The following is a 144,179-nucleotide window of genomic DNA, read 5'->3' on the forward strand; positions in this document are numbered from 1 at the left end:
CTCCTCTGCCGCTAACCTCCTCACCGTACCTCATTGTTTCCTGTCCCACTGTCGACCCCCAGCCCATGTCCTACCCCAGGCCTGGAATGCCCTCCCTCCACACATCTGCCAAGCTAGCTCTCTTCCTCCCTTCAAAGCCCTACTGAGAGCTCAACTCCTCCAGAAAGCCTTCCCAGAGACTGAGCCCCCTTTTTCCTCTCCTCCTCCCCATCCCCCCACCCTATCTCCTTCCCTCCCCACAGCACTTGTATATATTTGCACATATTTATTACTCTATTTTACATATTTACTATTCTATTTATTTTGTTAATGACATGCATCTAGCTTTAATTCTATTTGTTCTGATGATTTTGACACCTGTCTACATGTTTTGTTTTGTTGTCTGTCTCCCCCTTCTAGACTGTGAGCCCATTGTTGGGTAGGGACCATCTCTACATGTTGCCGGCTTGTACTTCCCAAGCGCTTAGTACAGTGCTTTGCACACAGTAAGCACTCAATAAATATGATTGAATGAATGAATGAAGAGAACACCCAAGTGGGAATTAGACATGTTCCCTGTTCCTCGGGGGTTCACAACCTAAGAGTAGAAGTGGGGAGAATGGCCAAATATTAAAAAACAACACAGACTAAAATATAAAATATAAACAAAATCAGTAGGATGCTGTGACAAAGGGGAACAGATTTTCAGGCTTCTTGGGGCTCAGAGCTTGGGGTACACCCACAGCCACCAGAGTTCCCAGGGTTCTGTGGAGACTTCATGCTTTGGGGGAATGTAGGAGCAGCTTTTATTCCTGTTCCAGTGGGCACAGAGCATGCTGGGAGCAGGGACCCTTGGTGACAGAAATGTGAGACTACAGAGAAAGAGAGAGGTCCTGGCTGGAGAGGTATGTTGTGGAGTCACCTGTGTAGGAATGGAAGTTTGAAATCATGAGAACAAATGAGTTCTCCAAGGGAGGGGGTGTAGATGGAGAATAGAAGGGGACCCGGAACTGAGCCTTGAGAGTCTCTTGCAGCGAGGGGATGGAAGGCAGAGGAGGAGTCAGTGAAAGACACTGAGAAGGAACAGCTAGAGAGGTAAGAGAGAAGCAGCATGGCTTAGTGAAAAGAGCACGGGCTTGGGAGTCAGAGGTCATGGGTTCTAATCCCGGCTTTGCCCCTTGTCAGCTGTGTGACTTGGGCATGTCACCTAGCTTCTCTGTGCCTCAGTTACCTCATCTGGAAAATGGGGATGAAGACTGCGAGCCCCACCTGGGACAACCTGATAACCTTGTATCTCCCCCAGTACTTAGAACAGTGCCTGGCACATAGTAAGTGCTTAACAAATACTATTTATTATTATTATTATTATTATTATTGGATAAGAGAGGAAGAGGGGAGGACAATGCCATTGAAGTCATGGTGGCGGCAACCAATAATTAGAGTGGTTGGTACTGTGTGCTTTCAATTCAAATATAATTGAACAAGTGAATTGGGAGAGATGGATGATATGCACCTTAAAAGAGTAGAAAGAGAGGGATGGAGGCTGGGATAGTGCAAATCAACCAATCAGTCATATTTATTGGGCACTTACTGGGTGCAGGGCACTGTCCCAAGTGCATGGGATGACTCTCCCCCCATTGCAGTGCTTAGAACAGTGCTCAACGCTTTGAACAGTGCTTGGCACATAGTATGTGCTTAACAAATACCATTATTATTATTATTCAAAGCCTTACTGAAGGCACATCTCCTCCAAGAAGTCTTCCCTGACTAAGCCGTCCTTTACTCTTCTCCCACCCCATTCTGAGTCGCTCTGACTTGCTCCCTTTATTGATCAACCCCTCCCAGCCCCACAGCACTTATGCACATATCTGTAATTAATTTACCTCATCTATAAAATGAAGATTGAGACTACGAGACCAAGTGGGACAGGGACTGTCACCAAACCGATGTGTCTGTATCCACCGCAGCACTTAGTACAGTACCTGGCACATAGTAAGCACTCAACATACCACAATTATTATTATTATTATTGATGTCTGTCTCCCCCTCTAGACTGTATGCTTGTTGTGGGCAGGGAATAGTTCTGTTTATATGTCTCCCAAGTGCTTAGTACAGTAGTCTGCACAAAGTAAAGTGCTCAATACATATGACTGACTGACTGACTGATTGGGAGAGTACAACACAATAATATGACACATTCCCTGTCCACAATGAGCTTAGTCTAGAGGGCCCCCAAAGCTGTCAGCTCCATGTGGACAGGGAACAATGTCTACAAATTCTGTTGTACAGTACTCTCTCTCTCCAGTAAGAGTGGTCTGCACATAGTAAACACTTAATAAGTACCACTGATTGATTAATTAGGGGCCAAGAAAGAAGCTGACTCCTACCCTGTTTCCCAGTGAGTCTTGGGAAATGGCAGAAGATGAGGCCCCTTGGAAGAGAGTGGCAGGGGAGACAGTATTGTCTGGGGAAAGCCAGGTTTCAGCAATAGCAAGGAGGAGCAGGGCTTGGGTAAGGAACAGGTGGAGGACGAAGGGGAATTTTCTTCCTTTGGAGCAGGGGTTCTGCAGGCCGTATTCGTTTGGAGCTGTCCGATGGAGGAGAGAGGAGTGATGGTGTGAGGAGGTTGGATGGCAGTGAGTGGAAGTGGCGGAGAGCAAGCCAGGGGCTTGTGGTGGTTGGGGGTTTTTGAGGGAACCTGATATGGTCAGAGAGTTATAAAATAGTCATAGCTCCCAAACTGCCCTAGAGAGATTGTGGAGAAGCGTCTGATGAGGGCAAACTATTCTAAGAATTTAGACAGGAATGGGAGCAGGGTTAGGGAGAGATAGGTGGATAATGCACTGGAATCTGGAGAAGAATTTTTTTCAATGTAGGGGAGCCGGGAGAGTGTTTGGAAGCAGAAGGGTAGGGGCCATTAGAGATGAAGGGTAGAAGATGGTAGTCGAAGAGAGGGAAAAGTGGGGACAAATGTTTTTAGGAGGTGAGAGGGGAAGGGGTCAGAACAATGTTGAAAATCAAAGAAAAATATAACAGATACGCCAGTGGGCCCTGTCACCACCTTTCATTCATTCATTCATTCATTCATTCATTCATTCATTCAACCAAATTTATTGAGCGCTTACTGTGTGCAGAGCACTGTACTAAGCACTTGGAAGGGTACAATTTAACAATAAACAGATACATTCACTGCCCACCATGTCCACTACTGCCCTTGCTGCCCACTGTCCCCTGAGGAAAGTGAGCTTGATGTAGTGGATAGAGCATGGGCCTGGGAGTTGCAAGGTCATGGGTTCTAATCCCAGCTTTGCCACTTGTCTGCTGTGCGGCCTGTAAGTCACTTCAAATCTCTGAGTCTCAGTGACCTCATCTGTAAAATGGGGATTAAGACTGTGAGCCCCAGGCGAGACAGAGACTGTGTCCAACACAGTTTGCTTGTATCCACCTCAGGGCTTAGTACAGTGCCAGGCACAGAGTAAGCACTTAACAAATACCAGCAGCTGTTGATGGCGAGTTGAGGCAACGCAGGAGTCAGGGGCAGTGTTGCCCCAGCCTCCTCTCCCCTCCCGCCCTAACTCCATCCCCGCCACTCCCTCTACCCTGGACCACCCTTTCCAGGCTTCGGTTGTTTCAGAGTCGAGTTCAGGAGGGTTCTGGCTCACTTCCATCATTGTTTCAGAGGCCTCAGGTAGAGAGGGTAGATTTTGAAAGCAGGAGGGAGATCTCCTCTTAGAGATGGCAGGACGGGTGAGATCATGGAGGTAGGGTTGGAAATGAGTAGGTGGGGGTAAGGGGAAAACTTCTGGGAGCTCACACCTGATGGTTTTGATTTGCCAACAGAGCAGTCGGTGAGGTCATCAGGACCAGAGATGGAGGTAGCAGGGAGCACTGGGGCCTTCTAGAGGGAGGAGGTCTGGGCAGCAGAGTGAAGGGGGGAGGGTCAGTGGGCATGAAATTCGATGAGGGAGCACAAATAGTGTTTCTGAGAGGAAGAGAGGACGGTTATAGCAAGTAAGGATGAATTTGAAGTGACTGAAATTGGCCTCATGCCTGGATTTCTGCCAATCGCACAGGAGAGCGGGAGCTCAGGAGCAGAGGAAGCTGTTGTGGAGGTGATCCAGCTATGGGGTGTGTGGAGGGGTTATCTACTGCACATATTGGCAAATAATGTCCACTTGTCTCCCCCATTAAAGTTTAAACACTTTTAGTTAATTAGTCATGGTGTTTATTAAGTGCTGACTTGTGTGCCAAGGACTAGAGCTAAGTGCAGGGGAAGAATGTAGATACTTAGCTCTGACCCTGTCCCTCTCCCTCCAGGTTTACAATCTAGGTGGAACTAGTTCGATAAAAAGAACTGTAACAATAGATTGCAAAACAACAGCAAGTAAGAGAGACAACAGACCCAGAAAACAATGTCAAGAGAAGTAAAATATTTCTTGGGGAAGGAAGTCTAAGGACTCCCCACTGCTCCAGGCAAACAGCCTGGGCAGGGACTCAAACCTAAGCCCCTTTATGGGCAGGGGACCCTATCTGCAAATTCTGTTGTATTGTACTCTCCCAAGCTCTTAGTACTGTGCTCTGCACATAGTAAGGGCTCAATAAATACGAGTGATTGACATAAACTTTAAGAGGAAGAGGCAGGCTCCACAGACAGAGTGTCCCCTCAAACCGACAGCAATACGAGGGAGACCAGGGAATCCATTCTCTCAGTTCTATCTCCAGCCCCCTTCAAAATTAGTCAGCCTCTAATGTTTGTGACCAAATTAATCGAGTATTTATACAGTCTGTCACTCATTCATTCATTCAGTCATATTTATTGAGTGCTTACTATGTCAGAACACTGTATTAAGCACTCTGGAGAGTACAATACAGCAATAAACACACATTCCCTGCCCACGAGTTTACAGTCTAGAGGTGGGGGGGGGGGAGTGGGAAGAGACATTAATATAAATAAATTACAGATATGTACAAAAGTGCTGTCACTATGGGTCAGAGACAACTCAATGGCGTCAAACAAGACAAGACAAGATAAAAGTGTTTTGGGGCTGGAGGCTAGGGGGAGGTGGTTGTCAGTCAAGAAAACCCAGTGCCACACTGCTGCCATTTTGACTCCACCTCTGGTCCCTTTTCAGCCCCAAGGGTGGGATTCCTACTGTGTGGAGAATACTGAACTGGACACCTTTTATATGCTGAATTCTGTACTGAGGACTTTCTGAAAATACAGAATTTGTATCAGGTACCTTCTTTTTTATGGTATTTGTTAAGCACTTAATATGTGTCAGTCACTGTTCTAAGCGCTGGGGTAGCTACGAGATAATTGGGTTGCACACAGTCCCTGTTCCCATATGGGGCTCACAGTCTTAATTCCCATTTTACTGATGAGGCACCTGGGGCACAGAGAAGTGAAGTGATGTGCCCAAGGCCACTCAGAAGACAAGTAGGGGAGCCGGGATTAGAAGTCAACTCCTTCTGACTCCCAGACCTGTGCTATAACCACTAGGCATTGCTGCTTCTCAATCTCTTTGGTACAGAGTGCCGCGCTAACTTCCTCCCAAACAGCATCGCTGGTCCCCAAAACCAGGACGATCGGTTTGGGCAGAGGAGGTCCAAATGGTACTCTGGGTTTGAAGTCAATGCTTTTCATCGGTTCATCAGAACATACTTATGTTTTCTTGCTGTAAACTCACTGTGGGCAGAGAATCTGTCTGCTAATTCTGTTGTACTCTCCCAAGTGCATAGTACAGTGCTCTGCACATAGTACGTGCTCAGTAAATACGATTTATTGAGCCATTCGATGTCTTCTTTAGGACCAGTCGGTGCCTCTGTTCTGCCAAAATTGGGAAGTGAAACATTCTATTATTATTATTATGGTATTTGTTAAGGGCTTACTATGTGCCAGTCACCGTACCCTTCTAGGGACCAATTGGAGAGAGCCCACAGATCCGGTCTGCTGTGTGGCCTTGGGCCAGTCACTTCACTTTTCTGGGTCTCAGTTCGCTCATCTGGAAAATGGGGATCGAGACCGCGAGCCCTACAGGGGACGGGGCCCATGTCCAACTCGATTCGCTTGTATCCACTCTAGTGCTTAGGTACAGCACCCGGCCATTGCCGCTATGACTATAACGATTCCGCGGCCCAGGAGCCGCGGTTGAGGCATCCAGCCGGGGACGGTGATGTAGTGACTGCAGGGGGAAAGGCCAGCTAGCCCTAATCCCCCTCGCCCTCAGCCCTGCCTCCATCGGACTGGCCTCCATCCATTTTGTAGTTGTCCCACTGGTTGGGCCCGGTCCGTGCACCCCTGTCTCCAGGGCCTGGGCCGGGGCCTGTGCCTGCCTGATGCCACCTGTCCTCTGGATGGTCGACACCACCCCCACTGCTGGCCCTGACCCTGGACCCTGACCCTGGATCCTGGACCCTGACCCCTGACCCCGGCCCCTGGCGGAGTGGGATGGTCCCCAGAAGGGGCCACTGGGGGCTGGGGGGCTGAAGGGCTGGGAGTTGGGGTGCTGGGGGCTATGGGGGATGGGGGCCCTGGGGGTGCTGGGATTTGGGTGCTGGAGGGGGGAACTGGGGGGGCTGGGGGGCTGGGATTGGGGTGCTGGGGTGCTGGGGGGCTAGGGATTGGGGTGCTGGGGTGCTGGGGGAGCTGGGGGGCTAGGGATCGGGGTGCTGGGGGTGCTGGGGGGCTAGGGATTGGGGTGCTGGGGTGCTGGGGGAGCTGGGGGGCTAGGGATTGGGGTGCTGGGGGCGCTGGGGGAGCTGGGGGGCTAGGGATTGTGGTGCTGGGGGCGCTGGGGGAGCTGGGGGGCTAGGGATTGTGGTACTGGGGGCGCTGGGGGAGCTGGGGGGCTAGGGATTGTGGTACTGGGGGCGCTGGGGGAGCTGGGGGCCTGGGATTGGGGTGCTGGGGGCGCTGGGGGGCTGGGATTGGGGTACTGGGGAGCTAGGGATTGGGGTGCTGGGGGCGCTGGGGTGCTGGGGAGCTGGGGGGCCGGGATTGGGGTGCTGGGGGCGCCGGGGTGCTGGGGGTGCTGGTATTGGGGTGCTGGGGGGCTAGGGATTCGGGTGCTGGGGTAGCTGGGGGGCTAGGGATTGGGGTGCTGAGATTCAGATACTGTGGGCCCTGGGGGGCTGGGGCGCTGTGGGCAGGGGGGGCTGGGGGGCTGGGAGTTGGGGTGCCGGCGGCGCTGGAATGCCCTCCCTCTGCCCATCCGCCAAGCTAGCTCTCTTCCTCCCTTCAAGGCCCTACTGAGAGCTCACCTCCTCCAGGAGGCCTTCCCAGACTGAGCCCCTTCCTTCCTCTCCCCCTCGTCCCCCTCTCCATCCCCCCATCTTACCTCCTTCCCTTCCGCCCAGCACCTGCATATATGTATATACGTTTGTACATATCTATTACTCTATTTATTTATTTATCTTACTTGTACCTATCTATTCTATTTATTTTATTCTGTTAGTATGTTTGGTTTTGTTCTCCGTCTCCCGCTTCTAGACTGTGAGCCCGCTGTTGGGTAGGGACCGTCTCTATGCGTTGCCGACCTGTACTTCCCAAGCGCTTAGTCCAGTGCTCTGCACACAGTCAGCGCTCAGTAAATACGATTGATTGACTGGTCGGGGGAGCGGGGGGTCGGGGGTGTGGGTGTGCCCGGGGGCCCTCAGGCGGGGCAGGGGGTGGAGCCACGGGGGACGGAAGGGAAGGGGCGGGAAGGGAAGAGGCGGGGCGGAGAAGGGGCCGGGACCACGACGAGGAGGAGGAGGAGGAGGAAGAAGAAGAAGAAGCGGTGGTGTCGGTGGGCGGGTGAGTGTCGGGGGGGAGCGGGCCGGGGGCTCGGGGTGGGGGTTGGGAGCGGCAGGGCTGGGGCGGCGGCGGCGGTCAGAGGGCCGGAGGCGGCCGGACCCGGAGCTAGGCCGTGCCCGGGCAGATTGGGGGCCCCCCCCAAGGCGGGGGGTCCCGGGGGTGGGGGGCCCGGTCCGGCTCGCTCCGGCCCGGCCGTTGGGAGCCGGCCCAGGGCCCTGCGGCCCCCCATCCCGGACCCGCCGGCCCCCCCCAGCCCTCCCCATCCCCGGCACACAATGCCCAGCGCCCTCCCCCGCACCCCACCCCCCAGCACCGGCACGCAGCGCCCTCCGTGCTCACAGTGCTCCCCTGCCCTGGCACACAGGACCCACCGTGCCCCCGACCCTCCCGTTCATTCATTCAGTCGTATTTATTGAGCGCTTACTGTGTGCAGAGCACTGTACCAAGCGCTTAGCAGCAGGCCCACAATGTCCTCTGTGCCCACCGGCCTTCCCGGCTCCGGCACACAACTCTATATGTCCATATATTTATAGACATATATATATAGTCTCTCTTTCTCTCTCTCTCTATATATTGTATCTCTATATATAACTCTAAACGTCTCTCTGTATATATATGTCTATATCATCATCATCAATCGTATTTATTGAGCGCTTACTATGTGCAGAGCACTGTACTAAGCGCTTGGAAAGTACAAATTGGCAACATAGAGAGACAGTCCCTACCCATCAGTGGGCTCACAGTCTAAAAGGGGGAAGTCTATAGTCTAAAGTCTATATATGTCTATATATATATATTGTATCTCTGTATACAACTCTAAACGTCTCTCTATATATGTCTCTATATATGTCTATATTTATGTATTGTATCTCTATATACAACTCTAAACGTCTCTATATGTTGCCAACTTGTACTTCCCAAGCGCTTAGTACAGTGCTCTGCACACAGTAAGCGCTCAGTAACTACGATTGAATGAATGAATGAATGAACAACGCTCTCCCGCCCCTGCACACAGTGCCCTCCGTGCCCCTCGTCTGCCCCGGCCCTGGCACATAACGCCCACTACCCTCCCCGGCACACAGTGCCACCCTACCCGCTGTCCTCTCTGGCACACAGTACCTTCCCTGCCCCCTGTCCACCTCAGCCCTGGTACGCCAAGCTGCCCCAGTTGGCCTGCTGCATTGGCACACCCGGCTCAAGCCATCCTGGGTCACTGCCCACCTTGACCAGCCTGTCATACTCCCCAGTCTTCGGGCATGCTTAAGTCCCGCGGGGTCCACTGTGATCAGGACGGAGTAGTATCTGGGAGTCAGAAGCTTATGGGTTCTAAACCTGGCTCTGCCACGTGTCTGCCCAGTGGCCTTGGGCAAATCACTTCACTTCTCTGGGCCTCGGTTCCCTCATCTGTCAAATGGGGATTGAGACTGTGAGCCCCATATGGGACAGGGCCTGTGTCCACCTCGATTTGCTTGTATCTACCCACTGCTTAGTACGGTGCCTGGCACAAAGTAAGCACATAACGAATACCACCATCATCTCCATCCTCATCATTGTTATCGGGGCTTCAAGTGGTGAGGGGGAGCAGCAGACCCAACTTCTTGGGGGTAATTGTGTCCCTTTGTCCCCACAAAATTGGCAGTGGGTCTCCATAGATTTCCAGCTATAGGGGAAAGGCCCCTTCTCCTCCCTTTCTGCCCCATTATGCTTGGACTGAGCTCCGTCCACCCATCCTGCCCCGAGATGATCCAGAATCGGGTCTCTGCCCGTTGATGTCACAGAAGCCTGCCTCTGTCCGGGCCCTCTTCTCTCTGCACCCCTTCTTTTGTCCCTGCCCTCTGGGTAGGGGGCACTATGAGTCGGAAACCTTTAGGTGGAAGAGGAGACAGCGTCCTCTTCCTTTCCAATACCACAGAAAAGATGGCTTTACCCAACTAGCTCTCCGGAAAGGGGGTGAGGCCATCTCATCTTCCCCTCCCCACACAGGCTGCCATGTTTCCCCCTTCAGGTCCTCATGTGGTCTGAGCTTCACTCCGTTGCCTGTCACAGGTCAGAATCCATTTACATCGTTTCTCTCTGGGAGAAAGGAAGATGTGTAACGGTGACCAGAAGCAGGATTTTGGTGCTTCCAAAAGTTAGCTTACCAAGTAAGGTGACCCAGAAGCAACCTGTCTGGGGAAAATGCTTCCATCAATAACTGGTATTGGTGGAGCGCTGATTCTGTGCAGAGCACTGTACCAAGCACTTGAGAGAGTACAGTACAGTGGAGTTGGTAGAAATGTTCCCTGCCCACAGTGAGCTTACAGTCAACCTGCTCTCTTGTCCTCTTAGGGTTGCTCTAGTTTGGTTCAGGTTGAATCTTTTAAACCAGGTGCTCTGTCCATTTTAGCCATCATCTCATCCCACACAAACACTTGCATGTTGGCAGACTCGAAGTCAAAATTTAGTAGTCAGAGCTGAGTGGGCCCAAGTAGCCGTAGCTGGCTTTAATTTTAAGCAGAAGGTCCAAGTGCCCCAATCTGGTGGGATTCCAGTATCCTAAAGCTACTCTTTCCACGTAATAATAATTAATAAAGAAAGTATTTGCCGGGCTGGGATAGATGCAAGATAATCATGTGGGATATAGTCCCTGTCCCACATGGGGCTCGTGGTCTAAGTAGGATTGGGCAAGCCACTTACATTCTCTGTGCCTCAGTTACCTCATCTGTAAAATGGGAATTAAGACCGTGAGCCCCATGTGGGACAACCTGATTACCTTGTATTTACCCCAGTGTTTAGAACAGTGCTTGGCATAGAGTAAGCACTTAACAAGTACTATAATTATTATCTAGTCTTCCCCTTCCCTCCCCCGACACATGAGGAAAATGAGACACAGAGAAGTTGTGTCCAAGGTCATACAGCAGACAAGTAGTGGAGCCGGAATTAGAATCCAGGTCCTTTGACTACTCCTAGGCCCGTGCTTTTTCCATTAGGATGTGCTTCCTCTCTAAGATCAACTATGAAATTCTGTCTTGAACCTATAATAATAATTGGGGCATTTGTGAACAGTAATAATTAATTATGGTATTAAGCACTTACTGTGTGCCAAGCGCTATACTGAGTGGTGGGGTAGCACAGTAAGCGCTCAGTAAATACGATTGAATGAATGAATTCAAGGTCCCTGCCCACATAGGGCTTGCAGTCTAAGTAGCAGGTTTAAGTGCTTGCCATGTGCCAGGCACTGTACAAACATCATGTCTTGCAACCCTGTATGTTTCCCAAGTGCTTAGTACAGTGCTCGGCACTCAATAAGTACCACTGATTGATTGTACTACGGGCGGGTTTAGTGACAAGGTATTCAGGTTGGACCCAGTTCCTGTCTCCCGAGAGGCTCAGTCTAAGTTGGAGGGAGAACAGATATTGACCCTCCATTTTAGAGATGAGAAAACTGAGGCAAAGAAAAGTCAAGCGACTTGCAGTAGGTCACGCACTAGATAATGGCAGAACCGACATTAGAACCCAGATCCTCTGACGCCGCCTTGCTGGCCTTCCACTCCAGTCCATACTTCACTCTGCTGCCCGATCATTTTTCTGCAGAAACGTTCAGAACAAGTTTCCCCACTCCTGAAAAATCTCCAGGGGTTGCCCGTCCACCTCCGCATCAGACACAAGCTCCTTGCCATTGGCTTTACAGCAGTCCAGCACCTTGCCCCCTCCTACCTCACCTCGCTACTCTCCTACTGCAGCCCAACCCGCACACTTCGCTTCTCTAATGCTAACCTTCTCACTGTACCTCCATCTTGTCTGTCTCACCGCCAACCCCTTGCCCACATCCTGATTCTGGTCTGGGATGCCCTCCCTCCTCAAATCCAACAGATTCTTCTTGGCTTCAAAGCCTTATTGAAGGTACATCTCCTCCAAGAGGCCATCCCTGACTAAGCCCTCCTTTCCTCTTCTCTCACTCCCTTCTGTGTCGCCTTAACTTCCTCCCTTTATTCATCCCCTTCCCAACCCCACGGCACTTTGTAGATTACTGCAAGTTATTTATTTGTATTAATGCCTATCTCCCCCCTCTAGACTGTAAGCTCATTTTTGGCAGGGAATGTGTCTGTTTATTGAATATTGTACTCTCCCAAGCTCTTAGTATAGAGCTCTGCACATAGTAAGCGCTCAATAAATACAAATGAATGAATGAATGAAAGTAGAGTTCCATAAGATAAGTGTGAATTTCTTCAGCATGGATAGTCTCCTACTGTACCTACTGTGTACAGATAACTGTACTAAACACTTAGAAGAGTACAATAGGGTAGGGAGACACAGTTCTTATCCTTAAGGAGTTTATAATCTGCTTTGTACCTAAACAGGAGCAGGAAGTGCCTGACACATCTTCCTTTCTGAACTTCTCTGTTCCTCAAATGGGATTTATTGCCCTCCTGCTTCTCAGGCCCTCTCCCTCTATGGGGTTACCAGCACCAAGCACAGATCCAGTGTCCATATGTGATCGGTCCCTGCTGGAGGTGTGCGCGCGCGTGCACACACACACACACACACACACACACACACTCTCTCTCTCTCTCTCTCTCTCTCTCTCTCTCTCTCTCTCTCTCTCTCTCTCTCCCTCTCCCTCTCTGTCTCCCTTTTTCCCTCCCTCCCTCCCTCTCTCTTTTGTGTTGGAAGAAGACACCACAGATGGTGAAGTTCACCTGTGAGTGAGTGAGTGGCCAAAAAAGCCAATGGGGGAATCCCCAGTCCCAGCAACATTGGGTAGGTACACAAAAAGGTTTGTGGTGTTGTAGGCCATCGACCAGGCCCTTCTTCCCTTCTCAAGTCCCCTCTTTTCTGGCTTCCGTTATGTTGCGGCACTTTCCACTTTTCTCCAGGTTTCTGGTGGCAGTCGGTAACAGTGGCGGTATAATGATGACATATCTTATAGGTATTGTTGATTAGCCACAACTTTCTTAAAGAAACTTATAAGTGGTTTGGATTGTACTTTTGGGGAAAAAAAGTTCATTAAAGTCCACTGGTGAGTTATCGTCACTAAATTATTCATTTTTTTAGCAGGTCCTTTATAAATAAGAAAAACTGTCTGATGTACAGTGCGGTTAAGCTGAATGGCTGCACACAGGGAAAGTGTATTTGGGAAGCGGGAGGCTCCCCGCTGACAGCTCAGTTCAGTTATCTCGGGCCTGAAATTGGGCTTTCTTTGAAAAATAAGTTTTTCACAGTCTTGAGATTGAAACACAGTTTATTCTTTTAGTCATTCTGTGGTAAATAGGTCCCAGTCCTGTATTTCTAGCCTTGAAAATAGATTCATTTTTGATTTTTGCAGGAATTCCTCCAGTTTTACCAAGAAGGACAAACTGTTAAAGAGGGAAAAATGAATGACTCTCGAAAGAAACGTCTTTTTCATGTAGGTGGTGATAGGTTGTGTTTATCCAGTTCAGGTTCTTTAGAACTACTTTCAAGACCACCGGTGGCAATAAACATATTAGCAAAACTGGTGGAGGAAATAGAAGGCACCTAGAAGTATAAATGCATGTTTTAGAAAGGGAAATTTCCTCTTTGAACTAATTGCTATTGCCATTCCTATTTTGGCAGCGATGGAGAACCATGGTGGGGCATGCCAGGTCTTGTTCTTTCGGGGCGATGAGTGAAAGAGACAAGGCTGTCTTTGAGGTTGTTCCCTTTACTGTCGCCTCCCAGGAAATAGGACCGGCGCTGAGACCACGTTTGACTTAGACTTGATTTCCCATCCTGCATAGGGAGAAAAAGTTTGTGTTGGAACGCAAAGACTAGAGAGATTTAATTAGAGAGACTTTTCAAATGAGTCTTAAATAAAAGCCATTTGTATAATTTGTGAATTATTATGGCGCTTATGGAGCGAATACGACGCGTCAGGTGCCAGGGAGGATACAGGATAATCAGGTGAGACCCAATCTTCACCCTGTCATTTTGAAATGTGCCAGTGGTTTCAGCAATGCAAGTGATTCTAAGATGACACTTTGAATGTAAATCCATCAAGTCGTTGGTGTTTATTGAACGCTGCCTTTGGGCTGAGCCCTGGACCGTAAAGATTGCCAAGCAAACGTTCATGGACTTAGAGAATAATTTGTGCCTTGGAATAATTGAAATGACAGAGGTTGTTCTGGACTGATCTAGGTGGTCCTGGTAGCTTTGTGTTTTCAGAAAGTTATCCCAGGGCTTCAGTCGGGTTTTAAAGAGGTACATGGAATTTCTTCATTTTAGTTGCTCTATCAAATCCATATGCTACGTCTCGGCAATGTTTTTTGAGCGTCCGCATTGTGCAGAGCAAGCTCTTTGGAGGAAAGCGAACAACTGAACCTTTGTCTAATTCCCCCTATCTTTTCCGGAGTTGCATAGGCATGGCCTGGTAGAACAGGGACTTCAGTGCACTCAAGTCTTTTAGCCTCCACAGGCAGGCACGTACCTACTTCCCTCTACCTGGAGCAGCGGCAGGTCTGAGGGCTCCCACCCTCAAGATCCGTTATTTGCATTTTCTTGACTTTTCAGCCTGACTCTGTTGACTCTTGCTTGTCATGGTTGCAATCCCCTTCTCAACCACCATCTAGTCAGACAGTCTTATTTAATGAGTGCTTACTGTGTGCAGAGCACTGTACTAAGCGCTTGGGGGGAGTACAACGTAACAATAAACAGACACATTTCCAGCCCACACCGAGCTTATGGTGTAGAGGGGGAGCCAGACATTAATATAAATACATAAATTAAGTACATAAGTGCCTTGGGGCTGGGGTGAGGAGGGGGATGAATATGGATATGCCTCCTTGATGGAGGAGAAACTGGGACAGAGAGAGGAAAGACGGGAGGGAAGAGGAAAGGAAAGGGGAGGAATAATGGAGGAAGACAGGGAGAGAAGGAGGGAGGGGGTGAGGAAAGAAGAGAGGAATGAGGGAGGAAGAGGGAACGTTGGAGGAAGAGAGGGGGCGAGAAATAAAAGGGAGCAAGTCTAGATTGTGAGCCCCATGAAAAACTGGGACTTGGTCTGATGTGATATGTTTCTGTCTATCCCAGGACTTAGCACAGCACTTGCCACAAAGCTGTACACCATAATTGAATGAATAAGTGCAGCCACCTGATGCAGTGCACTCTAATAAGGACTTGGGAATGGCAACAGAAGCGCACAGTGCACTTTCCCTTCCCATGAGGAACATACATTCTAATGGGGGTGGGGGGGGAAGGGGTCTTCGGGGACTAGCTTACCATCTCCACCCCTCCCCACAACTCCCCCCGTGGCTGACTGCAGGAAGCTCGCGGATGAAGCTCGCCATCCATCCCGCACCCTCAGCTCCCCGTGTCCACACGTCTCCCTGGCACCCGGAGCTGCTCCTCTGGCCCCTCCACAGGCAGACACCAAGAGAAGGGATCTCAACACTGTTTGGTGATGTCTGAATTTGGTCACAAAGTAAACAATTCCAGTTCCAACCTCCTTTTCCTAGCTCTAGCCCCCTCCCCCAGCCCCCCAGGATCCTCTCTCTCTACTTCCCTGCAGTCACCCTGGGGCTCACATTCCTCTGGCCCTTTCCCCTCTTATCTCGGGGTGTCCCAGTCTCATCCTCTCCAAGTCCGTCCGATGTAGGGTCACTCAGTGTCCTTTTTCCCCTTTCAGGGGCAGCAGCCTCAATCCTCCGGAGTCCCAGTTCAGGACCTCAAACCTCACCCAGGATCACCTCTAATCCCTCCCTGTGCTCTATGCCCCTCCAGAGTCTGCAGCTCGAGCTCTCCCTGGGTCCTGCTCTCCCAAACCCACAGCTGGACACCTCTCCCCTCAAGGTGGCCATGGGTCTCCCTCTCCATCAACCTGCCATCCTCATGCGCTGTCCCTTCTCTCCCCACTCCACCAGCAATCCTTTGCTCTGTTTGGCTCATCCAAGTCTTTCCATTTCCCTGGGGGAGAGGCATCTCAGAGTGACTCTCCTGGCTTCCTCCTCCCTCTTCTAAGTGTCAAGGCCAGTGACAATGACTGTCACAGAGGAAAGCAAACATATCAATCAATCTGTAGTGTTTGCTGATGAATTCCTTAGTGCAATGCTTTGTCCTAAGTGCTTGGGAAAGTGTAATAAAATGAATAGACATGATCCCTACCTGCAAGGACAGTGCAGTCTAGTGGATGTGTTCATAAGTAATGCAAACAGAATTAATAATTTTAAATGAACAATAAAGTGTGTGTGTGTATCCCAGCTCTGCCACTTATGTGTTGTGTGGCCGTGGGCAAGTCATTTAACATCTCTGTGACTCAGTTACCTTGTGTGTAAAATTGGGATTAAGACTGTGAATCCCATGCAGGACAGGGACTATGTCCAACATGATTTGCTTGTATCTACCCCAGAGCTTAGTACAGAGCCTGGCACATAGTAAGCGCTTAACAATTATTATTATTATTCCCTGGAGATCTGGCCCACAAATATATTTTGCTCACCTATTGTCTAGAGGGCCCCATCCTAATCAATTTGGTCTATACACTTATTTATGAGGTAATTTAAGCAATAAGATAAGTATCTGCTTAAGGTAATGAATCAGTGGTGTTAACTGAGCACTTACTGTTTGCAGAGCACTGTACTAAGTGCTTGGAAGAGTAGAGTGTAGGAGAATCAGTAGACCTGAAGTAAATACGATTGAATGAATGAATGCCCACAAGGAGATGCGTTGACTGATTCCTTCTTTTTCAAGTGTTTTTCCATTCAGTCCCTTGCTGTTTCCATTTGTGAATGCAGGAAACCCATTCCTAGGATTTCTCAGGCTGGGAGAAACTGTGGCAGTATTCCTGGTGGTATCCCTGCTCCTGCCCCCGCAGCTACTGTCATCCTTTCTCAGCTCCCACCTGACCCATACAGGCACTCAAAGTGCAGCTGGCTGTTGTTGCTGCCGCCTCCACCACTGCCACTACCAACCAACCAACCCCACAGAGATGAATTCCTGGGGAGCTCCTGGATCCTGAAGGTGCTCCTATTATTGGATGAGTTCCATCTTATCCTTTTTGGCTTACTCCCGTCTGAAGTGCTAATTAAAAGAAAAAGTACCCAAATCAGCAAAACAAATTGGAAAAAGGGAGTAAAGAGCTGGGTTATTCCATAAACCCTTGAAAAATGGGCAAGCTGGCCAATTTTTATTTCATTTTTAGACTTCGAGGCACCAACTTGAGAAGGGAATCCTTAGCGGGTTTGACACCGTCTCTCCAACCCAGAGTTAAATTGAAATGAAAACCATTGCTTCATCCGTCATTAATATTGAAAGCATAACAAAAACAGTAAAAGGGTAACTTCCATATGCTGCAGTTGCGTTTTGAATACAAATGGTTTGCTCAAAGCCATAGAGAACTGAATGATGTGTGGACCCTAATCAGTGGAATCGCATCTTCATTTAAACTAATAAAAATGTCTTGGTGGTAGTGTGGGTTAGACAGATCAGTGCTTTACCTTTGCTTCTCTCACCGTGCCATTTTCCCTTTTCTCCCAGGAAATTGTTCTATATTCCACTTCCTCCTTCTCTTTCTCAAGCTCCTCAATTTTATTTTGGCCTTAATTTCTTTTTCTTCTCTGCCTTCACCTCTGTATCTGCTTCTTTGTCTCTCACTCTGTGCTTGGACACCTGCCCCTGTACTACCTCTAAGTAATCAATCAATTAGTGGTATTTATTGGGTGCTCACTATGTGCAAGGCACTCTGCTAAGTGCTTGGAAGAATACAGTAGAGTGGAGATGATCCCTGTCCTCAAGGAACTTTACCCTTCTCCCTTTTCTCTGCTGCTCAATATCCCTCTATGGACCTCTTTTGATCATTTCTGGTCTTCTCTTTGGTTTATTGTACGTTTAATCAACCTTTCCCAGTTTCCGGTCCTTCTCCTCCCCTGCCTATCCTGCTCTTAACACCTTTTCTGTCCTTATCCTGGCATTTTGTTTTCCTTTTTTCCAGTCCTTAGAGTTTCTTCCCTTTTCTTCTCCTCCTCAGTTTCTCCCCCTTTCCTGTTTTCCCCCTTCACATTTTTTTGTTTCTCCTGCTCCCCATCCCTTCTGCTTCCTGATGCTTCTCTGAGGCCCTCGCTGGCTTGGTCGGTGGGAGAGTGAGGGAGGGGTATCTGGTCCTGCCTCTCCCAACACGTACCTGTGGAACGGGAAGCTCCAAGGGGAGACATCTTGGGTGGCTATTGGTGGGGGCCTCACTGGAAGTCTTCCTGTTCTTGGAGGATGGGACTCCGATGGCATGAGCCTGCCAGTCAGAAAGGAATGGGATGATGGGTCTGATGACTCCACTTAGAGCAAACTAGTCATGGCGTGTTTTAGGAAACGGCAAATAACTTATCTTTTCAATTAAATTATGTACTGGTGCCTTTTTCATGCACTCTTCGGCTTCCTATTGACTCTACAAGCACTTCTTGTGCTTCTATGACTCACACTATCCTAACATTGAAGGCTGACAAAGCCACCTTGACAAGAACTTTTATCTATATATATACGTATACGTATATATATATCTAGAGAGAGAGAGCTTAGTTATGTTTTCGTGGCAGCAATAATTTCCTGAAATTAAGAATTTCTTTATTTGCTTCAGTTTTTCAAACTCTGCCTCATACCTGAAACAAAGTTCTGCCATTCTACGCAGTCAGTACTTGCACTCTATTTCTCTTTTGTTGTTTAAACTTTGGCATCTTAGAAATTCCCTTCTAGTTAGAATTAGTGGAATATGTTTTTTCAAGCCCCGTTGAAGATGCTGTTTCTTCAGCTGTTGCCATCACGTAGGAGGGAATAATTGAATCTTGAATTATTTTATTTGGAAATCTGTGACAGACTTATGTAATCAAAATAATGATAGTATTAAATGCTTACTCTGTCCCGAGCCTTGAACTAAGATCTGGGGGTAGATACAAGATATAGAGTTCCTGTCTCACACTGTGCTCAGAGTCTTTTATCCCCATTTTCAGATGAGGAAACTGAAGCACAGAGAAAGTAAAGTGATCAATGATTTTATAAGTTTGAAGAAATGAAGTCATGGTGTTTCTTTAAAAGGGGTGCCCAAGTATTTTTTTTTTCTCTCTTGGGGGTTGGGGTTAAGAGTTTCAGAGGCAGCCGGCTGGGGTGTTCTGACCACAGGAGGTGGAGTGAAGAATACTTTTGCCAATGACTCACTTATAAAAGTTGCACAACTCCAGGAAATGGCTGTGGAAAAAAAAACGGAGAACTTTACCTGACAGGAATGTTGTGTGAGTTAAATGTTAGGTCACTGTTTGTTATGACTTTTCAGATGGTCTAAAGAAGGAAGAAAGTCAAGGGCCTAATAGTGGTAATACTAGTAGTAGTAGTAGAAGAAATAGTATTTTTTAAGTGCCTGTGGGCACAATATTGGTAATGTTTATTAAGTGCTTGCTGTGTGAATACACAAGAATTAGATATGGCCCCTGTCCCTTGGATGTTTGAGTGTTGAACCAGAATAGACAGTAACTTTGGATTCCCCAGCCTTGTATTCACTTCAGCGCTTCCCTCCTAACTGTGCCCAGCTCCTAACTCTCCCACCACCTTCCCCTTGCCCATGCTGGTTCTCCCCCCTTGGAAGTTTGCCCCCTGCCCCCCCAACCAATTGGTCTAACCACAGCTCTCCCCCTATTCAAAGCCTTGCTTAAATGCTACATCGTCCCACAAACCTTCCCAGTTATTTTCCCCAGCACGCAGCCATAGAATTCTATCTACAAAGGCTTTTTTTTAATGGCATTTGTTAAACACTTATTATTTGTCAGCTACTGTAGTAAGTTCTCGGGTACATAAAGCAAACTAGGTTGGACACAGTCCATGTCCCTCATGGGAATCAGTTTTAATCTCCATTTTACAGGTGAGGTAACTGAGGACTGTGACATGTCCAAGTTCACAAATCAGACAAGTGGCAGAGCTGGGATTAGAACCTGGATTCTTCCGACTCCCAGGCCTGTGCTCTATGTATTGAGCCACGCTGCTTCTCACTAGGGCATACTGCGAATTTTCATATACTCATCTTTAGCATTCTTGTGTGTATATATGTAAGTGTATAATATCAAAGTAATTATGGCATTTATTGAGTGCATATTATGTGCCAAGCACTGTACTAAGAGCTGGGGTAGATACAAGATAATCAGATTGAACACAGTCCATGTCCCACATGGGGCTCACAATCAATCAATCAATCAATCAATCGTATTTATTGAGCGCTTACTATGTGCAGAGCACTGTACTAAGCGCTTGGGAAGTACAAATTGGCATCACATAGAGACAGTCCCTACCCAACAGTGGGCTCACAGTCTAAAAGGGGGAGACAGAGAACAGAACCAAACATACCAACAAAATAAAATAAGTAGGATAGAAATGTACAAGTAAAATAAATAAATAAATAAATAAATAGAGTAATAAATATGTACAACCATATATACATATATACAGGTGCTGTGGGGAAGGGAAGGAGGTAAGATGGGGGGATGGAGAGGGGGACGAGGGGAGAGGAAAGAAGGGGCTCAGTCTGGGAAGGCCTCCTGGAGGAGGTGAGCTCTCAGCAGGGCCTTGAAGGGAGGAAGAGAGCTAGCTTGGCGGATGGGCAGAGGGAGGGCATTCCAGGCCCGGGGGATGACGTGGGCCGGGGGTCGATGGCGGGACAGGCGAGAGCGAGGTACAGTGAGGAGATTAGTGGTGGAGGAGCGGAGGGTGCGGGCTGGGCAGTAGAAGGAGAGAAGGGAGGTGAGGTAGGAGGGGGTGAGGTGATGGAGAGCCTTGAAGCCCAGGGTGAGGAGTTTCTGCTTGATGCGCAGATTGATCGGTAGCCATTGGAGGTTTTTGAGGAGGGGAGTAATATGTCCAGAGCGTTTCTGGACAAAGATAATCCGGGCAGCAGCATGAAGTATGGATTGAAGTGGAGAGAGACACGAGGATGGGAGATCAGAGAGAAGGCTAGTGCAGTAGTCCAGACGGGATAGGATGAGAGCTTGAATGAGCAGTGTAGCAGTTTGGATGGAGAGGAAAGGGCGGATCTTGGCAATGTTGCGGAGCTGAGACCGGCAGGTTTTGGTGACGGCTTGGATGTGAGGGGTGAATGAGAGAGCGGAGTCGAGGATGACACCGAGGTTGCGGGCTTGTGAGACGGGAAGGATGGTAGTGCCGTCAACAGAGATGGGAAAGTTAGGGAGAGGACAAGGTTTGGGAGGGAAGACAAGGAGCTCAGTCTTCGACATGTTGAGCTTTAGGTGGCGGGCGGACATCCAGATGGAGATGTCCTGAAGGCAGGAGGAGATGCGAGCCTGGAGGGAGGGGGAGAGAGCAGGGGCAGAGATGTAGATCTGGGTGTCATCAGCGTAGAGATGATAGTTGAAGCCGTGGGAGCGAATGAGGTCACCAAGGGAGTGAGTGTAGATTGAGAACAGAAGGGGACCAAGCACTGAACCTTGGGGAACCCCCACAGTAAGAGGATGGGAGGGGGAGGAGGAGCCTGCAAAAGAGACTGAGAAAGAACGACCGGAGAGATAAGAGGAGAACCAGGAGAGGACGGAGTCTGTGAAGCCAAGGTCAGATAACGTGTTGAGGAGAAGGGGGTGGTCCACAGTGTCAAAGGCAGCTGAGAGGTCGAGGAGGATTAGGACAGAGTATGAGCCGTTGGATTTGGCAAGCAGGAGGTCATTGGTGACCTTTGAGAGCGCAGTTTCCGTGGAATGAAGGGGACGGAAGCCAGACTGGAGGGGGTCGAGGAGAGAGTTGTTGTTGAGGAATTCTAGGCAGCGCGTGTAGACAACTCGTTCAAGGAGTTTGGAAAGGAATGGTAGGAGGGATATGGGACGATAACTAGAAGGTGAGGTGGGGTCAAGAGAGGGTTTTTTTAGGATGGGAGAGACATGGGCATGTTTGAAGGCAGAGGGGAAGGAACCAGTGGAGAGTGAGCGGTTGAAGATGGAAGTTAAGGAGGGGAGAAGGGATGGAGCGAGAGATTTCATAAGATGAGAGGGAATGGGGTCAGAAGCACAGGTGGCCGGAGTAGCACTTGAGAGGAGGGAGGAGAGTTCCTCTGAGGATACCGCTGGGAAGGATGGGAGAGTAGCAGAGAGTGTTGAGAGCCGGGGGGTTGGAGAAAGGGGGGAAGAGACTTTGGGGAGGTCGGACCTGATGGATTTAATTTTGTTAATGAAGTAGGAGGCCAGATCGTTGGGGGTGAGGGAAGGAGGAGGGGGGAGGAACCGGGGGCCTGAGAAGGGAGTTGAATGTACGGAAGAGCTGGCGGGGGGTGATGGGCATGGGTGTCAATAAGGGAGGAGAAATAGTTTTGTCTGGCAGAAGAGAGGGCTGAGTTAAGGCAGGAAAGGATAAACTTGAAGTGAACGAGGTTGGCATGGTGTTTAGACTTTCGCCAGCAGCGTTCAGCAGCTCGAGCATAAGAGCGAAGGAGGCGGACAGTGGCAGTGATCCAGGGCTGTGGGTTAGTGGTGCGAGAGCGGCGAAGGGAAAGGGGAGCGAGCGAGTCTAGCTGAGTAGAAAGGGTAGAGTTGAGAGCAGTAATCTGATCATCAAGACTGGGTAGAGAGGAGAGGGCGGCGAGGTGGGGTGTGAGGCGCTCCGAAAGATGGGTGGGGTCCAGAGAGCGGAGATCTCTGTGAGGGAGTAAAACGGATTTACAGGGGCAAGGAGTGTGAGTGAGGAGGCAGGTGAGAAGATTATGATCAGAGAGAGGGATCACAGAGTTGGTGAGGGTGGACACAGTGCAGCGGTAGGAGATGATGAGGTCGAGGGTATGACCAAGTTGGTGAGTGGGTGAGGTGGGGTGGAGGAAGAGGTTGGCAGCGTCAAGGAGAGATAGAAGGCGGGCGGCAGAGGAGTCGTTAGGGATATCCATGTGGATATTGAAGTCTCCGAGGATCAGAGTGGGCATGGAGAAGGAGAGAAGGAATGTGAGGAAGGGGTCAAAGTCATTAAAGAAGTTGGAAGTGGGGCCCGGAGGGCGGTAGATGACGGCTACAAGAATCTGGAGGGGGTGGTAGAGGCGAATAATGTGGGCTTCAAAGGAAGGGAAGGAAAGGGAAGGGGGAGGAGGGATAGTGCGAAAGCGACATTGGGGGGCGAGAAGGAAACCGACACCTCCTCCTTTTCCGGTGAGTCTGGGGGAGTGGGAGAAGAAGAGGCCTGCACTGCAGAGAGCAGCAGAAGAGACCGTGTCGTCCGGCGACAGCCATGTTTCAGTTAGGGCGAGGAGGAGTAGAGAACTGGAAAGGAAAAGGTCCAGGATGAAAGGGATCTTACTTAAAACGGAGCGGGGGTTCCAGAGGCCACACTTGGCATCAGCTGTCGAGGGTGGGGAGGGAGGGGGAAGGGTGCGAGGGGTGGGGAGGGTTTGGATTGGGATGAGTTGGCGGGGGCCTGGGCGGGGAGAGTGGGAAGGGGGGGGTGGCGATGGGAAAGGAGAACTGGGATGGGGTGGGGGCGGGGAGAAGGGGAGGAGGGGGGCCGGGAGGGAGAAGCGGAGGACCTGCGCTGGTACAGAGGAATCCTCGGTAGGGGTTGAGGGGGAGCGGTCTTGGTGGGTGAGAGGGAGGGAAACAGCTGGGTGGGAGAGGGGAAGGGGAAGGTGAGGAATGGGAATGGGAGTTGGGAGCAAGGGAACTGATAGTTCATGGTGAGGTCAGCAGGGCGAGTGACAGTACTGCGGGGGGGTTAACAATTGAGATGCAGAAGCAATAAAACAGTAACAATGATAAAAGTAGGCGATGGCATCACAGGGTGTAGTTGAGCAATCAATATGCTATGGCAATAATAGAATTGGCAGACAATGATGCCACAGAGAGCAGATACAAACTATTAAGAGCTGGAGTAGGGTGGGCCAGTTAAGGGGGGTCAGGGAGCAGAGATACCTGGGGAGGGGAGCGAACAGTCAACTAGCATGGGAGGGCTGAGGAGGTGTGAATGAGGTTGTCGTTAATGTAATATGTAACATGGTGCTAACATGGTGCTAACAAGGTGCTAACAAGGGCTTTTTACCTGGGGGCGGGAGGAGAGTCAGTCAGGACCGGACCAGGAAGGTGGGGGGGGATGAGGGGCACTTTACGGAAGGCCTCCTGTGTGGGGGGGTGGAAGCAGGGGGGGTGTCCGTGGGGGCGCTGAGATGGTACAGTCTACATAGGAGTGAGTAGGACTCAGTCCCCATTTCACAGATGAGGAAACTGAGGCCCAGAGAAGTTGTGACGTGCCTAAGGTCACACAGCAGACTAGTGGCGGAGCTAGGATTAGAATCCAGGTCCTCGACTCCTAGGCCGTTGCTCATTCCACTAGGCAATGCTACTTCCCTAATTTCTGTCACTCTTTAAATGTTTTGATGCTTGACTCCCTGAATAGAGTGTAAGTTTCTTGTTGGCAGTGAATGTGTCACTTCATAATTCTCAACTACCCAAGTGTTCAGAATGGTAAACTACAACTCAAGGTATCTCAATAAATACTTCTATTTACTGAGAGCCCTCCTTACTAGTACTACTCACTTATTCTTCTATTTAAATTATGGATCTGGAAGGAACTTTGTGAGATCATCCAGTTTAGCCTTCGGCCTTAGACAAGTGGTCCACTACACGGTTCAGGGCAGATAAATTGAATATCCTTTCTGAAAAGTTCCTTTTGGATCAATCAGTCAGTGGTATTTATTAAGCACTTACAGTGTGCAGGACACTTAACTAAGTCCTTGGGAGACTGCAGTGTAATAGAGTTGGTAGACACTGACCCTGCCCTCAAACAGCTTAGAGTTGAGTGGAGAAGACAGGCATCAAAATAAATAACAGGTAGGGGAAGCAGCCCATCAGTGGTATTTATTAAGTGCATACTGTATCTGGAGCATTGTACTAAATTCTTGAGAGAGTGCAATACCATAAAGTTGATAGGATCTCTGCCCTCAACAAGTTTAGAGTCTAGAGAGAGAGCCACAATTAGGGGATGGCAAGCAGAGGAGGAATCTGTGAATAATAATGATAATAATAGTGGCTTTAAGTGCTCATTATGTGACAAGAACTGTTCCAAGTTCTGGGGTAAATACAAGCTAATTCCTGTCCCACATGGGGTTCACAGTTTTAATCCCCATTTTACAGATGTGATAACTGAGGCACAGAGAAGTGAAGTGACTTGCCCCATATCACCCAGAAGGTATGTGGCAGAGCTGGGATTAGAACCCAGGTCCTCTGTATCCCAGGCCAGTGCCCTTTCCACAAGCCCATGCTGCTTGGTCATAGGGGTAGGAAAAAACCAGGAGAGGACAGTGTCAAGGAAGCCAAGGTTAGATTATGTTTCAAGGAGAAGGGGGTGGTCCACAGAATTAGAAGACAGACAAGAGGTCGTGGAAGATAAGAGGCCATGGGATTGAGCAAGAAGAAGATAATAATAATAATAATGATGATGGCATTTGTTAAGTGCTTACTATGTGCAAAACACTGTTCTAAGTGCTGGGGGTATACAAGGTGATCAGGTTGTCCCACATGGGGCTCACCGTCTTAATCCCCATTTTACAGATGAGGGAACTGAGGCTCAGAGAAGTTAAGTGACTTGCCCAAGGTCACACAGCAGACATGTGGTGGAGCCGGGATTGGAACCCATGACCTCTGACTCCAAAGCCCGGGCTCTTTCCACTGAGCCATGCTGCTTCCTACAAGATCAGTGGTGACTTTAGAGAGGGTGTTTCCATGGAGTGAAATGGGTGGAAGCCAGATTGGATGGGATAGAGGAGAGGAATTGGAGGTGGTTGGTGGGGGTACACAACTCGAGGAGTTTGGGAAGACAAGGTAGGAGGGAGATGGGGCAGATAACTGGAGGGTGCTGTGGGGTCAGAGATTTCTTAGGTTTTTTTCAGACTAGTGGATACACCCCACCTCGCCTCCCTATCCTCTCTACCCAATCTTGATGACCAGATTACTGCTCTCAACTCCACCCTCTCTACTCAACTCGCTCACTCCCCTTTCCCTTCGCCGCTCTCGTACCACTAACCCACAGCCTTGGATCACTGCCGCTGTCACTGTCCGCCTCCTTCGCTTTTATGTTTGAGCTTCCGAGCGCTGCTGGAGAAAGTCTAAACACCAAGCCAACCTTGTTCACTTGAAGTTTATCCTTTCCTGCCTTAACTCTGCCCGCTCCTTTGCCAGGCAAAACTATTTCTCCTCTCTTATTGACACCTATGCCCATCATCTCCGTCAGCTGTTCTGTACATTTAACTCCCTTCTCAGGCCCCCTGTTCCTCCCCCTCCTCCATCCCTCACCCACAACGATCTGGCCTTGTACTTCATTAGCAATATTAACTCCATCAGGTCTGAGCTCCTCAGAGTCGCTCCTCCCCCTTCTCCAATCCCCCCCACTCTCAACGCTCTCCACTACTCTCCCATTCTTCCCAGCAGTATCTTCAGATGAGATCTCCTCTCTCCACTCAAGTGCTACTCCATCCACCTGTGCTTCAGACCCCATTGCTTCTTATCTTATGAAATCTCTCGCCCCTTCCCTCCTCCCCTCCTAAGCTTCCATCTTCAACTGCTCACTCTCCACTGGTTCCTTCCCCTCTGCCTTCAAACATGCCCACATCTCCCCCATCCTAAAAAAACCCTCTCTTGACCCCACCTCCCCTTCTAGTTACTGCCCTATCTCCCTCCTACCTTCCTTTCCAAACTCCTAGAACAAGTCATCCACACCCGCTGCCTCGAATTCCTCAACGCCAACTCTCTCCTTGACCCCTTCCAATCTGGCTTCCGTCCCCTACAGTCCACCAAAACCGCCCTCTCAAAGGTCACCAATGACCTCCTCCTTGCCAAATCCAACGGCTCCTACTCTATCCTAATCCTCCTCGACCTCTCAGCTGCCTTCGACACTGTGGACCACCCCCTTCTCCTCAACCTGCTATCCAACCTTGGCTTCACCGACTCCATCCTCTTCTGGTTCTCCTCTTATCTCTCCAGCCATTCATTCTCAGTCTCCTTTGTGGGCTCCTTCTCCCCCTCCCATCCTCTTACTTTAGGGGCTCCTCAAGGGCCAGTTCTTGGTCCCCTACTGTTCTCTATCTATACTCACTCCCTTGGTGAACTCATTCGCTCCCATGGCTTCAACTATCGTCTCTATGATGATGACATCCAAATCTACATCTCTGCCCCTGCTCTCTCTCCCTCCCTCCAGGCTCGTATCTCCTCCTGCCTCCATCTCCATCTGGATGTCTGCCCACCATCTAAAACTCAGCATGTCCAAGACTGAACTCCTTATCTTTTCTCCCAAACCCTGCCCTCTCCCTGACTTTCCCATCACTGTAGACGGCACTACCATCCTTCCCGTCTCAAAAGCCCGCAACCTTGGTGTCATCCTCGACTCCGCTCTCTCGTTCACCCCTCACGTACAATCCATCACCAAAACCTGCCGGTCTCACCTCCACAACATCGTCAAGATCTGTACTTTCCTCTCCATCCAAACCACTATGTTGCTGGTTCAATATCTCATCCTATCCCGACTGGAGATCCATCCTCCTGTCTCTCACCACTTCAGTCTATACTTCATTCTGCTGCCTGAATCATCTTTGTGCAGAAATGCTCCGGGCATGTTACGCCCCTCTTCAAAAATCTCCAGTGGCTGCCTGTCAACCTACAAATCAAGCAAAAACTCCTCACTCTTGGCTTCAAGGCTCTCCATCACCTTGCCCCCTCCTACCTCACCTCCCTTCTCTCATTCTACAGCCCAGCCCACACCCTCTGCTTTTCTGCTGCTATCTCCTCACTATACCTCGTTCTCGCCTGTCTCGCCGTTGACCCCTGGTCCACGTCCTTCCCCTGGCCTGGAATGCCCTCCTTCCACACATCTGCCAAGCTAGCTCTCTTCCTCCCTTCATAGCCCTACTGAAAGCTCACCTCCTCCAGAAGGCCTTCACTGAGCCCCCTTTTTCCTCTCCTCCTCCCCATCCCCCCTGCCCTACTTCCTTCCCCTCCCCACAGTACTTGTATATATAGTTGTACAAATTTATTACTCTATTTTACTTGTACATATTTACTATTGTATTTATTTTGTTAATGATGTGCATATAGCTTTAATTCTATTTGTTCTGATGATTTTGACACCTGTCTACATTTTTGTTTTGTGTCTGTCTCTCCCTTCTAGACTGTGAGCCATTTGTTGGGTAGGGACCATCTCTATATGTTGCCGACTTGTACTTCCCAACACTTAGTACAGTGCTCTGCACACAGTAAGCACTCAGTAAATACGATTGAATGAATGAATGGGCCTATTTGAAAGAGATGGGGAAGGAGCCATTGGAGAGTGAGCAGTTGAAGATGGGGAAAAAGGGAGGGAGCAAGTGTTTTAATATGGTATGAAGGGATAGGATCAGATCCTGAGGTGAAGTGGATAGATTTTAAGAGGAGGAGGGAGATTAGAGGGAAATCTCTTGAAGTACTGCTGGGAAGGACAGAAGGGTTGAGGAGAGTGGTACTAGAGAGATACAGGGGAGACTAAGCCTAATGGTTTCAATTTTATTGGTGAAATAGGTGGCAAGGTCATTATTTGCAGGGGATATGCAGTGGGGTTTTGAGGAGGGAAATTGGTCAGGATCACCTGGGGCATACAGTGGGCAATGTGGGAGTCAGTAAGGATGGGAAAATGTTTTTGCTGGGTAGGAGAGCGAGTGGATTTATAGCGGGTGAGGATTAATTTGAACAGAGTATAAGAATATATGCTGTAGGCTGGGGGCGGAGGGTGGGTGGGGTGAGTATCAAAGTGCTTAAGGGGTACTGACCTAAGTGCATAGATAATGCAGAGGGGAGGGCAAAAGGGATGGGAAATGAGAGGTTAAGGAAGGCTTCTTGGAGGAGATGTGATTTTAGTAGAGCTTAGAAAATGGGGAGAGTGGTGGTTTGTGGATGTGAAGGCTGGGTAGGCCCCTGGCCAAAGCAAGGTTGTGGTCAAGGAGTCAAGAGCAGGAGAGATGAGAATAAGGCATTGGAGGAGCGAAGCGTGCAGGCTGCTTTGTAGTGGGAGGTTAGTGAGGCAAAGTAGGATGGTGAGAGCTGATTGTGTACCTTAAAGCCAGTGACGAGGAGCTTCTCTTTGTTGCAAAAATGGATGGGCAACCCTTGGAAGTGTTTGAGGAACGGAGAGAAGAACATAGAACAATTTTTTAGAAAAATGATCTGGGCAGTGGAGTGAAGTATGATTCCACATCCTCACTTATTGCTTAATCCAGTTTTTGGCTTGCAGGTACTCAAGAAGTTCTTCCTTGGGACCAATCTAAATGTCTCCAGGTTTATGTACATTTTGTAATATTTAGACTATAGTGGACATATTCCCCATCTGTAAAATGGTGATTAAATCCTACTCCCTCTACTTTCATTCATTCAGTCGTATTTATTAAGGACTTACTCTATTCAGAGCACTGTACTAAGCACTTGGGAAGTACAAATCGGCAACACAAAGAGATGGTCCCTACCCAGCAACGGGCTCACAGTCTAGAAGGGGGAGACAGACAACAAAACAAGTAGACAGGTGTCAATACCATCAGAAGAAATAGAATTATAGCTATATAGTCATCATTAATAAAATAGAGTAATGAATATGTACAGATATACACAAGTGCTATGGGGAGGGGAAGGGGGTTATGGATACACTAGCAGATTGACTGCATATAGAGGTGGGGCGTTCTGGGAGAGATGTGTGTATGGTGTCGCTATGGGTCGGAGATGATTCGACAGCATAAGACAAGGCAGATTTTCCTGAATCAATAAAATGCAGATTTTCCATTTGTAGCTCTCAACTTTCTCGCCTCTATGTACTGTATCCAAGGTGAAGGACATTTCATCTTGTTACTCCCTCACTGGCCTAGTTTTTAAAATGCTATTTGTTAAGCACTTACTATGTGACAGGTACTGTACTAAGTGTTGGGGGTAGATACAAGATAACCAGGTTGGACACAGTCTCTGTCCCATAGGAGGATCACAGTCTAATCAGGAGTAAATAGGATTTAATTCCTATTTTGCGGATGAAATAACCGGGGCACAGAGAAGTTAAATAAGAATAATAATTGTCGTAACTGCCAGGTCACAGAGCAGACAAATGGTAGAGCCGGGATTAGAATACAGGTTCCCTGACTCCCTTTCTGTTGGGACATGCTGCTTCCCATGCCCAACTGGCCATTATAAATCCCGTCACTTATATCAGGCTAAGAGGAAACTAGGCTTGGTAATACTATCAGTGGTCTTGTAGTTATAAATGAAATCATAGAGCATGGTAGAGACCAAAATGAATAACTAGGTCACTGCATCCATTCCACCGTCCTAAAACTGGAAAAGAAGTCTACTTTGACTTTGAGACCCATGTGGGACAGGGACTATGTACAACCTGAATATCTTGTGTCTACCCCAGTGCTTAGGACATTGTTCAGCGCATAGTAAGGACTTAACAAATGCTGTTATTTTTACATGGAGATCAGTGGTATTTGCGTGCTTACTTTGTTCAGAGCATTTGTTTAAGCCTTGGGAGAGTAAAATATAACAGAGTTGGAGACACATTCCCTGCCCACAAGGAACTCACAGTCTAGATCAACTGGTTCTTGACCTCCATTCTTCCTTGGCCTGATTGCATGCTTTTGAAGGTTGGTGATTTTTTTTTTATAAGGTATTTGTTATGCACTTACAATGCGATTATGTGCCAGGCACTGTACTAAGCGCTGGGGTAGATACAAGGTGATCAGGTTGGACACAGTCCAAGCCCCACAAGGAACTCACAGGTTTAATCCCTGTTTTACAGATGAGGTATCAGAGAAGTTAAGTGACATGCCCAAGGTCACCCAGCAGACAGCTGTTAGCATCCACATCAGAATTTGGATTCTCCCTGAACTGAATTCAGGGCTGCTTCACCCTGTGCTTCTAAATCAGGATCAGTCCCCACCAACCTTTATTTTTAAGGCTCAAAGTAAGGCGTGGACCTGTAAATTCCACCCAAGATTCCATGAATCAGGCCTCGGTGAGTACTAACGCTTGAACTGCTCAAAACTGAGAGGCAGAGAAACAAACAGGATTTAATTTGGAAAGTCATTAGATAACACATACTAAAATTTGCACCAGAAAACCCCCAAGTATATCAACCCCCTCTTAATAATGATAATTATAGTAATTCTGGTGTTTATTAAGTGCTTACTTTGTGCCGAGTACTGTATTAAGCACTGGGGGAGATGGAAGATCATCAGGTCTGACATGGTTCCTGCCCAAGTGGGATTCACCATCTAAGTAGACGGGAGTAGGATTTAATCCCCTTTTTACAAATGAGGAAACTGAGGCACAGAGAAGTTAAGTGACTTGCCCAAGGTCAAACAGCAGGCAAATGGCAGAACTGGAATTAGGACCCAGGTCATCTGACTCCTAAGTGTGTACTCTTTCCACTAGGCCATACATTTTCCCTGGTCTACCTTCCCGTCCTCTCAATCAGTTGAGAAGCTGCACAGCCTAGTGAATAGAGCACAAGCCTTGGAGTTAGAAGGATGTGGGTTCTAATCCTAGCCCTGTCTCTTGTCTGCTTTGTGACCTTGGGCAAGTCACTTCACTTCTCTTGCCTCAATTACCTCATTTGTAAAATGAGGATTCAATACCTCTTCCACCTTCTACTTATACATTTATTTAATCGTATTTATTGAGTGCCTATTTTGTGCAAAGCACTGTACTAAGCGTTTGGGAGAGTACAAAAGTTAGGCTTGTGAGCCCTGTGTGGGACAACGACTGTGCCTTAACTGATTATCTTATATGTTCCCCAGCGCTTAGAACAGTGCTTGGCACATAGTAAATGCTTAACAAATACCAAAATGTATTTTTATTATTATCACCGCTTATTGAGCACTTACTGTGTTCAGAGCACTTTACTTAGTGCTCTCTCAAGGGGATATGTGTTCACCTATGTGGAGCAAGATCTGAAGGGGTTCCTCCTCTCTCCTCCAGTGTCAGGAGGGGGAAAGAAAGACCAGACAGGGGCTCGGTTCCCTCCTTCCAGGACCAACCCTGAACACATCAGGTGTCAATCCATTTTTCTTGGAAAATTTAGTTATCACCTTTACTTTTTTTAAAATGGTATTTGTTAAGCACTTACTATGTGTCAGGCACTTTACCAACCGCTCGGGTAGATACAAGCTAATCAGGTTAGACAGTCCATGTCCCATATGGGGCTCACAGTTTGATCCCCATTTTACATACGAGGTAACTGAAGCCCAGCATAGTGAAGTGCCTTGCCCAAGGTCATCCAGCAGATAAGTGGCAGAGCCACTTCATTTCCCTACAACTCCCTGGCCAACTCTCAACAGTGTCTGCTGAAATGACTTCAAGGGTGACCAACAACTGACCATATTGCGTAAGGAGCTGACCAGTGCCGGTTTCAGAGGGGAGGATTGAATGCCTGTCTCAGACTGTGAGCCAGTTAGTCATTTTTATTGAGCACTTACTGTGTGCAGAGCACTGTAGTAAGCACTTGGGAGAGTACAATATAACAAGACACATTCCCTGCCCACAGTGAGCTTACAGTCTGGAGTTGGTAGACATTTTTCCTGATCACGAAAAGCTCAGATTCTAGAGGAGACAGATGGAGCCTCCTGTAGGACACGAACTGTGTCCGACCTCATCATCTAGTATCTGCCTCAGTGCTTGGGAAAGTGCTTGGCATGTAGTAAATGCTTAACGAATGCCACAATTGTTATTTTTATGACCTTTTCCTAACCTCTGCATGCCATACTCCTATTGGTATATATTTTCATAGCCTTAAAAATAATCAATCGCATTTATTGAGCATCCAACTAGTTTATGGTCAGCAGTGCTGTCTCTGCCTTTTCAAGCTATAGCCTAGCAACTTTCCCCGCCAGCATACCCAGGAAAATGACATTTTTCTTGGTCTCCTTCCTCTGCCTAGTAGAATGGAAGACTTTTTTTGTTTTCTTTTATGTTTTGTGCTAGTTGCATCTTTTTCATCCCTTACTTTTCTAATCTCCTCCTACAGTGTTTTTTTATTTAATTTTTTGTATTCCATAGTGTGCTGACCTCTTCTTTGTTAACTTTCCTTTTGGTCTTTCAGGTCCTTTGAGCTCTCAGTTTAATCAAACCAATCGGGTTTTATGCCCGTCTGGCTTTGCCACTGCAGTAATAGAGGTTGTTTCTCAACCTGTAGAACTGTGTTTTTAAAGAGCAGCCAGCATTATGAAACTCCCGTGCTTCTTAGCTTTTCCTGCCATCATGTCCTTCTTGCTACTAATGCCCTAAAGTTTATTTTCTTACTATCCAGTTTCTTTATCCTATTGTTTTCTCTCCCTCTCCAGTTCTTAAATATGGTAACTTGTGATCGCTCCCACCAAGATATCCACCCACCTTTAGATCATCAATTAATTCTTCCCTTTAGGAAAGTGAATAAGCCCATCAGCCCCAGTTGACTCCTGTATTTTCCGCCTCAAAGAAATCCAAAAATCTGACATGATCTTTGCCATCAGTAGCATTTATTGAGTACTAAGTGCTTGAGAGAGTACAGTAGAGTTAGAAGATGTGGTCTCTGCCATCCATGGTGCAGTCTGAGGGGGATTTGCTAAGATGCTTTTCCCGGTCACCATCAGATCCTGACCCAAGGTGATCCTAGCTTCATTTGCATTCTTATATTAGATTCCATTCCTCCCCCCACACTAGACTGTAATCTCCTTGAGAGCAATGATCATGTTTGCCTGTGCTCTTGAACTTTCCCAAGAGCTTTGTACAGTGCTTTGCACACAGTAAACACTCAAGAAATACCTTAGATTGACTTCTACCATGACTTGGTCGTCATTCTCTTTGTATCTTCTTTTAACCCAGACATGATCCCTGCTGGCCTTTTGTTTCCTGGACCTCTGAACCTGTGGAGCTCCCCCTGATATTTAAGGTAAGACTACCTCCCTTTACTTTGTCTTTTGTGACACGTTTCTGCTGCCTTTCTGCCCTCCAATATTTACTCAGATTCTTATTCAGGTTTAGCTTTTTCCAAGGATGAGCCGAAACAGGATGAGATTTTATGAACTGTTCCATTCCCTGCCCGAAAGTGTCTTTAAATTGCAAGCTTCTTGGGGCTGGGATTTGTGTACCGTATCTGTTGCAGTGTATGCTCCCAAGCGCTGAGTTGAGTACACCGTACAAAGTAAACACCCAATAAATATCATTGGTTGATTGATTACTTTAGTGTCTGGTGGATGAATGTTTAGCAAGAGCCTGACCCGATCCATCCCTATAGAATCACACAGTAAACTTGTGGTATCTGATGCTTTATTGGTCGGGAAGCCACGGAAGCTGGAATTTCCAGGATCTCCTCAATCCGGGAATCACGTGGGCTGATGGATCCCCTGTGGGAATTGTTACCACCTCCCGGCAAAAAGAGTTTATGGTGATCGGAATGTTTTAGTTCTTCCCAGGATTAGGGAAGACATGCTGATCAATCCATTCATTCAGTCGTATTTATTGAGCACTTAACCGTGTGCAGAGCACTGTACTAAGCATGTACTAAGCACGTGGGTGAGTACAGTATAACAACAAACAAACATGTTAGAGAAGCAGCATAGCGTAGAGGATAGGGCATAAGCCTGGGAGTCAGAAGGTCATGGGTTCTAATCCCAGCCCTGCCACCTGCCTATCTCTTTGACCTGGGGCCAGTTACTTAACATCGCAGTGCCTCAGTTTCCTCATCTGTAAAATGGGGATTGAGACTGTGAGCCCTAACTGGGGCAAAGGACTGTGTCCAACCCAATTTGCTTGTATTCACCCCAGCACTTAGTACAGTGCCTGGCTCACTTAACAAATACCATCGTTATTATTATTATTATCATTATTATTATTATTACATTCCCTGTCTACGAGCTTACAGTCTACAGGGGTATCAATCACTCAGTGGCATTTATTGAGCTCTTACTGTGTGCAAAGCACTGTACTAAGTACTTGGGAGAGCCCAGTATAACCGAGTTAGTTCCCTCCCTATTGTCCTCAGCATTTCTGACTTCGATACGTCGTTTCAATTGTATGCTCAGTGATTCATTCTGATTACAATTCCTCCACCTTTCCTTTCCCAGTAGAGTGTCAGGGCCCTGTGGGCAGGGAACATGTCTTTTGTTTTTGATAACCAGTGGAGGCTCAGTAGATCCTATTAGAATTTCTACGGCTAGAGGATTGGGGAAGGCACATTATACCAGTTACCCTGGAACCTCCTGCACAAGTTCATGAAGGTGGCTACCTTGGGTGGGTGTCTGCTTCCTGAGCTGCAGTGAGTTTCAGGGCAGAGGGAGGATGTGGGTGAGGTGTCGGCGATAAGATAGATGAGATGGCGATAGACTGAGTAGTTGGCATTAGAGGAGCACAAAGTTTTCAAACTAGGAGAGTAGTGAGTTGAGGTTGGAGCGGGCAAGGTGATTGAGTGCTTTAAAACTGGTGGTGAGGGGTTTCTGTTTGATGCAGCATGGGTCAGTGGAAAGAGCACGGGCTTGGGAGCCAGAGGTCATGGGTTTAAATGCCAGCTCTACCAATTGTCAGCTGTGTGATCTTGGGCAAATCACTTAGCTTCTCTGTGCCTCAGTTACCTCATCTGCAAAATGGGGATGAAGACTGTGAGCCTCATTTGGGACAACCTGATCATCTTGTATCCTCTCCAGCACTTAGAACAGTGCTTTGCACATAGTAAGTGCTTAACAAATGCCATCATTATTATTATTAGTATTATTACATGGAGGTGGATGAGCAGCCTCTTGTGGTTCTTTAGGGGTGGGGAAACGGGAACTGAATGGTTTTTAAGAAAAATGATCCAGGCAGAAGAGTGAAGTATGGCCTGGTATAGGGAGAGATGAGAGGCAAGGAGGTCAGTGAGGAGATGAATGCAGTAATCAAGGCAGGATGTGATAAGTGCTTGAATCAGCATGGTAGCAGTTTGGAGAGGACAGGGTGGATTTTAGAGGTGTTGTGAAGGTAGAACCGACGGGATTTGGTCACTGATTGAATAATTGGGTTAAACGAGAGCGATGAGTCAAGGATAATGCCAAGGTTATGGGCCTGAGAGATGGGGAGGATCTTGGCCTTGTCTACGGTGATGGGAAAGGCAGGGAGGACAGAGTTTGCGTGGGAAGATGACTGAGTTTTGGGCTTTGTGTTTCATCAGTCTGCTGGTCAGCATGCTTTCAGTATCCAGCCTCAAGGGCCCTCCTGTCCAGTGATTACTGAATTACTGGAAAAAGTACACCATTTGGCAATTCTCCTCCATCTTCCTCTTCTCGCCATGGGATCCACATAGGGCTAGATGGTTTTCTCTCCATGCCAGTGGTTTGCATAACAATAATAATAATAATAATAGTGGTCTTTAAGTGCTTACTATGTGCCAAGCTCTGGGGTGGATAGAAGATAATCAGGTAAGACATAGGGCCTATCCCATATGAGGCTCACTGTCTTAAGTAGGCGGAGGAACAGGTTTTGAGTTCCCATTGTACAGATGAGAAAATTGAGGCCCAGAGAAGTACAGTGACTTGTCCTAGCTCTCACAGCAGTCAAGGGGCAGAGCTGGGACTAAAACCCAGCCCCTTCTTTTTTCCACTAGGCCTCAATGCATCTAAAGACAGAAGCTCAAAAGACATCATGGGGGCTGGCTGGCAGAGGGGGAAGGGCAGAGTCAGGCTGATTCTCCTGTCATCCCATTCTTCCATCCCAGGGGATTTGGATCAGGTGAATGGAGACTGTAGGGGAAAGCATTGTGTGATTTACCCCACTCCAGCTGAAATTTCTTCTGCTGAAAGGATTTGGGTGCCTCATGAATTCTGTACAAGTGGGATTTTACCTGAATATGAACAGCAATCACTCCTGGTACTGCCTAAGTGAAAATCAATCAATCAGTGGTATTTATCAAGTGCTTACTGGATGCAAAGCACTGCACTCCATGCTCTGGAGGTTAGACTATAACAGAGTTTATAGTCCTGCTCAGTGTCCACATGTGGACTGAGCAAGCATTCCAACCTTTGCCCTTTCCCAACTCGCTCTGTTTTGCGGTTAGTGGTGAGCGGAAAGAGTGGGTGGGAAGGACAGTTATCCAAGCAAGGATGGTGGGAAGTCTGCTCATTTTGAGAGAGAGCGAAGAGGGGGATCGACAGCCAGAGTGACTGATTTTCCTTTTTCTGGCAAAAACATGGAGAACACCAGGGAAAAGTTGCCTCTCAGTTGGGAAAAATTTACTTCCTAGTTGAAGGGAGAAAGAGAGTTAAGGCAGTTTCTGCAGTGGAAGTGAAATGGGGTTTGTCAGTTTGTTAAACAAGAAGGCCTACCCAGCCCCTCTGCCCCGAGTATTTCACAATGATGGGGGGAGTCCTAAAGGGTTTGTCCGGCCCCTTACCACCCCCGATCTCAACTACCTCTTGCTAAACTCTGGGTTCATCAACTTACTCCTGCTCCATGCAGTGTCCCCCGCTCGGCTCTGTCTTCCCTGCCTCATTCTCTTCTCTACTGAACACCGTGTTCTCTGGTTCACTGCTACCGTGCTCCTCCTTTTCCTCCCAGCGCTCATGCTCAGCGCAGTCAGTCTTTTCTCCCTCTCCATGCGTGATTTGCAACACTTCTCATTCCTTTTACATCTTTTTCTTTCATTTTTTTTGTCAGAAATACATAATGCTACTCAAAAACGTGTCCTACTAAATCCATATCTCCTCCAAAAAGCCTTCACTGGCCGACCTCTCATCTCCCCATTTGATATGCCCTCCCCTCTGCATCTCCTGTGCACTTGGATCTGTACCCCTTAAACACTTTGATACTCACCCCACCTTCAGCCTCACGCCACTTCTGTACATATTGTACATATCCTTATATTCTGCCCTTCTCTGAGTAATTTATTTTAATGTCTGCCTCCCTGACTGTATTGTAGGCTCTTTAAGGGAAAGGATCATGTCTACTGACTCTACTGTACTCTCCCAAGCATCTAGTACAATACTCTGCACAGAGTAAAGCACTCAGTAGGATCCAGTGAATGAGTGACTGAAGCCCGGTCTCTGTCCAGGTCAGGTTGACAATGACCTCCGTGTCTTTTCCCTCTTTCTCTCTTTTTTTCTTCTCGTGGTTTTCTTCCTGTTCCCCATGTCCCCTTACTTTTATTTACTAGAAGAGCACTGGGGCATAAGAGAAAGAGCTCAGACTTTGGAGAAAGAGGACCTGGATTCTAATTCTGGGTCTACCCCTTGACTGCCGTGTGGCTTTGGGCAAGTCACTTAAGTTCTCTGCGGCTGTTTACTCACTGGTAAACCAGGGATTCAATCCCTGCTGTCCCTCCTTTTGAGATTGTGAACTGCATATTTGATGCGATTAAATTGCATCTCCGGTGTTCAAAACATAGTAAGGGCTTGAAAATGCCAATATTATTTCCTTTCCTGTAATCCTTTGGTCCTCTCTGGTATCCTCTCAGCGTCTATTCCCTTCCTCACCACCACCAGCCCTTCCCTTTAGGGACTTTCTCCCTGTTGCCCTGCTTTCTGCTCTTCCATACTGTTTTAGCCCCTGTCCTGGATGGGCTTCTGGCTGGGCCCTGGTGCTGGCCCCTGGGTGTTGTCTTACTGGCCACTCCATGGAGACTCGGTCCAACCCCCGCTGCACAGAGCTGAGCCTCAGGACTCACTGATTTTGAAAAACCAATCAGCCCACAATCTTTTCCAGAACCTTGCCCCCTCCATGTAAATTACCCTGGCAGTTGATGAATTAGTTCAATATTCTTTTCCAGTTGCTCCAAAAAACCACTACTCCCTCTGGCCAAGTGGCTACTTATAAGGGTATTGACATTCTGATAATTTTGTAAACAACAAAACTGAAGTTCCTATTACTGTGACTCTTATGGTGAAATTTTGACCCATAAAACATTTTAAAATTTGGTTTAGAGATGCTTGTGTTCAGAAACCTCTTGGATTTCGTGTTTAAAACATTTTGAATTTTTATACGACTTTGATTTAATTGGATTCTTATCACATGTTTTAATTGTGTTGTGTAAATTATTATTTCTGTAAATCCCGTAGTAAATTACAGATACACTGATCGTGAAGGGCAGCAATAGGGGACATTATTGGTATTGAATAAACCATCAGTGTTCTGTCAGTGGTATTGATTGAGCTCTGTGTGCAGAGCACTGTATGTAGTGCTTGGGAGAGTACAGTATAACCATAAATAGACACATTCCCTACCCACAAGGAGCGTACAGATTATAGGAGAAGGTAGACATTAAAAAAATTATGAATATGTATAGATGCTGTTTGGCTGAGGAAGGGATCAGTATCAAGTTCTTAAACTTAAAGATCCAAGTGTGTAGGTAATGAAAAAGAGAGACGAATTAGGGGAAGTGAGGGCTAAGTTGTGGAAGTGTATTAAATAAGGCTTTGAAGGTGGGTAGAGTGGTAAACTGTCGTATGAAGCATGTACTAAGTGGTTAGAATGGTGCTCTGCTTGCAGAAAGCATGCAATGAATGCAGTTCATTGATTGATGAGTAATTGATGAAGGGGGTGGGAGATCCCGGCCAGAGGGAGGACATACTAGGGCAAGGGGCCATTGGCAGGGTAGACAAGATTGAGGTACAGTTAGTAGGTTGGCAACAGAGGAACAAAATTTGCGGACTGGGCTCTAGTAGGAGGTAAGATAGGCTGGGGTAAGGTGATCGAGTGCTTTAAAGCTATTGCTAGGACGTTTGTGTTTGAGGTGGATGGACAACCACTGGAGGTTCTTGAGGAATGATGAGACATGGACTGAATTTTTTTTTTTGGAAAATTATCCTGGCAGCAGAGTGAAGTAACGACTGTAATGTAGAAAGACAGGAGGCAGGAAGGTCAGCGAGATGGTTGATGTTGTAGTCAAGGTGGGTTATAAGTACTTGATCAGCATTAGAGCAGTTTGGTTGGAGAAGATAGGGTGGATTCTGGAAATGTAGTGAAAGTTGTAAAGTGCTTAGTACAGTGCTTTGCACACTGCGCTCAATAAATTGGGTGAATGAATGAAAGGTAGAACTTAACAGGATTTGGTGATAGACTGAATATGTGGGTTGAATGAAAGAGGTGAATGATGATAATGCCATGGTTTCAGGACTTGGAGACAGGGAAGATAGTGGTGTTGTACACTGGGGTAAAGTCTCGGGGAGAAGATGAGGAGTTCTCTTTTGGACATGTTAATTTTGTTATGTCAGCGGAACATCTAAGTAAAATGTCTTGAAGGTAGGAGGAAATGTGAGATTGCAGAGAGGGAGAGATTCATGGGCTCAAGAGGAACCATATATAGAGAGATGGTAGTTGAAGCCATGGAAGTGAGTGAGTTCTCCAAAGGAGTGAGTGTAGGTGAAGCATAGAAGGGGACCCAGAAAAGAGCCTCGAGGGACCCCCATAAAAGGTGGGAGGCAGAGGATGCACCTGAGAAAGAGGCTGAGAATGAGCAGCCAGAGAGATAGGAGAACTAGGAAAGGGCAGTGGCAGTGAAGCCATGGTTAGAGAACATTTCCAGGAGAAGAGGGTGGTCCACAGCATTGAAGGTAGCAGAGAGTTCAAGAGGATTAGGGTGGTGTATATGATTGGTCACCTCTGAGAGGGACATTTCCATGGAATAAAGAAAGGGCAGGAGCCAAATTGGGGGCTGTCAAGAGGAGAATTGGAGGAGAGGAAGTTGAGGTGGTGGGTGTGGACAACTCGCTTAAGGAGTTAGAGAAGGAATGGTAGGAGGGAAATGGGATGATAGCTGGAGGGAGGCAAAGGGTCAAGGAAGGGTTTTTTTTTATAATAGGGGATACATGAACATGTTTGAAAGCAGTGGGAAAGAAGCCAGTGGAAAGCGAATGGCTGCAGATGGTGGTTATGGAGGGAAGGAGAGAGGGGGTAAATGTGTTGAGCAGGTTTGCAGGGTTGGGGCTGGAGGTGCAGGTGGAAGGGGCAAATTTTGAGAGGTGGTGAGAGATCTCTTGAGATGCTACTGAGAAAGTGGGAGAGTTGAAGAAGGGACAGGAGGAGGGAGGGACTAGAGAGGAGCAAGGGAGATTTTAGGGAGATCACACCTGATGGTTTCAATTTTCTCAGTAAAATACCTGGCCAGGTCATTAGGGGCAAGAGATAGGGGAGGCTAGAGGAGGGAGTTAAAAAATCTGAAACAGCTGGTAAGGGCTTTGGGCAAGGGAGTCAAAAAGAATGGAGAAATAATGTCACCAGGTGGAGAGGGCAGAGTTGAAACGGGCAAGGATGAACTTGAGGAGGACCAGGTTGGCCTTTTGTCTGGATTTCCATCAGCAGCGCTCCACAGCTTGAACACAAGAGTGGGAGAAGTGTACCATGGAGGTGATCCAGGGTTGAGGGTTAGTGGTTCGAGATTGGTGGAACGTCAAGGGAGCAAGGGAATTGAGTTCAGTGGAGAGGGTGGTATTAAGGGCATGGATTTGTACATTAAGAGAAACTAATTTTGATAGTAAACATAGAATCTAGAAACAAATTAATCAATTAGTAAATAGTTTTCAGGTGAAAAAAGCATGAATTGGTCTGTCCTAGATCTTTAAACCAGGAAAAGTGTTCGGTTGAGGATACCTTTTAACAACTTTCCCAACTTGATTTGGGTCAGGTTAATAACAATAATAATTGTGACATTTGTTTAGTGCTTAAAATAAACTAAACACTGTACCAACCTCTGGGGTATGAATTAATTGAGTCAGCCAGGTATTTTATTGAGAAAATTGAAACCATCCGGTGTGATCTCCCTAAAATCTCTTGTTCCACTCCAGTCCCTACCTCCTCCTGCCCCTTCTTCAACTTTACCACTTTCTCAGCAGCATCTTAAAATTTTCCCCCTCTCACTTGGGACTCAAGTCTAAGTAGAAGGGTGAACATGTATTAAAACCCCATTTTACAGATGAGGAAACTGAGGCTCATAGAAATTAAGTGACTTCCCCAAGGTTACACACCTGGGAAGGGGCAGAGCTGGGGTTAGAACCCAGGTCCTCTGATCACCAGGCCTGTGTTCTTTCCACTATGGCTTCTCAAGCTTGTGGTAAGCCTGAGAAACATCATACCAACGTCTTTAAGAAAAGCAACTTAGTGGGAAGCAATGTGGTCCAGTGGAAAGAGCACAGGCCTGGGTGTCAGAGGACCTGGTTTCTAATCAATCAATCAATCAATCAATCAGTCAATCAATCGTATTTATTGAGCGCTTATGATATGCAGAGCACTGTACTAAGCGCTTGGGAAGTACAAGTTGGCAACATATAGAGACAGTCCCTACCCAACAGTGATCTCACAGTCTAGAAGGGGGAGACAGAGAACAAAACCAAACATCTTAACAAAATAAAATAAATAGAATAGATATGTACAAGTAAAATAAATAGAGTAATGAATACGTACAAACATATATACAGGTGCTGTAGGGAAGGGAAGGAGATAAGATGGGGGGATGGAGAGGGGGACGAGGGGGAGAGCAAGGAGGGGGCTCAGTCTGGGAAGGCCTCCTGGAGGAGGTGAGCTCTCAGTAGGGCCTTGAAGGGAGGAAGAGAGCTAGCTTGGCGGATGTTGGGAGGGAGGGCATTCCAGGCCAGGGGGATGATGTGGGCCAGGGGTCGACGGCGGGACAGGCGAGAATGAGGCACGGTGAGGAGATTAGCGGCAGAGGAGCGGAGGGTGCGGGCTGGGCTGAAGAAGGAGAGAAGGGAGGTGAGGTAGGAAGGGGCGAGGTGATGGAGAGCCTTGAAGCCGAGGATGAGGAGTTTCTGCCTGATGCGCAGATTGATAGTTAGCCACTGGAGATTTTTGAGGAGGGGAGTAACATGCCCAGACCGTTTCTGGACAAAGACAGTCCGGGCGGCGGCATGAAATATGGATTGAAGTGGGGAGAGACACGAGGTTGGGAGATCAGAGAGGAGGCTGATGCAGTAGTCCAGACGGGATAGGATGAGAGCTTGAACGAGCAGGGTAGCAGTTTGGATGAAGAGGAAAGGGCGGATCTTGGCAATGTTGTGGAGCTGAGATGGGCAGGTTTTGGTGACGGCTTGGATGTGAGGGGTGAACGAGAAAGTGGAGTCGAGGATGACACCAAGGTTGCAGGCTTGTGAGACAGGAAGGATGGTAGCGCCGTCAACAGTAATGGGAAAGTCAGGGAGAGGGCAGGGTTTGGGAGGGAAGACAAGGACTTCAGTCTTGGACATGTTGAGTTTTAGGTGGCGGGCAGACATCCAGATGGAGATGTACTGAAGGCAGGAGGAGATGCGAGCCTGGAGGGAGGGGGAGAGAACAGGGGCAGAGATGTAGATTTGGGTGTCATCAGCGTAGAGATGATAGTTGAAGCCGTGGGAGCGAATGAGTTCACCAAGGAAGTGAGTGTAGATCGAGAACGGAAGGGGACCAAGAGTTGAACCTTGGGGAACCCCCACAGTAAGGGGATGGGAGGGGGAGGAGGAGCCTGCAAAAAAGACTGAGAATGAACGACCGGAGAGATAAGAGGAGAACCAGGAGAGGACGGAGTCTGTGAAGCCAAGGTTGGATAGCGTGCTGAGGAGAAGGGGGTGATCCACAGACCACCAATCTTAGAAAGCACCAATTAGAGCTTTCTAATCCAAGCTCTGCCACTTGTCTGCTGTGTGACCATGAGCAAGTCACTTCACTTCACCGCAGTTACATCATCTGTAAAATGGGGATTAAGATGCTGAGCCTGTGTGGGACATGGACTGTACCCAACCTAAAAATAACAATAATTATGGTATTTGTTAAGAGCTTACTATGTACCAAGCACTATTCTAAGTGCTGAGGTAGATACATGGGAATCAGGGTGTACCATGTGGGGCTCACAGTCTTAATCCCCATTTTACAGATGAGTTAACTGAGGCACAGAGAGTTTAAGTGGCATACTCAAGGTCACACAACAGACAAGTGGCAGAGCAGGGGATTATCTTGTAACTACCCCAGTGCTTAGTTCAATGCCTAGCACATAGTAAGCGCTTAACACAAACCGCAGTTACCACCATTATTAGTGCTTAATAAATGCCATTAAAAGTGGGCCCCAAAGCATCACATAGGTTTTGAGGATTGGTTTGGAGATGAATAAATACCTGTTTTAATGTCTGCCTCCCCCTCTAGACTGTAAACTCGATGTGGGCAAGGAATGTGTCTGTTTACTGTTATATTATACTCTCCCAAGTGCTTAGTACAATGCTCTGCACACAGTAAGCGCTCAATGAATACGGTTGAATGAATGAAGATAAATTAGTTCATTCATTGTCATATTTATTAAGCCCTTACTGTGTGTAAAGTACTGTACTGAGTGCTTAAGCAGTGTACTAAGTGCAGAAAGTAGGGGCTTAACTAGGGCACCTGGATTTATTCACTTGGTCTATTCCTAATGGGAAAAATGAGTCGACAATGCTTACATCATGACAGATGGCCTTCAAGTGTTAGGAGAAGCATCCAGATGAAATTGGACATTTGGGAAAGCAAAATTTAATGGGTGTAGAACACTAGTAATTTGAACCTCGTGGAAGCTTCAAAGCAAGGGAGTCCAAGAAATCTGGTTGACTGTCAGAAACCCAGTACTGCCGGCTGAGAAACAACCTCTGCCAGTACTGAGGAAGGGCGAGGCAGGTAAAACTCGGTCACATTATTCTAAACTGAGAGCTGGAGGTTCATGAAAGGCCAGCAGGATAACTACAAAAAGTGGAAATCAGGCCAGTTCACTAAAGAATACTAACAAATAGCCCGATTGTGTTGGGGCAAGATTAGGGGAGTGGAAGTCTGAAAGCAGATGCCGCTGGCAGAACACTTAAAAGGTAACCAAAAATTCTTCACTTTTATTAGGCAGAGGAAGAGGGCCAGGTAGAACGTCAGCTGGTCAAAAGGAAAAGCTGATAACAGGGTGTCTGAAAGGACAGAAAGCTCACCCACCCCCCTTCTATGCTGCCATTACAAAAAGGTAAACTCTTAATAGTTGACTAGACCAAGTCTCTCTCTGTCTCTGTCTCTCTCTGTCTCTGTCTCTCTGTCTCTCTCTCTGAAGTTTAGAAAATCAGATTTTGAATAGAAGGAACAGTTGAAGGGCTGAAAAAAAAAACTGAAGAAAACCAAGAAACCCCAAAGTTTTTAAAACAGATGGTCTGATGACATTCATCCTTGGGAACTCAAGGATTTCACCAATTTCTTTGCAGAGCTACTCATTTTCTGAGAACGCTTGGGAGGTAGGAGATGTCCCTGAGGGAACAGGAGGCTAACTATTTTAGTAATTACCTACAGATAAGCTTAACATTGATCCCCGGGAAGTGCTAGAGCAAATTAGGAAGCAATCATTTTGAACCTACAAGAAGATTTTTAGGATAGCAACCTACAATCTTGTGGGAAGACCAGTTCATGCCTGCCTGGTTTACCCTCCTGAAATTGTAAGAGGGGCAGACTATTTAAATGATGGATGGAATATAAGTAGATAGCAGTAAGGTTTTTGCTTCCCTTCTGTAGTAGAGTTATCCTCTGGTTCAAAGACTTTCTAGACTGTAAGCTCGTTATGGGTAGAGAATGTCTCCCAACCCTGTTGTAATCTCCCAAGCACTCAGTACACACAGTTAACACTCAGTGAATACCATTGATTGATTACATCCATTGTCTTATGCTGTCCAGTCGTCTCAGATTCATAGCGGTGCCATGGACACACCTCTCCCAGAGCGCTTCACCTCCACCTGCAGTCATTCTGTTAGTGTATCCATAGAGTTTTCTTGGTAAAAATACGGAAGTGGTTTACCATTGCCTCTTTTCGCACAGTACACTTGAGTCTTCTCCCTTGACCCTTTCCCATGTCACTGCTGCCCAACACAGGTGAGTTTAAACTTGAAGTAGATTGCCTTTCACTTGCTAGCCACTGCCCAAGCTAGGCAAGGAATGGATATGCCTTTGCTTGACTCTCCCTCCCATAATCGAGACTAGTAGAGTACTGGAAACTCTCCAAGTGCGACTCAGAGAGGGGGATTACATCCGTAGGCATAAGTATAATGAAAGATAATTTTGGGCCCACTTTGTCCATAGAAATACAGTGCCCCATGATCACCCACGAGTAGGACTGTTCAGTCACCGATGGTTAAGAGTGGGTGAAAGGTATACCCTTTTACAAATGGGACCTGTGCTTGAGTTGTTTTCGCAACAGTTGTGGGGGTTTGTACCAAACCATCCACACTGTCACCTGATTCCCCAGTTCCCAATGGCACCCATTGTGAGCTAGCTGGTAGGGAGAAGGGGTGCAGTGTGTGAACCCCAAACAGAATAATTCTTGAGATCTCAACCACAGCAAACGCTGTCCAGTGTAGCTGGGTTCACAACAGGGGAAAATTTGATCTTTAATTCAATCGTATTTGTTACTATTACTAATCCTAATAATAACTATGGTATTTGTTAAAGCACTCACCTTGTACAAACCAATTTTTTTTTAACTGCTGGTATAGATTTGGAATAATCAGGCCAGTCACAGTTTTTGTCCTACATGGGGCTCAAGTCCAAGGGAGAGTCGATCAGTTGTATTTATTGAGTGCTTACTGAGTGCAGGGCATTGAACAGTACAACAATATAACAGACATATTCCCTGCCCACAATGAGCTAACAGTCTAGAGGGGGAGACACATTAAAACAGAGAAGCAGCGTGGCTTAGTGGATAGTGCATGGGCCTGGTATTGAGAAGTGTCATGAGCCCCCGTCTTGTACCAACCAGGACTTTCCTGGACTGGGGTAGCCTCAGTGACACGTAAAGAGTCACATCAAACCACCAACCACCGAGGTTACTGTGCAAAGTTTTACTTATTTTTTACCAACGTCCAAGAGAGTGACACGTACACACTCTTACTCCACTCCACCAAGGGTTCAGTGCCAGTCTGCTGGTCGAGGGAGCCCGTTCTGCCAATCCCGCAGCAGAAGGTTGGGAGAAGTTTCTGGCGAAGCAGACCACTGATGCTGCAAGCCTCCACACGCTGCTTCCCCCAGCCGCCTCTTCCTTCAAAAGTTGCTTCTCCCCAGTGCTGCTTCCCCTTGAATGCTGCTTCCTCTCTGCTTCCTTGTGATTCAACGTGACCGCCTTTTATCTGCCTTAGGCGTTGCAGCTGTGGTTCTGTGTACCAATCATTGATTGGTCCAGGCCCGTTACTGGGTAGAGCAGGGAGAGAAGGCCACATCTTCCTCCATGCCCAGATCCCACTGGCCGGCAATGATCCACCCTGAAGTTAGAGCACCCCAGTTCCTTCACGAGTTTCTTCTTTGTTGTTGTCCGTGGGATCACAAACAGTCACTAGTAAAGCACCTTGTTGCAGGCTCGGCACAAGAGGACCTGCTTTCTAACCCCAGCTCCTCCACTTGTCTGCTGTGTGAACTTGGGCAAGTCATTTGACTTTTCTGGGCCTCAGTTACCTCATCTGTAAATTGGGGATTAAGACTGTGAATCCCCATATGGGACAGGGAAGGTGTCCAACCCAATTTGCTTGCATCCATCCTGACACTTAGTACAGTTCCTGGCACATAGTAAGCACTTAACAAATGCCACAGTTATTATTATTTGGTAGTTAGTCCCCATTTTATAAGTGAGGAAAATGAGGCACAGAGAAGTTAAGTGGCCTGCCCAAGTAGGCAGGCACCACAGCAGGGATTAGAACCCAGGTCCCCTGACTCTCAGGCTCTTAATCTTTCCATTAGGCCCCTCTGTTTCTCAGTAGTAGTGATGGATACCTGATGGGTTTGAGAGAAACTCCCAAGACAGAGCTTGGTTTTAGCATGTGGAGTAGGATTGGTGATACGTAGGATCAGCTCTGAGGTCATTTGTGTCCAATATCTTTGTTGGTGCCTGAAAGTCAACAACGGATATGCTCATCAAATTTTCAGATAAGACTAAGCTGGAACAGGTGATTAGTGTTTTGAGTAACATTGGGACTCCTCACTGGTTTCTGTGCCTCCAGCCTCTACTCCTGCTCCAATCTGTACTACATGCTGCTGCACTGGTTTTCAGAATTGTCCACCAGCTTCCCATTACTCTCGGTATCAAGAAGAAGCTCTGCCCAATTGACTTCAGCTCTGCCCACCTCCCAGATGTTGGTTCTTTTCCCCCTTAGTCCTCAGCTCACTGTAGAGATCTCTTAACCGTGTACCTCACTGTCCTTTCTCCTGACTCTGCCCTGTCATTTTCACAGTTCTCTTGGTTGGGAACCCCCTCCCCACCCTAATCTGACAAGATTACAACTCACCTCATGTTTTAAACAGTCCTGAAATTCCCTGTTGCTCGATTAACTCCCAACCCCACCAGATGATATCAGTATATCAGCCACTTGCAGCCCTTAGATTTATTCATACATTTCTTCAGCCCTCGCGGATGTATAATAAATTGTTCTGTCAATTATTCCGATTTATTTGTCAGAATAGATTCTTTTCCATTGGACTGTAAACTCGTGGGCAGGGAACGTATTTGCTAACTCTGTTGTATTGTACTCTCTCAAGCGCTTAGTACAGTGCCCTGCACGCTGAACTCTCAATACAATCGATTGATTAGTTGGAATGTCAGTTCCTGTGGGCAGGGAACTTGTCTTGTGCTTCTTTTGTCCTTTCAAGTGCTTAGTACGATCGCACTCAGTAGATGTTCAGTGAATACCACCATTGCTGCTACTGTGACAGGGAGAATTTCAGAGTGAATTAGACAAATTGGGAAAATGATTCAGTACCAAAGAGGATCTGATTCCATAGGGATAAGTGCAGAGTAGAGCACTTTGGAATGAAAAACAAATCTTACAAATACATGATGGGGAAAAGCTAGCTAGGCCCCCAAAATTGCCAGGCACAGGAAACAGACTTAAGGATCGTAATTGACTAGAACTGGTGAAAGGATCATCCATCTGGTTCATTACTAATAAAGCCAGACTGGTACTTGAGTGTATTTAATTCATTCATTCAATCGTATTTATTGAGCGTTTACTGTGTGCAGAGCACAGTACTAAGCACTTGGGAAGTACAAGTTGGCAGCATGTAGAGACGGTCCCTGCCCAACAACTGGCTCACAGTCTTATGCCATGCAGAAGTCTGGAAGTAATCTTTCCAAAATCTTCCGAACTATTTAGAACCTTATTCATACACTGTGTCTCACTTTAGGCAGCAGTTTAAAAAAGAGAGAGAAATTAGAGGAAGTGCTGAAAAGGCACAAAAATCATGATGAAAGGAGTAAAACATAAGACCTATAAGGACTTGAAAGTTTTGAGAAGTGTAAGAGATGATTTTTAACAACTTCTTTAAAGGAAAACTAGGGTTTTCAGGAATCTTGATCTGTTCTCATTGTTCACTGAATACCAAGACCCCACCTAAGGTCACTGAGACCTTAGAATGGATAGAAAACTAACTTAAAGATAGGAAACAAAAGGTCATGATTAACAACCCATTTTTCAGACTGTAGAAATGTAAGTAGTGATGTCCCTCAGGGTTCTGAACTAGGTTCGGTTTTGTTTACTCTCTTCGTAAATGACCTTGGGGAGGGGATGGGAAGTGAAATTTCAAAAGTTTGTAAGTGACACTAAACTGGTGGTAAATGCCATGGAGATGGAAATAAACTCCAAAGAGACCTCATGACAGGGAGTTAGGAGACTAAACAAGGCAACTGAGATTCATTGTGAGCAAGGGCAGGGTAACGTACCCAGAGAAGGAGATCCAAAATACAATTATAGGATTATGGGTGCTGAGCCATCAGTCCTAAGTCTGAAAACCAGTGTTGACTCTTCTTTTTAAGTCATAGGTGTGTGCCCACTTCCAAAATGGCCAGCCAGATTCTGGCCATCACTAGGAAGGGGATAAAAAACAAATGGAAGGCAGAGTTTGTTCACTGTTTAAAATTATAGTATTCATTCATTCAATCATTTACTGAGCACATATTGTGTGCAGAGCACTTTACTAAGTGCTTGCAAGAGTACAAAATTAACAATAAACAGACACAGTCCATGCCTTCGGTGAGTTTCCACACTCTTGCCCCTCTGTCCCTGGGTCGTGTCCAAACTAGAGCTGGACAAGGTGCAGACAAAGGCCAACAACAAAGTGATCATGGAGAAGGAAAAGCTTTCAGTGGAGGATGGGCTGGGTAGATTTAGGGCTCCATTTAAAAAGTAAAAGGTGGAGCAGGAACATGGTGGAGTTTATAAAACCGCAAAGGGTGTGGTCAGGGTGAATATGAAATTGTTCACCAAATTTTGCATCGTCAGGTCAGGAGGCACTCTGTGGAGCTTGATGGCAATGGGTCCAAAGCCAACAAAATTAAAGACTTCCTCCAATGGGTGGGAACCATAAGGTATTGATTCCCCAGGAAGTTCTGCAGCCAAAAATAGCAAGACGTTCAAGAGATTTCTGGACCAATTAGTGGTTGCGATGTCCTTGGTGGGTTGCTTGGGGGAAAGTTAGTGATGGCCCATCCTTAAACATTAGAGGTGGATATCAAAATGAAATGCCGCCATCTCGGAATTGTAACCTGGATTCAGATCACAGTAGAGCATGGCAGACATGATTTTCTCAGCACATCAAATGTGGGGAAATACAAGGTGTAACACCAAGACTAGAGCATTTAACATGCTTAAAAACTCTGGACTCTGAACACTGATGAGTACATTTTGCTGCCCTGGAAAGTTTATTAAGATTCCCTAGACTGCTTTAAGATGGCATGGCTATTTGGGCTAGGATAAAAGGGACCATGTAAGCTCACAGTGGGCAGGGAACATGTCTACCAACTCATACTGTACTCTCCTAAGTGCTTAGTATAGTGCTCTACACACAGTCAGCACTCATTAAATGTGATTGATTGACCCTGGTTGATTTTTTCCCCTATTGTCAGTGGGCCAATAATAATAATAACAATGGCATTTATTAAGCTCTTACTATGTGCAAAGCACTGTTCTAAGCACTGGGGAGGTTACAAGGTGATCAGGTTGTCCCACGGGGGGCTCACAGTCTTAACCCCCATGTCACAGATGAGGTAACTGAGGCATAGAGAAGTTAAGTGACTTGCCCAAAGTCACACAGCTGACAATTGGAGGAGCCGGGATTAGAACCCATGACCTCTGACTCCAAAGCCTGTGCTCTTTCCACTGAGCCATGCTGCTTCTCAAGGCAGAGAAGCATTCATTCTATGCTGCAGGCCTGACAATAAAATAGGAGACTTGGATGCAGGTGTTAGAATACAGTTCTACACCCCTGAGAAACTCTTCCAACTCAACAGACTGAATAATTGTATTTGTAATTCTGGTATTTGGCAAGTGCTTACTATATGCCAACCACTGTGCTAAGTCCTGGGGTACATACAAACATATTGGAAACAGTCCCTGTCCCTCCTGGGACACATAGTCTAAGAGGGAGGGAGAATTATAATCAATCAATTAATGGTATTCAGCACTTATTATGTGCAGAACACTGTACTACGTGATTGGGCGACTAGAGTACAGCAGAGTTGGTTCCTTGCCCACAAAGAACGTGCCGTGATTTCATCTATCTCACTGCCCTCCCCTTTCATTCATTCAGTCTTATTTATTAAGCGCTTACTGGCCTGGAGCTCATAATTGCCATATATGCCAAACTACCACTATCCCCACCTTCAAAGCCTTGTTAAAATCACATCTCCTCCAAGAGCCCTTCCCCAATTAAGCCCTCTTTCCCAGACTCCCTCTCCCTTCTGTGTCTTCTATGCATTTGGATATGTAATAATAACAATAATTATGGTATTTGTTAAGCTCTTACTATGTGCCAGACACAATACTAAATGCTGGGGTGGATACAAGCAAATTGGGTGGACACAGTCCCTGTCCCATGTAGGTCTCACAGTCTCAACCCCCATTTTACAGATGAGGTACCTGAGGCACAGAGAAGTAAAGTGACTTGCCCAAGGTCACATAGCCAAGTGGCAGAGCCAGTATTAGAACCCATGACCTGCTGATTCATTCATTCATTCAGTCGTATTTAATGAGCTCTTACTGTGTGCAGAGCACTGTGCTAAGCGCTTGGGAAGTACAAGTTTGCAACATATAGGGATGGTCCCTACCCAACAGCGGGCTCACAGTCTAGAACGGGGAGACAGACAACAAAACAAGACATATTAACAAAATAAAATGAATAGAATAAATATGTACAAATAAAATAGAGTAATAAATACGTACAAACGTATATACATATATACAGGTGCTGTGGGGAGGGGAAGGAGGTAAGGCGGGGGGATGGGGGGGAGGAAGAAGGGGGCTCAGTCTGGGAAGGCCTCCTGGAGGAGGTGAGCTCTCAGTAGGGCTTTGAAGGGAGGAAGAGAGCTAGCTTGGCGGATGTGCGGAGGGAGGGCATTCCAGGCCAGGGGGAGGACGTGGGCCGGGGGTTGACGGCGGGACAGGCGAGAATGAGGCACAGTGAGGAGATTAGCGGCAGAGGAGCGGAGGGTGCGGGTTGGGCTGTAGAAGGCGAGAAGGGAGGTGAGGTAGGAGGGGGCAAGGTGATGGACAGCCTTGAAGCCGAGAGTGAGGCGTTTTTGCCTGATTTGTAGGTTGACAGGCAGCTACTAGAGATTTTTGAGGAGGGGAGTAACACACCCAGAGCGTTTCTGCACAAAGACAATCCAGGCAGCGGCGTGAAGTATGAATTGAAGTGGGGAGAGACAGGAGGATGGGAGATCAGAGAGGAGGCTGATGCAGTAATCCAGTCGGGATAGGATGAGAGATTGAACCAGCAAGGTAGTGGTTAGGATGGAGAGGAAAGAGCGGATCTCGGCAATGTTGTGGAGGTGAGACCGGCAGGTTTTGGTGACGGATTGGATGTGAGGGGTGAACGAGAGAGCAGAGTCGAGGATGACACCAAGGTTGCGGGCTTGTGAGATGGGAAGGATGGTATTGCCGTCAACAGTGATAGGAAAGTCAGGGAGAGGGCAGGGTTTGGGAGGGAAGATAAGGAGTTCAGTCTTGGACATGTTGACTTTTAGATGGCGGTCAGACATCCAGATGGAGATGTCCTGAAGGCAGGAGAAGATGTGAGCCTGGAGGGAGGGAGAGAGAGCAGGGGCAGAGATGTAGATTTTGGGTGTCATCAGAGTAGAGATGATAGTTGAAGCCATGGGAGCGAATGAGTTCACCAAGGGAGTGGGTGTGGATAAAGAACAGAAGGGGACCAAGAACTGACCCTTGAGGAACCCCTACAGTAAGGGGATTGGAGGGGGCAGAGGAGCCCGCAAAAGAGACTGAGAATGAACCGCCGGAGAGATAAGAGGAGAATCAGGAGAGGATGGAGTCTGTGAAGCCAAGGTTGGGTATCGTGTTGAGGAGAAGTGGGTGGTCCACAGTGTCGAAGGCAGCTGAGAGGTCGAGGATGATTAGGATAGAGTAGGAGCCGATGCTGATGCCCAGGCCTGTGCTGTATCCACTCCATCTTGTGCTTCTCCTTAACAATTGCATTTAAGTGCTTACTGTGTGCCAGGCACTGTACTAAATGCTATGGTGGAGACAAGAAAATTGGGTTGGACACAGTCCCTGTCCCAAGTAGGACTCCGAATCTCAGTCCCCATTTTACAGATGTGTTAACTGAGACACAGGAAAGTCAAGTGACTAAAGTCAGACAGGAGCCAAATGGTGGAGCCAGGATTAGAACCCATGTCCTTCTAACTCCCATGCCCATTCTCTGTTCACTAGGCCATGCTGCTTCTCTACCCCCTGAGTACTTGATATTCACCCCAAAGCACTCATGTATGTATCCATAATTTATATTAATGTCCATCTCTCCCTCTAGATTGCAGACTTCTTGTTGTCAGGGCATATGTCTTACTGACTTTTGCATTGAATTCTCCCAAGCACTTAGTACAGTACTATGCACGCCATAACCCCTCAATAAATGCCATTGATTGAAAGAGTTTACAGACTAGAAGGGGAGGCCAACATTAAATTATGGATATGTACATAAATGGTGTGGGATAGAGGAATAGGGGTGACTATCAAATGTGTAAAGGGTAACACAGAAGGAGGGAGTAGGGGAAATGAGTGCTCAAGGAAGATATCTTGGAGGAGATGTGATTTTGATAAGGCTTTCAAAGTGGAAAGAATGATAATAATGGCATTCATAAAGTGCTTACTATGTGCCAAGCACTATGCTAAAGGCTCCGGTAGATACAAGATATAAAGTCCCTCGAGAGGCTCACAGTCTAAGTACAAGGTAAAGCAGGTATTTTGTAGATGAGGGAACTGAGGCATGGCGAATGTACATGACTTGCCCAAGGTAATAGAGCAGGTAGGTGTCAGAGCCTGGATTAGAACCCAGGTCTCTGACTCCTAAACCTGTGCTCTTTCCACTATGCACATTGCTTCATATCTGTCAGATATGAAGTGGGAGGGAGTTCCAGGCCAGAGGCAGTATGTGGGTGAGTGCTAGGCAGTGAGATAGACGAGATTGGAGTTTGGTGAGTAGCTTCGTGTTGGAAGAACGAAGTCAGCAGGCTGGATTGGAGAAGGAAATCAGCTAGGTAATATGGGAGCGATCAAGGTGACTGAGTGTTTTAAAGACAATGGTAAGGAGCTTCTGTTTTGTGAAGTGGGCGGGTAACTCCTGGAGGTTCTTGAGGAGTGGGGAACCATAGACTCAACTTCTTTTTAGGAAATTGATCTGTGCAGCAGAGTGAAGTATGAACTGGAGTGGGGGTAGACAGGAGGCAGGGAGTTCAGCAAGGAGGCTGATGCAGTATACACTGTGTGACAGGATAAGGACTGAGTCATCGTAGTGAGGAAAGGGTGGACTTTAGCAATTTCGTGAAGGTAGAACCGACGGGGTTTGGTGAAAGATTAATTCTGTGGGTTGAATGAGAGAGATGGGTCAAGGATAATACCAAGGTGACTTGTGAGACGGTAGGATGGTGGAGTTGCTTAAAGTGATGGAAAAGACAGTGGGAGGACAGGGTTTGAGTGGGAAGAGGAAGAGTTCTGATATACAGTTTTGCAGATGAGGATAAGCTCATTTCCTTTTGTAGGGAGCAAGAATCACTTCTGTCAGGGACTAGTCATTTTCCAAACAAAGGTACTACGGGTATCTATATAATTAAAACCACATATGGTCCTAGAATTTCATTGTAGTCATTATCATCCAGATTCCCAAAAACAGTCATTTAAGAATCGCTGCACACAAATGACTGGGTCCGAAAGGCCCGTCTCCAATAAGCCTGGTGATTGTAAACCACTTCACGGAATCAGCCGGGCACTGTAGACTTAAGATCTGTGTCAAGAAAACCGAAATAGTGAATCAGCCTGCGTCAGGGAAGCCGGACGTATGACCAAATGCCTATATTAGCTACACAGAGATAAGGATTGGAGTAAGTGCCATTACCTCGGTAGCATGCTGACCAACGTTGCGATGATAGACTGGGAAGTAGAAGATCAAATCAAGAGTGTCAGAGCATTCTTAGGGAGAATGTCAGAGGGCGGTGGCAGCTTGGTAAATAGGCCCTTGACTAAAGTTCTTTTGTTTTATGGTATTTGTAAAGCACTTTGCGCCAAACACTGTAATAACTGCTGGGGTAGATACAAACTAATCAGCTTGGACAAAGTCTGGGTCCCGCATAGGGCTCACAAATCTTATCCCCATTTTACAGATGAGGCAACTGAGGCACAGTGAAGCGAAGTGACTTGCCCAAGGTCAAGCAGCAGATGAGTGATGGATCATGATTAGAACCAAGTTCTCCTTCCTTCCAGGCCTGTGCTCTATCTTCTAGGCCTCTCAGATTCTCAGAGTTCTACAGAGCTCTAGTGCCATTCAACCTTCATTATGGTAGGGAGACTCGATTCCCCACAGATGTCAGTTAATCAGTGTTATTTATCAAGCCCTTCCTGTGTGCAGATCACTTTACTAAGCCCGTTGTTGGGTAGGGACCGTCTCTATATGTTGCTGACTTGTACTTCCCAACAGTGCTCTGCACACAGTAAGCGCTCAATCAATACGATTGAATGAAAGAATGAATGGTTGGGAGAGTACTGTACGGTAGGTAGGATCTCTGCCCACATGGCCCTTAGAGTTTAGAGGGTAAGACTGACTTTAGTAGTAGTAGTAGTAATAGTGTTAAGTACTCACTGTATGCAGAGCACTGTCCTAGTCTATCAGCTTATTGTAGTAAGGGAAAGGGACTACCAACTCAGTTGCGTTTTACTCTCCCAAATTAATTCCACCTTAATCCAAGCATTTATTCTTTCCTGCCTGATTACTGTATCAGCCTCCTTGCTGACCTCCCAGCCTCCTGTCTCTACTCACTTCAGTCCATATTTCATTCTGCCACCTGGATCATTTTTCTGTGAAAATGCTCAGTCCATGTTTCCCCACTCCTCAAGACTCTCCAGTGGTTGCCCATCCACCTCCACATCTAACAGAAACTCCTTACCATTGGCTTTAAAGCACTTGATCACCTTGCCCCCTCCTACCTCACCTCACTTCTCTCCTACTACAAATCAGCCCACACACTTTGCTCCTCTTATGCCAACATTCTCACTGAACTTTGATCTCATCTATCTCCCTGCCAGCTTTTCACTTAGATCCTTCCTCTGGCCCGGAACACCCTCCCTCTTCATATGTGATAATTACTCTCCCCACCTTCAAAGCCTTACTGAAGGCACATCTCCTCAAAGAGGCCTTCCCCACCCAAGCCCTCATTTCCTCCTTTCCCACTCCCTCTGCACCACCCTTGAACTTAGATTTGCTCCCTTTATTCAGCCCTATACATAATTTATTTTAATGTCAGTTTCACCTCTTAGACTGTGAACTCATCCTGGGCAGGGAGCAGGTTTCCCAACTCTGTTATATTAAACTCTCCCATATGCTTAGTACAATGCTCTGCACACAGTAAGCGCTCAATAAATATGATTGATTGATTGGCTGGATTGGATTCACCATTGATCTCATCCAGTAATGACATTGCTTATATTCTTAGGAAGCAGCATGGCTTAGTGGAAAGAACATGGGGTTGGAAGTCAAAGGGCCTGGGTACTAATCCCTGCTGCACTATTTGCCTGCCGTGGGATCTTGGGCAAGTCATGTAATTTATCTTTACTTCAGGTTCCTCATCTGTAAAGTGGGGATTCAATACCTGTTCTCCTTCCTGTTTTGACTCTGAGCCCTATGTATATCACAGGGACAGTGTCCCACCTGATTACCTTGTGTGTAACCCACACAATACAGTGTTTAGCACACGGCAAATGCTTAACAGATACCCTCTCTTCCTGCCACTGCCCCCCCGCCCCCCCAATAAATGGGGGCTTGAATTGAAACAGGAGAGATTTTAGGTGGACATCAAAAAGGACTACTGGAGTGGGCTGTTAATAGTAACATAATAATTGTGATATTTGTTAAGTACTTTGTGCCAAACACAGTACTGTGCACTGGGGTAGATACAAGAAAATCAGGTCTGACAGCCCATGCCTCACAAGGGGCTCAGAGTCTAAATAGGAGGGAGACGAGGTCGTGGGTCCCCATTATACTGATGAACAAACTGAGATTGGGATTAGAACCCAGGTCCTCTGATTTCTGGGCTTGTGCTTTTCCACTAGGCCACACTGTTAAGGGAGATGTGTGTCTGTCCAATACCACTGTCTGGAAGCAGAAGATTGGACCAGATGATCATTTTCTGCAATGCAAATACTTTTTATATTTTTGTATATGTTGCAAGCATATTTCTTTAGACAAAACTAACTTCTTAGAAACTTTGGAATTTTAAAAAAGGTATTTCCAGTTATCTGAAGGAGTTTATGAAGAATTTCCTTCTATTTTTTCATTCACAGCCCTCTCAAAGTATGTTTATGTGTGTCTTCCGCTGGATTTGAGAAACATAATAAAGCTAATTCAAGGCAGCATTTAGGGAATGACCAAAGATTACTGTTTGCTGTAGCTCCTGGTTGCTCATTGGTGGGTGAACAGCACTGCCAATTTCCCCCTGCTGTTGCTGGGCTTCTTAGGGCTACCCAGATGTGTCCTAAGGACACACCCCTGCCCATCAGGTGATGGCTGGTTTCCACGGAGATCAGCCTGGTCTGTTTTCAGTGTCTCCATGGTGAACGTGTTCTCATGATTATGCTGCTTCTGTTTTCTCCCCTACGGGAAAGGCAACTCACCAGATCTCACACTGCTGCTCTCTGCTTTTGCAGCATCTTGCCTGGGTTCTTTTCTGTTCCCACTTTCAAAAAGGAAGGCCTTGTGGAGCCCTGAGGACAGTACAGATTGGAGTGGAGTTAAGGGAAAGGAAGTAGCCAGAAAACACTTAGAACAGTGCTTGGTAGCTAGTAAGTGCTTAACAAGTACAAAAATAAAAATAATGATAAAAATAATAAAAACCCAGATTCTACAGCTCTCTTCCCAAGCTCCTCAGATTGTTGCTGACATGAGACACATTTGGTGCCTTTTCTTGGCAGGAGAAAGGCAATCAATCAATCAAATTTATTGGGTGCTTACTGTGTGCAGAGTACTGTACTAAGCACTTGGGAGAGTACAGTGTAACAGAGTTGGTAGACCTGTTCCCTGCCCACACTGAGAAACAAAAGCCAAGAACATTATGTGGAGAGATGTGTATATTCTGGGGGAGGTTAAGGAAGAACACACCTGAAAAATTGTGAAACTGGAGACTCAGTTTGCAGGGAAAAGGAGGAAGTTTAAAGAAGGAACAGGCTTCAGTAATGAAAGTAGGTCATTCTAGCCCCAGTAATTCTCCACTCCTTCATACTGGTGAAGAGGGAATAGGCTTCAGTAAAGAAAGAAGGCCTTTCCAACCCCAACAAATTATCCCCTCTTCCGTACTGGTGAAGAGGGAAAAGGCTTCAGCAGCATGGTGTAATGGATAGAGCATGGGCCTAGGAATCGGAAGGTCATGGGTTCTTATTCCAGCCCTGCCTCTTCTCTGTTATGTGACCTTGGGCAAGTCGCTTCACTTCTCTGGGCCTCAATTACCTCATCTATAAAACAGGGATTGAGACTGTGAGCCCCATGTGGGACAGGGACTGTGTCCAACCCAGTGCTTAGTATAGTGTGTGGCACATAGTTAAGTGCTTAACAAATAACACAATTATCATTATTATTATTAATGAATGTAGGCCATTCCAGCCCCAACAATTCTCCACTCTTTCATACTGATAAGAGAAACGACAACTTTGAAGCAGATAAGATCAGCTTTTTGGATGTAAATTAGGTTAAAAAGAACATTTTGGTTTTTCGGAAGAAGACTTGATATGAAAGTTACTATAGAAAGCAATATATGTACATAGCTCCTTTACAAAAGATCTATAAATAGGTCCTGTTAGTCTTCAAGCTATATTGTAAGATCTCCTGAGGCTCCTCTAAAGATAAGGAAAGAGTAAAGCAAGACACCTTACCCAGCAGGTTTTAGTACATCGTCTCATTGGGCTTCTTCTAGACTATAAGGTGGTCATCTAGACTTTAAGCTTGTAATGGGCAGGAAATGTGTCTGGTATATTGCACTCTCCCAAATGCTTAGGACAGTATTCTGCACTCAGTAAGTGCTCGATATGTATGATTGATTGATCTCGGTGATGGTCACTTTCAGTTTTCAAATTGAGGATTTTTGCTTCCTGAGGGACTATAATTAATAGCTGGATCTAGAAATGAGGGATGAGAGTTAATTGTCTCCTCACCATCCTTGGTCTCTCCACAAGTTTGTGAACATAGTGTGAAGCTCCCTATACCTCTAACCAAGTTCAGTTTCAGGAGTGAAAGTGAATAAGAGAATTGGTGGGAAAGGCACAAGACCCAAAATCTGATGGAGTGGAAGGATTTTGAGGCATGGAAAGACGTGTGCAGAACATCATCTCAGAAAATTGATCCAGGCCAGAGAATGAAGTATGGACCTGGGAGGGAAGAGACTGGAGGCAGGGAGTGTTTATGTGGAGGCTGACTCAGTAGATAAGTCAGGGTGTGGCAAGCACTTGGACCATTGGAGTGACTGTTTGGATATTCATTGTCATATTTACTGAGCACTTACCGGGTGCGGAGAACTGTACTAAGCATCTGGGAAAGTACAGTCTAATAATAGACACATTACCTCCACTCAATGAGCTTACAGTCTAGAGGGATAGAGAGGAAGGGGTGGATTCTGAAAATGTGGTGGGGGAAATACTAACAGGTTTTGGAGACAGACTGAATATGGGAGTAGAAAGAGAGGGAGTAGTCAAAGGTAATGCCATGATAATGGGCTTGAGAACTGGGGTGGGATAATGGTATTGTCAAGTGTGATGGAAAAGTTACAGGGAGAGGAATAATCTCTCGCCTTAGAAGACAAGCTCCTTGTGGGAAGGGATTGTCTACCTACTCTATTGTACTCTTCCAAGCTTAGTACAGTGCTCTGTACAATATAAGTGCTCGATAAATGCCACTGATTGATAGAGAATTGGGGAAGAACGATGAGGAGTTCAGTTTTGGACATGTTGAGATTGAAGGGCTGACAGGATTTCAAAGTAGCCACATCCCAGAGGCAGAAGAAAATGCGAGATTACAGAGGACTGAGGTGGGGTAGGAGTGAAGGGGGTAAAGTGGGGAGAGAGGGGAGGTTGAGGTCTGCTAAGGTAAATTTGGGGTGCTGAATAACTTAGTTCTTCTATTGAATAACACTCACTGTTGCTTGTTTCTTTGGTTTTCAATTCCGCTAGGTTTATTTTCATTTGTTTGTTAGTTTTCTTTTCATTTAAAGACAGAGGACCATGCTGGATGCCACTCATTCATTCATTCATTCACTCGTATTTATTGAGTGCTTACTGTGTGCAGAGCACTGTACTAAGCACTTGGGAAGTACAAGTTGGCAACATATAGAGACGGTCCCTACCCAACAGCGGCCTCACAGTCTAGAAGGGGGAGACAGACAACAAAACAAAACATATTAACAAAATAAAATAAATAGAATAGTAATATGTACAAGTAAAATAAATAGAGTAATAAATCCGTACAAACATATATACAGGTGCTGTGGGGAGGAGAAGGAGGTAGGGCAGGGGGGAGGGGGAGAGGAATGTGGGGGCTCAGCCTGAGAAGGCCTCATGGAGGAGGTGAGCTCTCAGTAGGGCTTTGAAGGGAGGAAGAGAGCTAGCTTGGCGGATGTGCGGAGGGAGGACATTCCAGGCCAGGGGGAGGATGTGGGCCAGGGGTCGAAGGCGGGACAGGCGAGAACGAGGCACAATGAGGAGGTTAGCGGCAGAGGAGCAGAGGGTGCGGGCTGGGCTGTAGAAGGAAAGAAGGGAGGTGAGGTAGGAGGGGGTGAGGTGATGGACAGCCTTGAAGCCAAGAGTGAGGAGTTTTTGCCTGATGCATAGGTTGACTGGTAGCCAGTGGAGATTTTTGAGGAGGGGAGTAACATGCCCAGAGCGTTTCTGCACAAAGATTCATTCATTCAATCGTATTTATTGAGCACTTACTGTGTGCAGAGCACTGTACTAAGCGCTTGGGAAGTACAAGTTGGCAACATATAGAGACAGTCCCTACCCAACAGCGGGCTCACAGTCTAGAAGGGGGAGACAGACGACAAAACAAAACATATTAACAAAATAAAATAAATAGAGTAATAAATATGTACAAACATATATACATATATGCAGGTGCTGTGGGAAGGGGAAGGAGGTAAGGCAGGGGAGATGGGGAGGAGGGAGAGAGGAAGGAGTGGGCTCAGTCTGAGAAGGCCTCTTGGAGGAGTCGAGCTCTCGGGCTTTGAAAGGAGGAAGAGAGCTAGCTTGGCGGATGTGCAGAGGGAGGGCATTCCAGGCCCGGGGGAGGACGTGGGCCGGGGGTCAACGGCGGAACAGGTGACAATAAGGTACAGTGAGGAGGTTAGTGGCAGAGGAGCGGAGGGTGGGGGCTGGGCTGTAGAAGGAGAGAAGGGAGGTGAGGTAGGAGGGGGTGAGGTGATAGAGAGCCTTGAAGCTGTGAGTGAGGAGTTTTTGCTTGATGCGTAGGTTGACTGGTAGCCATTGGAGATTTTTGAGGAGGGGAGTAACATGCCCAGAGCGTTTCTGCACAAAGATGATCTGGGTAGCAGCATGAAGTATAGACTGAAGAGGGGAGAGACAGGAGGATGGGAGATCAGAGAGGAGGCTGATGCAGTAATCCAGTCGGGATAGGATGAGAGATTGAACCAGCAAGGTAGTGGTTTGGATGGAGAGGAAAGGGCGGATCTTGATGATGATGTGGAGGTGAGAGCGGCAGGTTTTGGTGACGGATTGGATGTGAAGGGTGAACGAGAGAGCGTAGTCAAGGATGACACCAAGTTTGCGGGCTTGTGAGACGGGAAAGATGGTAGTGCCGTCAACAGTGATGGGAAAGTCAGGGAGAGGGCAGAGTTTGGGAGGGAAGATAAGGAGTTCAGTCTTGGACATATTGAGTTTTAGATGGTGGGCAGACATCCAGATGGAGATGTTTTGAAAGCAGGAGGAGACACGAGCCTGACGGGAGGGAGAGGGAGCACGGGCAGAGATGTAGATTTGGGTGTCATCAGCGTAGAGATGATAGTTGAAGCCATGGGAGCGAATGAGTTCACCAAGGAAGTGAGTGTAGATAGAGAACAGAAGGGGACCAAGAACTGACCCTTGAGGAACCCCTACAGTAAGTGGATGTGAGGGGGAGGAGGAACCCACAAAAGAGACTGAGAATGAACAGCCAGAGAGATATGAGGAGAACCAGGAGAGGACAGAGTCTGTGAATTCAAGGTTGGATAGCATATTGAGGAGAAGGGGGTGGTCGACAGTGTCGAAGGCAGCTGAGAGGTCGAGGAGGATTAGGATAGAGTAGGAGCCGTTGGATTTGGCAAGCAGGAGGTCATTGGTGACCTTTGAGAGGGCAGTTTCGGTGGAATGTAGGGGTTGGAAGCCAGATTGGAGGGGGTCGAGGAGAGAGTTGGCATTGAGGAATTCGAGGCAGTGGGTGTAGACGACTCGTTCAAGGAGTTTGGAAAGGAATGGTAGGAGGGAGATAGGGCGATAACTAGAAGGGAAGGTGGGGTCAAGAGAGGGTTTTTTTAGGATGGGGGAGACATGGGCATGTTTAAAGGCAGAGGGGAAGGAACCAGTGGAGAGTGAGCGGTGGTCCCGACCAATGGTCTGTACAGGCCGGGGCTCTGTCTTCAAGGGGTCACCAGGGTACTTGATGGAAAAGTGCAAGAGTGCAAATTCCTTGGGGCAAGGTACATTGCTACCAACTCTGTTGAATTGTAATAATAATAATGGTGGTATTTGTTACTATGGGCCAAGCACTGTTCTAAGCGCTGGGGTAGGTACAAGGTCATCAGGTTGTCCCACATGGGGCTCACAGTCGTAATCCCCATTTTACAGATGAGGGAACTGAGGCACAGAGAAGTTTAGTGACTTGCCCAAAGTGGCACAGCAGACAAGTGGCAGAGGTGGGATTAGAACCCATGGCCTCTGACTCCCAAGCCCATGCTCTTTCCACTGAGCCACACTGCTTAGTAATTATGGTATTTTCTGAGCACTTACTGTGTGCCAGGCATTGTTCTAAGCACTGGGATAAATACAAGATAATTGGGTTGGTAAGAATCCCTGTCCAACATAGGGCTCACAGTCTTAATCCCCATTTTACAGATGAGAGAACTGAGGCCCAGAGAAGTCAAGTGACTTGCCCAACGTCACATAGCAGACAAGTGGTAGAACCCATGATCTTTTGACTCCCAGGCCCATGCTGTATCCACTATGCCATGCTGCTCCTAAGCGCTTAGTATAGTTCTCTGCACACAGTAAACACTCAATAAATACCACTGATCGATTGGTCACACCTGAGCAGGAGAAAGGCAATCAGTCAAATTTATTAGGTGCTTACTGTGTGCAGAGTACTGTACTAAGCTCTTGGGAGAGTACAGTATAACAGAGTAGGTAGACCTGTTCCCTACCCCCAATGAGAGGCAAAGGCCAAGAATGTCATGTGAAGAGATCTATGCTGGAAAAGACTGTGTGGTCAGGGGAAGGTCGATAGAAGGACAAATGCACATGAAAAATTGTGAAACTGGAGACCTGCTTTGCAGGAGAAAGGAGGAAGTTTAAAGAAGGAACAGGCTTCAGTAATGAAAGTAGGTCATTCATACTGGGAAAGAGGGGACAGGCTTCAGCAGCATGGCCTGATGGATAGAGCACAGGACTGGGAGTCAGAAGGTCATGGGTTCTTATCCCGGCCATACCTCTTCTCTGCTGTGTGACTTTGGGCAAGTCCTTTCACTTCTCTCGGCCTCAGTTACCTCACAAGACTGGAAATCAAGAGCCCCAGCTTCTAATCCTGATTCTGTCTCTAACCTGTCATGTCACCTGGGAGAAGCTACTTCTCTGTGCCTCAGTTCTGTAAAATGGGGATTAAATAGCTGTTCTCCCTCCACTTTAGGCTGTGAACCCTATGTGGGGTAGGGATTATGTCTGATCTATCATTCCGTGATATTTCTTAAGATATTTCACAAATCTTGAGGGGTACATTTTATATCATTTTTCCAATGATTTGAATTTAATGAGGGAATTGGTAAACAGAGAAAGCTATTATGGCACCCAACTTGCCAGGCCATCAAAGACAAAATGCCAACTAGCTTTACAAAGAAGTGGCCCCTAGAATTCTCTGTTAAAGAAACTGAACCATTAGAGAATATGAGAAAATTTGTCATACTTGGTTCAGCGGGGAAGAATGATCCAGACCAGGACCAATCAATCAGTGGTATTTATTGAGGGCTTACTGTTTGCAGAGCACTGTACTAAGTGCTTGGGGAAGTACAGTACAACAGAGTTGGTAGGCACGTGCTCTGCCCACAAGGAATTTACAGTCCAAAGGAGTGGAACTTTATCTTTTTGAGAAGGGTGTTGTATTCTTCGTAGTTCGCCCCTCCATCTATCCAGAAATGCTCCTTGAGTTGGAAACTTTAGCATTGAAAGACATGTGCATCCTAGTTTTAAATAAAAATGACAATAAAAGAAAAGAGGTGTACAAGCAATGTGATGATAATATTGGGAATTCACAGTATGTGCCATCTTTTGCTTACAAAGCGCTTCACAAATATGAACTAATTCACCCAACATTCCCAGAGAGTAGGTGTGTCAACATTCCCATCCTGCACAGAAAACTGCTGAGTTGTGGTTGCCACAAAGGACCAAAGCCAAACGAGATTTGGAATTCAGTTTTTCTGGCTCCGTGTCATTATACTCAAAGCACATGTCATTTTTTCATTTATTCTCTTTTCTGTTTTCCTTAATTGAGATTCAGTGAAGTTCTATTTACTTTTGCCTCGACACACTAGAAGTAGCTTGCCCTGAGAGAAACTAAAACAAACTGAATATTTGTGTCAAGCACCAAAGTGATATTGAATTGAGTTGGTAGGTAAGTTATAAATAAAAGCTAAATATGGTGAGTGTCGGCTCTGCCTTCACATGCTGATACTTGGCCATGAATCCTTATTTGACACTATGGCAGTCGCTTGATCAAACTTCTTTCAGAAAATTAGGGCCAAGAACAAAGACCTGATCTAGAAAAACTGAATTTAGATCATTTCAGATTTCCTAAAGGGCTACACATTTTTAGAGTCAATGTGGATAACTCTAAATAAATGGATAGTTTTAAAAGACAGCTTTTTATATTTAGGAAGTAAAACATTGACTTTTAAACCCAGGTTACATGGTTTAATTTAGCCAGCATTCCAGTTACATCAAAACTTTGCAAATGTTTGATGTGAGAGAAAATGAATCTGGAACCATTGAAGTTTTTGGTTTAATCATCAGTAGTTTGAATGGGACCTTAGAGATCTAGTGGTGTTTAAGTGCCCACTATAAGTACTAACTACTGGGGTAGACATAAGTTAATCAGGTCAGATGCAGTCCTGGTTCCACATGGGACTCACAGTCTAAGTATTAGGGAGTATTGAATCCCCGTTTTACAAATGAGGAAACTGAGGCCTACAGAAATTAACTCACTTGCCCAAGAACACACTGGAGGTAATCAGTCAGTCGTATTTATTGAGTGCTTACCATGTGTAGAGCACTGTGCTAAGCACTCTGGAGAGTACAATGTAAAAATAAACAGACATATTCCCTGTCCTCAACAAACTTACAGTCTAGCAGATCCCAGTTTAGAACCCAGTCCTCTGACTCGCAGGCCTGTGCTCTTTCCACAGGTCAGACTGCTTCTCAGTAATACATCTCGAAGGTGCCCACCTGATAGGTTTGCCTATGGGTTTTCAAGACCACAGCTTAAGGGTGAACCCCAACTGCCCTGCTGTTCAGGGTTGCCACCCTTCTCAGCCTTCACTCCTCCCCTCACCTTTTCTCCTTTCCTGTCAGCCAGTCAGTCATATTTACTGAGTGTTTACTATGTGCAGAGTGTTAGGGGAGTACAGTACAACAGTATAACAGACACATTCCCTGTCCACAGTGAGCTTGCGGTCTAGGCGGGGAGACACACAGTAATATAAAGAAGTAAAATTACAGCTATGTACATAAGTGCTGTGGGGTTGGGAGACGGGATGAATCAAGGTGACGCAGAAGGGAGTGGGAGAAGAGGAGAGGAGGACTTGGTCAGGGAAGGTCTCTTGGAGGAGATGTGTCTTCAGCAAGGCTTTGAAGGAAGCAAGGCTTGGGAAGCAGCATGGCTCAGTGGAAAGAGCATGGGCTTTGGAGTCAGAGTTCATGGGTTCGAATCCCGGCTCCGCCAGTTGTCAGCTGTTAACTTTGGGCAAGTCACTTAACTTCTCTGTGCCTCAGTTACCTCATCTGTAAAATGGGAATTAAGATTGTGAGCTCCCCATGGGACAACCTCATCACCTTGTAACCTCCCCAGTGCTTAGAACAGTGCTTTGCACATAGTAAGCGCTTAATAAATGCCATCATTATGATTATTATTAAGGAAGGGGAGAGTAATTGACTGTTGGATATGAGGAGGGAGGGTGTTCAAGGCAGGACATGAACGAGAGGTCGGCAGCGAGATAGATGAGATCCTTGGACTTCCCAAGCGCTTAGTACAGTGCTCTGCACACAGTAAGCGCTCAATAAATACGACTGATGATGATGATGATGAGATCGAGGTAAATAGATACTTGCTATGATGAGATTTCAGCATGAGAGTCGAAAGTGGAAGCTTGCTACTACGTGCCCCTAGTATGTTAGGTCTGTGAAGTCTGGATCCTACTGCCCCCTCCCTAACCCCACCTGCACCCATAGGGTTTTTATGCAGGAAAGGTAGCACAGTCTGTGCTCTTGGATTTGGAAAAGAATCAGAGGAACCAAGATGGTGACTCTGTTTCTGCCTTATTCCAGCAGAGATCCTCGTAGCGCAGGTCGGAGCCCGGTGCCGGCTGGGGTATTGGCAGTGTGGGTGGGAGGCGGATGCGGCTCATGTCTTTGAGCGTATGTGTGAGCACTGGGCTGATCTATGGAGCTGGAGCAGCATCACCATCGACAAACACACAATAGGGTTGAAGTCTCGATTGCTAGGGTGAAGGGAGTCACTTACAGCCCAGCCTTGGGACAGGAGAGGGTCAAAGGAGAGTCTGGAGGAGATGAGGAGGAGGACCACAAGCCTGGAAGTCAGAAGGGCCTCGGTTTTAATCCTAGCTCTGCCACTTGTCTGCTCTGTGACCTCGACCAAGTCACTCCACTTCTCTGGGCCTCAGTTACCTCAACTGTCCAATGAGGGATTAGGGCTGTGAGCCCCATGTGAGACATAGATTGTGTCCAATCTGATTAGTTTGTATTTACCTCAGCACTTAGCTCAGTGCCTGGCATATAGTAAGCACTTAAATGCCAAAAAAAAAAAAAAAAAGAAGAGGAGGAGAAAGAAGAGGACACTCCACCTTTCACTTCCCTTGCTCCCTCTTCCCTCTCCTGCTCTCCCTTTGTCTTCCATTTCCTCCCTCTTCTGCCTTTCCTTCTGCTTCTTCCTCCCCAACCCATCCAAAGTCAACCCCCAGCTTCACCCCCTTGCTCAGACTGAAAAATTAGCACCCTCAGTGTGTGTGCGTATTGTGACATGAGACTCTTCATTTGGAGGATGCTCTATTCTGCAAACTAATCTAACCTGATTCTGATGTGGAACAAAGATCAAACATAATGGTTTGTTCACATGGAAAAACGGTTCTTTTCAAAGTGGGTCGTGAGTGAAATGAGCTTTTTTCTCAGCCAACTCAACTCCTAAGTGTATTTTTTGTCTGCATCAAAGAAGCCCAGGAGTTTAAAACCAGGCCGGGAGGTGGTCAACAACCAAGGGGCCCTGATTGGGATGGTTTTATTCCGGTATATGATGGAAAAACTTAAACACATATTTTACTTATAATGGCTTCATCAAGAATGTTTAGGGGGACCAAGTTGAAAGAGAAAAATCTTCTCAGGAATCTCTTCTTTGAGAATTAGGTAATGACTCTCCCCTGCCTTCCTCCCAACTTTTTTGCAATTGTAAAGTGGCAAGGAATAGACTGGACTATTGTGAAAATGGCCTGTTAGTAGTAGAACAAGAAAATTTGGAAGCGGTTGGATGGTAAGGGAGGTGCCGTGTATTAGTACTAGCTTGAATTGCCTTTTTAAAAATAAAAATGAAAAACTGTTTTCATTGATTTGCCTCTTATAATTATATTTTCAAAGTTAGCTTCTTGCAGGTTAAAAAGCCAATATAAGCAGTTCAGAGCAATGACAATGGCAGGAGACAGATGGCTACCCTAAGAAAGATAGTGCATATATTTTTGGAATGGCGGATTTAAGTGGTCTTAAATCACCTTCGGTGCTGGAAAATGAGAAGAAAAAGAAAGAAGATTAGATGGCCCAACAGAACTCTCTAAATTTTTAATGTCAAGGGTTCTAGGAAAGGAAAGTTCATTTGAAATATTGACAAACCAGTATCATCTTACTGAAAGTATTTTTGGTGAGATTTGAACTAGAAAAGGGAAAGTGAATGAAACATTGGGTCCCAATTCATTCAGTTGTATTTATTGAGCACTTAAAGTGTGCAAAGCACTGAACTCAGCACTTGGGAGAGTACAGTCCAACAATGATGAACAGGAACTTTTCCTGCCCACCATGAGCACACAGTCTAGCCTTGGGCTCTCCTCTGGGGTAGAAAGACACAAGGCTATTGACTCAGACAAGGCCCTGTCCCACCTGGGCTCACAATCTCAGAGGTAGTGTGGAAGAGCAGCTAGTTTCTCCGTGTTTTACCGATGAGGTCCAGAGAGGTTAGGCTGTAAGCTCGTTGTGGGCAGGGAACGTGTCTGTACCAACTCTGTTATATTACACTCTCGAGCGCATAGTTCAGTGCTGTGCACAAAGTAGGGGCTCAGTAGGTGCCTGAGATATCCAAGTAAGACAAAGGCAGAGCTGGGACTTACAACCCAGGTCTCCTGATTTCTCATCCCATGTCCTTCCCACTAGACCACACTGTCTAGAGTTACTGTAATGGTGAATCGTGATTCAGAAAAACATCGTAACTTGGCCAGAAATGTATTATTCCACCTCCTGGTAATCAGACGATTTACCAGTAGGAGCTTGCCTGGTTCAGTATGCAGTGCGTAGCCTATCTTTTGTCTACATCTTGATCTATCCGTTCCTCCGCTTCAGTTTGCAGTTCATTCGATTCTCTAACACGGGGTTTGGGTTCTCGCCAAACTGTGCGTGAAGGAAGAGTCTTGCTATAGTACTTTACTGGATCCGATGCTTTGTACGAGCACAAAACCTATTTCTTCTGACTACCACAGAGTCATATTTAAATAGGCTCAAGTTGTTGGTGACTGCCCCAGTTCCTAGCAGGACATTCTTGCCAAAACACAAAGGTAAAAAATTTGGATAGAACTAAGTGAATTTCATTAGTGGACACGACTAAATGTTCACCGTCATAGTTGACAGCCCCGCAGCACTTATGAACATATCCATAATTTATTTCTGTTAATGTTGGTCACCCCCTCTACACTGTAAACTTCTTGCATGCGGGGAATGCATCTACCAACTCTGTTATATTGTTCTCTCCCAAGCGCTTAGTACAGTACACAGTACTCTGCATAGAATAAGTGCTCAGTAAATAAGATTGATCGGTCACCTTTGTTCTTAGTATCTCACTCCATATTCAGTCTTCTATCAAATCCTGTTGGGTAAACCTCCACAACATCTCGAGAATCCGCTACTTCTTTTCCATCCCAACTGCCACCACACTGATCCAATCACCTGTCATATCCTGACTCGAATACTGCATCAACCTCAACACTCACCTCCCTGCCTCCAGTCCAGTCTGCTAATTGGATCACTTCTCAAAAACATTATGTGCACTTGTCTCCTCCCTGCAAACACCTATGTGTGCTCTCCTGCAATTGCAAGTCAGTTATTCTTTTGGTCCTCGTCAGTGACCCTCCAAGCTTCCTGGAATCATGGGAATCAGGAGTCCACTTTTGTCTGGGTTAATATAAAGGTTTTTAGAGGAAGGGTACAAAATCTAGGAGTCGGAAGGACTTGGATCCTAATCCCAGCTTCAACACTTGTCTGCCGTGCAGCCTTGGGCAAGTCATATAATTATTTCTCTGTGGTTGTTACCTCACCTGTAAAATGGGGATTACATCATGGGCTTGGGAGTCAGAGGTCATGGGTTTGAATCCCAGCTCTACCACTTGTCAGCTGTGTGACTTTGGGCAAGTCACTTCACTTCTCTGCGCCTCAGTTACCTCATCTGTAAAATGGGCACTAAGACTGTGAGCCCCACGTGGGACAGCCTGATAACCTTGTATCTACCCCAGCTCTTAGAACAGTGCTTAGCACATAGTACGCACTTAACAAATACCATCACTATTCAGCTTTTAGTACAGTGCGTGCCTGGCACATAGTAAGTGCTTAAAAAATACCATTATTATTATTATTAGGGAAGGGACTGTGTCCAACCTGATCATCTTGTATCTACCCCAGTGCTTAATAAAGTGCGTGGCACATAGTAAGAGCTTGACAGATACCTCAGGGATTCTCACCCTTGTTGAATAGGGGCTCCTATTGCGTATGGCTCTTCTCCTCAGAGCACAATTCAACCCAACTCTGTGTTTGCAGAATTCTATGGGCAACTTCAGGAGACACCCCCTGAAGTCCCAGAAGGGTCCTCACCTTGAGGAGTGACAAACCGCCCTCTTAGAGGAGCAGTTGGACTTCCTCTTGCTGACTGTTTCACTCTGTTATTGGTTCTGCTTGACCTTGGAGCCAGAGGTGTGGGGAATCCAGTAAAATCTAGCATTGTTTCAAGTCTGTACTGTAGAGTATGTGTGTGGCTCAGTCTGGGTAATTTGTTCCAGAAACAGAGTGGGTGGGGAGGCTAGTGGGTTTTTTTTCCTCTGCTTGTGAATGAAGGCCTCCTGTTTGAAACAGAGCGGCTTACACGTTTTCAGGTGGAGGATAGGCTTACAAGTCAAGCAACTCTGGCCTGGGAATGGATACTGCTCAGTTTCTGTCGCTGTTAGGTCAGGTTGCTGAGCAACCATCAGATGCAATGGAAAAGGTGGGTCAGTGATCTTGCTTCAGATCAGGAGGTGACATAAAACAGATTTCTTCATTCCAGTGAGCAGCTTGATGAGATCCTGCAGGCCTGGGGCACTGTATTAGGAAGATTTATCTTCCCACCCAAAAAAAAGCACCTGCACTCAACGTTTCCACTAGGGAATCCAGTAGCACCTGGAAGTGAGAGATTCCAGCTAATTTAGACAGGGATAAAGGCTGGCAAACTCCACTAGGCAGCATGGCCTAGTGGGAAGAGCACGGGCCTGGGAGCCATAGGACCTGGGTTCAAATCCCAGGTTTTCCACATACCTGCTGTGGGATCCCAGGCAAGTCACTTAACTTCTTTTTGCCTGAATTCCTTCATCCGCAAAAATGGGGACTTAATACCTATTCTCCCTCCTTACTTAGACTGTGAGCCTCAGGGGGGGACCTGGTTATCTTGTGTCTTCCCCAGCACTTAGTACAGTGCTTGTCTCATAGTAAGCACTTAACAAATTCCACCACAAAACACCAGCCCGAACTCTGCTCTGTTCCATGATGTCTTTGGAGATCAGACGAAGTTCTTTGTCTCAAAATTGCACCTCTCCCATGCATTAAGGGTATTTGAAGTCACCAGTCATCTAATCTTCAGAAATGATCTGGTAGGAGTGTAGTGACGATCAATCAATCCATCAGGAATCAGAGGACATGGGCTCTAATCCTGGCTCTGCATTTGTCTGCTGTGTGACTTTGGGCAAGTCACTTAACTTTTCTGTGCCTCAGTTACCTCATCTGTAAATAGGGGATGAAGACTGTGAGCCCCACATGGGACAACTACCCCAGTGCTTAGAACAGTGTTTAGCCCATAGTAAGCACTTAAGAAGAACCATACTTATTACTATTATTATTATATTTGAGAGTTTCTTGTGTGCAGAGCACTGTACTAAGAACTCAGTGACAATCGTTTCATTTTGTGGTGGTTGTTGGGAAAGCATAAGCACTGTGCTGCTGTGGGCTAGTTATTAAATGGGGAGTGGTCCAAGGCCGATTGGAAGGCTGCGGGCCAGGCACAATTTTTACTAAATGCTGGGAAAGTATTGTTTTCCCCCCTCCCTCAGCACACTTTGTTTGGTAATACCGTGCATCCCAAATAACTTGATACGGATCCAAGCTCTCAGAGAAACCCCAGATGGTTTCCATTTTCCCGCTCTCCCTGTCCCAACCTTTAGGTCAGGGACAGCAAGACTTTGGCTGATTCCCATATTCTTTCCTCACTGCAGAAGCCAAGGCCGCTTTTTCAGGACAAGTCGTTCATTCCCAGTCTTGTCAGCATCCTTCTCCTTGCTCAGTCCAGCCCTGCCGTTACAAAGACACTCGGTCTGTGTCGTGCTTGTCTCAATGTCAGTCGCTACCCCTAAGTATTTGTGTTGTCTTGACTCGTAGCTAATGAGGCAGAAGATGAGTAATAATAATGATGGTATTTGTTAAGCGCTTACTATGTGCCAAGCACTGTTCTAAGTGCTGGGGTAGATACAAGGTAATCAGCTTGTCCCTTGTGGGGCTCACAGTCTTAATCCCCATTCTGTAGATGAGTTAACTGAGGCACAGAGAAGTTAATTGACTTGTCCAAAGTCACACAGCAGACTGGTGCGGAGCTGGGATTAGAACCCATGCCCTCTAACTCCCAAGCCTTTGCTCTTGCCATTAGGCCTTGCTGCTTCTGAAATTGTGGTATTTGTTAAGCTCTTACTATATGCCAAGCACTGTACTAAGCGCTGGGGTAGGTGCATTCAAATCGGGTTTCACACAGTACCTGTCCCACGTGGGGCTCACAGTCTCAATCCCCATTTTACGGATGAGGTAACTGAGGCACGGAGAAGTAAAGTGACTTGCCCAAGGCTGCACAGCAGACAAGTGGTCGTTTGGGATTAGAACCCATGAACTTCTGACTCCCACGTCCGTCTTCTGTCCACTACAAGTAAAAACTCATCTGCCTTTTTCTGCCAACTGGCAGATGAGGTGCTGATTTTTTGGTTGTTCCGAAGATGTAAAGTTACCAGATCAATCAGTGGTTTTTTTGAGTGTTCATTATGTGAAGGAGCTCTGTACAAAATACGGTACAACAGTTGGTAGATGCTGTCCCTGCCCACAAGGAGCTTACAGGGCTGGGCGCTCTCGGGGGCAAGAGCCAGTTAAGTGGCTTTCTAATAGTACACTTCCATAATTACAGTCACTTAGACACCCACGCCCTCAGACACGGTGTCCCGGCCAGAGGCTTTGGAGCCTCCTCACCTGGTTGACTTTCAGTTTAAGAGTTTGGGGTCTGGTGGGGCAGTGCTGAGACATTTAATGGAGGTCAGCACGTTCCCGGCTCCCGTGAAGCTTGAGCCTTTGAGTCAAGTGCTGTCCCTAGCCCAGAAGCACCCATTTGCATGACCCTTGCTTTGAAACCGAAACAGAAAGTCATATAAATGTGCATTTGAGCCCCCTCCCTCTGGGCTTAGCCTCTCCGTGGGGCCAAAGCTGTCCAAGCTCATCAGGAACCCGACTGGTTTGGGCTTGGTCCAGACTCCACCCCACGGGCCCGTTGGGGCCTGGGCAAAGGTCGAATACCCCCAGCCATGGAAGTCGGCTGCCTTTTCCATTTTCTCCTGCTGGAGCACTGTTTTCTACCCTGTCAGGGAAGTTTATTCCAGTCAGTGGGATGGAATTTGTCATGAAATCAGTAGTTTGGATTTCCGACATCCACACACTTAGCGAAAGGACTTGTTGGCTTCCTCAAATGGCAACCTCAAATTGGAACGATACAGAGAAGATTAGCATGGCCCCAGCATGAGAATGACACTCAAATTCATCCTTGAGTGAAGCGTCCCATATTTTCAGTTTATTTATTTGTATTGATGTCTGTCTCTCCACCTCTGGACTACTGTGGGCAGGGAAGGTCACTTTTATTGTTGTGTTGTACTTTCCCAAGCACTTAGTACAGTGCTCTGCTCACAGTAAGCACTCAGTAAATACAGTTGAATGAATGAATTAAAAGTCTGGTTCACATTTTGCTTTAACTCCTGCATTATTTGGGGTAAAAAGGAGATTGAGCATGCACCATGTGTGGAATTGTAATAATAATAATAATAATTGTGAGCTTTGTTAAGCCCTTAGTGTGGTGCCAAGCACTGTTCTAGTTCCTGGGAGAGGAACAATATAATCAGGTCAGACACAGACCCTGATCCTTAGTTTAAGTCGAATGGAGAACAGGAATTTACTTCCCCACTTTACAGATGGGGAATATTAGGTACAGAGGAGTCCAACAACTTTCCCAAGGTCACACAGCAGGCAAGTGACTGGACCAGGATGTGGACCTGGGTCCTTTGATTCCTAGGCCTGTGCTCTTTCAACTAGGCCATTCTAGGCACCGGGGAGTTCAGAGGAGAAATAGGACACAGGGGCCATGCCCTAAAGAGTTTCCAACCTCATAGAAAGAAGGGATTGGGGGCCTAGAGACAGGAGTGACACAGGGAGAAAACTGCTGTATTGGTAGACTAAACCTCTTTGACTTAATAGCATCACCTAGTAGATATGATTCAGTTGTAAATCTTCTTTCAAAACTTGTTATTTTAGACTTTCACTGAAGGGGAAATCAACTTTTTAAAATCTGCATAGTTAAAGTGAAAAGACTGTTTCCTTTTGATGTAGGAATAAGATGACTGTTGATATTTGTTGATCGTTGTAGCTATTTGCTCTAATTTGGTGCTGAAGAATGCTTGAATTTATGTACTTGAAAAAATTCCCTTGGGTTTTGACAGTGAATCTAATTCCAAAAGGTGAATGCAGCACTTATTGAGCTGCTACTGCTTTGGGCACTTGGGCACATAAAGCAGAAGGAGAAAGACCAGATCCCGGCCCCCAGGGACCCTCAGCCAGCCTCATGAGAGGTGCCTTTAGAAGCCCATTTAGTATTTTCAGTGGGTTTCTGCGGATGCCCTTGCTGCACACAGCAGTCCACAGATTTCACTGGAATAGAAATGAGTTTGGAGTGGCACCTCTAAAGTCAATGTACTCGCATATCCAGGATCTGTTGTGGACTCACCGTAAGCATAGTACCTGGTTCTCGAAGAATGTTTTCCCCCCTGCAATGGTGCTGGCCATATAGCAGTGGCATTGGGAAGCAACCTGGCCACCAACCCCTCGCCCACATCCTGCCTCTTGCCTGGAACACCCTTCCTCATATCGGACAGTCACTCTCCCTGCCTTCAGAGCCTTATTGAAGGCACATCTCCTCTAAGAGGCCTTCCTTGACTAAGCCCTCCTATCCTCTTCTCCCACTCCCTTCTGCATTGCTCTGACTTGCTCCCTTTATTCGCGCCCCCTCCCAGCCCCATAGCACTTATGTATATATCTGTAGTTTATTGATATTAATATCTGTCTCCCCCCTCTAGACTTTAAGCTCATTGTGGCCAGGGAATGTGTCTGTTTACTGTTATATTGTACTCTCCCAAACTGAGAACAGTGCTCTGTACATGCTAAGTGCTCAATAAATATGATTGAATGAATGAATGAAAGAGCTTGGGTCTCAGGGTCTGCCTTCTCTGTGAAGATGTTACCACATCTTCTAGGCTGAGCCTGTTGTTGTGTAGGGATTGTCTGTATTTGTTGCCGAATTTTACTTTCCAAGGGCCTAGTACAGTGCTCTGCACACAGTAAGTGCTCTGTAAATACGATTGATTGAATGAATGAATGAAGTGGGAAATGAAACTGTAAGTCCTACATGGGACAGGGACTGTGTCCAACCCAGTTTGCTTGTATCCACCCCAGCTCTTCGTACAATGCCTGGCACATAGTAAGTGCATAACAATTATCATAATAATTGTTAACCACCAGCACGAACATTTTTAAATTGCTAACAATAAATTTGTTGATTATTAACATTAAATTATTGTTGATTGTTAATTATTAACAATTATTATAATAATAGTAAATGCCATAAAAATTGTAGAATCATGAGACAGGTTCAGAAAGCAAAATTGTGATCATACCAAGCTCATCAAAATTATTCAAAGATAATTTAAAACACATTATGCTTATTTGAGCATCATTTTTGAAATTTTGTAATGTTTGGTCTTATGGTGTTTTTCCATTGGGTCTGTTTTTTGTTTCATTAGATTGGGGATCTCTGCAGGGAACTTGTTTGTCAACTGTTATATTGTATTTTCCCAAGACTAGTACAGTGCTATGCACACAGTAAGCGCTCAATAAATACCATTGTTTGATTTGAGTAGACTCCCCAGCCTTAGTGACTCCATACTTAAATGGTTGCTTTTATGGACTGACCGTTTTGTTGAGGAATAGGATTGAGGTTCCCTAGAAGTAGATTACATAAGAAGATGGTGTCTTCTATTGAAAAAAGTTGCTTTTTTCACACTGGCCTATTCCCCTCATATTTCATGTGCAGTTCCAGAACCCAGAAATTTGAATGAGTTGACTCAAATGCTAGCATTTAGCTTGTAACAAATATAAAAAGCTATTTGGCGTCCAGTCTTTTTTTTTTCCCCTTTTCTCCCACCCAAAGCAACAGTACGTGCTAGTCATAACCGGAGCAGGTACTGGAATAGAATGAAATAGAATTATCCATGACAGCGTAATCTTTTTATGCCTTGGTTCTTCGGGTGTTAGGCTTGTGGATGCATCCAGGTATGGCCTTTCATCAATAGTTACAGTTTGGGCCTAGGCTCTTGGCAGTGGTTAGATATCATCACCCCTCTCAAATGGCATTCCACATGTAATAGTGTTTGACTCTGGGCTGGACCACAGGACAAAGAAGTAGTGAGTATAACCTGGAGCATAGCATGATCCCTATCTAAACATGCATTGTACTTTCATAGTTACTGAAGCACAAATGATAATGAACACCAAAATTAGTATTTTTTACTGCGTCTGGGCCACAGTGCATCTTCTTTTTTTAACAATTCAAACTAGTTTTTGAAGTTTATTTTGCTTTCTGTGGGATTGGCGCGTCCCCAAATTTCCCGAGATGTTACATTTGGAAATAGAAGGCAGTTTTTAGTATATCCTAAGAACAGAGAAACTGGAGAAAACTGTGGCCCCAGCAATGAGTCAATCAGTGGTATTTAATGAGTGCTTACTTGGTAAAGTACAGTTCAAGAGAGTTGTTAGACGTAATCCCTGCCCATAAAGGACTTACAATATAGGAGGGGAGACAAATATTAAAATAAATTAGAGATAGGGGAAATGGCAGAGTGTAGGGAAACCAGCACTGATTTCTTCATTAAGTTGCAAACCCTTAGGCTAGTGTTTAAGTTCTTTTATGAAGAAAGCCAACCAAATTGGATAGCTTCAAATAGTTCAGATAGCCAAGAAAATTGTTTTTCAGGGTAACACATAAATACTAAGTTTTGGTTTACCAGGGGTAGAGGGTTCGTATATGTGGAAGCATTTCATTATACTTAGGTGATTCCCATGAAATCTTCAGCCCCATATCCACCCCTATCCTTCGTTTTCCAGTTGGTATTGTTGATGTTTTCTGCCCCTATCTTACCAAACCTTTTCCCTACTTACTTTCTCATTGTCCTTTTCGTATCTTTCCCTCTAACTCTCCCTCTCTCTCCTCTCCTCCTTTGATTATTCCCCTTTCTTCTGCCTTTGATCAGCCCTGTTTTATCTAGTAAGTCTTCCCTGACTAACCTCTCGTTTCCCCTTCCTTCAGTGTTAATAACGATAATAATAATTATCATGGTATTTGTTAATTGCTTACTATGTACCAGGCACTGTTCTAAGTGCTGGGGTGGGTACGAGCAAATTGGGATGGACACAGTTCCTGTCCCACGTGGTGCTCCCATTCTCAATCCCCATTTTACAGAAGAGGTAACTGCGGCACAGAGAAGTGAAATGACTTGCCAAAGGTCACGCAGCAGACAAGTGGCAGAGCTGGGATTAGAGCCCATGACCTTCTGACTTCCAGGCCTGTGCTCTATCCACTATGCCACACAATATTGTCTCTGCATTCTTTAAACATTTTGATACCCCACCCCCAACCACAGAGCACTTATGTACATAGCATCATACTTTGCTGCTTCCTGTGTCTTTATTTTAATTTCGGTCTCCTCCACTAGACTGTAAGATCCTTGAGGGCAGAGATTGTCTCTTCCAACTGTACTATATTGTTTCCCCCAAGCACTTAGTACAGTGCTCTCCACACAGCACTCAACAAGTACCATTGATTGGTTAATTGATTGCTTTTCTTTTCCCTCACCTTCCTCCCATCTCTCCTTCCTCTCTTCATGGTTGCTCTTGCTCCTCTACTGTGCATTTTGGGCTGAAGGGAGAGGCCAACCCCTTTGGCTGAGGCTTTTGGTAGCCCTTTCCAAGCTAAGCACATGTCCAGTACCTCCTTCTTTCCCTCTCCCATTCCTGCTCCTTCTCTTTCTCTCTTTTCCTTCTCTGCCCTGTTTTTCTCTTTTTCTTCCCTAGGGGTTCCCCTGGACCCTTTCTCTCCGCTGCTCAGTAGGGAATGAAAAGAGGTGGGGGTAGGTGGTAATGGCCACTCTCTTCCCAGAAGTTACAGTAGTGGTGAGTGCCAACGTCACTTGCCATCTTCTGCTCCTCCAGGGACGTGGGACCTGTCCAGTTAGAGGCTGGTTGGCCAACCTGACCGGATTGTAAAATTTTGTGTTGAAGTTCTCAGTCTGTCGAGGAAAAAAAAATAGCATATCTGTTGTTCCTTGTGGTCTGTTTGATCCTTGTCTGTATAGAAAGGCTGGGGCCCAGCCCAGCCTAGGGTCTAGGCATTGTTTTGTAACCAGCCCAAAACCCCACCAGCCAGAATCTCACTTATGGCCAGGAAGAGGTGACGTATGCATGGTGTTGACCAGCCATCCGAGGACTTCTGTCTCGTCATGATCTACTGGGGAAGACGACTCTTTTCTCTCTTGTTCAATCTATCAGTCCATCAGTGGCATTTTTTGAGTGTTTACTGTGTGCAGAGCACTGTGCTGAGTGCTTGGCAGAGCACAATACAATTGTTAGACATGACCCCTGACATCAAGGAGCTTACAGTCTTGTGGAGGAGGCAGACATTAAAATAAATTACATTTGGGGACGCAACCAAGTATAAGACTATGTACTTAAGTGTGGTGGGTGGAAGTTGGGTGACTATCAAAATGCTTAGGGGAAGCATTGCATAGGTATATATATATCTCAATCAATCAATGAAATTTATTGAGCGCTTACTGTGTGCAGAGCACTGTACAAAGCACTTGGGAGAGTACATGAGTTGGTAGACATGTTCCCTTCCCAAAATGAGCTTAAAATCTAGTCTCTCAGCTCCTTATGGGCAGAGATCACCTATACCTACTCATTCGTATCGTGCCCTCCCAAGCGCTTAATACAGTGTCCTGAACACAGGAAGCACTCTATAAGTACTGTTGAATGAGTGATGTGTGATGGACCTCAGACCACCATCCAGGCCCAGCAGATGCAGTTTGGAAGTCTGACTAGATTAAATACAATAGATTTATATTTCTGCTTGCTGCTCAGAAGGGTGAGTCATTTGTTAGTAGAAATATCTGAAAGACAAGTTGGATAGGTTGGTTTAAATTTAGGAGTGGTATTTTTTTCCTTTTTTTTCTTTTACTGTTGCTCTTTTGTTTCTGTGAATGAAACACATATCCCTGAGAATAGAGTACTGTGAATGGGTTGTCCTTAAATGCCAGTAGAAGCCCAGTAAGTTCACCAGGCGGAAAATGGGAAGCAAACTCCAAACACAATTTATAAATGCAGTTTACTTTTTTTCCAATAAAAGAGCCCAATATTGAAACAGCTACAAATGAATTTTGTCTTTCCTTACAGTTAATTTGGCTAAATTCCAAATGAATAGTCTTTTTGCTAGATTTTTAGTACTGTGTGTTTCAGTATGATTGAAAAACAAATGCATTTTCATGTAGTCAGGCTAAGAAAAGTAGAGAAACATAATGACGGAGGGGTTTTTTTTTGTTTGCTTTTTTTTTATGGCTGCCTTTCCTAAAATTTGCATCCACCTCCAAAGTACTTGTCCAGGGCCAGTTGCCCAATTTCGTGCCCCTGGCTGCTTTTTCTCCTCCTCCTCCTCCTCCTTGCTCATCTGCTGGTGTGTTATTTCCTGACTCTGGCAGCCTTTCCCTCAAGATGGGCGGTGGAGGGTTTTGGTGGAGGAGGCGAGGGGGTCGGGGGGTGGGGGGAAGGGGGCGGGGCTGAGGCACCAAGGTCCATTTGTAGAAAGTAAAGGAAAGGATGAATTTCAGTCAAGAAGCAGCATGTCCTTGTGGAAATCAATCAATCAATCGTATTTATTGAGCGCTTACTGTGTGCAGAGCACTGTACTAAGCGCTTGGGAAGTATAAATTGGCAACATATAGAGACAGTCCCTATCCAACAGTGGGCTCACAGGAGACAGAAGACCTGCGTTCCAATCCTGGTTCCGCCACTTGTCTGTGGTGTGTCCTCGGGCAAGTCACTTCATTTCTCTGTGCCTCAGTTACCTCATCTGTAAAATGGGGATTAAATCCTCCTCCCTCTGACTTAGACTCTGAGCTCTATGTGAGATAGAAACTGTGTCCAACCTGATCATCCTGTATCTACCTCAGCGCTTAGAACAGTGCTTGACACATAGTGAGTACATAACAAATGCCATTAGAAAAATTAAGGAAAAGCTCAGGGCAACTCACCGAGGCCGCAAGAGCAAACCGCCTCACTGACGAGTCAGGCCAGGAGTGCCTGGCAGAAGAAGGATCGGAAGATCTTGGTGAACTCCAAGCTCAAGCTGGGAATCAGGGTTGGTGGAATTCCGGGTAGACTCCATGGCCATGTTATGTTACTGAGTTCCAGCACTTAGAAGAGTGCTTGTCACATAGTAAGCGCTATAAATTTCTCTCTCTTTCTCTCCAGGAAATGGCTCCAATCATTAAAGGAAGCTGAAAAATACCCATGAACCAAAGCGCACCTCTGGGCGTTGGGAGCCGACAATCCCGGCAGAGTCATTGATCCGGCAGGATTCGGTCCCGAGGCAGAATGAAGAAGATCAGTCTGAAAACATTCCGCAAGTCTTTCAACCTGAATAAAAACAAAGAAGAGAGCGACTTCGTGGTGGTCCAGCCGTCGTCCCTGGCCGGCGAATTTGCTAAAGACGATTCCCTGTTCGGCAGCTGCTACGGGAAAGATCTGACTGGCTGCGAAGTAAACGGCGAGGACGAGAAGGGCGGGAAGAACCGATCGAAAAGCGAGAGCCTGATGGGCTCGCTGAAGAGGCGGCTGTCGGCCAAGCAGAAGTCCAAGGGCAAGGGCGGGCCGACATCCTTGGGCTCTGGCGATGAGGACAGCTTCTCCTCCTCCTCCGCCCCGATGGCCTTCAAAGACGCGCGGGCCCAGCGGCCCCTGCGGTCCACGTCGCTCCGCAACCACCATTACAGCCCGACGCCCTGGCCCCTGCGGCCCACCGCCTCGGAGGAGACCTGCATCAAGATGGAGGTGAGGGTGAAGGCCCTGGTGCACTCGGCCCACCCCAGCCCGGCCCCGAACGGGGTGCGCAAGGACTTCCGCGAGCTGCAGCCGGACGGGGGTGGCCCGGAGCCGAGCGGCAGCTTCCCGAGAGCGGCGGCCTCTCCCGCCGGGGACCTGCGTCTTCACATCGACGACCACGTGCCTGTAGTTATCGGACTCGTGCCTCAGGACTACCTTCAGTACACTGTGCCTTTAGAGGAGGGGATGTACCCCCTGGAGGGATCGCGGAGCTGTTGCCCGGACGGGTCCTCGCCCATGGAGGTCTCGACGGCCGCGCCGCACACCGAGGGGGGGCCCTTCCCTGACGAGGAGGGCCGGGAGGCGACGGCGGAGACGGCCCCAGACGGCCCGGGGGATCCGGCGGGGGGCGGCGCGGGGCTCGTCGCCCTGCAGGGCCCCCGGCCCGACCCCGGCGACCCCCCGCCCCTCTCCCCGCTGCTACCTCCGCTGCAGAACAACCCGATCCAAAGGAACTTGGGCGGCCTGGCCGGCCCGGGGGCCCACGGGGCCGAGAGCGTGCGCTGCCACCTGAACTTCGACCCCAACTCGGCCCCCGGGGTCGGGAGGGTGTACGACTCGGTGCAGAGCAGCGGCCCCATGGTGGTGACCAGCCTGACGGAGGAGCTGAAGAAGCTGGCTCGGCAGGGCTGGTACTGGGGTCCCATCACCCGCTGGGAGGCGGAGGGCAAGCTGGCCAACGTGGCCGACGGGTCCTTCCTGGTCCGCGACAGCTCCGACGACCGTTACCTCCTGAGCCTGAGCTTCCGCTCCCACGGGAAGACCTTGCACACCCGGATCGAACACTCCAACGGCAGGTTTAGCTTTTACGAACAGCCCGACGTGGAGGGGCACACGTCCATCGTCGATCTCATCGAACATTCGATCAGGGACTCGGAAAACGGCGCCTTTTGCTACTCGCGGTCTCGCCTGCCCGGATCGGCCACCTACCCCGTCAGACTCACCAATCCGGTGTCGCGGTTCATGCAGGTGCGCTCGTTGCAGTATCTGTGCCGTTTCGTCATTCGCCAGTACACTAGGATAGACCTGATTCAGAAACTGCCTTTGCCAAACAAAATGAAGGATTACTTGCAGGAAAAGCACTACTGAAAGACCACCGGAATCTCGCATCTTGCACTTTGGGAATTAAAAAAACAAAAACAAAAAACAAAGAGAGATCGAAATACAGTTTACAAATGTTTGTTGCTCTCAAAACCTTTTGCTGCCATAACAATGTTTCAGTTTGTGGGTAGTTGAACCACGGTTCTGTTTGGGGTTATTTTTTTGAGAGGGGAGGGAGGGTGACGGGAGAGTGCTGGCAAGGTGTTTGGGATTTATTTTTGATTTTATTTTTTAAGACAAAAAAGTTTTGAGGTTTTTAGAAGTTTGAAATATCTTTCATCAATGTGCAGAATAATCACAATGTGAATGATAAAATTCTCCTGACTCTCCCCCCACCATGTCCTTCGCTGCTATCCACTGTGATTTTTTATGCATTAAAAGCACATTTCATGTTCTTCCTCCATTCAGTAAGGTCTGTCTCTTTGAAGTGTCCCATTTTTGAAAGCTAAGTGGAGAAATAGACCAGTGTGATAAATGCCAGACAAGATTTGCATTTTCTCCAAAAGGGATTTCCCACCTTCAGAACCGAGTTGTCTTTAAACAAGCCCCAGTGGAGAATGCACGGGTGACCTGACTTGCTCTAATGGAGCCCACATATGCAGTGTAACTTTTTACCCGTCCTGTGTCCTAAATCACTTCTAAGGTCGACCATGGGTTTTTGGCTCCAGGGAGTTGAACTTTTCACTGCCCTGTATTTATTTATTTTTTGTCTTCATGGCTTTCAATAATTGCCTTTTTCAAATAGCCTTCCATGGAGAAATCCTGAGTATATACGCCACAGATCTAGAAATTGTGGTAACATCCGTGAGTTAACCGGCAAAATACCTGCATATTGGAAACGGGTGATGATGAGATGGATTATGGTCTTGGCTGTAGAGCAGATCCTTTGACGGAAGCCATTTTTCTTGAAATGCCTCATTACCTGCGGTTCTTCTCAAATGCGAGGGTTGCATTCCTGTGAAAACTCGCACGGAAGTTCTCACCACGCTATCGTGGCCTGCCAGGCTTGTGTTGTTGGAAGAACTCGCCCTAATCCCCAAGACGCGCTGAAAGCCTGCCTTGCAGCAGAGCAGAGAGCATAGTACAGTGCTCTGCGCACAGTAAGTGCTCAATAAAATATGATTGAATTTACACTATTCCAAAATAATGATTTATCCTTCATTATTTTTGCCTTTTGTCCGTTTTCTCTTGGGTAGACGTCGAATGTACAATTCCTTTTTTAGTATGACGTATTTTAAAGCTTCAAAAGGTTTGAAAGTGTTCCCACTGATTAGGAAGAAAAGTTCCCATTGTGGGGTTCTTATTCAGATGTGTTTTTTATACATTGGGGATAGAAACAGATCTGAGTTACCCCGAATTTTAATTGGCTGGAGAACTGCAAAACGTGTGTTGGGTATGGCTATTGGAAAGATTCTGTCCTAGTCAGTTAAGATGCTACTGCTTGTCACTGCTACTGTCCTGAGACGATTGAATGAATAAAAACACTAAGGAGCTTTTGCCCCTCTCACTGAAATTACCTCTCTGTTTTAAAGGTGACCATGTCCTCCGTATTATTGAATTTCGAGTTACCAAAGCGTGCCATTTCTCCATATGCAGTCAATTGGTCAATCAGTGGTATTTACTAAGTGTTTACTATGTGCAGAGCACTGTACTAAGTGCTTAGGATTTCTTAAGAGAAGCAGCATGGCCTAGTGGATAGCCAGGGAGTCAGAAGGTCTTGGGTTCTAATCCTGGCTCTGCCACTGGTCTGCTGTGTGACCTTGGGGAAGTCACTTCAATTCGCTGGGCCTCAGTTACCTCATCTGTAAAAGGGGGATTGAGACTGAGAGCCCCATGTCGGACAGGGACTGTGTCCACCTGATTTGATTGTATCCACCCCAGCGCCTAGTACCAGTCATTGCCTGGAACAGAATAAGCGCTTAAAAATACCACAATAATAATTACTATTATTATTATTAATAAAATACAAAAGAATTAGCAGTCACGTTCCCTACCCCCAACGAACTTACAGTCTAGAGTTCTGCTCAAAAGGCTACCCTGCGCCCACCCCACAACTTTCTTGGGAGGGTAGGGACTGGTTTGTTCAGCGTGACCCAGAAGAAAGCGAATGAAAGGATTATCTCAATTCAATTAGGAGTTCAAATGATATTTTTATATGTGCTAAACACGTTCATCCTATTGCAGTTTTCCACTAGATCACAGCATGGTGTAGATCACAGTCGCTCTTTGGAGATGGTCAGTGTTCTCTCAGTGATCTTTTTAAATTGATTCCAGTTAGTTTTTGGTTTTTTCCTCTCCCCCATAGACCCTTTCTTTAGTTGGCACCCTTAGATTTTCTGTCACTACAAGTAATGATGGCTGAATGCATGCTCTTTGGGGCTAGCAGTGGCCCTAAAGGACACAAGCCCTCCTACCTCCCATTAAAGCCTTTCAATTACCCACAGCCGTCTCTGCATTATTTTTACAATTCCTACTGAAGGGGGAAAATCCTTAATGGGGTAAATGTCACACTGGTTAGGAAGAAGCCTTGTCTGCTTTCTTCACCTTTAATGTTCTTCTTTCTCGGATTGAGGTCTCATCACCCAACACACATTGCCTGATGGGTACTGGAGATCTTAGAAGCAATCTGCCTTTTTCTAATATGTGGTCAAATTAGAGCAAAACTTCATTTAAAGCCCATTGACGCAAAAGTATGTAGGGACTTGACAGGATTTTATACTTCTCCCCATTTTATTACGTGAATGAGGCTGGAGCCAGCGTGTTTATGATTTGGCACTCGTTTCCAAATCTGGGTTTTTGCTCAGTGAATCTGTTTGATTGGTCACATTCTGTTTGATTTTGGGGAGGGTTCTGAGGCCATGTACCAGTGTGTTTCATTGCCTTTTAATTGGAAAGGAAACACTAAATTCATTTTAGCTTGGCCTCTTGCCATCTTTAACATGGCGGCCATCTGTTGGAATTCTTGTAATTTCAGGGATAGACTGAGAAATTTGGGTGGGAAAGGTGGACACTCCAATATGTGGAGCCCAAAAGTAGGGGGAGCACAAATTCAAACCAACTGGAAAACACATTTCCCAGGTGCTGTGGTGGTATCTTTGCTTATGAGGAGAAGTAAATCATCCAGCCTCAGGGGGTGCCATCCACATTCACTCATTCGTTCAATTGTATTTATTGAGCGCTTACTGTGTGCAAAGCACTGTACTAAACACTTGGGAGAATACACTATAACAATAAACAGACACATTCCCTGCCCACAACGAGCTAATAGCCTAGAGGGGAAGCTTACTAGGGTATTGGTGGGGGCCCATGGGAGCTTGCAAAAAAATGCTCCGTAGGCAAAAGTAACATCAGGCTTCCTGGACACTAGAATGCCATGAAGCATAAAAAGCAGAAGTAGCTGCAAATAGTCTGTATTAAAGGAAAATTGTCCTCATTCACTGTGATTGGTGCAAGTGATCAGAAAGTTCAGAAAGCCTGTAGCTTTTTTTACACCTATGAAGAAGCAGTAGATCCAAAATGGAGTTTGGGACAATCGAGTCATTTCTGGGGCAGCCAGCCATCTCGTTCCACAAGTGAATGTGTCTCCAATGCACTTGGAATCCAGTGGGACAGACAACCTAAATTTGCCTCCATCCCTTTTCCTTTGGGGCAAAATAAAGCATCATTTATTTGGATCTGAAATATTTGGCCTCAATTGCCCAGTGAGGGTGATTAAAGAGGACGGATTAAAACATTTTAACTAGGGAAAGTCACACGTTAGCCTCTCCGAGTAATGCCAGTTGTAATTCAGCGTCCAATTTGGAATGATTGTACCTTTCCCAAGATTCTCATGGAGCAGTCAAGAAGAGTGTAATTTTTGTCTTAATCCTAACTGCATTTCATAGTGAATTTCAGTTACAAACAATAAATCACACTACCAGCAATATGCAGTATTGCCAATGACTCTAATAAGGAACAGTCCCAAGTTCCATGGATCCTTTTAAATTCTAAACTAAAATATTGGTACAGTGATCCTTTTGTTTCTCTAAGAGCTTTTTTAATCCTGTAAAGATTTTTTTTTAAAAAAACACCCTTATTATTGAATAATAATAAGGCGATATGTCAGGCAATTTGCTGCATCTGAAAAGTGTTTTCAGCTCGACACCCACAGGTCATGGAAAATTCTTATAGAATTTTATATTTAAGTATATTTGTTGGGTTAAAATCATTTTTATAGTGGTGACGGAGTGCCAGGAAATGAATACTTGCAATCCAGATTGCTGTAGTTTACACTTTTTCTGTATGTTTCAAACCAGGTGTGTCCCATTTGTACTAAGCACACCTCAGAATTAAATATCCAAAGCCCATTGATTTTAATACGTGTTTTGGTTTGTAAACAAAATTATAGTAATTTCTTGCACATTTTTGAAAAATAATTGTATAAGGATTTATGTATCTGCTAGATACAGTGTGTAAATAAAAAATCATTCACAAAATGAGTTACACTGGAGCCAGTAATTGCTGCCCTAAAGCAAATACTGAGTTTTTAATGTTCTTGGTGTGTGTGCTGCATGATCTTTGGGTTTCCTCCCTTGATGTCACCTGTTTGTGGAGCATCTGTGCCTCATTCTAATAATAAGAATAACAGTAATAATGATGATATTTGTTAAGCGCTTACTATGTGCCAAGCACTGTTCTAAGCACGGGGGTAGATACAAGGCAATTAGGTTGTACCACGTGGGGCTTACAATCTTAATCCCCATTTTACGGATGAGGTAACTGAGGCACAGAGAAGTTAAGTGACTTGCCCAAAGTCACACAGCTGACAAGTGATGGAGCCGGGATTAGAACCCACAACCTCTGACTGCCACGCCTATGGTCTTTCCACTAAGCCATGTTGCTTCTCTTCACGCCTCTTGCTCATGTTTGGACTTTATTCACTCCAGGCAAGTGGGAAACAAGGCCCCAAAGAAAGGCTTTTTTCATAGCAGCCAAGACATTGACTGTGCAGCCTTTTCCAGGTTTTTTCGGGAGCTGTGCTTTAATGGCATTTCTTTTATCACTCTCATTTAGATATATTTGGAAGGGAATAAAGACAGTCCAAGTGAAGAGGACTTCAGGAAAATTAGTCAGTGGAATTTATTGAGTGTTTACTGTGTGTAGGGTGCTGTATTAACCATTTGGGAGAGTGTAACAATAGAGTAGGTAGACATGACCCTTGCTCTCAAGGAACTTACAGTCTATCAATCCATCAGTGGTATCAATCAGTTCTGTGTGTAGAACACCGTACTAAGTGCTTGGGAGAGTAAAATACAACAGTTGGCAGAAACATTCCCTGCCCACAGTGAGCTTCCAGTCTATCGGGAAGTTTACAATCTGGAAGAATATATTTGCTGGGAGGTGGATTATACAATTCCCAGACTGGAAGCATGGTGATCATTTTTTGCCAAAATTCTCACAATGTAAAGGGAGCAGGAAATGCTTGGAGAAGATTGCTTCCAGAGAGCTGCCATTTGGGATCTCTCCCCTGATGAGAACATCTCAGGTCTTCCCAGAGAACTGAGATGAGCAAGTCTGGGAGTTGTGCTCAAAGTATGGCAGGGGGACATCTCCCTCAGTGGTGTTGGCTCCTGGAAGTATTTTTGTTTGGCGATCTTTAAGTGCTTACTATGTGCCAGGCTCTGTACTAAGTGCTGGAGTCTTGTCATGCTGTTGAATTGTCCCTGACCCATAGCAAATCCAGAGACACATCTCTCCCACAGCACCCCACTCTCCATCTGCAATCGTGAGTGTATTCATAGAGTTTTCTTGGTAAAAATATGGATGTTGTTTACCATTGCCTCCTTCCACGCAGTAATCTTGAGTCTCTGCCCTCGACTCTCTCCCATGCCGCTACTGCCCAGCACAGGTGAGTTTTGACTTGTAGCAGACTGCCTTCCACTCGCTAGCCACTGCCCAAGGTAGGAATGCAATGGGTATGCCCCTGCTTGACTCTCCCTCCCATAGCTGAGACTGGTAGAGTCTGGAAACTCTCCAGGTGAGATCCAGAGAGGGAAGTGCTGGAGTAGATACAAGCTAATCAGTTTGGATTCAGTCCATGTCCGACATGGGCCTCACATTCTTAATCCCCATTTTGCAGATGAGGGAACTGAGGCATAGAGAATGAAGGAACTTGCCTAAGGTGTCACAACAGACAAGTGGCGGTCCCACGATTAGACCCCATATCTTTCTGACTCCTAGGCCCGTGCTATATCCACTAGGCCGCACTGCTTCTCGGCTCAAGTTTGGGGAAAAACCAAGAAATTGTCCCGAGATTGCTGAGGTACTCACTCCCATGAGTTTGGGGCCTGAATTGAGTCCTTTAAAAAGAAAAGACCAAGAAGCATGACATAAAATGATTGGGCAGATGGAGAAGCTGGATGATGGATTGAATGAGTTAGGACTCTGCACATAATAAGTGCTCAAAAAAATACCATTGATAAATGACCCTCAAGCCAGAAAGATGAAAGCTGAAACAGCTAAGGATTGAGGTACACCCCACCCAACCCTTTCGTGGGTGTGGATGTAAACTCAAAACTGTTTTCCATATTCCACCCAGAAGGACAAGGAGTTGGAGGGTGCTCAGTTCAAGACACAAGAAAATACTTCTATACTCATCAGGGAGCTGAGCACAAGGTATCTGTTCCTCCCAGGAAGTCATTCACAGAGACATTATCAGTAAAATTGGATTTGGTTAAATTCAGGGATGAGTGGTACATATTGGGTTAATAGAGGGAAAGTCAGAGATGGGGAGGGGACAGTTAAGGATGTTGGGTGGTCTACCCACAACCATGGTGTCCAGAAGCATAACTAATCAATGGTTTTTATTGAGTGCTTACTGTGTACAGAGCACTGTACTAAGTGCTTGGGAGAGTACAGTTCAATAGAGCCCAAAGCCATGTTCCCTGTCCACAAGGAGTTTGCAGTCTCGCACTTTTCTGTCAGGTACCCTGGTGACCCCTTGAAGACAAAGCCCTGGATTGAACAGACCATTGGCCTGAACCACAAATGGCATCTAGCATGGCCTTCTCTCTTTAAATGAAAAGAAAACAAACAGATGAAAACAAACCTAGTTAAATCGAAAACCAAAGAAACAAAGCAGCAATGAGAGTTATGCAATAGAAAAACTAAAACTATTCACTGTTGGTGTAACAGATCTCCTTCTGTTGTTGCTTATGCCCCAAATTTACCCTGACAGACACCCCTTCCCTGCTGTTGAGTGCAATCTCGCATTTCCTTCTGCCTCTGGGATGTCACTAAGTGGGAGTCCTGTCAGTCCTTCAAGCTCAGCATGTCCAAAACCAAACTCCTCATCTTTCTTCCCCAATCCTCTATCGATCGGTGGCATTTGTTGAGCACTTGTTTTGTGCAGAGCCCTGTGCTAAGCTTGGGAGAGTACAATAGAGTAGGTAGACATGATCCATTCCCACAAGGAGCTTGTAGTAGTCTAGAGGGAGAGATTATTCCTCTCCTTGTAACTTTCCCATCACACTTCAAAATATCATTATGCTCCCCCATCTCTCAAGCCCATCATCGAGGCATTACCTTTGATTCCTCCCTCCGTTTCTACTCCCATATTCAGTCTGTCACCAAAACCAGTCAGCATTTCCCCCACCACATTTTCAGAATCCATCCCCTATCCCTCTATCCCTCTAGACCGTAAACTCGTTATGGACAGATGATGTGTCTATTTATTGTTATGTTGTACTTTCCCAAGCGCTTAATACAATGCTCTCCACACAGTAAATGCTTGGTAAATATGATTGATTGAATATCCAGTCACTCCAATGGTCCAAGTGCTTGCCATACCCTCCCTAGCTTATCTACTGCTTCACCCTCCTCATGGACACGCCCTGCCGCCAGTCTTTTCCCTTTCAGGTCCATACTTCATTCTCTAACCCAGATCAATTTTCTAAGATGTTTTTCTACACACGGCTTTCCACTCCTCAGAATCCTTAAATAATAATTATGGTACTTTTTAAGTGCTTACTATGTGCCAAGCACTGTTCAAAGTGCTGGGGTAGATATGAGTTAATCGGGTTGGACAGAGTCCCTGTCCCACACAGGGCTTACAGTCTTAATTCCCATTTTACAGCTGAGGTAACTGAGGCCTGGAGAAGTGAAGTAGCTTGCCCGAGGTCACACAGCAGACAAGTGTGAAGCAGTGTGGCTCAGTGGAAAGAGCCCGGGCTTTGGAGTCAGAGGTCATGGGTTCAAATCCTGGGTCTGCCAATTGTCAGCTGTGTGACTTTGGGCAAGTCACTTAACTTCTCTTTGCCTCAGTTACCTCAACTGTAAAATGGGGATTAACACTGTCAGCCCCCTGTGGGACAATCTGATCACCTTGTAACCTCCCCAGTGCTTAGAACAGTGCTTTATACATAGTAAGTGCTTAAAAAATGTTATTATTATTATTATTATTATTATTATTATTATTATTATTATTATTATTATTAGTGGCAGAGCCGGGATTACAATCCAGGTCCTCCTGACTCCCAGGCCTGTGATCTTTTCACTATGCCATACTGCTGCTCTAAAAAGCCAACATGGCTCGTACGACCATGGTGACCCATTGCTCTCTGTACAAACTCTGGACTTTTGACATTGTCACTCCATCAGTTTTCCCCTATTTACTCTCTTCTCCCACTATACCCCAACCAACACACTTTATCCCACTTGAGCTAACCTACTCTTTCTGCATCATTCTCATGCATCTCACTGCTGACCGGTTGCTCATACCCTCTTTTCTGCTTGGAACACCTTCCCACTTCACTCTGACAGATCACAGCTCTCCCTCTCTTCAAAACCCATCTGAAATCACATCTCTTCTGGAGGCCTTCCCCAATTAATTTCTAATCTTCCCAGATTATATCCTCTGTCAATCTAACCTTCCGTGTGCTACTGGGTGGGGTGCCTATACTTATGTTCTTATGTCTCTATGTCTTTCTCCTATCTGCTATTTGACCGTCTGTCTCCCCCGCTGGATTTTAAGGGACGGATGCGGCTCTACTAACTGTATTGTACTCTCCCAAGCCCATACTGAGTTCCCAGTGTGCAGAACACTGTACTAGTGACTGACTGATTGTGTGAGTGAAGAGTGGAGAGACTAAAAGTACAGAGCAGCGTGGGCCTAATGGATAAAGCAGAGTCCTGGGAGTCAAAGGACCAGCGTTTCAATCCCAGCTTTGCCACTTGTCTGCTGTGTGACCTTGGGCAAGTCACTTATTTTATCTGTCTCAGTTTCCTCATCTGTAAAATGGGGACTCAATCCTACTCCATCCCACTTAAGACTGAGAGCCCCATGTGGGACAGGGATTGTGTCCTAGCTTTTCGTTCATTTGTTCATTCATTCAATCGTATTTATTGAGCGATTACTACTAATAATAATGATAATAATTATGGTATTTGTTAAGTGCTTATTATGTGCCAGGCTCTGTACTAAGTTCTGGGGTGGATACAAGCAAATCAGGTTGCATACAGTCCCAGTCCCACATTGGGCTCACAGTCTCAATCCCCATTTTACAGATGTGATTAATTGAGGACCAGAGAAGTGAAGTGACTTGCCCAAGGTCACACAGCAGGCAGTTTACTGTGTCCAGAGCACTAGATTAAGCTCTTGGAAGAGTACGGGATAGCAGTAAACAGATACATTCCCTACCCACAACGAGTTTACAATCTTGAGGGGGAGACAGACACTAATATAAATGAATAAATTATAGATATGTACATACTGAGTTTTAGATGTCTGCCCGCCATCTAAAAGTCAGTATGTCCAAGACTGAACTCCTTATCTCCCCTCCCAAATCCTGTCCTCTCCCTGACTTTCCCATCACTGTAGACGGCACTCCATCCTTCCCGTCTCACAAGCCCGCAGCCTTTGTGTGATCCTTGACTCTGCTCTCTCAGTCACCCCACACATCCAATCCGTCACCAAAACCTGCCGGTCTCGCCTCCAAAACATCGGCAAGATCCGCCCTTTCCTCTCCATCCAAACCACTACCCTGCTGGTTCAATCTCTCTTCCTATCCCCTCCTCAAAAATCTCCAGTGGTTGCCTGTCAACCTACAAATCAAGCAAACAACTCCTTACTCTCAGCTTCAAGGCTCTCCATCACCCCACCCCCTCCTACCTCACTTCTCTTCTCTCCTTCTACAGCCCAACCCACACCCTCCGCTCCTCTGCCGCTAACATCCTCACTGTGCCTCGTTCTCATCTGTCCCACCATCCACCCCTGGCCCACGTCTTTTCCCTGGCCTGGAATGCCCTCCCTCCATACATCTGCCAAGCTAGCTCTCTTTCTCCCTTCAAAGCCCTACTGAGAGCTCACCTCCTCCAAGAGGCCTTCCCAGACTGAGCCCCCTTTTTCCTCTCCTCTGCCCCATCCCCCACCTCTGCCCTACCTCCTTCCCCTTCCCACAGCACTTGTATATATTTGTACAGATTTATTACTCTATTTTACGTGTACATATTTACTATTCTATTTATTTTGTTAATGATGTGCATATAGCTTAAATTCTATTTATTCTGACGATTTTGACAACTGTCTATATGTTCTGTTTTGTTGTCTGTCTCCCCTTTCTAGACTGTGAGCCCATTGTTGGGTAGGGACCATGTCTCTATGTTGCCAACTTGTACTTCCTAAGTGCTTAGTACAGTGCTCTGCACACAGTAAGCACACAATAAAGTGCTGTGGGGCTGGGAGGAAGGATGAATAAAGGGAGAAATTCAGGGCAATGAAAAGGGGAGTGGAAGAAGAGGAAAGGGGGGCTTAAGGAAGGCCTCTTGAACCTTTAAATGTTCCAAGTGTCTAAACTGGACACTAGACTGTGAGCCCACTTCTAGACTGTGAGCCCACTGTTGGGTAGGGACCATCTCTATATGTTGCCAACTTGTACTTCCCGAGCACTTAGTACAGTGCTCTGCACACAGTAAGTGCTTAATAAATATGATTGATTGATTGATTGATCTAAAGAGTGTCTAAACCAGCAGTTAGTGCTTGACACGTAGTAACTGCTTAACAAATTCCATAATTATTACAGAGGGAAGCAGGCAAATTTGATTTCAGAAATTATTTGAGCTCCAACAACCTTCTGAAATGGCTTCACCTTATGTGGTGCTTCTTAATAATAACATTCAACTGTAACAGAGAAGATGCCCCGAATCATCTGATCTGAATGTTGGATGTTTCAATGTGTTCAGTACTGGAAAAAATAGCAAATCCATTCCCAACTCTCTCCAGTGATACTTGGGTGGTGGAAAGATGAGGACAACCTCTGGGTTGAAATGCTGAGGGGAAAGTCCTTGGGGACCACCCAAAGCAGTAAGTTTCAGAAATCACTGACCCGTGAGCAGGTCTGCTCACTGGAAGCAAACTAACCCATAAAATGATTAGAAGGGTATTTCTAAAGCACTTGGGTAAGTGCTGGGTCATGCACAAGAAAATCAGATTGGATACCGTCCCTGCCCGATACTGGGACTCACAGTTTACCTTATCTCCATTTTAATAATGATCATGTTTTTTAAGTGCTTACTGTGTGTCAAGCACTGTTCTAAATGGTGGGGTAGATAATAATAATAATAATAATAATAATGATAATTATGGCATTTGTTAAGCACTTATGTGCCAGGCAATGTTCTAAGCGCTGAGGTAGATTGGAAAATCAAGTTGGACAGTCCCTGTCCTACCTAGGGCTCACAGTCTCAATCCCCATTTTGCAGATAAGGTAACCGAGGCACAGAGAAGTGAAGTGAGTTGCCCAAGGTCACACAGCGGACATGTGGCAGAGCCAGGATTAGAACCTAGGTCCTCTGACTCCTAAGCCTGTGCACTATCCACTATGCAATGCACTTTACAGGTGAGCCAACAGAGATGCAGAAGTGATTCCCCCAAGGTTACATAGCAGGCTAGTGGCCGAGGCAGGATTAGGATCTGTGTCTCCTGATCCCCCTTGGTCCCCGTGCTCTTTCCACCAGGCCATGCTTCCTCTCTAAACTGATGCAAGCCAATGTCTTAGGCAAAAGGTATGGAAAACCACTTCGTAACACTGATAATGTATTGGTGAGGGCAGCCAAGAAGCTCCCCAAAGCTGCCTTGGTCCCAGCCTTCTCCTCTGCAGGAATGGTCCGGTAATCTCCGCCTCCAGGGCCGTCCATCTGCCACTTAGCCTCCCCACCCCCAACCCCAGACCATTCCCCATTCAACCTCCATGTCAACCTCTGATGATATCAGACATCAACCTGAGTCTGATGTCAGGAGTGCAGATTGAGGGTGGTGGCTGACAGTGATGGAAGCATGGTGGGGGCCCCCGTGGCTTCAGGAAACTCCTCCGACAGCTCAGTGCACATACTTAGCTCCTCTAATGCCAACCTTCTCATTGTACCTCACCTCCAAGAGGCCTTTCCTGACTAAGCTCTTCTTTCCTCTTCTCCCACTGTCTCCAGCGTTGCCCTGACTGGCTCCCTTTATTCATCCCCCCTCCCAGCCCCATGGCACTTTTGTTCACATCTGTAATTTATTCATTTATATCAATGTCTGACTCCCCCTCTAGACTTTAAACTCACTGTGGGCGAGCAATGTGGTCTGTTTATTGTTATATTGTACTCTTCCAAGCTCTTAGTGCAGTGTTCCACACACAGTAAGTTCTCAATAAGTACGATTGACTAACTGAGGAAACAAATCCCAGTAGCCCACTGGGCCAGCCCTGCGAAGGGGGAAAAAACACCACTCCCTTCCCCAAAAAGGGAGCCTTTGACCACTTGTAGTTTGCCCAAGATCTTTTTTGGACGCAGATCAGACTTGGGAGTCACCTTCAACCCTCCTGGCTCTCTAATGTAGACAATGACCCAATCTCAGTTCAAGAACAGTGTTCCTTTGTAGGAGTTTAACATTTATCTGTAACTGTGGTAGGCTCTGTATAGAATTAACGTAATGCAGTCCCTGTCCTCTTAAGAGTTGGCCCACCAAAGTAGTAGCGGTGGTAGTAGTTGTAATAGTAATAGTAGTAGTAGTAGTAGTAATCCTCTCAGGGTCGCACCTGGAGAGTTTCCAGTACTCTACCAGTCTCGACTACAGGAGGGAGAGTCAAGCAGAGGCATATCCATTCAATTCCTAGCTTGGACAGTGGCTAGCGAGTGGAAGGCAATCTGCTGCAAGTCAAAACTCACCCGTGCTGGGCAGCAGCGGCCTGGGAGAGAGTCGAGGGTGGAGACTCAAGTTCACTGTGCGGAAGGCGGCAGTGGTAAACCACTTCTTGAGTTTTACCATGAAAACTCTATGGCTACACTACCAGAATGATTGCAGGTGGAGGTCGGGTGTTCTGGGAGAGATGTGTCCACGGTGTCGCTTAGGGTCAGAGACGACTCGACGGTAGTAATAGCAGTAGCAGTAGTAGTAGCAGCTTTTATGTATTTAGTGTTTACTGTGGGCAAAGCACTGCAATAAGTGCAGTATATCTATATATACATGAGGTAGAGAAGCAGCGTGGCTCAGTGGAAAGAGCACGGGCTTGGGAGACAGAGGTCATGGGTTCTAATCCCAGCTCTGCAACATGTCTGCTGTGTGACCTCATTTAACTTCTCTGAGCCTCAGAGAACCTCATCTGTAAAATGGGGATTAAGATTGTGAGCCCCACGAGGGACAACCTGATCACCTTGTATCCCCCCAGTGCTTAGAACAGTGCTTTGCACATAGTAAGTGCTTAACAAATGCCATCGTTATTATTATTATTATTATAGATCCAAGTCCCTGGCCTTAAGGGGCTCACAATCTAAGAACGAAGGAGGGGAGCTATTGGCAACAGACACATTAGAGAAGGCAAACAAATGTACAAAAGATAAAGGTGAGGGGCAAATTCAAAAGAGCAGCAGGATTCCCAGTTCAGTCTGTCAGTCAATTATTTATTGAGCACTTATTGTGTGCAGAGCACTATACTAAGTGCTTGGGCAAGGACAATATAACAACATAACAGACACATTCCCTGCCCACAACAAGCTTAGAGTCTAGAGGGGCTCCAGATGGACCAGCAGTTGCAGGAATCATAGCTGCAGTCACTCTGGTGACCGTCTCAATGTTCTAAAAACTGGGGAGGTCACCAGCTGTTGATGGTCCAGTGCTATTTATCTTAGCACAGCACTTAGTACAGTGCTCTGCACACAGTAAGCGCTCAGTAAATATGATTGAATGAATGAATGCTATTTGCGGGGCTGAAGCAGGGAACCCTGGGAACCCCGCTTTCTGTGGAAAAGGGAAGCAACTTTCTCGCCCATCTGGCCCCAAGATTGGGAGCTGGGATAATAATGATGATGATGATGATGATGATGATAATAATAATAATAATAATAATAGTATTAAGCGCTTACTATGTGCCAAACACTGTTCAAAGCACTGGGGTAGATACAAGGTAATCAGGTTGTCCCACGTGGGGCTCACACTCAATCCCCAGTTTACAAATGAGGCAACTAAGGCACAGAGAAGCAGCGTGGCTCAGTGGAAAGAGCACGGGCTTTTGAGTCAGAGGTCAGGGGTTCAAATCCTGGCTCTGCCAATTGTCAGCTGTGTGACTTTGGGCAAGTCACTTCACTTCTCTGGGCCTCAGTTCCCTCATCTGTAAAATGGGGATTAAGACTGTGAGCCCCACAGGGGACAACCTGATCACTTTGTAACTCCCCAGTGCTTAGAACAGTGCTTTGCACATAGTAAACGCTTAAAAAATAACATCATTATTATTAAGGGACTTGCCCACACAACTGACAAGTGGCAGAGCCGGAATTAGAATCCACAACCTCTGATTTCCAAGCCTGGGCTCTTTCCACTGAGCCACGCTGCTTCTGAAAGCAGCTGAACTGCTGTAACGGCTCACATGCCTGCAGACAGTCAAGGGTTCGGCCAGGGTCACTTCTGTTTCTCAGTGAGAACAGAGCATTGCACTCAGTGGGTACCCAACAAATACTATTTCGGCTACCAAATAGCACAGAACACAGGCTCATCTCTGGAGGATTCACAGTTTAGTTGATTTCCTTTTCAGCTACCGACTGTCTAGTGCTGCTCCCGACCTGGCCTGACATAAGGCAGGCAGGCAGAAGGTGGACTCGCCTTCCCTCCTCTTTCAAGGGCTTTTCTCTCTTAAAAACTCAGAACAGGGGTTGTGGGAAAGAAAAGTCATTTCTCCAGCAATGAAGTGAATCCATACCAGGGCATCATACAGGAGTGGGTTGATGAACAACTTTCTCTACCCCAATACCATGATGGTCTCCAACTTGCAATTTGGTCAAGTAGGTAACATTTATAAGCAAGGAATATGTCACTTCTTTATGCTGTATTTTCCATGGTTCTACTTCAGTGCACTGCATCTGTAATAATAATCGTTAATAGTATTATAAGTATAATAATGGTGCTTATCATTTCACCCTCCCCCCCCTCTAATATGTCAGCCCTCACACTGCACAGGGTCCAGGTAGCTCATCTTGTAAGCTCGTTGTGGGCAGGGGGAATGTGTCTGTTTATTGCTGCATTGTCCTCTCCCAAGTACTTAGTACAGTGCCCTGCACATAGTAAGTGCTCAATAAATATGATTGAATGAATGATGAATGGTCCTGAAAGAATTTATCAATCCATGGTGTTTATTGAGCACCTAGTGTGTGCAGATCATCTTATTAAATGTTTAAGAGAGTAGAATACAAATAGAATTGAGAAGCAGTGTGGTTCAGTGGAAAGAGCACGGGTTTTGGAGTCAGAGGTCATGGGTTCAAATCCCGACCACCACTTGTCAGCTGTATGACTGGGCAAGTCACTTAAGTTCTCTGTACCTCAGTTACCTCATCTATAAAATGGGGATTAAGACTGTGAGGCCCCTGTGGGACAACCTGATCACCTTGTAACCTCCCCAGCGCTTAGTACAGTGCTTTGCACATAGTAAGCGCTTAATAAAATTATTATTATTATTTGGTACATACATTCCCTGCCCATAAGGAGTTTACAGTCTAGTGGAGGAGAGGGATGTAAAAATATATAAAGGATATGTACATAAGGGCAGTAGGGCTGGGATGGGGGAAATATCAGCATGGCCTAGTGGCAAGAGCACAGGTTTGTGAGTCAGAGGATGTGGGTTCTAATCCCAGCTCCTCCACTTGTCTGCTGTGTGACCTTGGGCAAGACACTTAACTTTCCGTTGTCTCAGTTACCTCATCTGTAAAATGGAGATTAAGACTGCGAGCCCCACGTGGGACAACCCAATTGCTTTGTATCTACCCCCAGTGCTTAGAACTGTGCTTGGCACATAATAAGCACTTATCAAGTGCCATTATTATTATTATTTTTTTATTATTATTATAATCAATGCATAGTCAATGCAGAATGGAGGGCGGAAGAGAGGGCTTAGTGGGTGAGATGTGATGTGGATGAGTTGTGATTTGAATAAGGCTTTGAAGGCAGGGAGAGTGATGGTCGTTGGGTGTGAAGAGAGAGGGAGTTCAAGCCAGAGGGAGGGTGTGGGTATGGATGTGGGTGTCGACATGGGTGTGGACAATTACGTGAATGTGGGTTTGGATGTGGGTGTGGACATGGGAGAGCCTGCCGTCTGCTTTCCCCAGTGGCCCTTGTGAGCTAATCTCGCTCCCCACTGTGGCCCTCCATTCGCCACCTCTTCTTCTCTTATGCTGCCCAGTCGTCTCCGACCCTTAGCCATGCCAGGTACACATCTCTCCCAGACTGCCCCAACTCCACCTGTATTCCTTCTGGTAGTGGATCCAGAGAGTTTTCTTGGTAAAAATATGAAATTGGTTTACCATTGCCTCCTTCCACGCAGTCAACTTGAGTCACCGCCCTCGACTCTCTCCCATGCCGCTGCTGCCCAGCACGGGTGAGTTTTGACTTGTAGCAGATTGCCTTCCACTAGCTAGCCACTGCCCAAGCTAGGAATGGAACGGGTAGGCTTCTGCGTGGCTCTCCTTACCACAGCCGAGACTAGTAGAGCACTGAAAACTCTCCAGGTGCCATCCTGAGGGGGCCCATTCCCCAGGACTTGGCCCAATACGCTGGAAGTTCTTGGAATGGGGAAACATGGACTACATGGTTTTGTAGAAAAATGATCTGGGCAGCAGAGTGAAATACAGACTGGAGTGGGTAGAGAGACAGAAGGTAGGGAGGTCAGCAAGGAGGCTGATGCAGTAATCCAGGTGGAATAGGATAAATGCTTGGATGAACAGTTGGATGAAGAGCAAAGGGCAGATTTTAGTGATGTTGTGAAGCTGCTGTGAGCCTCAGCTCTTGTGCATATACATTTATTCAATTTGTACACACAGAGGTTTATTTTCATTGCTCTGTCTGTACATACTTTTGATTATGTCTGTCTTCCCCATTAGGGTTTAAACTTCTTGTGGGCAGGGAGGAATGTGTGACTTGCTTTTTGCACTTTCCAAGAACTTAGTAAAGTGCATTACAAATAATGGTATTCATTGGAAGGCAAGGCAGGCCCCAAAGTGGTATAAGTTATAATTTCCTTTAATCAATCGATCAGTGGTATTTATTGAGAATTTTACTGTATGCAGAGGACTGTTCAAAGTGCTTGGGGGAGGACAATACAAATGGTAGAGTTAGATTAATTTGATATGATCTCAGGAGGTCTTTGTGGTGTGCAAGGTGCCAGTCTGTATAATTCATAGCAGGGAGGGAGTTCCAGGTAAGAGGGAGGGTCTAAGGAAGGTGATAAAGGTCAGTGAAGCAAAAGTGAGGGAAAGTAAACAGGTTGGTATTAGAGGAGTGAAGTGTGTGGGCTGGGTCATAGTGGGAGAGGAGTGAGGATAAGTCAGGGGGAAAGCTGCCTGAGTTCCTTGAATCTGGTGGTGAGGAGTTTCTGTTTGATGGAGAGATAGATGGGCAACCATTGGAGGTTTTGGAGGAGAGTGGACATGTGTACAAGATGACATTACTAAAATGAGTTGGGCAGCAGAGAGAAGGATGGTGGTGTTGTCTACAATGATGGGAAAGTCAGGGGGAGAAGTGTGTTAGGGAAGGTGAGAAGTTAAGGTAAACTTTTAACTCATCACTAACTCCATGTTCCAAATTTATTCTTAGAACTTGTCTTAGAACTAGGGAAGCAGCTTGGCTCAGTGGAAAGAGCCCGGGCTTTGGAGTCGGAGGTCACGGGTTCATATCCCGGCTCCACCAGTTGTCAGCTGTGTGACTTTGGGCAAGTCACTTCACTTCTCTGGGCCTCAGTTACCTCATCTGTAAAAAGGGGATTAAGACTGTGAGCCCCACGTGGGACAACCTGATCACCTTGTAACCTCCCCAACGCTTAGAACAGTGCTTTGCACATAGTAAGCACTTAATAAATGCCATAAAAAAAGTCCCCAGCCTTTCCCAACTTCATCTCTGCAGCTTTGGGAAGACTCCTCTCATTCCACCTGGCTTATTCATTTTCCACCCTCCCCCACACTAAACTCACTCTGAAGTGGGCAATAAGGGTGGCTGAGATGGGACAAATGAGGTAAGAGAAGGAATGGGGGTTTGGAGAGAGACGCTAAAAGGATGGTGGAAGGAGGATTAAGGGGTTGGGGGAAAGGAGGAAGGGCAGGGTGAGTAAAGAAAACACAACTTCCTTATGGATCACTGACTGCCACACATTATGCCCACTGACAACAAAAGCTAGTGAGTTCAAGTACCACCCTGCTGCAACACACTATTCAATTAATCAATGGTATTTTATTTATTTTAATGGTGTGTGTTAAGACGATCAAGTTGGACACAGCCCCGTCCCACAAAGGACTAACAGTCTTTATCCCCATTTTACAGATAATGTAACTGAGTCACAGAGAAGTTAAGTGACTCACCCAAAGTCACACAGCAGGTAAGTAGCAGACCCGGGATTAGAAGTTAGGTCCTCTGACTCCGAGGCCCGTGCTCCTTCCACTTGACCATGATGCCTCTTATTTATTTATTTATTGAGCACTTATTGTGTGTAGAGCATTGCACTAAGTGCGTGGGAGAGTACAGTACAAAAAAGTTTACCACTGATTGATTAATTGATAGACTCTACTGCCCCTTTCTTCTCCATCAAACAGAGGAGAGATTACGAGAGAGCCATCTCCAGATCGGTCCAGTCATGGTAGAGCTGGGTGAGATGCTGGACAGGAATGTGATGTCTTTGGGAAATTTCAGAAATAACAATTTAAAAAGCAAGCATTGCCTAAATCTTAGAAACATTTCTGATTATGAGCACCATTTGACTGTGGGAGAAGGCTCAGTTCAATTTAATCATCCTCATGGGAGTCTTTCACCATAAACAGTAGAAGCTTCCAAACCGGTGTCCCTCGGTTACATGGGTTATTTCTTGATTGATCCCAGTTCAAGGGAACAGTGATTTTTTCGAAGTTTTAGCTTTAGTTTTAGTAGTTATTCTGAGCCCACAAAGTCAAATCCAGTTTCAAAATAATTTGGATTTTCAAGTATTCAAGGACCCATGGTTTAGCCCTTTCCCCCTAAAAATTTTCAGTTTACAGACAACACTTTCAAATCAAGTCCTGCGGTTTAAGATGGCAGGCTGTGTAATTGGGAATTCGGAGCAGGGAAGGAAGGAAGGAGGAAGGTGGGGGGGGAGGGAGAAGGATGGAGAGAATCCAGGAGAGGGAGAGAGATGGAGAAAGTCCAGGGGAGAGATGGAGAGGGAGGGGGAGAGAATCAATAGTATTTGTTGTATGCCTTCACTTTGCTGGGGAGGGAAAGAGGGAGAGGGAGAGAGAAAGAGGGAAATAATCTAAGGGTGGTGCGGGGAGAAAGATAGGGTGAGAGAGTCCATGGGGGTGGGTGGGGAGGGGAAGGACAAATCCAGGGGAGGGAGAGGAGGGGAAGAGGGGAGCGAAGAGCCAATCAATCATATTTATTGAGTGTTTACTATGTGCAGAGCCCTGTACTAAGCTTTTGGGAGAGTACAGTATAACAAAGTTAGGTAGATCCGTTCTCTGCCCTTAATGAGCTTACAGTCCAGAGGAGTAGATAGATATCAACAAAAATAAAGTACCTAAGCGTTGTGGGGCTGAGGGAGAGTGAATAAAGGGTGCAAATCCAAGTGCAAGGGCAACACAGAAAGGCGTAGAAGAAGAGGAAATGAGGGTTAGTCGAGGAAGGCTGCTTGGAGGAGATGTGCTTTTAGTAAGGATTTGAAGGTGGATAGAGTTATCGTCTGATGAATATGAAGAGTGGCGCGTCCCAGGCCAAAGGCAAGATGTGGGAGAAGGGTTGGTGGCGAGACAGGTGAGATGGAGGTACAGTGAGTAGGTGGGCATCAGAGGAGAGAAGTGGTGTGTGGGCTGTCCAGGGGAGGAAGAGGAGGGGGAAATGGGAACAAAAGGAGGGGAAAAGGGGTAGGGGAAAGTCCAGGGGAGGAAGAGGAGAGAGAGAGAGAGGGAGGGGGGAAGAGCCAGAGGAGGAAGAGGAGGGAGGGGGAGGGAAGAGTCCAGCAGAGGAAGAGGGAGAGGGGAGGGAAGAGTCCAGGGGAGGAAGAGATGGGAAGAGTGCAGAGGAGGAAGGGGAGGGAGAGAGGAAGGAAGAATCCAGAGGAGAAAGAGGAGAGAGAGAGAGAGAGGAGGAAGGACTTCAGAGGAGGAAGAGGAGGGAGGGGGAGGGAAGAGTCCAGGAGAGGAAGAGGAGGGAAAGAGGTGAGGGAAGAGTCCAGAGGAGGAAGAGGAGGGAGAGAGGTGAGGGAAGAGTCCAGAGGAGGAAGAGGGAGAGGGCAGAGAAGAGTCCAGGGGCAGAAGAGAGGAGGGAAGAGTCCAGCGGATGAGGGGGAGGGAGAGGGGAAGGAAGAATCCAGGGGAGGAAGAGGAAAGGGAAAGAAGAGGAAAGAGTGCCGAGGAGGGAGAGGAGAGGGAGAGGAGATGGAAGAGTCCAGAGGAGGAAGAGGAGAGGGAGAGGGGAAGGAAGAGTCCAGAGGAGGAATAGGAGGGAGAGAGGCAAGGGAAGAGTCCGGGGGCGGGGGGGGGGGGGGGGGGGGGGGGGGGAGAGGGAGAGGGGAAGGAAGAGTCCAGGGGAAGAAGAGAGGAGGGAAGAGTCCAGGGGATGAAGGAGGGGAGGGAGAGAGGAAGGAAGAATCCAGGGAAGGAAGAGGAGAGGGAGAGAGGAGGAAAGAGTGCAGAGGAGGAAGAGGACAGGGAGAGGAGAGGGACGAGCCCAGGGGAAGAAGAGAGAGAGGAGGGAAGAGGGAAGAGTCCAGAGGAGAAAGAGGAGGAAGAGAGGCAAGGGAAGAGTCCAGGGGAGGAAGAAGGAGAGGGGAGGGAAGAGTCCAGGGAAAGAAGAGAGTAGGAAGGAGTCCGGGCGAGGAAGGGGACGGAGAGAGGAAGGAAGAACCCAGGGAAGGAAGAGGAGAGGGAGAGAGGAGGGAAGAGTGCAGAGGAGGAATTGGACAGGGAGAGGAGAGGGAAGAGTCCAGGGGAAGAAGAGAGGAGGGAAGAGTCCAGGGGAAGAAGGGAGCCCGCTTGTCCCGCCCCGCCGGCCTCCCGTCCCTCCGAGCAGTGGGAGCCGCGGGCCGCCGGCCGCCCGCCGCCCGCGGGGGGAGCCTCGGGAGCCTGGAGGCGGCCCCGCCGCGCCCCCTGGTGGACACCGGCCGCAGGGGCCGCGCCCCCCGGTGGACGCGGCGCGCAGGTGCCGCGGTCCCGGCCGCCCCCCCCCCTCCCCCGGCCGCCCCCACGTGCCCGGAGAGCGGCCCACCGGGGAGGGAGCGGCCCACCGGGGAGGGAGCGGCCCACCGGGCAACTGAGCTCCTTCCACCAGAAGCCCAGTTCGCCGGGCCGGGCCAAGCTGCCGATGGGCTCACGGAGGGGGCCAAATCCTGGCCGGCCAAACCTGGGTCACCGTGGCTTACGGCTGCAAGGAAAGGCAGACGTTTGGCTCGTGGCTCCCTCTCACGTTCCCTTCTGGTTCACGTTCCCCCGCCCCTCTAGACTGTGAGCTCCTTGTGGGCAGGGACCGCCACTCTTTATTGGTGCATTCTACTTTCCCAGGCGCTTAATACAGTGCTCTGCACACAGTAAGCACTTAAGCAGCGTGGCTCAGAGGAAAGAGCACGGGCTTGGGAGTCAGAGGTTACGGGTTCTAGTACCGGCGCCGCCACGCTAGGTGGGGTGAATACCAAATACTTTAAGGGGTACAAGTTCAAGTTTCAGAGTGGTGCAGAAGGGAGAGGGAGTAGGGGAAATGAGGGCTTAATTGGGGAAGGTCCCTCAGAGGTGATGTGATAATAATAATAATGATGATGGTGCTTATTAAGCGCTTACTATGTGCCAAGCACTGTTCTAAGCACTGGGGAGGTTACAAGGTGATCAGGTTGTCCCCCGTGGGGCTCACAGTCTTCATCCCCATTTTACAGATGAGGGAGCTGAGGCCCAGAAAATAATAATAATAATAATGATGGTATTTGCTAAGCGTTTGCTATGTGCAAAGCACTGTTCTAAGCTCTGGGGAGGTTTACTCTATTTTATTTGTACATATTTATTCTATTTATCTTATTTTGTTAATATGTTGTTTTTTTTTTGTTCTCTGTCTCCCCCTTCTAGACTGTGAGCCCACTGTTGGGTAGGGACTGTCTCTATATGTTGCCAACTTGTACTTCCCAAGCACTTAGTACAGTGCTCTGCACACAGTAAGCACTCAATAAATACGATTGAATGAATGAATGTGATTTTAATAAGGTTTTGAAGGTGGGGAGAGGGATGGTCTGTCTCCCTTCAAGGCCCTACTGAGAGCTCACCTCCTCCAGGAGGCCTTCCCAGACTGAGCCCCTTCCTTCCTCTCCCCCTCGCCTCCCTCTCCATCCCCCGCATCTTACCTCCTTCCCTTCCCCACAGCACCTGTATATATGTATATATGTTTGTACATATTTATTACTCTATTCATTTATTTTACTTGTACATATTTATACTATTTATTTTATTTTGTTAGTATGTTTGGTTTTGTTCTCTGTCTCCCCCTTCTAGACTGTGAGCCCGCTGTTGGGTAGGGACTGTCACTATATGTTGCCAACTTGTACTTCCCAAGCGCTTAGTACAGTGCTCTGCACACAGTAAGCGCTCAATAAATACGATTGATGATTGATTGATTGATTGATTGCTATGAAAGCAGGGAGAATTCCAAGCCAGAAACAAAACATGGATGAGGGGATGGGGGCGAGATAGACAAGATGGACGTCCACTGTGTAGGTTGGTATTAGAGGAGTGCAGTGTTTGTGGGCTGGGCTGTAGAAGGAAATAAGTGAGGTAAGATAGGATTCACCTCTCAAGGTCATACCTGGAGAGTTTCCAGTCCTCTACCAGTCTCGCCTATGGGAGGGAGAGTCAAGCAGAGGCATACCCATTTCATTCCTAGCTTGGCCAGTGGCTGGTGTGAGTGGAAGGCAATTTGCTAAAACTCACCCGTGCTGGGCAGCAGCGGCATGGGAGGAAGTCGAGGGTGAAGACTCAGGTCTACAGCATGGAAGGAGACAATGGTAAACATCTTTTGTATTTTTACCAAGAAAACTCTATAGATACACTATCAGAACGATTGCAGATGGAGGTGGGGTGTTCCGGGAGAGATGGACACATGGCGTCGCTTTGGGTCAGACACAACTCGACAGCAGAAGAAAACAAGAACAAGGTAGGATTGGGCAAGGTGATCGAGTGTTTTACAGGCAATGGTAAGGAGTTTCTCTTTGATGTGGACATAAGGGCTGAGGGGGGTATTTGGGAGACTATGATATGGGGAGAAAAAAAATTAACGGGGAAAAGTTGATTTGCCTCAAATTCCTTTTTGAATGGAGGAAGGCTTCCCTTGTTGGATTTGGTGGGGCTACAGTGTTCTCTGAAGACACCAGACAATGACATCAGGTAACATAGAAGCAGCGTGGTCTAGTGGAAAGAGCAGGGGCCTGGGACTCAAAGAACGCGGCTTCTAATCCCAGCTCTGCCACATCTGCTGCGTGACTTTGGACAAGTCACTTCACTTCTCTGGGCCTCAGCTCTGTAAAATGAGGCTTAAGACTGTAAGCCCCATGTTGGACAGGGACTGTGTCCAACCCGATTTGCTTGTATTTTCCCCAGCACTTAGAACAGTGCTCGGCACATAGCAATTGCTTAACAAATACCACAATTATTGTTATTATTATTATTAGCATAGACAGATCCCTCACTCTGTACATCTCCATGTCGACACTGGTGTCCATCGTGCCGGGTGTTGGGTTCACCATTGGCAGCCTCTAGACTCTTGGGACTTCTCCTGAGGTCCCTCTGAGGTAGCCTGGTGCTGGAGGAGGGTTTTCCCTCAGAAAACAGTAGCATCATGACCTAGTTCAGAGAGCTTGGACCTGAGAGTCCGAGGGCTGGGGTTCTAATTTTGGCTCTGACAGTTGCCTGCTGTGTGACCTTGGGTGAGTCACTTAACTTCTCTGTGAAACAGTTTCCTCATCTATAAAATGGGGATTCTCTCTCCTTCGAGCCTGAAGGGGGGATGGGGACTGTGACCAACATGATTAACTTGTACCTATCCCAGTGCTTAATACAGTTCTTGACACATAGTAAGCTCTAAACAAACATAATAATAATAATTTTAAAATAATAACAATAATACTAAAATGGGGATTAAATACTCGTTCTCCCTCCTACTTTGACTGTGAGCCCCTTGTGGGATAGGAACTGCATCCGATCTTCAGATACTGTATCTGCCCCAGTGGTTGGTAGAGTGGATGGCACATTGTAAGAGCTTAAGAAATACCACTATTATTAAAACATATATGTTACGTGATCATTCGCTTCTTTGGCTTTGGGTTGGAGAATAATAATAATAATAATCATGGTATTTTTTAAGCGCTTACTATGTGCCAGGCACTGTTCTAAGTGCTTGGGTAGATGCAAGATAATTGGATTCGACACAGTCCCTGTCCAACACAGGGCTTACATTCTTAATCCCCATTTTACAGATGAGGGAACTGACGCACAGAGAAGTGAAGTGACTTGCCCACCCGGCAAAATTATTCAACAACAAGGCTTCTCTCTGTGACCTTTTCCATTAGTCGTTTTCCTCTGGGCCCTTGAGCCCGGTTGCATTTTAATGAATTGTGATGAATGTTTTCACTCCCAGTCACCTACTAGATAAATGATGGGGGAGAGAGCAGCCATCTGTCAGGTCCACCCTGGGGCATAAGAGGAACCAGTTAGAGAAGGCCTTTCAGCACTGATGCTTGGTGGGAGAAATGAAAAGCCACAACTGTCCCAAGTTGCTTTTATTTTTGCTGGCAAAAGGGCAGAGCTGGAGTTAGAAGCCAGGTCCTCTGACTCCCAGTCCCTGCTTTCCACTTTGCATTAGGCCATGCTACTTCTCAAATCACAGCCCTGTTTCTGCTGCTTCATCCCCTGCTCTGGCTTCCTCTGGTCTCCTACCACCCTGTTCTAATCCTCAGCTCCCCATGGCCCTCCCATCAGTCAATCAGTCCTATTTATTGAACACTTACTGTGTGCAGAGCACTGTACTAAGCTCTTGAGAGAGTACCACACTACAATATATCTGACACATTTTCCCTCTGCTCCCCCTTTATCTCTTCCACCAGAGTTCTTGGGGGATATGAGTGAGAGGGTGGGGGCCAGCAGAGAAGCAGCGTGGCTTAATGGATAAAACATGGGTCTGGGAGTCTGAATGAACCAGGTTCTAATCCTGACTCCAGCACAAGTCTGCTGTGTGACCTTAGGAAGGTCTCTTAATTTCTCTGGGCCTCAGTTACCTCATCAGCAAAATGGGGATTGAGACTGTGAGCCCCGTGTGAGACAGGGACTGGGTCCAACCCAATTTGCTTGAATCTACCCCAGTGCCTGGCATATAGTAAGCACTTAACAAATACAATAATAATAATAATACTAATTAGAATGAAAAACCAACACTTCCTCCAAGACAATCTACACCAGGAGTCTGATTTGAATGAAAAACCAACACTTCCTCCAAGACAACCTGCCCCACCTGATTCCTTCAGCTCTCCCTCTCCCATGAACACAGCCAAAGTTTGATGGAGGGTTGGGGCAAGCTCTTCAATCAATGGTATTTAGTGCACAGACCATTGCACCGAGTGCTGAGGAGACAATAGAGTTGGTGGGCATGATCTCTGGCCACAAGGAACTTACATTCTATGGAGACAGACAGACTCAAAGCTAAAGCAATCCCTCCTGTGGTGGGCTCTGAGGCTTGGGAAGGAGGGAAGAGGTAAAGAGTGAGTAACTTGGCATAACAAGGGGAAGAGGGACCATATTATTGCCACAGCGATCATTAAGAGATTTCTAAAATTCTTCAGAGAGGCTGGGATCAATGCAATAATCAACACCCATTAGTTCAGAGTGACAGTGATTTGAACCATCCATTCTTTGGGTCTGGGAGCTTGGGAATTTATGCGTTCAACAGTTTCACAGTCTGGGCCACCCCCAACAAATTGACCTCCACTGGCTTGAGGCCCCCATCATGATTTGGATTGGGTAGGCCCAAACTCAATCGGAGATGGTCTAGCTGATCTCTCTTCCACTCATAGTCCTCCACTGGGCAGTTCCTTCCCAGGGAAGGTCCTTGCAAGAACTCAAACAGGGCAGTTTACCTCTTGTTCACATTGCATTGTATCTCTGGAATATAAGCTCTTAGAGGTCAGGCATCGTGTCTACTGACTCTGTGGTATTGTAACCTCTCCCAACTGTCTAGTACAGTGCTCTACACATAGCAAGTGCTCGATAAATTCATTCATTCATTCAATCGTATTTATTAAGCATTTACTGTGTGCAGAGCACTGTACTAAGTGCTTGGGAAGTACAAGTTGGCAACATATAGAGACAGTCCCTACCCAACAGTGGGCTCAAAGTCTAGAAGAGGGAGACAGAGAACAAAACAAAATATAATAACAAAATAAAATAAATAGAATAAATATGTACAAGTAAAATAAATAAATAGAGTAATAAATACATACAAACATCATTATCATCATCAATTGTATTTATTGAGCACTTACTGTGTGCAGAGCACTGTACTAAGCTCTTGGGAAGTACAAACTGGCAACATATAGAGACAGTCCCTACCCAACAGTGGGCTCACAGTCTAAAAGAGGGAGACAGAGAACAAAACCAAACATACTAACAAAATAAAATAAATAGAATAGATATGTACAAGTAAAATAAATAAATAAATAAATAGAGTAATAAATATGTACAAACATATATACATATATACAGGTGCTGTGGGGAAGGGAAGGAGGTAAAATGGGGGGATGGAGAGGGGGACGAGGGGGAGAGGAAGGAAGGGGCTCAGTCTGGGAAGGCCTCTTGAAGGAGGTGAGCTCTCAGTAGGGCCTTGAAGGGAGGAAGAGAGCTAGCTTGGCAGATGGGCAGGGGGAGGACATTCCAGGCCCGGGGGATGACATGGGCCGGGGGTCGATGGTGGGACAGGCGAGAACGAGGTACGGTGAGGAGATTAGCAGCAGAGGAGTGGAGGGTGCGGGCTGGGTTGTAGAAGGAGAGAAGGGAGGTGAGGTAGGAGGGGGCGAGGTGATGGCATCACTACATGACTGCCAGAGCAGTAGGAGGAGACCAGGGGAACACCAGCCCTTGGAAAAATGCTACAATCAGACTGCCACTTCCATCATTAGGTGGGGCCCAAGGGAGATTTTTCCAGGGGAGATGCTTGGAGGGACGTGGGAAACCAGAAGAACAGAGAATAGGTGCAGTAAGTCAGCCGAAGGACGGACATTGGCTTGGGTGGGAAAACAATAGGAGAACCAGCTTTCATAGACAAGTAGCATGGGCTTGGGAATCAGAGGACATGGGTTTTAATTCCAGCTTCACCACTTCTCTGCTCTTTCATCTTGGGGAGGTCACTTCATTTCTCTGTGCCTCAGTTACCTCATCTGTAAAATGGCAATTAAGACTGTGAGCCCTATGTGGGACAGCGACTGTATCCAACCTGACTACCTTGTATCTACCCCAGTGTTTAGAAAAGTATCTGGCACATAGTAAGCATTTAATAAATACCATTATGATTATTATTTTTAGTGTTATTATCTCAAACAAACTGGAGACTTTGGAGGGTTGCAGAGAAAGGCACTGAGGTAGAAACCAAACTACCCTGGCTGAAAAGGTGGGGGGCAGATGGAGGCTGCTCCTCACCCGCTGTGGATGGGAGAGATACTTTACCCCAGACCCTCCCCAAGTCCACCACGAAAATACAAAGTTGCCCCCCCCCAAAAAAAAGTTACAGTAGACTGTAAGCTCCTTGTGGGCAGGGATCACATCTACCAACACTGCTGTATTGTATTCTCCCAAAGACCTTGTACAGTGCTCAGCACACAGTAAGCGCTCAATAAATACCATTGCTTGATTGTTGGTAACCTTGTCCTGCAATTTGCTGGTGAGAACGGTCCATAGGTGACATAGTTCAAGAACTGGGATGTGTCTTTTGGAGTAGATCCAGTTCTTCAGGCTGTGGACATGGCCACAACTTTGTAGATCTTCAATAGTTAGGACTGAAGTATCATTACCACTACTGACTGTAACACTAGTAGCGGGAGACACAACAGAAGCAAAAGAAGCTGATTCCATATTCTGCCTGCCAAAACTCGTGCTGTCCTCCTTGATCTGATTTTTCTACCTCTTCGTCTATCCAAACATCATTGGCTCGTAGACCGTGACCTGTCACTGTAATCCTTGGAAATGAATCTGCAGGATTCAATTTACAATGGGCTAGAATACTCTCTTTACAGCAAGCAGCACAACACAACTTTCCTGCCCTACTTCTGCTGTTATAGGGTTATGGAAAATAAACTTGGGAGATGGTAAGATAATTATAGTATTTGTTGAGCACTTACCATGTTTCAGGCACTGTACTAAGCATTGGGGTGGATACAAGCAAATCGGGTTGGACACAGTCCGTAACCCACACAGGACTCACTGTCGCAATCCTCATTTTGCAGATGAGGTAACTGGTGCACGGAGAAGTGAAGGTCACACAGCAGAATAGTGGCTGAGTCAAGATTAGACCTATCACCTTCTGACTCCCAGGAGCGTGGTCTATTCACTATGCCATCCTGCTTCACAGATTCCTCTAGATAATAAACTCACTGTGGGCAGAGAATGCATCTACAAAGTCCACTGTATTGTTCTATTCCAAGTCCTTAATAAATTGCTCTGCGCACAGTAAGAGCTCAATAAATGTGATTAATTGACTTTAAATTTGTTTTTTACTGTTTCCTGCAATGGGCATTGCTTTATGGCCATTGATAAAACTCCAAGCCATTCTCCTTGATAATGGGTAGAGGACACCCTTACTGCCATTAATTGCAGGACCTGCTAATCGGCCTATTGGTGGGACAACACAGACTTTTTATTGGCCTTAGGGATAATCCCTTATCCTATCAACCCTGTTGTTGCTGCATATCCCAGGTGACTGTCACTGCACCAGGAATGAAAAGTTCTCAATCTCTGAGATCCCCAAAATGTGCAGACATCAGAACTGGAATGGAATTCACACAAGCTGTTCAAACCCCTGAAAACTCACTGAAACTCAAGGGCTTAGTACAGTGCTTTGCACACAGAAAGTCCTCAATGAATGCTATTGATGTTGAAGTGCAATTAAGCAATTCAGATTTCTCCATAGCTTCAGATCCAAAGAGGAAAATATGGCTTTAGGGGAAAGAGTACAGTACTGGGAGTCAGAGGATCCAGGTCTTTGTCCCAACTATGCCACTGGCCTCCTATAAATCTGGGCCTCAGTTTCCCTCAGTTGTAAGGGTAAAATAGATGATGAACTCCAGGTGGGTGAGGGACTATGTCCCATCTCCTAATCCTTTAAGCAGCATGGCCTAGTGGAAAGATCAAAGGCTTGGGAGTCAGAGGACCTGGGTTCTAATACCATCTCTGTCACTTGTCTGCTCTGTGACCTTGGACAAATCCCTTAACTTCTCTGTGTCTCAGTGACCTCTGAGGGGATTAAGACTGTGAGCCCTATATGGGACAGGGACTGTGTTCGACCCAATTATCTTGTATCTACCCCAGCACTTAGTACAGTGTCTGGCACATAATAAGCACTTAACAAATACCACAACTATTTACCCTGGCACTTAAGCCATAGTAAGGGCTTAATGAATCTCATAATAGTTATATTATCTCCTATAAAAAGAAGGGCTTAGTGATTCTGAATCAGAGGCTGTTTATTCTTTCCAGCATATCTTAAAAAGCCAGTTAACGGATGAACTGTGAGACACACTCAAGTGAGCATATATCTTATAATGCTTCAAAATATAACCAACTCAAATCTCCAGGCCTTAGTGCATCCTTAGTACATTCACCCCAGTTCAAGGATTTATATTCTGGCATAACTGTGCTCAATCAATTGTCCTTACTGAGCACCACTGGAGGTAGAGTACTATACTAAGAGACTGGAAGAGGACAATGGGAGATGACTTTATCCCCATCAAAAAATAGCAGTTCACCATTTTCTTTGCAACTCTGCTGATCGTCACGTTGTTTATCTCTTGTTATGAATGGGTTGTTCTGCTGCTTTCTACTTGGACCATCTTATATTCATCTCAATGATTCATTTCTCCATGACTCTGCAGCCTTCCCTTTCATTGTGTAGAACCTACCTACCCCAGGCTGAAGTATAAAGTGATGTATGGATATTTCCCTGGTAAGAAATATCAGTTTTACAAGATGCTTTCCTGACAAACCGCTTCCATTCTAAGATTCCAGGGACCACAGTTACTGTGAGGGATTTTCTGGTTTGAGATGAGGGAAACCAAATTGGGGGTTGAGCAAGAAGCCTTTAGGCGACTCTGACCAGACCCATGGCCTAGTAGATAGAGCATGGGCCTGGGAGTCAGAAGGACCTGGGTTCTAATCCCAGTTCATTCGGTCATATTTATTGAGCGCTTACTTTGTGCAGAGCACTGTACTAAGCACTTGGGAAATACAAGTCGGCAACATATAGAGATGGTCCCTACCCAGCAACGGGCTCACAGTCTAGATGGGGGAGACAGACAACAAAACAAAACATGTAGACAGGTGTCAAAATCGTCAGAACAAATAGAATTATAGCTATATGCACATCATTAACAAAATCAATAAAATAGTAAATATGTACAAGTAAAATAAATAGAGTAATAAATGTGTACAAATATATACAAGTGCTGTGGGCAGGGGAAGGAGGTAGGGCAGGGAGATGGGGAGGAGGAGAGGAAAAAGGGGGCTCAGTCTGGGAAGGCCTTCTGGAGGAGGTGAGCTCTCAGTAGGGCTTTGAAGGGAGGAAGAGAGCTAGCTTGGTGGATGTGTGGAGGGAGGGCATTCCAGGACAGGGAAAGGACATGGGCCGGGGGTCGATGGCTGGACAGGCGAGAATGAGGCACAGTGAGGAGGTTAGCGGCAGAGGAGCGGAGGGTGTGGGTTGGGCTGTAGAAGGAGAGAAGGGAAGTGAGGTAGTAGGGGGTGGGGTGATGGAGAGCCTTGAAGCCCAGGGTGAGGAGTTTTTGCTTGATTCGTAGTTTGACAGGCAGCCACTAGAGATTTTTGAGGAGGGGAGTGACATGCCCAAAAGTGACATCCTTAAAAATCTCCAGTGGCTACCAATCAGCCTATGCATCAGGCAAAAACTCCTCACCCTCGGCTTCAAGGCTCTCCATCACCTTGCCCCCTCCTACCTCACCTCCCTTCTCTCCTTCTACAGCCCAGCCTGCACCCTCTGCTCCTCTGCCACTAATCTCCTCACCGTGCCTTGTTCTCGCCTGTCCCGCCGTCGACCCCTGGCCCACGTCCTCCCCCTGGCCTGGAATGCCCTCCCTCCACACATCCGCCAAGCTAGCCCTCTTCCTCCCTTCAAGGCCCTAGTGAGAGCTCACCTCCTCCAGGAGGCCTTCCCAGTCTGAGCCCCCTCCTTCCTTTCCCCCTCCTCCCCTTTCCCATCCCCCCCACCTTACCTCCTTCCCCTCCCCACAGCACCTGTATATATGTATATATGTTTGTACATATTATTACTCTATTTATTTATTTTATTTATACATGTTTATTCTAATTATTTCATTTTGTTAATATGTTTGGTTTTGTTCTCTGTCTCCCCCTTCTAGACTATGAGCCCACTGTTGGGTAGGGACCATCTCTATATGTGGCCAACTTGTACTTCCCAAGCACTTAGTACACTGTTCTGCACACAGTAAGTGCTCAATAAATACAATTGAATGAATGAATGAATGCCCAGAGTGTTTCTGTACAAAGCTAATCCAGGCAGCAGAGTGAAGTATAGACTGAAGCGGGGAGAAACAGGAAGATGGAAGATCAGAGAAGAGGCTGATGCCGTAATCTAGTCGGGATAGGATGAGAGATTGAACCAGCAACGTAGCAGTTTGGATAGAGAGGAAAGGGCGGATCTTGGCAATGTTGTGGAGATGAGACTGGCAGGTTTTGGTGATGGATTGGATGTGTAGGGTGAACGAGAGAGCGCAGTTGAGGATGACACCAAGGTTGGGGGCTTGTGAGACAGGAAGGATGGTAGTGTCGTCTACAGTGATAGGAAAGTCATGGAGAGGGTAAGGTTTGGGAGGGAAGATAAGGAGTTCAATCTTGGACATACTGAGTTTTAGATGGTGGGAAGACATCTAGATGGAGATGTCCTGAAGGCAGGAGGAGATACGAGCCTGGAGGGAGGGAGAGAGAGCAAGGGCAGAGATGTAGATTTGGGTGTCATCAGCGTAGAGATGATAGTTGAAGCTGTGGAGCAAATGAGTTCACCAAGGGAGTTTGTGTAGATAGAGAGCAGAAGGGGACCAAGAACTGACCCTTGAGGAACCCCTACAGTAAGGGGATGGGAGGGAGAGGAGGAGCCCACAAAAGAGACTGAAAATGAACGGCCGGAGAGATGAGGAGAACCAGGAGAGGACGGAGTCTGTGAAGCCAAGGTTGGACAGTGTCTTGAGGAGAAGGGGGTGATTCACAGTGTCAAAGGCATCTGAGAGGTCGAGGAGGATTAGGGTAGATTAGGGGCCATTGGATTTGGCTCACACCAGTTCACACCACTTGTCTGCTGTGTGTCCTTGGTGAGTCACTTTTACTTCTCCGGGCCTTAGTTACCTCATCTGTAAAATGGGGACTGAAACCATGAGCCCCACGTGAGAAAGGGATTGTATCTAACTTGATTTGCTTGTTTCCTCTCCAGAGCTTAGAACAGTGCTAGACACATAATAAGCACCTAGCAAATACCATTATTATTATTATTAACGATCAGGGTCATGGCAGGCTATCAGCTGGGGAGTGGTAACCTTTCATTTATTCATTGATTTATTCAGTCATATTTATTGAGCATTTACTGTGTTCAAACTACTGTACTAAGCGTTTGGGAGAGTATAGTATAACAATAAACAGACAAAATCCCTGCCCACAAAGAGCTTACAGTCTAGAGGGGGAGACAGACATTAATATGAATAAAGGAATTACAAATATGTACATACATTCTGTGGGCCCGGGATGGAGGAATTAATAAAGGGAGAAAGTCAGGGTGCTGCACAAAGAGAGTGGGAGAAGAGGAAATGTGGGCTTAATCAGGGAGGGCCTATTGGAGGAGATGTACTTTCAGTAAGGCTTCAAAGAGGGGGAGAGTGAAAAAAAGTAAAAAAAAAAAAGCCTGGGACCTGGGACCAGAGAGATCCAGGGAAATGGGATGCAAGGAATGTGGGGGTGTCATCCAAGGACATGGCAAGATCCAGAACACTAGGAACCCAGTGGAGCAGGGAACTTACCAGTTCTTTTCCAAATTTCAAGCCAATTAATCAATCAATCGTAATTAACAGTTATTGTCCCTGTAAGGAGCTGATTCTTCTGATTCATTGGGAGAAATCCTTGATAATTAACTTAAAGCCATGATTCCTTTCCTTTCCATGCACCTCTCAACCTAAGTGCACACTCCCACCCCCGAGGCATGATACAGAACTGATTTCCCCTCCTTGAAAGAGGGGCAGCTTAGATTCATTCGAGTCTCCTGGAATTCTCTATTGAAAATGATGCTGATCTACACTGGACATCAATAAATAAAGAACACAAGAAGGTAGGAGTCCACAGCAAGAAGGGGGTGCTTAAAGTTGCCAAGTGCTTAGTACAGTGCCTTGCACACTAAGTGCTCAGTAAATACGATTGAATGAATGAATAAAGGAACTGTGTGTCAGGGATGAATCAACAGACATTCCTACCTTCCCCTTCTCCAGCTTTATGGACCAACTGTCCATCAATTTAGCCAAACCCTTCTGGGCTCTAATAAGGAGTTTGGCTCTTATCTGTAATGTTATTACAATTATAATTACACACTGAGAAGCAGCATGTTCTAGTGGATGGAGCACATGCCTGGAAGTCTGTTGTTGCAGACTTGTACTTCCCAAGCGCTTAGTACAGTGCTCTGCACACAGTAAACGCTCAATAAATATGACAATGAATGAATGAATGAAAAGTCAGAAGGATCTGGGTGACAATCCCGACTCCTCCAGTCGTCTGCCTTTGTGACCTCTGGTAAGTCACTTCACTTCTCTGTGTCTCAGCTCCTTCATCTGTGAAACGGGGATTAAGACTGTGAGCCCCATGTGGGACATAGACTGTATCCAACCGGAGTAGCTTTGTATAATGCCTGTACAGTGCCTAGCACATAGTAAGCACTTAACAAATATCATAAAACAAAAGTAATTGAAGGGGGACCATTTTCTGATCCTTCCATTTAAGTGATGGAGTAGTAGTATTGCCTAGTGGATAGAGCAGGGGCTTGGGAGTCAGAAGGACCTGAGCTCTAATCCTGCCTTCATTTGTCTGCTGTGTGACCTTGGGTAAGTCACTTCACTTCTCTGTGCCTCATCTGTAAAATGGAGGTTGAGACTGTGGGCCCCATGAGAGACTGTGTCCAAACCAATTAGCTTGTATCCTCCCCAGCGCTTAGTGCAATGCCTGGCACTTAGTAAGTGCTTAATACATACCATATTCATTCATTCATTCAATCATATTTACTGAGCACTTACTGTGTGCAGAGAACTGTACTAAGCGCTTGGGAAGTACAAGTTGGCAACAACATAACAAAGTGATGAATAAAGAGAACCCTTCCCAGTTTATAAATGGAGTAGGGGAGTACTGATTAGAAGAATTGTCAGTTCCACAAGGTAGTGCACAGATCCCACATTTTCTAAGGAAGCACTGCTGTCATACAGTTCTCTCTGGAGGGTTCCATAGTGATTAACCTTTCAGGCAACAGACCTCATCAACGTTTTATTAACCCATCTTCTTAATGGAACCCCTTGTTTTCCAATCGTGCTTATTTTGCCACTTCTGCTCTTTCCCTTGCTGGTTGTTCTTTCAGTGTTCTGCATTTTATACCAAGTAGCTTTCTCTAAATGGAAAAGGGTGCCTCAGCTCTTCTGCTTTGCTGGAACATTTGCTGAGAGCTTTGGGTCAGCCTGACTACTGAGACACCAGCAATGAACACACCTGCACTAGGAAGGCTTGAGATTGAGTAAGGAAGCCTACAGCTGCCTCTACCTCTGCACAGAATAAGAGCTGTAGCAACACTATTGATTGAACTGATGATAATTATATTCAACATCTTCCAGTGAAAAAAAGGTTGGCTTCATTGAGTTGTTGAACTCTTTATGGGAGTGAGGGGAATGGGAAACACCACAGAGTGAATTTCAGAGGCCTCCAGGTAAGTTGTTTGGAAAGAGATGAACTAAAGGATGTTAATGTGGGAAAAATGGGAAACGTGGGATTAGAAGTCCCTGTTCCTGAGTCACTTATGCAAACGTGACTAGTTGAAGTGTCTACCCTGACTTTGCTTCTGTACCTATTTTCAGATGTGCCCATTCATCAACTTGTAAGCCACCTAGTGACCTCTAAGGACCACGCTTCTCGTGGTGAAGGACCAATAGTTTTATTTCTTCACAAAGCTCCTGTATACTGTAATCTCCTCCCTGTAGCCCCCTTATGGGCAGAGGTCATTCATTCATTCATTCATTCAATCATAATTATTGAGAGCTTACTGTGTGCAGAGCACTGTACTAAGCACTTGGGAAGTACAAGTTGACAACATATAGAGACGGTCCTTGCCCAACAGCGGGCTCACAGTCTAGAAGGCGGAGATCACACCTACCAACTCGATTGGTAGGTCACTTAATTTGTACTTCCCAAGCTGTTAGTACAGTGCTCTGCACATAGTAAGCGCTCAATAAATACGATTGATGGTGACTGTACTCTACTATATTGTACTCTAGTGTACTGTACTTTCCCAAACCCTTAATACAGTGCTCTGCACAAAGTAAGGAATCAATAAATGCCATGGATTGATTGCATTCATAATCTCACTTCCTTTGCATTTTGTCCAACTTGGCTAGTGGCTTACCCATGACATTTTTTAAACCTTACTTTGCTACCCGGACATAGTCACTTAATTTCCTTCTCCCCTTTATAGCAATAATAATAACAATTGTGGTATTTGTTAAGTGCTCACTAGGTGCCAGGCACTGTATTAAGCCCCGGGGTGGGTACATGCAAACTACACTGGACACAGTCCCTGTCCCACATGGGGCTCCCAGTCTCAATCCCTATTTTGCAGATGAGGTAAATGAGGCACAGAGAAGTGAAATGACTTGCTCAAGGCCACACAGCAGCATGGACCTGAGTATTTTGAAAGGATTAGATGTCTTTGCATCATGAGGCCCTGGTTGAATAAGGACTATGTATCTATCCCAGAGGTCTAGCACAGTGCTTGGCATATAGTATGAACTTAAACACCACAATTATTATTTATAACACCTGCTCACTCTTATCCCAAGTCCCTTCCCTCTGAGCATTTGGGGATGCTGAAAAAACAGGTTTGAATTGTATTGATTCTTTCCCCCATTTAGTTTTCCAAACAGGGCCCAGGTAACTGGTACAGCTGAAAACCAACTCCTGATATGGAACCAGATAAAAAATGTTTTGAAAGCAATTCAGGAAAAAACTATATCTTAAGGCTCTACTGTAGCCAACAAATACTATACAAGTTTGAATAGTAACTTTTCAAATAATATATGCCCATCAAGGATGAGGCAGTGATCTTCCAAGTCATGTTGTGGGCTGGCGGTCGAATGTTTCATGAAATCTAGAACTTGTGAATAGCCTAAGGGGAAAGGAGAACATGCATTTAATTCCCATATTACAGATGAGGTAAAAGAGGCACAGATAACTAAGGTGACTTACCTGATGTGACCCAGCAGGCAAATGGCGGAGCTATGTTTAAAACTGAGTTCTCTTGACTCCAGGGCTCATGATCTTTCCTCCAGTCCAGGCCAGTTTTCCAACATTTGAGAGAACTGCAGGAGAGCGTAGTTTGGGTAAACAGAGGCTGGACAGCTTCCCTTAAGAATGTTTAGAGAGCTAGCATCCCTTGCTTTTTAACTTCTCCAACCCTCAGAACCAGTTTTCCGCAGAGCTCCAGTCCAATGGCATTTAGACTTTGATCAATTCTACAGATTGACTTTTATGGAGGGGGTCTAGAGACTCAACTCACACACCACTCACCACACAGGGCCACTGACAGGGAACTTGTCTACCAACTTTGTTTTGTTGTACTCTCTCAAGTGCTTAGGTCAGTGCTTTACACACAGTAAGCACTCCATAAATATTGTTGATTGATTGTTTTAGTGGAATCTCATTAGCCACATCCCTGGCTTTCCTGTCCTAGGTCTTTTCCTTGTGTTTGGAACTGCCCCATTGGCCTGCCCTTAAAACCCTCTCCCTGTAGTCACCGTGAAAACTATAAGGAAAGACAGAAACATGGTACCCAACAAGTCTCAACCTGGAGTCCTGAGGAAATGCCGCTTCCCCAGTGGCCTACTACCTGCCTCAGGAGAATCTGAGCTTAGTCTGGGTTTTCTTTCAGTCAGAGAAACCTGAGAACTAGAGGCTGAAGGTAAGCAAATTTTCCTTTGAACGTGGCTTTCTCCTTTGATAACTTGCCTGCTCTCAGCCCAAGCCATAATCCCCATTTAGATTGGGTGAGGGCATCAACACTTGCTCAGTGTTTGCTCTGAGGTCTTCACTTGCTTTCTCTGTGATCCCCACTTGCTTGCTCTGTGACCATGGATGAATCACTTAACCTCTCTGTGCCTAGATTTTCTCATCTGTAAATCGGGGATAGACTAGCTGCCCTTCTTTCCTCATAGTCCCTGTCCTGCAGTCAGAGCATGTTTCTGAACTGATTGTCTTGTATACACCCTGGCACTTACGAAATACCAAAATTAGAGATTGGAAGTTGGATCGGTATCTGTCCTGATTGCAGATGTAAAGAAATTAGCACCTTCACCTGGAGGAGGCTAAGGAGGAATCCGTGAATGATGTGACTGAGGGGGAAACTATTAAGAGAAATACAGCAGTAGTTTGGAGGGTTTGGCAAACCTGGATTAATGTTAGTACAAGTGCAAGGCTAGGAGAAATCTGGATCTGTTCTACAATCTGATTCCAGGCAAGTTATTGTTTGTTTTGAAATCTCTAACAAAGAAGTGTTACCCTGCATTGCTGAACCATTGGTCTAATTGCGCTGTGAAGTGGGGAAGAGAAACTGTATCTAAAGGAACAGGTTTGAGGAGAAGAAAACAAGTAAACCTAGATAATACTCTGGAACTAAGGCCTTGAAGCCCTGAGAATGTTGCCCAAATCAACTCTTTTGTGTAACCGTCTGCTATGTGAAGCTGTTAACCAAATTTAATTCCTAGAAAATCAAAGTCTTTGACAGCTGGTCTTGGAGGGATCTCACTGCTTGTTCACAAGGTATTTTGAGGCTATGTCCACCTGGAGCCTGGCTGTAGTATCTAGCCACTTCCTCCCGATCACAATAAAATGGCAGGGTGCTGGTGGAATCCAGCCAAATACTCCTGAGCAGCAGCGTGGCCTAATGGAAAGAGCACAGGCCTAGAAGACAAAGGACCTGGGTTCTAATTCTAGCTTCACCACTTCTCTGCTGTCTGACCTTGGGCAAGTCACTTTACTTCTCATGCCTCAGTGCCCTCATCTGCAAAATGGGGATTGAATAACTGTTTCCCCTCCTAATCAGACCATGAGCCCCATGCAGGACCTGATAATGATACCACTATTATTATTGCTCCAGCCCTGGACATGTTCTTCTTTTTGTACAATTTCCAACTTTCCTCTCCCACATAAATTGTCTAGGGGTTTGGGATTTTCTAGATGCTTCTTCTCAAATTTTCCACTTAAGAGACTCCTTTGAGACTTCTCTCCCTAGGACCACTAGAGAAAATGGAAAGACAAATTATTCTATTTGTTTCTCTCAGAGAGAAATCCTCTTGGGATAGAAACTCATTATCCATTAGGTCCTATAAGAACAGGTGGTTAGAGTGAAGGGGCAATTTAAGAGTGTCTGGATTGGGTCTAGGTATGGGTTCTGGGTAGCACTGAATTAATCATAATAATAACCATAACTGTGGTATTGGTTAAGCGCTCCTGATATGCCAAGCACTGTACTGAGCCCTGTACTGGGTAGACACAAAATTAACAAGTCAAAGTCCCACATGAGGCTTACAGTCTAAAGGGGAGAGAGCACAAGCTAAGAACATTTTTAACTGGTATGCTGGCAGCTTCTGACACTTATAATACTCATGGTATTTGTTAAACACTTATGTGTCAAACATTGTTCTAGACAGTGGGGTAGATACAACTTAATCATCATCATCATCATCAATCGTATTTATTGAGCGCTTACTATGTGCAGAGCACTGTACTAAGCACTTGGGAAGTACAAATTGGCAACATATAGAGACAGTCCCTACCCAACATTGGGCTCGCAGTCTAAAAGGGGGAGACAGAGAACAAAACCAAATATACTAACAAAATAAAATAAATAGAATAGATATGTACAAGTAAAATAAATAAATAAATAAATAAATAGAGTAATAAATATGTACAAACATATATACATATATACAGGTGCTGTGGGGAAGGGAAGGAGGTAAGATGGGGGGGATGGAGAGGGGGACGAGGGGGAGAGGAAGGAAGGGGCTCAGTCTGGGAAGGCCTCCTGGAGGAGGTGAGCTCTCAGCAGGGCCTTGAAGGGAGGAAGAGAGCTAGCTTGGCGGATGGGCAGAGGGAGGGCATTCCAGGCCCGGGGGATGACGTGGGCTGGGGGTCGATGGTGGGACAGGCGAGAACGAGGTACGGTGAGGAGAACGAGGTACGGTGAGGAGAACAAGGTACTTAATCAGATCAGATACAGTCCCTGTCCCCCATGGGGCTCACAGTGTAAAGTATGACTTTTCAGAAATAAGCCGTCTTTGGGGGGTTGTGGAAAGAAGGAGGGAAGGACCAGCCTCTGGGCAAGCAGTCCAGGAACTAGAGGCAGAGTAAGCTGGGAAGGGTGGGCTGTGGCTACTGGTGATGAGTCAGCAGGGACTGGGGGTGGTACAGTTCCTCCCCCTACCCCATGTGGGCAAGGCCAAATGCTCCCCTTCCCAACCCCTGCCCCCTGGTGCTTTCTGGTAGTGCAGCCCAGTTCAGGCCTCTTCCAGGATTGATTTTGGGAGAGGGGAATTTTAGAAAGTAGGGTTGTGGATGGGTGGGTTTTGTATAATTTTTAGTGGACATTCAGTGGCCGTTTCTGTAGGCTCTACAGATAGATGGCAAACAGCTGTGCATCATACTCTGAGGAGAATTCCGATCAACCAGCAAGCATCCCTTAGGCCCAGAGTTCTTGCTTCTCTTGACTTGGCTGCTATCTCTCTCTGGGGCCCTGTGCTCCACCCAAGATAGCAGGAGGAGGGTCTCATTCCCAGTATTCTGTACACAGTAAGCATTCAATAAATACCATCGATAGCCTGATTTCTTACCAGACAGCATTTGTCACACAGTGTGCAGCCCCTCAACCCAGTCCCCTCTGTGCCGAGCCTACATTGAGCCCAGAAGCTCATTACAGAGCCAGCCACTCACAGCAGAGCAGAGGGACCGGAAGGGAAGAGTTCCAGCCCAAGAGATGGGGAGAAAGATGGATGGAAAAGGCGAAGTGAAGCCATTGCTCTCTCACCCTGCAGGGGGTTCTGGGCCAGGTCACTCCCCCAGTGGACAGTCCCCAGACAGCTGGCCTGGGGAAACCAAGTCAGGTCTCATCTCTTCTGAGTAGCTCCATCCCCCCTCAACACCCAATCCCCATCTCTAGGGTCTCACCAATCCCCAGGACATCTCAACTCAGAGCCAATTTCCTGGGTGCTGGGATGTTCTTAGGGGACAGGCTTCATGAGGAAGGAAGCAGTCTGGCATCTGCCCTCAATCCATACCCAGCCCAGTTGGCTCTTCCCGACTACTCTCCCCCTCTTTGAAGTCTTACTGAAGGCACAGCTACTCCAAGAGGCCTTTCCTGACTAAGCCCTCCTTACCTAAGAAGCAGCATGATGTAGTGAATAGAGCATGGGCCTGGGAATCAGAAGGTCATGGATTCTAATCCTGGCTCAGCCACTTGTCTGCTGTGTGACCTTGGGCAAGTCACTTCTCTTCTCTGTACCTCAGTTACCTCATTTGTAAAATGGGGATTGAGTCTGTGAGCCTCATGTGGGACAGGGACTGTGTCCAACCTGATTTGCTAGTAATAATAATAATAATAATAATAATAATAATGATAATACTGATGGCATTTGATAAGCGCTTACTATGTGCCAAGCACTGTTCTAAGCACTGGGGGAGATACAAGGTAATCAGGTTGTCCCATGTGGGACTCACATTCTGAATCCCCATTTTACAAATGAGGTAACTGAGGCTCAGAGAAGTGAAATGACTTGCCCAAAGTCATAGAGCTGACAAGTGCTGGAGCTGGGATTAGAACCCATGACCTCTGACTCCCAAGCCCACGCTCTTTCCACTGAGCCACGCTGCTTCTCTTAGTACAGTGCCTGTAAAATAGTAAGCACTTAACAAATACCACTATTATTACCTAGTCTCCCACTCACTTCCGCATCACCCTGACTTGTTCCCTTTATTCATCCCCCTCCCCACAGCCCCACAGCACTTATGTATAGAACTGTAATTTATTTACTTATATTAATGTCTACCTCCCTGTCTAGACTGTAAGCTTGTTGTAAACAGGGAATGTGTCCATTTATTGCTATAGTGTAAGCTCCCAAGTGCATAGTACAGTGTTCTGAACACAGTAAGAGCTCAATAAATATGAATGATTGACTGACTGACTGACTGACTCCCTTGCTGGTTCCCAATTTGCACTGCTCGCCCCTGCCCCTCTGCCGCCCAGTGCCAGCATACGGTTTGCTCTGACCCCCTGCCATTTGTCTGCTGTGTGACCTTGGGCAAGACACTTCACTTCTCTGTGCCTCAATGACCTCAACTGTAAAATGGGGATTGAGACTGTGGGGATTGAGCCCCACATGGGACAGGGACTGTGTCCGACTCAATTTGCTCATATCCACCCCAGCACTTAGTACAGTGCCTGGCACATAGTAAGTGCTAAACAAATACCACACTTTTTATTATTATTAAGACCAGCTCCAGACCCTGGGTTTGGATCCCTGGGGGCCAGGGGAGGCAGTGAGTGGCCCTAATAAGGGCCAGTAGGTGTTCCCAGATATGGCCAGGCTCATGCCACTCTGACTACCAGCCTGTTCTGGTTGAACCGGGAACCCCATGCCCCATTCTGTCCAAGGAAGGGTGCCCACCCCTTCCCCAGGAGAATTTCAACTAGTCGTCTTGACTCCAGTCAATCAATGTCAGTCATGGTATTTATTGAGTGCTTACTATGTGTAGTGCACTGTACTAAGCACTTGGGAGAGAATAATGCAACAGAGTTGTTAGACACTTTCCCTGCCCACAATGAGCTTACAGTCTAGATGGGAAGACAGACAATTAAATAATTTAATTGGTCAGCAAGGAGGCTGATGCAATGCACAATAAATACACTTGTTTGACTGATTGATCAGAGAGGGAACAGGAGAGAAATGTTTCTATTAACCCAACGTTAGATAGCTTTTCTGGGAGAAGGGAGAGAGCAGTCCACAGTACAAAGGTAGCTGAGAGGTCGAGACATTAGGACAGAATAGAGTCCCTTCGATAAGGCAGAAAGACCATTGGTAACCTACCAAATGCTTAGTGCAGTGCTCTGCACACAGTAAGCACTCAGTAAATACGATTGAATGAATGAATGCATGAGTGACCTTTGAAAGCTGTCCCTTCTGGAGGGGTCTTTCCTCTAAAAGGAAGATCCAACATTACTTTTCCCCCTAGCTTCTTCTTCAAGAAAATTATCTCTGCTAAGTTTGGTAAAACTGACTAGGCAATGTCCATCCACAGTGCAGTATTCTCTTCTTCTGGCCTCCCTGTCCCATGGCTTTCTGGGTCACAATTCTATGTCTTTGGGGCTGGCAAATTTCTCCTTTGCTTGGGTTCTAGACAAGCCAAAACTCCCCATAAGTCCATAAACCTAGTTGGATCAAAGAGTCTCCCTCTCTAGACGGTAAACTCCTTGTGAGCAGGGAACGTGTCAAAAAAACAACAATAAAAAAAAGCAAAAATTCTGTTATATGGTATTCTCCCCAGTGCTTTGTAAGGTGCTCTGCACACAGTAAGCATTCAATAAATATGATTGATTGATTGATTGATTGATTGAGATGTCTGCTTTTCAAAGAACTTCAGAAACATTTTCTGCAACAAGGATAAAGCCTAAAATTAGGCTTTTTTCGGGTATTTTTGTGGTGATTGCGAACTTGGACAGGAGAGGGCGCTGCGGACTGCTCGAGCTGATTTGTGACTAACAGAATCTCAGGAAAGAGCTGAGCTAGGGCCGGCATATAGAGCCCCGCTAGGATTTAGAGGTGAAACAGAAAGCCTCAAAGGAAACCCGATGTGGAGAGAGAGAAAGCACGGAAAGAGAGAGCACGAGCACTCCAGAACCGAACTTGAGAAAGCAGTGAAGAGGATTCACACCACTAATAATAATAATGATGGCATTTATTAAACGCTTATTATGTGCAAGGCACTGTTCTAAGCGCTGGGGAGGTTACAAGGTGATCAGGTTGTCCCACGGGGGGCTCACAGTCTTAATCCCCATTTAACAGATGAGGGATCTGAGGCACAGAGAAGTGAAATGACTTGCCCAGAGTCACACAGCTGACAATTGGCAGAGTCAGGATTAGAACCTCTGACTCCAAAGCCTGTGTCTTTCCACTGAGCCACACTGCTTCTCTAGTGAAGCAGTGTGGCCTAGTGGATAGAGCATGACCCGGCGATCAGAGAGACCTGGCTTCTAATTCCAGCTCCACCACTTGCTTGCTGTGATCTTGGGCAAGTTGCTTAACTTCTCTGGGCCTCAGTTGCCTGATCTGCAAAATGGGGATTAAGACTGTGGCCCCACATGGAATACGGACTGTGTCCAACCTACAGCAGTGCTTAGCACAGTGCCTGGTACATAGTAAGGGCCTAACAAATACTATAAAAAGTAGTGAAAGAGGGAGAAGAGCAAAGCTGATTTGAGAGTTCCCAGTCCTTAGCTTCCTGACTCCTCAAGACTCCCTTGCTGTATAATAATAGCTGTGGTATTAGTTAAGCAGTTACTATGTGCCAAACACTGTACTAAGCACTGAGATATGCAAAATTATCAGTTCGAGTACAGTCCCTGTCCCACGTGGGCTCATAGCCTAAGGGGTAGGGAAAACAGGTGAGGAAACTGAAGCTCAGAGAAGTTAAGTGACTTGCTCAAGGTCACACTGTGGCTAAGTGATAGAACCAAGTGAGACACTCCTCTTTAGCAGTTGGATTGTTCTGCTGCTTCCCCTGTCCCTTGTCCAACAGGCCGATTATCAGTCTTGACCCACATAAACGTGGCTGTGTTCTATTTGACTGCTTAAAGGCTTTCCAAAGCTGCTTTTCCTGGAGTATTTCCCAGGGAGGTTAAAGAGTCTGGTGGAGCACTTGTAATAATAATAATAATCATTATGGTATTTGTTAAGCACTTACTTGGTGCCAAGCTCTGTTCTAAGCGCTGGGGTAGGTATAAGGTATAAGGTTGTCCCATGTGGAGCTCACAATCTTAATCCCCATTTTACAGATGTGATAACTGAAGCACAGAGAAGTTAAGTGGTTGTCCAAGGTCACACAGCAGACAAGTGGCAGAGCCAGGATTAGATCTTCTGAATCCCAAGCCTGTGCTCTTTCCACTAAACCATGTTTTCACTGTTCATGATCGAATCGTGGTTTGAAGCCGTGGCTGGGCCAGGCCTCGAGGGCTCCCCTAGAGAATGAGGTGGACCGGGTGAGGAGGGTGGGGTGAGGCAGGCTAGGTGATGAGAGCCAGGGACGGTGGGCTGGATGGGAAGGGGTGAGTGGGATGGGCTGGGTGAGGTGGGCCAGGTGAGGCGGTCTGGGTGGGAAGGGCTGGGTAAGCCGGGTATGCCGGGTTGGGCAGTATGGATTAGGTGGAGAAGGCTTAGCAGGCTGGCTTGGGTTGGAGGGGCCAGATAATAATAATAATAATAATAATAATAATAATAATAATAATAACAGCATTTATTAAGTGCTTACTATGTGCAAAGCACTGTTCCAAGCACTGTGGAGGTTACAAGGTCATCAGGTTGTCCTACAGGGGGCCTACCATTTTAGTCTTAACCCCCATTTGACAGATGAGGGAATTGAGGCCCAGAGAAGTGAAATTACTTGCCCAAAGTCACACAGCTGACAATTGGCGGAGCCGGGATTTGAACTCATGAGCCCTGACTCCAAAGCCCGGCCTCTTTCCACTGAGCCACGCTGCTTCTCTATGGGGTGGGCTGGGTGGGATGGGCCGGGTGGCATGCACCAGGTGAGGCAGGCCAGGGCTCATGAACGGGCGCTCCGCTCTGCTGCCCCATCACTGCTAGGATCCCGCTGTCTCAGGGAGTGGGTTTGCTGTGGGACTGGCACTGCCTGAGCCACGTGCAAGCACTGTTCTAAGCGCTGGATAGTAAGCGCTCCCGTTGTTGGGTAGGCATTGTGTGTATTTGTTGCCAAATTGTATTTTCCAAGCGCTTAGTACAGTGCTTTGCACACAGTAAGCGCTCAATAAATACAATTGAATGAATGAATGAAACTCATGTGCCTTCCCATGCTGGGTACCCAGAATCCAGAGTAGCCTGCCTACAGACCCCTCCGCCACCCTCACCCATACACTCACACACTCAACCCCCCATCTAGGCTATCTTCCTGGCTATGAGAGGTCATTGGCAGATTCAAGATCAGTCTAAGACAGCGTACCAACTTCAGGGGCCTTTGCCCCTCTGGGGTTAACTGGTGGGGGGTGGTGGGGGGGGGGCATTTTTCCACAAAGCCTTTTGGGCCAGTGTTGGGGTCACTTTGCTCCACAGTCTTGTGGGCCAGATAGGGGGCAGTTAGGCAGGCAGGCAGAAGCTGTAGGTTGTCAGCTCTGCCCCCTAGTTCAGTCCATCTTTGGGCCTGACAGCAGGGAAGGAGTCCCTTTAAAGTTCTCACCACATTTCCTGGGTGACCTCTTTGGGGTGGGGGGGTGGGGGGGTGGGGTGTGTGTGTGTGTGTGTGTGTGTGTGTGTGTGTGTGTGTGTGTGTGTGTGTGTGTGTCCTTCCTTCAACCCCATGTATGTCTGTGTATATGCGTGTCCTTCCCCCATCAGTAAATCAATCAATTGTACTTACTGAGTGCTTACAGTGTGCAGAACTCTGCACTTGGGAGAGTACAGTATATCAGAGTTGATAGACATGATTCCTGCCCATAAGGAGTTTACAGTTGAGAGGGAGAGAGATTAATGTGAATAAATTAATTATGGATATGTACATAAATGCTGTGGTGAATAAAGGGTACAAATCCAAATCCTCTCCAGAAGGGAGAGGAAGTAGGAGAAATGAGGACTTAGTTGGGGAAGACCTCTTGGAGGAGATGTGATTTTTATGAGGGCTTTGAAGGTGAGGAGAGAGAGAGTGAGAGAAAGAGAGAGAGTGTATTTGTACATCCTTCCCCAGCCCTGTGCATACCTGTATGTTCTTTCCTCAATCCTGTGTGTACCTGTCACTGCACATGCATATCCTATGATCCTGCCTGTCCTGTGTGTCCCCCTCCTTAGCCATGTACATTTCTGTGCCTCATTTTCTCTGAGCTGACCTGTAAAATGGGGATAAAATATGTGTTCTCCCCACCCCATGTCTGATCTGCTTATTTTGTATCTATCCTAGCACTTGGTTTAGTGCTTGGTACATGGAAAGTGCACAAAAAATACTACAGGAGAGGGATAATAATAATAATAATAATAATGTTACTATTTGTTAAGGGCTTACTATGTGCCAAGCACTGTTCTAAGCACTGGGGGAGATACAAGGTAATCAGGTTGTCCTGCGTGGGACTCACAGTCTTCATCCCCATTTTATAGATGAGGGAACTGAGGCCCAGAGAAGTTAAGTGACTTGCCCAAGATCACACAGCTGACAAGTGGCAGAGTGGGATATGGCCTCATTTCTCTGCTTAATGCTCACAATGATGAGGGTATTTGTTAAGCGCTTACTATGTGCCAAGCACTGTTCTAAGCACTGATACTGAGCCTTCCCCTGAACTACTGAGTCATGGTTTTGGAGTTGTTAAAGTACTTGTCTGCTGGAACCCCAACTCCTCTGTATTTATTTATCTCTATTAATGTCTGTCTCTCTAGACTGTAAGCTCATTGTGGGCACAGTATCTTTTGTTATACTGTACTCTCCCAAGTGCTTTGTACAGTTCTAGACTGTGAGCCTATTGTTGGGTAGGGACCATCTCTATATGTTGCCATCTTGTACTTCCCAAGTGCTTAGTACAGTGCTCTGAACACAGTAAGTGCTCAATAAATATGATTGAATGAATGAATGAATGAATTGCACACAGTAATTGCTCAATAAATATGACTGACTGACTGAATTAATGAATGTGAATAGGCCATATCCTCTGTGGGTCTGAATGAGCTGTCTTGCAAAAAGTTTTGACTGAGCAGAGGAGCTGTTGTTGTTACTGAACTCGGACTGCTGGAAGTTACTAGTCACTAGTCACTTCTACCTGGGATTTATCCAGCATCCACCAAATTGGCAATCAATCTATCAATCAGTGTTACTTATTGAGCACTTGTGAGGTGCAGAGCACTGCATTAAGCACTTCAGAGAGTACAAGCCCACAGTAAGTGCTTAATAAATATGATTGATCCAAAAGAGCTAGGCAAGTTCCTTGCCCATAATGAGTTTACAGTCTACTGAGGGATGCAGACAGGCAGAGAGGGTGAATGTTTGCTCCTAATCAATTAAATGTCACAGGGAGATTAGGAGATTATATTAGATGATAACTTTATGTCGCCACTTAATCAATCAATGATTAATGCTTTATTGGGAGCCAATCACTGTACTAAGTGGACAGGATTCTTGCCCACAATGATCTTACAGTCTAGTGGAGAAGACAGATATTTAATAATTAACAGATAAGGGAACTGGCAGAGTATCAGGATATGTAAGTGCGTGCTGTGGGGCTGATGATGGTGGTGAATATCAAGTGCTAAAGGGATACAAATTGAAGTACCTAGGCGATGCAGAAGGGAGAGTGACTAGGAAGAGGAGAGCTCAGTTAGGGAAGGCCACTTGAAGAAGATTTGATTTTAGTAGGACTTTGAAGATGGGAAGGGTAGAGGTCTGTCTGATAAGAAGAGGGAGAGAGTTCCAGTCCAGAGGGTAGAAATGTATAAGGGGTAGGAGGTGAGATAGAGGAGAATGAAGTACAAATGAAGAGGCAGCCTGGCCTAGTGAATAGAGCACAGGTTTGGGAGTCGGGAGGATCTGGCTTCTAACCCCAACTCCACCACTTCTCTGCTGTGTGACCTTGGGAAAAGCACTTAATTTCTCTGTGCTTCAGTTACCTCATCTCTAGACTGTAAACTCGTGGGTAGGGAGTGTATCTGTTTATTGTTATAGTGTACTTTCCCAAGTGCTTAGTACAGTGCTCTGCACACAGTAAGCGCTCAGTAAATACGGTTGAATGACTGATCTGTAATGAGAATGAAATGAGAATCAAGACTGTGAGCCAAATGTGGGACATGGACTGTGTCCACCTGATTAGCTTCTACCTACCCCAGCACTTAGTACAGTGCCTGGGACATAGTAAGCGCTTAACAAGTACCATTAAAAAAATAGTGAGTAGGTTGACGCCAGAGAAGCAAAGTGAGGGGGCTGGGTTGAAGTAGAGCAGAGAGCTCAGGTAGGAGGGGAGATTTGATTGAGTGCCTTAAAGCTGATGGTAAGGATTTTCTGATTGATGTGGAGGTGGATGGGCAACCACTGGAGGTTTTTGAGGAATTGAGAGATGTGGACTAAATGTTATTTAAGAAAAAAAATGATCTGGGCAGCAGTGTGAAGCATCTATTGGAGTGGGGAGAGTCAGAAGGCAGGGAGGTCAGCGAGGAGGCTGATGCAGTAGTGAAACCAGGATATAAGTGCTTGGATCAGCACGGTAGTAGTTTGGGTGGAGAAGAAGGGGTGGAATGGAGAAATGTTGTGAAGGTAGAACCAACAGGATTTGGAGATAGATTGAAAATTTGGGCTGAAATGAGAGAGATGAATTGAAGATAAAGATATAGGCTTGTAAGACAGTGAGGATGGTGATGTTGTCTACAGTGATAGGAAGTTTTGGGGTGAACACTATAATCAGATAGTACACATTTGTGGTGGGGGGAGGAAGAAATGTAATTCCCATTTTTTTCTGAAAGGGAAACTGAGGCACAGAAAAGTTTAGTAACTTGGCTAAAGTCCCAGGGCATGTAAATGGCCGAACTGGGATTAAAATAAAGGTCTCCTAACATTCTGTCTGGTGCTCTTTTCCCTAAGTCACGCTGCTTTTCTTTTTATTTCAGCCTGTCCTGTTAGAGGATAAGTTCCTTGAGAGCAGGGAAGGTAATGCCTTTTTCAATTGTTTTCTCCCAGGGGCTTCATGCAATTGTACTTCCCAAGCGCTTAGTACAGTGCTCTGCACATAGTAAGCGCTCAATAAATACGATTGATGATGATGATGATGATCTCACTCAGTGGTTGCTCATTAAACCCTATTATCACTACTGCTTGCTGTTCACATATTAAAGCCCTAAGCAGAAAACTCTGTTTTCAAAGGCGAAGCATCAAAGTCTGGGGGGGGCAAAGCATTAAGCCATTCATTCATTCATTCATTCATTCATTCAATCGTATTTATTGAGTGCTTACTGTGTGCAGAGCACTGTACTAAGTGCTTGGGAAGTACAAGTTGGCAACATATAGAGACGGTCCCTACCCAACAATGGGCTCACAGTCTAGAAAGCCAGCAATCTGGAAATCTGGGCTGTCCCCTGAATTGATGGATTGACAGATTAACCTCTCCTGTGCACCACTGGGATGAGGCTGGTCTCCTCAGAATCTTGATGGGGCTGGAGGAAAATCGGCTGCCTGGAAAGGGGTTGGATTAAGGGTAAAGATCATGCAGGTGGCTCACTGGCAGGAGATTTCCCTTCACCAGCCCAACCTGAAGCGGGATGACCAGAGGGGATTTATTGAAGAAAGCAACATGGCATAGTGGATAGAGTGCGGACCTGGAACTCAGAAGTTCTAATTATGGCTCAACCACTTGTCTGTTGTGTGACCTTGGGTAAATCACTTCATTTCCCTGTGCCTCAGTTATCTCATCTGTAAAATGGGGATTAAGACTGTGAGCCCCATGTGGGACAGGGACTGTGTCCAACCCAATTTGCTTGTACCCACCCCAGTGTTTAGTAGAGTGCCTGGCACATAGTAAGCACTTAACAAATACCATAATTATTATTATTATCAGTACTTAGAACAGTGCTTGTCACATAGTAAGCGCTTAACAAATGCCATCATTATTTCCCAATGAATTTCCTAACTGGTGTTTCCATTTCAGACCAGATTCTGGCAGCATTTGGGCAGGGAAGACAGAGCCAGGGAGCACTAGCCCCCTGCTCTCCTTCCCTGATGGTCAGGCAGTAATCCTATTTTCTCTCCCTCCACCCAAAAGAGCCACCACTGCTCTGGGTGGTCCCTGAGCCCAGGCTGACTGATTATGAGGCTTTGAATCAATCAATCGTATTTATTGAGCGCTTACTGTGTTCAGAGCACTGTACTAAGCGCTTGAGAAGTACAAGCTGGCAACATATAGAGACAGTCCCTATCCAACAGTGGGCTCACAGGTGAGAGGTCATGGTGTAGAACGTGAGAGACCACCGGGAAGAAAAGGTGAAGAAAAGGTGCCTGCTCCTCATTATTTAGTTCCCCACAAATAAACCACTTGGCTCCCCACTGAAGAAACTCATTAGCCCTGGCTCTGTTACCAAGGAATTTAAGCGACAAGATGCAAATCCAAGCTCTCTTGCAGCCAGGTGAAGAATCAATTTAGTCACTAGGTGGCAGCAAGAGCCCCTCGGCAAGTCTCCTCATTGTACTCGCGATGAAGTTTTTTTAAAAAATTGTATTTGTTAAGCCCGTATTAACTACCAGGCAATGTACTAAAAGCTTGAATGGACATAAACTGATCAGGTTGGACAAAGTCCATGTCCCACAAGGGGTTCACAGTCTTAATCCCTATTTTACAGATTAAACCCAGAGAAATGTAGTGACTTGCCCCAGGTCAACTGTTTAGAGCAGTGCTTTGCATACAGTAAGAGCTCAATAAATGCAATTGAATGAATTGAATGAAGGTCACAAAGCGGACAAGTGGCGGAGTCGTAATTAGAACCCATGTCCTTCTGACTTCCAGGACCATGCTCTATCCACTGGATAGCATTTCCCGTTTTGCATTTTTGTGGGTAGGTGCCAGAATCAGCAAAGATCAGGAATTACATGATGTTATGTGCCTACAGCCTTGGTCTCCTGGAGGCTAAAAGGCAGCTCACAGTCATCCCCTCCCTGGCCTTTTAAGGTGATGGCGGCCCAAGCAGCTCACGGGTCTTCAGTGGGATCGCCAAGTTCTCTTCCCTGTCAAGCTGTGACCTCCTGTTTCAGGCTCTTTAATTCTCCCATCTAAAGAACACTAGGCAGACTAACCCCTGGTCTTCTCCCTCACCCTCCCATGGAGGGTGATTTTCAGTCTAGGCTGATTAGGTGTAAGTTAGCTGGTTACCTACCTAATCAGCCTAGACTGAAAATCACTCTCAGTGGGAGGGTGAGGGAGAAGAGCAGGGGTTAGCATGCCTAGTGTTCTTTAGATGGGAGAATTAAAGAGCTGGAAACAGGAGGTCACAGCTTGACAGGGAAGAGAACTGGCAATCCCACTGAAGACCCCTGAGCTGCTCGGACTGCCATCACCTCAAAAGGCCATGGAGACTTTGTAACTTAATCAGCACCTTGTGGGCAGGGATCGAGTCCGCCAAGTCCACTGTATTGTATTCTCCTAAGTATTTAGTATAGCACACCATATATGGTAAATGTTCAGTAAATACCATTGATTGATTGATTGATTGGGAGAAGCTGTTCAGGAACATCTGCAGCATGTCTTCTTGATGTGGCTTTCTAGAGCATAAAATAAGTAAAAGAATATATCTTGTAAGAGAAGGTGTTCAGACTCTCCACTGTTCAGAGTCAACACAGTCTCCCATTTCTTCTAAAAGATGGGATTCTACTGACTTGCGGGGGAGACCAGATGATTTGACAGTTGTAGATGCTCACTAAGCTCCCAATTAAGAAAACATCTTTGTGATGTCTCTTTATCCATGGCGTCTTTTCCCTGGCCCCAATCTGGTCGTTGCCTTGCCCAAGAAAAAGGACCTGATCCCTGGGATTCATGGCCCTGGAGCCAGTGAATGATCAGGGATTCAGGCTGCACCGGGGGTTACTTTCCAGAGGCAGCAAGGTGTAGTGGACAGAGCATGGCCTGGCAGTCAGAAGGTCATGGTTTCTAATCCCGGCTCCGCCTCTTGTCTGTTGTGTGACCTTGGGCAAATCACTCCACTTCTCTGTGCCTCAGTTACCTCTGTTGTTTTTTGTGGATTTTTATAGGGGTTTGAAGGTCTGGTTCATACTGGCATGTAACCTTGGTTTACTTCAGATTTCTTCCAAAAGTTATCAATCAATCAATGATATTTATTGAGCACTTACTGTTCACTAAGTTCTTGGGAAAGTACAAAAGAGTTAGCAAGCATATGCCCTGCCCACAGTGAGCTCTGCTTCAATTGTGTGACAGGTTTTCAGTAGAATACTTGAAGTCTAAAGTGGACTGTGCATAGAAAGTTTCTTCATCCTAGCTGCCTCTTAGGGTTTTCACTGGTGATGGTTCTAAAAGCAGTCACCCCATTTTCCCCTACTGATGGTCCGCAATTGAACTTTCTTTAAACCCAATTCCTTATGCTTTCAGAATGTGGAGAGAAGGCTGCTCAACTCTTTGAGGCAGGAGCAGGAGAAAAGCCATGCTTTTAGGAAGAACCCTCACTCTCTGGCTGTGAGCCCCCCATGAGACAGGGACCGTGTCCCACCTGAAGATAATAATAATGATAATAATAATAACAATAGTAATGATATTTGTTAAGGGCTTTCTGTGTGCCAGGCACTGTACTAAGCACTGGGGTGGATATAAGCAAACTGGGTTGGACACAATCCCTGTCCCACATGGGGCTCACAGTCTTAATCCCCATTTTACAGACGAAGTAACTGAGGCACAGAGAAGTGAAGTGACTTACCCAAGGTCACACAACAGACAAGTGGTGGAATCAAGATTAGAATCCAGGTCCTTCTAACTCACAGGCCCATGCTCTTACTACTAGGATTATCTCATATCTACAGCAGAATTTAGTATAGCCTGTATGCTCATCCTCTAGATGTAAGCTCATTATGAGCAAGGACTCTGCCTGCTAATTCTGCTGTATTGTACTCTTCCAAGTGCTTAGTACACTGCTCTGCACATAGCAAGTGCTCAATAAATATCATTGATTGATCGATATAGTGTTTGTCCCATAGTAAGCACTTAACAAATATAATTATTAGTGCCCTCTCTATGGCCTGATTGCTCCTCAGGTAGGATTAGTAGTAGTAATAATAGCAATTACTAAGGGTTTACTATATGCAGAGCACTGTACTAAGCACTGGGAGAGAATACACAGGAATAAGCACGGTCATAACCTAAGGCAGATGATAGACAGTATTTTTTGCATCAACAACTACCAAAGAATCCTCCTCCCATGCGTGGCTTCCACCTCTCATTGTAATTCATCTTTTGAGCCCCTAGAAGCATTTCTCCATGGAGTTCTGCTGAAAAACTCTCCTGTTTCCCGCTGCTGGATATCTGTTTATTTTAGCAGCAGCAGCAGCAGGCTCCAGCTGTGGAAAGACACAAAGCCCAAACTAGGCGAGACTCAGACAACCAGAGGCTTCTGTGGCTTCTCTCACACAAGCCCCTTCAGAGGAAATGGTCTCAGAGCTGGAGACCATGAAGTGCTATTTAAGACACCAGGGGTTGCCATTTTGAAAAGGACAATCAAATGATTTGTTCGAATTTTAAAAATAAAAAACAAGAGCAGAGCAGTTTGCCTTCTTCCTCCCTCGGCAGCTGTTTGAAATGTTTAATAATTAAAAGAAAAAGGTGGACTGGAGATCAGGGAAGCAGTGACGTGAATGTGGAAGTGGCCTTGTTTCTCCTGGTCCAACCAGCTCCCAGAGGATTCTGGGAAAGAGCTTGGGAGAGAGAGAGGGAAAAAGGGAGAGAGGGAAGGAGGGTAGGATGGAGTGGGGTGGAATGATTGGGGAAGAGAGATGGGACAAAGCTTCAAAAAAGCTTGATTACTGCATTAACCTCCTTGCTGAACTTCCTCTCTCTTTTTTTTTAATCAAATGTGTTAAGTGCTTTCTATGTGCTAGGCACCGTACTAAGTGCTGGGGTAGATACAGGCTAATTAGGTTACACACAGTCCCTTTCCTACAGGGGGCTCAAAGTCTTAATCCCCATTTTACAGATGAGGAAGCTGAGGTACAGAGAAGTGAAGTGACTTGCCCATGGTCACACAGCAGACAGATGGTGGAGCCAAAATTAGAATTTAGGTCCTTCTGACGGCTAGGTCAACTAGGTCACACTGCTTCTTGCTGCCTCCTGTCTCTCCCTACTCCAGTCCACACTTCACTCTGCTGCGCATATCATTTTTCTACAGAAATATTCAGTCCATGTTTCCCCACTCCTCAAGAACCTCCACTGGTTATTAAACAGAATCTTTTTACCACTGGTCCCGAGCTCTCAACCACCTTGCCCCCATGTACCTTACCTCTCTGATTTCCTATGACAATCCAACCTACACACTTCATTCCTCTAATGCCAACCTACTCACACAACCTATTTACACTACTTTGATCTCATCTATCTAGACTGTGAGCCCACTGTTGGGTAGGGACTGTCTATATGTTGCCAACTTGTACTTCCCAAGTACTTAGTACAGTGCTCTGCACACAGTAAGTGCTCAATAAATATGATTGATTGATTGATTGATCTATCTCACTGCTGACTCCTCACCTGTGTCCTGCCTCTGGCCTGGAATGCCTTCCCTCTTCATATCTGGCAAACAAATCACCCTCCTCATCTTCCCAGTCTTATTGAAGGCACATCTCCTTCAAGAGACCTTCCCTGACTAAGTCCTTGTTTCCTCTTCTCCCACTACCTTGTGTAATATAATAATGATAATGATGGCATTTATTAAGCACTTACTAATAATAATAATAATAATGGTATTTGTTAAGCACTTACCATGTGCAAAGCACTGTTCTAAGCACTGAGGGGATACAAGGCGATCAGGTTGTCCCACATGAGACTCACAATCTTCATTCCCCATTTTACAGATGAGGGAACTGAGGCCCAGAGAAGTTAAGTGACTTGCCCAAAGTCACACAGCTGACAGTTGGCAGAGCCAGGATTTGAACCCATGACCTCTGACTCCAAAGCCCAGGCTCTTTCCACTGAGCCATGCTGCTTCTCGCTGCTTTTCTTTGCACTATGTGCAAAGCACTGTTCTAAGTGCTGGGGAGGTTACAAGGTGAACATGTTGTCCCACGGGGGGCTCACAGTTTTAATCCCCATTTTAAAGATGAGGTAACTGAGGCCCAGAGAAGTTGAGTGACTTGCCCAAAACACAGCTGACAATTGGCGGAGTCGCGATTTGAACCCATGACCTCTGACTACAAAGCCCATGCTCTTTCCACTGAACCACGCTGCTTCTCCTACTGAGCCATGCTGCCCTTGCACTTGGATTTGCACCCTTAGTCCCACAGCACTCACAAACATATTTATAATTTATGTATTTATATTAATATCTGTCTCTCCCTCTAGACGGTAAATTCCTTATGGTCAGGGAACATGTTGATCAACTGTTTTATACTGAACACTCCCAAGCTCTTAGTTCAGTGCTCTGCACGTAGTAAGTGCTTAGTAAGAGAATCAGCATGGCTTTGCGGATAGAGCACAGGCCTGGGAGTCAGAAGGAACTGGGTTCTAATCCTGGCTCCACCATTTGGCTTCTGAGTGACTTTGGGCAACTCACTTCATTACTCTGGGCCTCAGTTACCTCATCTGTAAAATGGGTATTACATTACATTACATGGGTACGACTGTGAGCCCCATGTGAGACATGGACTGTGTCTAATTCATTCATTCATTCAATCGTATTTATTGAGCACTTACTGTTTGCAGAGCACTATACTAAGCACTTGGGAAGTACAAGTTGGCAACATATAGAGACGGTCCCTACCCAACAGTGGGCTCACAGTCTAATCTGTCTTGTACCCACCACAACACTTAGTACCTGACACGTAGTACATGTTTAACAAATATTATAAAAAAAGATGGTGTTCTTTTCAAAATGACACCTCTAGATCATTCATCGCTTGGGATGGGGTGCATTTTTCCAGTTTTATAATTTTCTCCAATTCTCTTCTCTATAGAATTTTCTTTTTGTCTGGTGAAAGAAGTACAGCTCTACCACTGGTCTGCTGTTTGTCACTGGACAAATCCCTTAACTTCTCTGTGCTTTAGTTTGCTCATCTGTAAAATGGGGGTAACCCCCCCCCCCCCTTACTTCTTAAATAGGGAGGTTTGTTTGGGATAGGGTCTGGGTCTGATCTGATTATCTGATATCTATGCCAGCAGTTGGCTCACGGGAAGCACCTAAGTACCATAATAATCCTACCACTGCTACCTCTAGACTGTATGCTCGTTGTGGGCAGGGAATGTGCCTATCAACTCTGTTGATTTGAGCTTTCCCAGTGTGCACAGTAAGCACTAAGTAAACACCACTGATTGACTGACCACTGATTGATAATGTTGTTCTGAAAAAGATGCTTATGGCTGAGCCCGATGGATAGTAGAGGTTAAAGCTTGCTGCCTGGAACCCTTTCCTGTCAGACACGTGGATAACAGGTGTTGAATATGAGGAGCAAGGAGCTTCTTGATCACCCATTCCCAACTTAAACTCCGACTGCGCCCCAGGGATCCCGGCCACCTGGGGTACAAGACATTCCTCGCTGAGACCAATTAGCCACCCAGTCCTGTCATCTACCATCTTGTTTCTGGAGAAACTCCATAAGAAGGGTGGGGGAGAGGATTGCTGCTGGAGCTGAGAGCAAGTTGGAACTTCCCGAGGTGACAGAGAAAGGGCTGGTCGCCCACCCGTGCTAGCTAGGGCATTCTGGCTGGAATTGGGGCTTATCATTCAATCCTATTTCATTCAATCACATTTATTGAGCACTTACTGTGTGCAGAGCATTCATTCAATCAATCATTCAATCATATTTATTGAGTGTTTACTTTGTGCAGAGCACCGCACTAAGTGAGCTCTTGGGAGACTGCAGTAGAAGAATAAACAGACATATTCCCTATCCAAATTCATCCTCTAGACTGTAAGTTCTCTGTGGGCAGGGAACGTGTCTACCAACTCTGTTGTACTGTAATAATAATAATAATAATGACCTTTGTTAAGCACTTCCTATGTGCAAAGCACTGTTCTAAGTGCTGAGGGGATACAGGGTGATCAGGTTGTCCCATGTGGGGCTCACAGTCTTAATCCCCATTTTACAGATGAGGTCACTGAGGCTCAGAGAAGTTAAATGACTTGCCCAAGGTCACACAGCAGACATGTGGCGGAGCTGGGATTAGAGCTCATGACCTCTGAGTCCCAAGCCCGGGCTCTTTCCGCTGAGCCACATTGCTTCTCTACTCTCCCAAGCACTTAGTTCAGTGCTCTGCACACAGTAAGTGCTCAATAAATATGATCAATTGATTAGTTGATTCCATCCCATTTGAGCCGGGTAGAGACCAGGTGAGTTTGAGGGAGGAAAGAGTCTGTTGAGCCCCACTTTTCCCGTCAGCTGGAGACATTTCCATGGGGCAGGGGAGGTCTTCTCCCCTGGGGAGCTCATGGGGGCTGTTTAGCCAACTTGCTGGCTAGAGAGAACAGGCTGCCTTGAGAGGCAGGTGGCAATGATGGGTTCCAATCGATCAGTCAATCGTCTCTAGTGAGTGCTTACTATGTGCAGAGCATTTTACTAAGTACTTGGGAGAGTACAGTGCAACAGAATTAGCAGACACATTCCCTGCCCATAATGAACTTACAGTCTGGGGCGTGATGGGAGGGTCGACAGATATTAATATTCCACCATATACATTTCTCTCAGAGGAAGCCAGTTGTCTTGTGCCTTCTCAGCAGCCCCGATCCAGCTCCATGTCTGTAGTAGTTGTAGTATGAGCAGTAGTGCAATACTCTGTACTAAGCGCTGTCCTGTGAGCTCACCCTCTAGACTGAAAACTCACTGTGTGAAGGGAATGTGCCTACCATCTCTGTTATACTGTATTCTCCCCAACGCTAAATTCAGTGTTCTGCACCCAGTAAATGCTCAATAAATACGATTGATAGATTGATTACTAAGCACTTGGGAATGAAGAACAGAACCCAAGGCACTTACACTGCATGGAGCGGGGCGATGTGTGATGGGTTGGGTTCTCTCCTAGCTGTCAGCAGGATACGTCAGATTCGGCGAGGGGGCTGAGAGGCAAGATCCAGGGTGTGAGTCCTTCCTTTGTGTGTGGATGGGAGGGCACATTTGGAGTCTCGGCTTGGCACTTCCACCCTCTGTGGGCACTCATGACCCTAACTGGGGACTGGTTACACCAACATTTGGAGTGGTTTTCTTTCAGAAAACAAGTCTGCACGACAAGAGAAAGTTGCAGAAGGGAGATCTGCCCAGGGCTCCACATCCCCAATGCTTAGTGGATAGCGCCTGAGCAGGAAGTAAGAAGGACCTGCATTCTAATTCTGGCTCCGCCACATATCAGCTGTGTGACCTTGGGCAAGTCACTTCACTTCTCTGTGCCTGTTACTACACCTGTGAAATGGGAATAAGAGTGTGAGCCCCATGTAGGACAAGAACTGTGCCCAACCTGATTAACTTTTAACTACCCCAGAGCTTAGAACAGTGCTTGGCACATAGTAAACGGTTAACAAGCACCATCAAAATTATTATTATTATTATCCCATTCTCTGATGTGGGCTGACCAGGTTTACAAATCAGATATCTGATCGCCTCAGTTTAGTCTCTCAGAGATGCCAAGCTTCTCCTCCCCCTGCCACCGGGAAGGGGCTTTGAAAGCTCTTCTGGGATTATACTGGCCTCATTAGCACAGAAGACTCTGAAGACCGTAATAGCGGGGAAAGGTTCCACAGCTTCTCAGGACAGAACAAGGCACTAGAAAATGTTTCCTGCTCACTGTCTGGTAACTGAGTATATATCGCTTCCTTTCAGAGTAGAAAGGAAACAAGGTAAAGCAGAATTGCCTTTGCAGTTCCTTGTCCAGGCTGAAAGCTGCACCTTTGTAGTTCTGGGTCCCTTCCCCAGTTGAATTGCCTCCACATCTCCTCAATCTTTTCTTAAAATGTCATTTATTAAGCTTTTACTATATACTGTACTGTATTAAACATTGGGGTAAATACAAGCTAATCAGGATGGCCACAGCCCCTGTCCCTCATGGGGTTCACAGTCTTAATCTTCATTTTCAAGATGAGGCAACTGAGGCATACAGAAGTGAAATGATTTGCCCAAAGCCACACGGCAGACAGATGGTGGAGTCAGAATTAGAACCCAGGTCCTTCTGGTTTCCAGGCTCATCCTGTAATCATTAGGCATGCTGCCTGTCATTACACACAGTTCACTTTAAGGCTGTTATCTTGGTGATCTGATCCCCCCCACTCAGAAATGGGAAACTCCCTCATCAGGGGCATCTCAATGTTTACCCTTCCATTCCCCTCTGTTTACAAGTGATTGGCATGCTGTAAACATTTACCAAATTCTACAGTTATTATTGCTCAAGGTAAAGTGACAGACAAATGCCCCTTGGCAACAAATTGCCAGTCTTCTGTGAGCATCATCAGCCTTGGTGTTTGCAAGAGGGTCCCCCTGCCAATTAGCATCAGAGTAAAAAGTTAGAAAATGCTTGGGGCCCTTGGGAAGCATAAAGACAAAAATATATCCAGATCTGCTAAATTCTCCCTTGTGCTCCAACAAGAGCCGTGTCCAGGAAGAAAACAGCATTATTCTCTCCATTTTTACCAGTCCACTGCACAATGACTGTGAACAGGTCCCCGAGTCTGCAGAGGCATTATGGGTATGCAGTAGGTGCCTCACCTCAGCAGGAGCCCATCCTGTGATTGCAACAGTAAGTCAGCGTTGGGCAGGAGCTAGGTGAAACACCCTACTTAGTGGGTTATATGCTGAGAAACACAGAATTGAATGAATTCTCTAGCACACGAGAGTTGTAGGAAATGGCTGTGATGCTGTTGGGGAAATCCAAAAGGACAAGGAAAACATCCCCCAGCGGGTGCGTCGGAGGAGACAGGGAGAAACCTTTTTGGAGAGTTATAAAATATTTACAGAGTAACTCCGGCCGAGCCTAGGAGCATGCTGAGTCAGTGGCAGTGACTGAATATTTAGCCTCTACAAGGAGCTGTGCTGAGGCTCTAAGGTGCTGGAGATTGCACACAGTGACTCGCAACCTGGGGAGAAATGGAAAATAATGTGCACATGCTTCCCAGAACACTTCTTGTGCAAGACCAAGCCGCTCCGTGCCAAATGTCCCCTAAGAGCTTCCCATGTCCACGTCAGGGGATGGGTTTTGAGGCAGTGGGTGTGCTACATGACAGCAGCACACATGTAGTAGCTTGCATGTAGCTGGCACTTAGGTTCTCAGCCAATTTCCAAGTCCAGCCTCATCATTAAAATTCTCTTTGTACGATAGCAAGCATCTCGCTTGGGGAGGAGGATAGAACAGAAATCTATTTTGTGGCTGGATTGGAA

General features: G+C 46.4%; 1 protein-coding gene, 1 non-coding gene and 1 pseudogene across 2 annotated transcripts; all 3 read left to right on the forward strand.

The window, feature by feature from the left end:
* Positions 1-7,704: 7,704 nt before the first annotated feature.
* Positions 7,705-84,505, forward strand: SOCS6 (suppressor of cytokine signaling 6). The gene is made up of 3 exons (XM_038747522.1): positions 7,705-7,774; positions 33,571-33,637; positions 81,102-84,505. The coding sequence occupies exon 3, from the start codon at positions 81,225-81,227 to the stop codon at positions 82,818-82,820; it is 1,596 nt and encodes a 531-aa protein (XP_038603450.1). The 5' UTR covers positions 7,705-7,774; positions 33,571-33,637; positions 81,102-81,224; the 3' UTR covers positions 82,821-84,505.
* Positions 73,934-74,046, forward strand: LOC119929314 (annotated as a pseudogene).
* An 11,361-nt stretch (positions 84,506-95,866) lies between the features above and the next one.
* LOC119928989 lies at positions 95,867-96,004 on the forward strand. Its single transcript, XR_005451133.1, has one exon. It is a non-coding gene; the product is annotated as a small nucleolar RNA SNORA7 (small nucleolar RNA).
* Positions 96,005-144,179: the final 48,175 nt, after the last annotated feature.

This window comes from Tachyglossus aculeatus, chromosome 5, assembly GCF_015852505.1.
Source record: "Tachyglossus aculeatus isolate mTacAcu1 chromosome 5, mTacAcu1.pri, whole genome shotgun sequence".
Lineage (NCBI taxonomy): Eukaryota > Metazoa > Chordata > Mammalia > Monotremata > Tachyglossidae > Tachyglossus > Tachyglossus aculeatus.

Coding starts and splice junctions, on each gene's coding strand:
- SOCS6 (XM_038747522.1), top strand. CDS start 81,225: ATGAAGAAGATCAGTCTGAAAACATTCCGCAAGTCTTTCAACCTGAAT.